Source organism: Balaenoptera musculus, chromosome 8, assembly GCF_009873245.2.
Source record: "Balaenoptera musculus isolate JJ_BM4_2016_0621 chromosome 8, mBalMus1.pri.v3, whole genome shotgun sequence".
Taxonomy (NCBI): domain Eukaryota; kingdom Metazoa; phylum Chordata; class Mammalia; order Artiodactyla; family Balaenopteridae; genus Balaenoptera; species Balaenoptera musculus.
Window position 1 is genome coordinate 63151752 of NC_045792.1, and position 132675 is coordinate 63284426.

The window sequence follows — 132675 nt, forward strand, 5'->3', positions numbered from 1 at the left end:
TAAAACTCTTTATCTCTCATGCAAATCTGAATGATAGCCTTGCCAGGTAGTGTATTCTTTGCTGTAGTTTTTATCCTTCATCACTTTGAATATGTCAGGTAGCTCCCTTCTGACCTGCAAAGTTTCTGCTGAAAAGTCAGCTGATAGCTTTATGGGAGTTCCTTTGTATGTAACTAGTTGCTTTTCTCTTGCTGCTTTTAAGATTCTTTCTTTATCTTTAATTTTTGCCATTTTAATTATAACGTGTCTTGGTGTGAACCTGTTTGGGTTCATCTTGTTTGGGACTCTCTGTGCTTCCGGGACCTGTTTTCTTCCCTAGGTTAGGAAAATTTTCAGCTATTATTTCTTCAAATAAGTTCTCTGCCTTCTTTCTCTCTTTCTTCTCCTTTCGGGACCCATAAATGCAAATGTTGGTACACTTGATGTTGTCTCAGAGGTCTTTTTTTTTTTAAAGATTTTTTGATGTGGACCATTTTTAAAAGTCTTTATTGAATTGGTTACAATATTGCTTCTGTTTTATGTTTTGGTTTTTTGGCCCCAAGTCATGTGGGATCTTAGCTCCCTGACCAGGGATCAAACCCGCACCCGCTGCATTGGAAGGCAAAGTCTTAACCACTGGACCACCAGGGAAGTCCCCTCAGAGGTCTCTTAAACTATCCTCATTTTTAAAAGTTCTTTTTTTGGGACTTCCCTTGTGGTGCAGTGGTTAAGAATCCGCCTGCAAATGCAGGGAACACGTGTTTGAGCCCTGGTCTGGGAAGATCCCACATGCCGCAGAGCACCTAAGCCTGTGTGCCACAACTACTGAGCCTGTGCTCTAGAGCCTGCAAGCCACAACTACTGAGCCCATATGCCACAACTACTGAGCCCACGTGCTGCAACTACTGAAGCCCGCACGCTCTAGGGCCCACCTACCACAACTACTGAGACTGCATGCTGCAACTACTGAAGTCTGTGCACCTAGAGCCTGTGCTCCACAACAAGAGAAGCCACCGCAATGAGAAGCCCGCGCACGCAATGAAGAGTAGCCCCTGCTCACCACAGCTAGAGAAAAGCCCACGTGCAGCAACGAAGACCCAACGCAGCCAAAAAAAAAAATTCTTTTTTCTGTTCAGCTTGGGTGACTTTTACTACTCTTCCAGTTTGCTGATCCATCTCTCTGTATCATCTAATCTACTATTGATTTTTTTCTAGTGTATTTTTTATTCAGTTATTGTATTCTTCAGCTTTGTTTGTTTCTTCTTTGTATTTTCTCTTTGTTAAACTTCTCATTGTGTTCATCCATTCTTCTCCTGAGTTCATTGAGCATCTTTATGATGATTACGTTGAATTCTTTATCTACTCAGATTACTTATCTCCATTTCACTTAGTTCTTCTTCTAGAATTTTGTCTTGTTCCTTAGTTTGGAACATATTCCTCTGTCTGCTCATTTTGCCTAATTCTTTGTGTTTATTTCTATGTATTAGGTAGGTTGGTTACATTTCCCAATCTTGGAGAAGTGGCCTTACGTAGAAGACGTCTTATGAGCCCCAGCAGCACACTCCCCTCTTATCAACAGAGCTATATGTTCTAGGGGTGCCCCCTATGTGGGCTGTGCTGGCCCACTGGTGGGAGGGGATGGGTCCTTGTGTGACTGGCTGCATGGCCCGGGGGGTGTGGGGCTGGTGCCGGCCTGCTGACTGGGGAGCCAGGACCTGGTGGGGCAGGCCGTGTGGCCCAGGGGTCCCAGGACTGGTGCTGGTGAGTGGGTAAGTTCACAGCTAATAAGCTAGAGGCAGTACTCCAAAAAGTCACTTGCCAGAACCAGTGTCCTCATGGTAGAAAAAGCTCCCAAAATTGGTTGTGGTCAGCATCTGTGCCCCAGGGAGTCCCAGTTGCCTCCTGCCTCTCCAGGAGGCTCTCCAAGGTCAGCAAGTGGATCTGACCCAGGATCCTTTAAAATTACTGCCTCTGCTCTGGGACTTGAAGCATGTGACATTTTGCATGTGCCTTTTGAGAGCAGAGCCTCTGTTTCCTACAGCCCTCTGGCTCTCTGTACACAAGCCCTGCTGGCCTTCAAGGCCAGATGTTCTGGGGGCTCATCTTCCTGGTGCAGGACCCCTGAGCTGGGACCCTAATGTGTGGCTTGGACCTTTCAACTTAGGGAGAACCTCTGCAGTTGTGATGATCCTCCCGTTTGTAGGTCACCTCCCTGGGGGTGTGGGTCTTGACTATACTGTGTCTCCATTTCTCCTACCCATCTCATTGTAGTTCCTTCTTTATATCTTTAGTGGTGGAAAATCTTTTCTGCTGATCTTCAGATCGTTCTCATAGATAGTTGCTCAGTAAATGGTTGTGTGCTTGTGGGAGGAGGTGAGTTCAAGCTTTTCCGAGTTCACCATCCACACCTCCTACCTCAAGGAACTAAATTTAGTTAGCAACCTGTATTATCTCAGGAGATTTCTCCTTAGAATCTCCTGAGAGGAATGCAGTCCAACCAACACTTTTTTTTAAAAAAAAATATTTATTTATTTATTTATTTTTGGCCATGTTGGGTCTTCATTGCTGCGTGGGCTTTGTCTAGTTGCAGCGAGCTGGGGCTACTCTGCGTTGCAGTGCGTGGGCTTCTCATTGCGGTGGCTTCTCTTGTTGCAGAGCACGGGCTCTAGGCGCGTGGGCTTCAGTAGTTGTGGCTTGCAGGCTCAGTAGTTGTGGTGCACGGGCTTAGTTGCTCCGCGGCATGTGGGATCTTCCCGGACCAGGGCTTGAACCCGTGTCCCCTGCATTGGTAGGCGGATTCTTAACCACTGCGTCACCAGGGAAGTCCCTCCAACCAACACTTTGATTTCAGCTTTTATGAGACTCTGAGCAGAGAACCCAGTTGAGCCATGTTGTACCTGTACTTCTGACCTACAGAACTATGTGATAATCAGTGGGTATTGTTTCAAGCAACTTAGTTTGTAGTAATTTGTCTGGCAGCAATATTGAATATGCTGTACTACAATTATTTACATTATATTCTTTTAAAAAATTTATTTCATTTATTTATTTTTGGCTCTGTTAGGTCTTCATCGCCGTGCGGGCTTTCTCAAGTTGCAGTGAGTGGGGTCTATTCTTCATTGTGGTGCGTGGGCTTCTCATTGCGGTGGCTTCTCTTGTTGCGGAGCACAGGCTCTAGGCACACAGGCTTCAGTAGTTGTGGCACGTGGGCTCAGTAGTTGTGGTGCACGGGCTTAGTTTTCCGCGGCATGTGGGATCTTTCCAGACCAGGGATCGAACCTGTGTCCCCTGCATTGGCAGGCGGATTCTTAACCACTGCGCCACCAGGGAAGTCCCAATTCACATTATATTCTAAGCCATTGATCCCCACCACTTTATCACTATTGGTCAGTCCCTCAGGCCTTTATTTCCTTTCTTTTCCAGTTTAGACTCTCCAGTCTGTCATTATAATTATTTCCTTATAAGCACCCTCATGCCTCTTGTTCTTTCCCTTTATTGCAGTGCTGCTCAAACTTGACTGGGCGTAGCATAAGCCTCACCTGAAGGGCTTGTTAAAACACAGATTGCTGGGCCCTACCTGCTGAGTTTCTGATACAGGACATATGGAATGAGGCCTGAGACTTTACATTTCTTACCAGTTTTCAGTGATTCCGATGCTGCTGGTCTGGAGACCACACAATGAGAACCACTGCTTTGCTACAATCACCCTGATTCAACTCCGCTCTGTCTTTTCTGCACCTGCAACCAAGTAGCTGGATGTTGCTCAAGAGAAATCACCAACTGGGCTGACTGCTTTTGTTTAAATTTGTGATTACAGACTCCAAATGGGCCCTCAACAACTGCCTAGCTGTCCTCTCACATTTCCCTAGTAAGGTCTCTAACTTTTCTCTCTTCTCAAACCTCCAATATCCTGCTCACCCTTAGTTTCAGCAGATAACCTCACCTCCCACACTTCATTCAGGAAGCCGAAGCCAGGAGATGGGAACTCCCTCTTCTTCCCACCTACGTACGAGGCTCTAACTCTGCTGGAGGCTGCTCCTTCTTCCCTCCCATCACCAGCCAACCTCTCCTCCTACGCTCTGCATCCCACTGCTCTCACCTCTCCAAGAACTCTGCTTCTTTAATCCCCTCCTTTCTCCTATGCTACTGATTGTGTCAATCTGGTTATGCCTTGTATCCCCATTTTTAACCCTCCCTTGATCCTATTTGCTCTCCCGGCCACCATCCCATTTCTCCACTCCCATTCACAGCAAAAATTCTTGAGAAGGTTGTCGACTTACTGTGTTTCTACCTCCTCACTTCCCATTACCTCTTTTAAAAGATGCATGGGAGGTGTATTTGTTTATTGACTAAATATTACATTGAATACTTTGTATGTGTTGAGCGTTGTTCTGTGGTCCCCACTATCATGAGTTGGTGGACAAACCCCAAAATATGGTATTTAGAGCGAGTGACAAGTGCTACGCAGAAAACAGAAGAAAGTGGTGGTTTTCATGATTCATAGGGCATTCAAGAAATATATATTGAGCACCTACAATGCACCAGGAATAGTTTTAGGCCCTGAGAATACATCAGTGAAAAAGCAAAGGTTTCTGTCCATATGGAGTTTACATTGTATTGGAGAATATAGAAAATAAACATTGATAACAAAAAGTTAAAAGTATATATTCGTGTTATGTGATATAAGGAAAAATAAAGCAGAGAGAGTTAGGCAGTGTCTGCAAGGGGACTGTAATTTTAAATAACGTGGTCAGATAAGGCCCCACTGAGAAGGTGACTTGAGGAAAGACCTGAGGAAGCTAGAGGAGTTAGCTGGGCAAATACCTGGGGGAAGAAAGGGTAGGAGCAAAGGCCTCAGGGCATGAGCATGCCTGGTTGGTTAGTGTAACTGCAAGAAACTGCAAGGAATGACGGGGAGGAGTTGGCCTGGAGCTAGTGGAGCAAAGGGAATGACCGAGAGTCATAGAGGAGCCAGACTGTGAAGGGCAGAGTTTGGTAAACTTCTCTGTAAAGTGCCAGATAGTAAATATTTTAAGCTTTGCAGGCCACACATGGTCTGTCACATATTCTTCCTTTAAATTTTTTTTTAAAATTTATTTTTATTTTTATTTATTTTTTGGCTGTGTTGGGTCTCTGTTGCTGCGTGCGGGCTTCCTCTAGTTGCGGCGAGTGGGGGCTACTCTTCGTTGTGGTGCGCAGGCTTCTCATTGCGGTGGCTTCTCTTGTTGCGGAGCACGGGCTCTAGGTGCGCGGGCTTCCGTAGTTGTAGCACTCGGGCTCAGTAGCTGTGGCTCGCGGGCTCTAGAGCGCAGGCTCAGTAGTTGCGGCGCACGGGCTTAGTTACTCCGCGGCATGTGGGATCTTCCCAGACCAGGGCTCGAACCCGTGTCCCCTGAATTGGCAGGTGGATTCTCAACCACTGCGCCACCATGGAAGCCCCCCTTTAAAATTTTTAAACAACTTTTAAAAAGTGTAGTAGTCTTCTTTCCTGTGCAGTACAGGGGTCTGGCCCTCTGGCCTTAGTTTGCCACCCTCTGAGACCTTGTAGGCCGTTGTAAAGATCTTGCTTTTACCCTGAGTGAGATGAGAGGCACTGGAGGATTCTGACCAGAGGAGTGACAGGACCTCGTTTAGATTTTAAAGGATCTCTCCCACTGTTGTGTGGAGAACAGACTGAAGGGGCGGGGAGGGGAGTTGTGTGAAGGAGGAAGCAGGGACACTAGAGTTTATGTTATATGTGGGGCAAAATAAACCACCCCATAACTTAGAGGCTGAAACAACAAACTTTTATTGTTACTCATGGTGCTGTGGGTCAGGAATTCGGACAAAGCACAGCAGGGCTAGCAATTTCAGGGGGCCTGGAATGTCCCATATGGCTCCTTCGCTCACATGTGTTCACACACAGTTGGGGTCTGGCTGCAGCAGCAACACTGGGGTCACAGTTCTGATGGTTTAGTACTTGCTGTTGGCTGGATTCCTTGGTTCACCTCTAGATGGTCTTATAGCTTCTCCCTCTTCAAGTGGCCTCTCTAACAGGGTAGCCAGACTTCTTTTTTTTTTTTTTTCCTCTTGGCCATGCTGTGTGGCTTGCGGGATCTTAGTTCCCCGACCAGGGATCGAACCCGCGCCCCCTGCAGTGGAAGCGCGGAGTCTTAACCACTGGACCGCCAGGGAAGTCCCAAAGCCAGACTTCTTACATGACAGTGCAGGGCTTCCAGAAGTGTAAAATTAAAAGCTGGCACACCTTCTAAAGACTTAGGCTCAGCACTGGCAAGCATCAGTTCTGCCACATTCTCTTATTTAAAGCGGGTACAGGGCCACCTTGGTTTTGAGGGGAGGAACCATTCAAGGACATGAATACAGGAGCTGTAGTTCACTGGGGGCACCAAAGTGATAGTCCAGCACCACTGAAAGCTATTTTAATAATTGAGGCAAGATGTGATGGTTTGGACCAAGGTGTTAGCAATGGAAATGGTAAGAATTCAATGGTTTCTGGATATGTTTTGAAGGTAGAGTTGAGAGGATTTGCTGATGGCATTTTATGCAGGTGTGAGACAGAGAGTCCAGGGTAACTCTGAGGTTTTCAGGTTGAGCACCTGGAAGAATGCTATTTACTGAGAAGCAAAAGACTGGGGGATGGGCAGGGTTAAGGGGGCTTTCAGGAGTTCCAGCTTGGAATTTTAAGTTTGAGATTTCTATTGTGGATACTCAAGTGAGATATGAAGGAACAGTTGAATATGCAGGTTTGGAGAGATCTGTTGTAGATATATAATTTTCAAGTTGTCAGTGTATAGATGGTATTTTAAGACCATGAGACAGGATGATATCACCAAGGCAGATTAAAAGCAAGAAAGGGAAATTTCCAGGAGGCAGAAACCAAAAAGGAGCCCAAAGCTAGTATGATGAGCAGAATTAGAAGCTGGGACAAGGTAGGTCTCAGGCACTAAGGATGGGATTTAATGTTGTTACAGCAACAGGAGATGAGGCTTTGGACTTGGTAAGACTTGGAGCTGGAATGAAGGTCCCATCATAAAGTATGAAAGGGTCCACTAAAAGTCTAGCAGGGTGAATAAAAATCCGTACTCCATGGAGAAATTTCAGAACAGTGTGGACAAGGAGGTCTTCCTAAAACCTTTCTGAGAGAAAGAACTGTTTTCTACAAAGCCTCAAAGATCAGAAGGCATCTGAATTCTCACCTTTCTTACGGAAAGCTAGGAGGCAATGGAAAAATGCCTTCAAAATACTGAGAAAAAATAATTTTCAACTTAGAGTTCAAACCCTACCAAGCTATCAAGTATTTTCAGACATGCAAAATCTCAAAAAATGTTACTTCCAATGCAATTTTGGGACACAACAGGAGAATTTGCTCCAGTAAAGCAAGGGGTTAAACCAAAAGGGAGAAAGAATGGGAACTAGAGGACCAGGTCTTCATCATGAGAGAGAGGTGAAGGAAATCCCCAAAATGATGGTGAATGGAGAATCCAAGATGACGATGATCCTGCTAGCTTAGAGGACAACCAGCTTCCACTGGAACAAGTCAGAAGGCTCCAGAGGAGATTTCAAGGAGATGGGATAGATAGCGTGCCTAAAGGGAAGAAGTATACTTGAGAGGAGATATACACAGCTGATGGAACATTTGAAGATACATTAGGATAAGGACATAGAAAAGTAAGCAAGCAAAAATCTAGACTTAAAAAAATTTTTTTTTAATTAGTTAATTTATTTTTGGCTGTGCTGGGTCTTTGTTGCTGCGCGCGGGCTTGCTCTAGTTGTGGCGAGTGGGGGCTACTCTTCGTTGTGGTGCGCGGGCTTCACGTTGCGATGGCTTCTCTTTGTTGCAGAGCACGGGCTCTAGGTGTGCGGGCTTCAGTAGTTGCAGCACGTGGGCTCAGTAGTTGTGGCTCGCAGGATCTAGAGAGCAGGCTCAGTAGTTGTGGTGCACGGGCTTAGTTGCTCCACGGCATGTGGGATCTTCCCGGGCCAGGGCTCGAACCCGTGTCCCCTGCATTGGTAGGTGGATTCTTAACCACTGCACCACCAGGGAAGCCCTAGACTTATTTTTAAAAAGGGAAAACAAAACTAAAACTAAAAGTTGCCAATTGATTGTAATATGCGTCATGATTTCAGAGATGTTAAAATGTGAACAAATGTACATGTTAGAATCAAAACCAAGTTGTTCATTAGGAAGGGCCTGTGAGTGGTAAGAATTTCTTAATTTTTATATGCTGAGATTCACCTCCCCTAATACTCTTGAATAATAATTTGGCAGAGTCTAAATTTCTTTCATTCCTAAGGCTTTTCCTTCAATTCTGGAAAAAACATACCCAGTACTTTTCAAATATTGCTTTCTCTGCCATTTCTTTCAATTCTCTGGAACTCCTATTATATAAATATTTAAACCTTTTAATCTGTTCTCCATATTTTAACTACTGTTTCTTTCTGTTTATCTCATGTTATACTGTGAGTGAGTTCCTGAGTTCTCTCTTCCAATTCTCTAATTCACTCTCCGAGTGTGTTCAATCTAGAGTTTCTCCCGTTATGGCCTTTTTTTTTTTTTTTTTTTTTTTTTATTAATTAATTTATTTATTTTTGGCTGTGTTGGGTCTTCGTTTCTGTTCGAGGGCTTTCTCTAGTTGTGGCAAGCGGGGGCCACTCTTCATCGCGGTGCGCGGGCCTCTCACTATTGCGGCCTCTCTTGTTGCGGAGCACAGGCTCCAGACGCGCAGGCTCAGTAGTTGTGGCTCACGGGCTTAGTTGCTCCACGGCATGTGGGATCTTCCCAGACCAGGGCTCGAACCCATGTCCCCTGCATTGGCAGGCAGACTCTCAACCACTGCGCCACCAGGGAAGCCCTATGGCCTTTTTTTATTTTTTATTTTTGGCCACCTTGTGTGGCTTGCGGGATCTTAGTTCCTTGACCAGGGATTGAAACTGGCCCTCTGCAGTGAAAGCGTGAAGTCCTAACCACTGGACCTCCAGGGATTCCCCTGTTACGGCCTTTTAGATTTCAATTAGGGTATTTTTCATTTCAAGGATTTCTAATTGGTTATTGTTCATATTGTTTCATTTCAGTCTATTTTTGCTTAATAATTTCCTTTTGAAATGGAAGGTGTGCATTCATCTCTGAACATTTTCAACATCCTATTTTAAAAGTCTTCCTATACTCTTTTACAAATTTCCAGTGGAAATTTGAGAAAATTTCTGATCTGATGGTTAATTTAAAAGGCCATCTTTCTCACCAAGTAGCTTCTTTCATATGTTTTGGAATTATGGTTCGAGTGAGAAAAGATTTGTTTTTGTTTGATCTCTCTCTCTTTCTGACTTTCCTCTCATCCCTTCTCAGGATGCCACCATCTGGCCCTCTGGACCTCAACCTAGAGCCAGGGCTGTGGATTATGATCCTCCAGCCCCAGATATTAGGGATATGGCATATCTAGTCAAGGGCCAGTAGACAACTTGACAATCCCTGGTAGCAAGGTGTCCTCACCTCCCCAGGCTCTAATAAAGTCAGAGTTCCTAGATTGACAGCTGTTTTCTTCAACTTCTTTTCCCAAGCAGTGGAACCCACATCAGCCTCTGCTATCAAGCTGTGAGTTTCAGTCCCTCACATTGAGGGGAGCACTTTACCACCACAGGAGCTGAACGCCCACCCAGCTGCCAAAGTCCAGCTTCCAGACTTGGAGCCCACAAGCCTGAGACATGGGCCCCACTGATCTTACTGTGTTTCTATTTCATTTCTGGCTCATGGAGATATGTGAGGGTCCAGCTATATCTTTCTATTTATTTATTTATTTTTGGCTGTGTTGGGTCTTCGTTGCTTTCTCTAGTTACGTCAAGCGGGGGCTACTCTTCCTTGCGGTGCACAGGCTTCTCATTGCGGTGGCTTCTCTCGTTGCAGAGCACGGGCTCTGTGTGCACAGGCTCAGTAGCTGTGGCTCGCGGGCTCTAGAGCGCAGGCTCAGTAGTTGTGGCGCACAGGCTTAGTTGCTCCGCAGCATGTGGGATCTTCCCAGACCAGGGCTCGAACCCGTGTCCCCTGCATTGGTAGGCGGATTCGTAACCACTGCGCCACCAGGGAAGTCCCAGCTATATCTTTTTTAAAATTCATTTTTATAATTTTAAATGTCATGGCTGGCTATGTGTTTGAAGTAAAGGGGTTTTGGGAGATAAAAACTCACTTCCTTGTGTTGACTTCAATCTCCTCACACCTGCTTTCTGCCCCCCACCCCTCTACTGAAACCACTAAGTCAAATCCACTGATGCGGGGCTTCCCTGGTGGCGCAGTGGTTGGGAATCTGCCTGCCAATGAAGGGGACACGGGTTCGAGCCCTGGTCTGGGAAGATCCCACATGCCGCGGAGCAGCTGGGCCTGTGAGCCACGATTACTGAGCCTGCGCGTCTGGAGCCTGTGCTCCGCAACAAGGGAGGCCGCGATAGTGAGAGGCCCACGCACCGCGATGAAGAGTGGCCCCCGCTTGCCACAACTAGAGAAAGCCCTTGCACAGAAACGAAGACCCAACACAGCCATAAAAAAAAAATTAATTAATTAAAAAAAAAAAAAAGCCACTGATGCTGTTCAAGTTGCCAAATCCAATGCATGTTTCTCTCTCCTAATCGTACTTGACTATTTGGCAGCTTTTGTCATAACTTCTCCGTTCTTAAAACATCGCTCTCTGTTTGGCTACCCAACAGTCTCATGATTCTCATTCTCTTTGTCATTTGCAGCTCAGTAGATCAGCTATTTTAAGATATTCCTTTGTCTTCTGCCATTTATTTTTGCTCATGGTGACCTGCTAAAGCCTGTTCATCTTTTGTAGGTAGTCTGTCTTTTTCCATAGGTTGCTTTTAAGATTTTTGTTTCTTATATTTGATGTTCTCCAGTTTTACCATGATGTCTAGGTAGGCATTTATTTGTATTTTGCTCAACATTTTGTGACCCGCACCTGATGGATAATGTGAATTCGGGTCCCACATTTGTGCAGAACAGGCTTGGGGTTCTAATTTATCATTGGTGATTCCTTTTCTGCCTGTCGCCCAGGCCAATGGCAGACTTTATTGCTCCTTCCCCAGGCTGGTAAGCAGAGTTTTTCTATCCTCCTGTGGGGAGTAGATAGGATTTTTATTCTAATTCCAGGCCTTGTCAGGGCTCAAGGCCTCATCTTCTGCTGCCACAGCAACATTAAAATCCCATCCCTAATGCCTAAGACCTATCCTGTCTCAGCTTCGCATTCTGCTTACCATGCTAGCTTTGGGTTCCCTTTTGATTTCTGGCACCTGGGAATTTCCCTTTGTGGTTTTCAATCTCAGATACATCTTAAGAAAAAATTATCCAGCATTTTCTTTGTGTGAGCAGTGAGTCCTGCTTCAGTTGTGTCAGCTTGTCTTGGTTTCAAGACACTGTTTTGGAACTCAAAGCCAAAAATTTGACTCTTTCTCCTCACTGGGTTCGAGTCTTCTTTCCTGTGTCAATAAACCTCATCTACAAGATCTAGTACAACTAAGCTGGCAAAAATTGAGTTTCGGTCAATTGAAGCCAATGTTTAATACAGTGGGGTTTGGGAATTTCTGACCTTCAGGATAAAGTTCAAGTTCCCCAAATGTTCTTTTTTTTTAAATTGAAGTGTAGTTCATTTACAAAATTATATTAGTTTCAGGTGTACAGCATAGTGATTCAATATTTTTATAGACTGTTCCCCAAACATTCTGATCCTATATATGTTCCTAACTCTATTTCCTGTTATGCTCTCTTATACACCCAATGCTTTTTTTAAAATATAAATTTATTTTATTTATTTATTATTTTTGGCTACGTTGGGTCTTCGTTGCTGCGCGCAGGCTTTCTCTAGTTGCAGCGAGCGGGGGCTACTCTTCCTTGCGGTGCACGGGCTTCTTATTGCAGTGGCTTCTCTTGTTGCGGAGCAGGGGCTCTTGTGGTGCACGGGCTTCAGTAGTTCTGGCTCGCAGGCTTCAGTAGTTGTGGCTTGCGGGCTCTAGAGCGCAGGCTCTGTAGTTGTGGCACACGGGCTTAGTTGCTCCGCGGCATGTGGGATCTTCCTGGACCAGGGCTCGAACCTGTGTCCCCTGCATTGGCAGGTGGATTCTTAACCACTGCGACACCAGGAAAGCCCACATCCAATGCTTTTGACACACCCAAGTACCTGTTATTCTCCATATGCCCCTGAGATTTCTCACATCCACGACCTTGCATATTACCCTTTACCCAGAATATTTTTGCCATCACTTCAGGCCAAATCCAACCTGTCTTTCAAAGTCCAGCTCAACTGGTGCTCCTACAAAGACTGGCTAATCTTTCCAGCCTAAAGTTATCTGCGTTTCCTCTGGATTTCTGTCACTGAGGGAGGCAGCTATGGTATAAATGACTGAATCTGTGACTTGATATCAGGACCTGGTTCTGCTACTCCTTAGCTATCTCCTTTTACCTCTCTGAGCCTCAATTTTTCTTATATAAAACAGAGATAGAAATATCTACCCCATGGAGTTAAAATTTCTTTTGGCTCTTTTGATTTTGAGTGGCAACAAAACCCAACCCAAACTGGCTTCTGACGAAACAGCATTTATTGATTTATATAGGTGAAAAGTCTAGGGGCAGAGATGGCTTCAGGCATGGGTGAAGTCAAAGCTCAAATGATATAATCAAGACTCTGTATCTTTCCTTCTTTCAGTTCTGCTTTTCGCTCTGTCACCTTCAGGCTCCGGTTCAAAGAGTGGCAAGATGGTTGGCAGCATTCCCAGAACCCACAGTCTTCGTGCTTCAAGTCCAGCAGACAAACTTGAGAATCTCTTTCTCAGAAGTCCCAACTAGGGAATTCCCTGGCGGCCCAGTGGTTAGGACTCCGCGCTTTCACTTTCACTGCCGAGGACCCGAGTTGGATCCCTGGTCGAGGGAATTAAGATCCTGCAAACTGTGCAGTGTGGCCAAAAAAAAAAGAAAGAAAGAAGTACCAACTGGATTTTCATTGCTCTCAGTGGGTCATGTTCCCATCCCTGAGGTGGTCACTATGGCCAGGAGAACTTGATGCTTGGGTTGGCTGCGGCCCAGGAGACTTGTTCTGCCTCAGACCCTGGGTGCAGGCCTGGCAGCAGCACACAGGATCAGAGTGGGTGGCTGGAGATTCTTCACTGAGAAGTTAGGGCACACTTACCAGAAGGGGGAAAGGATACTGAATGAGAATAACGGCAGATGTCCATCACAAGTATGTCGAGGATCAAATGAGATAATATACGGAAACTGACCTCAGAAAGCCCCATTCAAATATAAATGATGATTATTCTTTGGTTATCTCTCTCTTGTGGCATGAAGCGCTTTCTTCCTTTGATTACAGTCATCAAGTTCATGCTTTATCTCCCCTACTGCACCCTGAGCAGTTAGGGAGCAGCGTATGTGTCCTAGTCATCTCTGGGGCATTTCACCACTTCTAACTCAACACCCAGAAAATAGGAAGTACTCAAAAATTGATTACGGAGTAACTGAATGAGCCTAAATTCCAAAGCATTCCCCAGAATTGTGCTAATCCCTAGGCCAAACTCTTGAAGGCCTGGGAGAACTTTACACTTTCATAGCAGTCATAGGTAAGTCAGCTCTAGCTTTTTTCGTAGTGGGTGGGGGTTAGCGTGAGAAATACTTTCAGGAAGGTGTGTCCTTGCATTGATTTGTTGACATGGCCAACCAAAGGCCATTCAGAGAAAAGAAAAGTCCTTCTGGTTTGTTTATATTTTGACTTATTTGATTTCTGGTTTAGTTTTCTCTTCCTGCCCTCACTGTTAGCAGGGTGAGCTTCAGGAAAGTACAGACTGAATGAAAGAATTTCCCAAAGGCACTGACCAGCAGAACAGGTTTGGGGTTCCCTCCTGCTTCTTGAGGCCTGAGCGTCCAGGAAGTTTTGAGTTTAATTAAGGGAACTGGGTATCAGATCTAGTTGAGCAGCTGGAAGACCAGCCCAGTGAATCTGTTCTGTGTCTCTGCAGTTGTATTCATTTCCTTAGATTTCCTATCTGAACACAGAGACTGGAGCTACTGGGGCCATACTGGAGTTTAGGAAATGAACTCTTAAAGAGAGAGGATGAAGGACCCAAATCACCTCTTGAAATAGTCTACAGCTGACTGCTGCTCCAAAGTTGGCCTGGACCTGCTTTTTTGGCTGATTTTGCAATAAAGACACTAACTCTTCAGCCACAAGTGTTAAGTAGGAAAGGCGATATGGCTTAACATATAAATATATGGAGGCTGTAGGGACCCACTAATTTTCAACCTGCCCTCTCTTTTGTGGTAGCAATAATCCTAATCCAGAAACCTGGGCCCTAACAGGGCAGAAACAACAGGGACAGTTTTTTAGAGAAGGAAAGTTACATGATTATAGGTATTGTGAACGTGGACATAAGCACTTGACTCAATTGCAGTCATTGTTGGAAACAGTGTTTTAGCTCCTGTATATCAAAGAAAATTGCTGATGGGCGGGGGAGTGGGAATGAGAATTGTCCAAGGGTACTGTTAGGAGGTGAGGAGTCATCAAAGGAAAATCTGATCTGGGCGGGTCAGCAGCACCCAGCCTCTGCTTGGTGGGCTTGAGAACACAGGCTGGGTGTTGCTTAAAAGGAACTCCCTGTTCTCTATCTTCACTTCCTGGACTGTCCAAGTCAGTGCAGATTCATTTCTGGAAGGATATCCCTTGACCTTACCTCCCCTTCGTGTCTCTGTCACTTCCCCAGTTGGCATTTTATCTCTCTTCCTGACACTGGCTTCCTCTTCAGGCCTCAGCAGTGTTCTCACAACTCTTTTGCGTAACACTCTTCTTGCCTGAACCTGCTGTTTGGTCTCCCTTCCCCACAGGTAGCCACAGGTGTTCTGCCCAGGCACCTGCAGCAGCACAGCCTTAGAGAAAGGGCCTGGACTTGGAAGCTACACAGAGGTGAGTTCTAATCCTACTTCTGCCATTTATTAACAGGATGAACTTGAGCAAGTTATTTCATTTCCCTGAGGTTTCAGTGTCCTCATCTGTAAAATGGGGATAATTTTTCTTACTGGGTTTCTATGAGGATTTGATAAGATAAAGGACCTAGGACAGTGAGCAGGTTGACCCTCTGTAAATAGCAGCTCTTGTTAAGAGTGAAGAGCAGGCTGGCGAGGACACATTATTCAAATGCCACCTTCCCACCTCGCCAGTGATAGCATCTGACCAACAGAATCAGGCGTTTACCCTAGCGGAAAACTCCTGCAGAGATGGAGCCTCCACTTCCTCATTTGTAATGTGCTGTAATATTTCACAGTCTGTTAGTCCGGAAATTGTTCTTACTATCTAGCCTAAGTTCCTCCTGCTACCGTGTGTCATATCACAATTTTTAAAAAATGACACACAAACAGACCCATGAAAATGAGCAGATTTTTCTGTGAGTCAGAGGCATTCACAGGCCTTGGGTTTACTCTTATCTTCAAGAAACCAGGGAATATTTGTTGTGTGACCCCTGCAGACCAGAAACTTGTGCTGGGCTTTGCTGGGAAGCTCCAGGGAGGTGTGACAACACTCTCTTGGGACTCATGTCTCGTTTGGACCAGTGGTCTCAGTCTTTCTCCCTCTCTTTTAATTTTTTGGTTACAGATGAATGACTAATCCTAATTTATAAAGCCTGGGAAGACAGCAAAGCAATTTAGTAGGACTGATCATGCTGGTAGCTAATCACAAATATGCAACTTGGCTCTGACAAGGATTGAAATAAAAATTGTCTTTGTCTTTGAGATTTAAGCAGAAGACACCAACCAGCCCCATGGAACAGATTATTTTGTTTAACTATGCGTGTGCATTTTGCAGCTAATCCTTCTTACTGGGCTATTACTATGAATCACGTCTTTTCAGCTATGTAGCCCCAGATCTCAGTGTCTGAGAAGCTCCTGTGGGAAGAAAATGTTTGCAGACTTCCACATATGTCTACCCTCTGGATGTACTCTAAAGTTATGGGCTGAGCTGCAAACTGGCCGCCTGTGGACCACAGACAGCCCGTAGATGTGTGCTGTTTCGGTTTTGTTCTTTTAGTTGAACTGGTTGCCCTAATCTAAAACTCCACAAGACTCACATGATCCAGTTTTTTGGCTTCTCTTGAAAAAGGGAAGATCTGGCAACACTGAAGCTGCATTTCCTCACAGCAGCATCACCTGGGCCTGAGCGAAGACGGGAGCACCGTTTCCCACTGCTTCATTCCCACTCATTTTCCTTCATGCACGGATCCTGCCTGGGCCTTGAAGGCATTTAAACTGGGGGCTCCTGGCCTGTGAAGTCCCCTTTGGTCACTGATAGCACAGCTGCTAGTGATCTGTTCCTTTGGACACTCTAACCTCTCTTCCTACACCAGAAACCAGTGTTTGTAATTTCTACAGATACCAGCAGAAATCAGTTGTGATCCCAGCATAAGTCAGTGTTTGTGATTCTTGCAGCTATGTCTTCCCTGAGTTTATAATAAATGCCACGGTTGAAGACATGTGTCATGTTACCAGTAGGTTCTCATATGAGGATCAACGGCATGAACCCCTGTTTGAAATTTGCCTCACCACACTGTTTGTAGGTTGTTCAAAGTCCAGGGGGCTTCTGTCTGTGCAGAGGAACATTCTCTACAACTTCCGGTATAACTGATGCTCAATTTATCCAATTTATATGCCTAATAAACAAAACTAATAAATTTTTTGGGGGGGTTTCATTTTACTTTATTTTTTCTTTAACATCTTTGTTGGAGTATAATTGCTTTACATTGGTGTGTTAGTTTCTGCTGTATAACAAAGTGAATCAGCTATACATATACATATATCCCCATATCTCCTCCCTCTTGCATCTCCCTCCCACCCTCCCTATCCCACCCCTCTAGGTGGTCACAAAGCACCGAGCTGATCTCCCTGTGCTATGCGGCTGCTTCCCACTAGCTATCTATTTTACATTTGGTAGTGCATATATGTCCATGCCACTCTCACTTCATGCCAGCTTACCCTTCCCCCTCCCCGTGCCCTCAAGTCCATTCTCTACGTCTGCATCTTTATTCCTGTCCTGCCCCTAGGTTCTTAAGAACTTTTTTTTTTTTTAGATTCCATATATATGTGTTAGCCTAAGATATTTGTTTTTCTCTTTCTGACTCGCTTCACTCTGTATGACAGACTCTAGGTCCATCCACCTCACTACAAATAACTCAGTTTTGTTTCTTTTTATGGCTGAGTAATATTCCATTGTATATATGTGCCACATCTTCATTATCCATTCATCTGTCGATGGACACTTAGGTTGCTTCCATGTCCTGGCTATTGTAAATAGAGCTGCAGTGAACATTGTGGTACATGACTCTTTTTGAATTATGGTTTTCTCAGGGCATATCCTCAGTACTGGGATTGCTGGGTCGTATGGTAGTTCTATTTTAAGGAACTTCCATACTGTTCTCCATAGTGGCTGTATCAATTTACATTCCCACCAACAGTGCAAGAGGGTTCCTTTTTCTCCACACCCTGTCCAGCATTTATTGTTTGTAGATTTTTTGATGATGGCCATTCTGACTGGTGTGAGGTGATACCTCATTGTAGTTTTGATTTGCATTTCTCTAATGATTAGTGATGTTGAGCATCCTTTCATGTATTTGTTGGCAATCTGTGTATCTTCTTTGGAGAAGTGTCTATTTAGGTCTTCTGCCCATTTTTGGATTGGGTTGTTTGTTTTTTTTGATATTGAGCTGCATGAGCTGCTTGTAACTTTTGGAGATTAATCCTTTGTCATTTGCTTCATTTGCAAATATTTTCTCCCATTCTGAGGGTTGTCTTTTCGTCTTGTTTATGGTTTCCTTTGCTGTGCAAAAGCTTTTAAGTTTCATTAGGTCCCATTTGTTTATTTTTAAAACTAATACATTTTTAAAAGTTTCTTAAACTACAGTTTTACATTTAAATCCCGTTATAAAATGTTTCTTTTGGGTGAAAATAAAAGAAAGCCCTGACTCAAAATGGCTTAAATAATAAGGAAATGTATTATCTCACATGACATGAAGCTCTGAGGTGGGATGGGCTGTGGGCATGGTGGGCCCAGGCTGCAGCTCCACTTTATTATGATTCTCTTGGTTCTGCCCTTCTCTGTGTCCTGGTAGAAGCCTCAGGCTTGTAGCAGTGTGGCTGCAGCAATGACATTATCATATCCAGACACAACAATTCAGAGAAAGTGGGACTTTTATTTCCCTTTTTTGGGACTGTGGAAACCTCTCTCAGAAGCCCCACATGGACTTTAACTCCCATCTCATTGGCCAGAGTTGTGTCACATGCCTGTTCCTAAACCAATCACTGGCAAGGAGAATGGGACCACCCGTTGGCTTTTACTAATGATCTCAGAGTGAAATGAGTGCTGAGAAGTCCATGATAATGATCACCTCATCACTTAAATTCCCTTAAACAATCCAAGTTATAATCACAAATCCAATAAGACTGATTTCTCAAACACTGAACATCCCAACACACCAAATAGCAGACAGAATCACGAAAATAAAATAATCACAAAGGCTATAACCACATTTAAGTCTCACTTCAAAATATTAAAACCATGGATTTAATTTCTTTTTCATTACTTCTATACTTATTTGTAGAAGTAATATTTATTTTGATACTTTTCTATGTTACAGTGATTTTACTAGATCCCAAATTAAAATAATACCATTTCATACTGGCCACGGTTGTAGGTTATTTATGTAGGTTGGGGTTATTTATAATTGATTCTTGGCTGGAGCAGGGGATTTGGTGGCACCTTCTAAACTTGAGCTGGCATGCATCAGGCTGCCCTCCCCCCTTTTATAACAGCTTTATTGTGATAAAATTTACATACCATACCATTCACCATTTAAAGTATACAATTCAATAGCTTTTAGTATACTCATAGAGTTATGCCACCATCACCCAATCAATTTTAGAGCATTTTCATCATTCCAATGGGAAACCCATTAGGAGTGACTCCCCATTTCCCCCCTCCTCTAAGCCCCAGGCAACCATCAATCTAATTTCTGTCTCTATGGATTTGCCTATTCTGGACGTTTCATACAAATGGAATCATACACCCTGTGGAGGCTGGGTCCCTTTTAATCATTACACTTAACTTGCTCCATCAGTGGCATTTGTCATGCCTATACCTTTCATGGGGGATTTCCTGAAATTATGTATTTTATAGTTTGCTTAGTTAGTACAGGCATACCTCATTTTATTGTGCTTTGCTTATTGCACTTCCCAGATACTGTGCTTTTTATAAATTGAAGGTTTGTGGCGACCTTATGTTGAACAAGTCTATCAGCACCATTTTCCCCACAGCATTTGCTCACTTCACATCTCTGTGTCACATTTCAATAATTCTCCCAATATTTCAAACTTTTTCATTCTTATTATATTTTTTATGGTAAGCTGTGGACAGTGATCTTTGATATTACTATTGCATAAAAATTATGACTCACTGAAGGTTCAGGTGATGGTTAGCATTTTTTAGCAATAAAATATTTTGTAATGAAGGTAGGTACATTGGTTTTTTAGACAATGCTATTATTGCACACTTAATAGACTAAATATAGTGTGAACATAACTTTTCTATGCACTGGGAAACCAAAAAATTCATGTGACTCGCTTTATTGCAACATATGCTTTATTGTGGTGGCTGGAACTGAACCCACAGTATCTCTGAAGTATGCTTGTATTATATAATTGGTTGTACTGCCTTTGTTATGTATTTACACAGTTGTTTGGAATGATTGGAAATATAAACGTGCCTTATATATTAAGCATTCACTCCCTTCTTTTCTTCCTCCATGCCTTCCTTCCTTTCTTTCTTCCTTCCACAAATAAGTGTTGAGCATCTTCTCTGTATCAGGTATTGTGCCAGGCACTTCGAGTCCAACAACGAACATGCGGGTAGGCCTGTCCCTTCATGACTTAGAATTGGGTGGAGGTCCTGTCCTTTCTGCTGATGACAAGGAGGCCATGGCATGTGGGTGCTGCTGAGCGCCATTCCAGGACTGTTCAGGGTCCTCAGAATAGCTTCCTGCTCCTTCTCATATTTCCAATCTTCCCCTACCTCTCCTACCATCTAACCTTTGACATACTATCTTTAGGTGTATACTTACCACCATTTATGCAAACTTTTCCATACATGCTTAATTATCTTATTATCACAATAACAACTCATGAAATATGTATCAGATTTGCTTTGTTACCAAGTTTTATTTGATTACAACACTAAGCTGTTCATTTGTTTCATATTTATATCTAGATTCTTCCCCAAAAAGGGAAGAAACAGAAAATTGAAACAGAACACAGGTCATTTATAAATAGCCAAGGTATAGATGTTAACAGCTAAGAAAATCTTTCTTACAGCTGAGCACTAAATTTATTTTGGACCAAAAAAAGAATGCAAACAAATTTGCATCAATGAAGAGACTTCTGAATGGTGATAGATGACTCAAATAAAGATTATAAAAGAGAAGAGATTATAATCATAGATTTGGTGTGGGGTTAAAAATTAAGGAAGCAGAAGGTATATTAAATAACTATATTTTTACATTAGAATAATTAAGAGTTGGATAAAAGTGGAAAGATTTAATGCAAACTGATGTGGACTTAGAAAGAAAGATATTCGTCAGGTTTGTCACCTGGAAACAACTTTACTCACTACCAAGTTGATTTGCACACCCAACATCCAAATTTTGGATTCTACTATGCTCCTTAAAAAAAGCCAAGACTTTTAAAAGCATAGCCAATTCCATGTCTTGGAACAGGGAAAGACAAGGAGGAGCCTGTAACATCTTGAGAAAAGGATGCTTCCAAAAATATTTGAAATAGTGCTGATTGGACATTGAAGCCAATATAACAGGGTTCTCAGCGGTCGTGTTGTGATTCTTTTGAGCATCAAAAAAGAATAATAATTACAGTTAATTATAACATTTCTAAAGTCTATGATTCAAAGTGAAAAGTTTTAAAGAGGCATATAAAAAGGTAATTATAACACCAAACGGGACTTCCCTGGTGGCGCAGTGGTTAAGAATCCGCCTGCCAATGCAGGGGACCCAGGTTCAATCCCTGGTCTGGGAAGATCCCACATACCGTGGAGCAACTAAGCCCGTGCACCACGAGCCACACCCTAGAGCCTGCGAGCCACAACTACTGAGACTGCACGCCACAACTACTGAAGGCTGCGCGACCTAGAGCCTGCGTGCTGCAGCTACTGAACCTGCACGCCACAACTCCTGAAGCCTTTGCACCTAGAACCCGTGCTCCGCAACAAGAGAAGCCACCACAATGAGAAGCCTGCGCACCTCAATGACAAGTAGTCCCCGCTCGCTGCAACTAGAGAAAGCCCGTGCTCAGCAACAAAAACCCAACACAGCCAAAAAACAAAAACAAAAACAAACAAAAAACACAAAATGAGGCTAAATATAATAAAATATATTTAAATTCTTATTAATTTTCAAAGTAGGTGTTACTATTTTTGGCCACTTTGTTTCTTCTGGTAAATACATTTTGTGTATTTCTGGGGCTCAGGGCAGGCCACCCCAAAATGTGCCTCAATGGCATATAGATTATTTTGAATTAAAGTTACTTAAGAAACGGCCAACATAAGAGGGACACTCTGACTCTCCCCTCGGTCTCCCTGAAAGCAGGAAATCAGTCTCTCACATGAAAGGTGCCCTCTCTGCATCTGGAGGTAGAAGGGACCCTTATTACTAGCGGTAAGGAAGTCAGGCCAGGAATCCTGTATAGACAAACCTTGTTACTTCCTTAATGTACTCCCCCAAGCCCAACTCTGTTTAGATTCTTCACTAATTGAGCAGCCAACACATAAGTTTCTTTGTCCTGTCACCTCTTCACAAATTTATTGTTTTGTTTTGTTTTGGTTTTTTGTCTAAAAAGTATAAAAGTTGCCTGCTTTGGCCACTTCTTAAGTCTCATTTCTATGGCACCTCCAAGTGCCTGAATTAAAATTTGTTTCTTTTTCTCCTGTTAATTTATTTTCTGTCAGTTTTATTATTAGTCCCACAGGAACTCAAGAGGGATAAAGGGGAAATTTCCACTTCCCCAACAGTATAAAGTATAAGTATATATTTCTCTCAGTGTAATGAGGGATGAATGTATACAGGGAACAAAAGTAAGCCAAAGAATTATGTAAAAAGCAGAAATCATACTAAGAATAGGAAAATAGGATTAACCTGATGGTCACATAATAACCAGGTAAACAGGGGATCTGCTAATGTGTTACAAGATGGTGCATCAATCAAATATCATAAAGAAAGAAAGCTGACTCTAAAGTTTCCAACCTTTGTTTCCTGGGAAGTAAAATCTTCCGATGATTCTACTAATGTATCAAAGGTTAGATGATGGGAGAGATGGGGAAAGATTGGAAATATGAGAAGGAGCAGGAAGCTATTCTGAGGACCCTGAACAGTCCAGGAGTGGTAAACTCAGCAGAAAGGACAGGACCTCCACCCAACTCTAAGTCCATGAGGGGAAGGGCCAACCTGCATGTTCATTGTTGGACTCCCAGTGCCTGGCACAATACCTGATACAGAGAAGATGCTCAACACTTATTTGTGGAAGGAAAAAATAAAGAAGGAAAGGAAGGAAGGCACTGAGGAAGAAAGGAAGAGAGTGAAGAATGGAAGTTTTTTTTTTCTTTTTGACATTGCTGATTTTCCCTCCACTTTTATTGAGGTATAATTGACAAATAAAAAGAGTATATGTTTAAGGTATATGACTTGAATTTTTTTTAATACATTTATTTATTTTATTTTATTTTTGGCTGCATTGGGTCTTTGTTGCTGTGCGTGGGCTTTCTCTAGTTGCGGTGAGCGGGGGCTACTCTTCGTTGCGGTGCATGGGTTTCTCATTGTGGTGGCTTCTCTTGTTGTGGAGCACGGACTGTAGGTGCAGAGGCTTCAGTAGTTGTGGCTCACGGGTTCTAGAGCACAGGCTCAGTAGTTGTGGCGCACGGGCTTAGTCGCTTCGCGGCATGTGGGATCTTCCTGGACCAGGGCTCGAACCCGTGTCCCCTGCATTGGCAGGCGGATTCTTAACCACTGCACCACCAGGGAAGCCCTGACTTGATGTTTTGATATATGTATACATTGTGAAATAATTCCTCCAGTCAAGCTAATTAACATATCCATCACCTCACATAGTTACCAGTTACCGTTTTTGTTTTTTTGGTGGTGGTAAGAACACTTAAGATCTACCCTCTTAGCAAATTTCAAGTATACACTACAGTATTGTTAACTATATTCACATTGCTGTACATCAGATCTCCAGAACTTATTCATCTTGTAAAACTGAAACTTTGTGCCCTTGATCAACATTTCCCTACTTCTCCCTCCCCCCAGCCCCTGGCAACTATCATTCTACTCTTACAGTCTGTGAGTTTGAGTATATTAGATTCATATACAAGTGAGATCATGCAGTATTTGGCCTTCTGTGTCTGGCTTATTTCACTTATCATAATGTCCTCCAGGTTCACCCATGTTGTTGCAAATGCCAAGATTTCCTTCTTTGTAATGGCTGAATAATATTCCATTGTATATGTATATATATATGTATATGCCACATTCTTTACCCACTCCCCATCAATGGACATTTAGGTTGTTTTCGTATCTTGGCTGCTGTGAATAATTCTGCAATGAACATGAGAGTGTAGATATCTCTTCAAGATGCTGATTTCAATTCTGATGTGTGAGTGTTTTCCCTACACCAAGCAATCCTCCAACACCAGCTGGTGTCAATTCCAACACTATCTACCTGGAGATAGCATCACATCTCATAGGTTAAAGGCTCAGACCCACAAGACTCACATGACTTCAGATGCCAATTCCAAGTCCAGGTTGTTACCTGTGCTTCTGACCCACTGGCTCTATATCAGAGGTTCCCACGACCCCCTCCTTGGGGATTTGATTGATTTGCTAGAATGGCTCACAGAAGTCAGGAAACCAGTTTACTTATTAGATTACTGGTTTATCACAGAAGTTATTAAAGGATACGAATGAACAGATGAAGAGATACACAGGGTGAGTTTCCGAAAACGGGAACTTCTGTTTCTGTGGAGTTTGGGGCCTGCATGTGGATGTGTTCTGGTTCACCAACCAGGAAGCTCTCCAAATCCTGTGTCTGTTGGTTTTTGTGTTTTTATTTATTTGGCTGCATCAGGTCTTAGTTGTGGCACGTGGGATCTTAGTTGCGGCACGTGGGATCTTTTGTTGCACCGCGCGGGCTCTTCGTTGTGGTGCGCGGGCTTCTCTCTAGTTGTGGTAAGTGGGCTCAGTAGTTGCAGCGCGTGGGCTCCAGAGCATGTGGGCTCAGTAGTTGCAGCACATGGGCTCTCTAGTTGTGGCGCATAGGCTCCAGAGCACACGGGCTCAGTAGTTGTGGCACGTGGGCTCTAGAGTGCACGGGCTTAGTTGCCCTGCGGCATGTGGGATCTTAGTTCCCCGACCAGGGATCCAACCCACGTCCCCTGCATTGGAAGGAGGATTCTTTACCACTGGACCACGAGGGAAGTCCCTCCTTTTGGGTTTTTATGGAAGCTCCATTACATAGGAACAATTGATTAAGTCATTGGCCACTGGTGATTGAACTCAATCTCTAACCCCTCTCCTGTCCCCAGAGGTCAAAAGGGGTGGGAGTGAAGGTTCCAACCCTCTAATCAAATGGTTGGTTCCTCTGGCAGTCAGCCCTTATCCTTAGGTTCTTTCCAAAATTCACCTCATTAACATAACAAACGACACTATTATGGCTCTCAACACTTAGGAAATTCTAAGGGTTTTAGGAGCTCTGTGCCAGAAATGGGACAAAGAGCAAATGTTTTTATTATAAATCACGATATCACATAGCCAAAGCACCATTCTTTTTTTTTTTTTTTGCTTTCGTACTTCTGTGCATGCAGCTAGCTACCTCTTTCTTTCTGGAATGTCCTTCCTTCTCTTGTACAGCTATCTGTGAACTTTCACTAATTCTCAAGACTCAATCTCCATGTCTAACAAGGGCTTAATCTCTGAAATATACAAACAGCTCATACAACTCAACAACAAAAAAACAAACAACCCAATGGAAAAATGGGCAGAAGACCTTAATAGACATTTCTCCAAAGGAGACATACAGACGGCCACTAGGCACATGAAAAGATGCTCAACATCATTAATTATTAGAGAAATGCAAATCAAAACTACCATGAGGTATCACCTCACACCGGTCAGAATGGCCATCATTAAAACGTCTACAAATAACAAATGCTGGAGAGGGTGTGGAGAAAAGGGAACCCTCCTACGCTGTTGGTGGGAATGTAAGTTAGTATAGCCACTATGGAAAACAGTATGGAGGTTCCTCAGAAAACTAAAAATAAAATTACCGTATGATCCAGCAATCCCACTCCTGGGAATATACCCAGACAAAACTGTAATTCAAAAGATACATACACCACTATGTTCACAGCAGCACTATTCACAGTAGCCAAAACAAGGAAACAAGTTAAATGTCCATCAACAGATGAATGGGTAAAGAAGATGTGGTACATATATACAATGGAATACTCAGCCATAAAAAAGAATGAAATAATGCCATTTGCAGCAACATGGATGCAACTAGAGATTATCATACTAAGTGAAGTAAGTCAGAAAGAGAAAGACAAATACCATATGATATCACTTACATGTGGAATCTAAAATATGGCACAAATGAACCTATCTCCAAAACAGAAACAGACTCACAGACATGGAGAACAAATTTGTGGTTGCCAAGGGGGAGGAGGTAGGGGGGAGGGAGAGGGATGGACTGGGAGTTTGGGGCTGGTAGATGCAAACTGTTACATTTAGAATGGATAAACAAGGTCCTATCGCATAGCACAGGGAACTATATTCAATATCCTGTAATAGACCATAATGGAAAACAATATAAAAAAAGAATGTATATATGTGTATAACTGAGTCACTTTGCTGTACAGCAGAGATTGGCACAGCATTGTAAATCAACTATACTTCAATAAATTGGAAAAAAAAAGACTCAATCTCCACATCTGAGAAGCTTCTCCTAACTCTACCCTCATCCCTATTCTTAATGGGTCAGGCTGACATGGAGTTTTCATGCATTCCATGAGGCAATAGATATGGCCTTGGTCTCAGTGACAGATGATTAAATCAGGATTTTCATTGGAACATGGGGTTCAGCCTAAACTCCAGCTAGTGATGTTGGAGGAGGCTTTCAGAGTTAACCCTGTCACACAATTCTTACAGTTACAAGATCAGATTTTGCTGCTTTTGCACCTTGAGCAAACCACCCAACCCTAAGGCCTCAGAGGGTTTTGTCCTTGTTGGCATCAGAGTTCCATTATTCTCCTCCTTCCTGTTTTTCATGATTGCCCCTCCCATTTGGATGGGCTTTAGTGACTATGCCATGCTTTCACAACTGTTATTTTATTTGATCCTCACAATAACCCCATGAGGCGGAGAGAGCTGTTTTCACCAGTTGAGGAGACTGCAATTTGTCCTGGTTCTGAGAACTTAAATCCTGGCATTGGTTTATGAAACTTCCCATGGAACCAGAAGCTTCCTCTCAGGAAAGCTTTGGGGTAATGGCAGTCACAAAGATGCTATCAGCCGCTGAGTGGCCAGGGGCCGGACACCACTCCCACATCTGCCGGCTTCAGGCACAGTTGCTCAGCATTTCTGCTTCTTGTTGCCAGATTGTGCCCACTGATTACAGGGCATTTCAGTGATGGGATAAAATTCATATTTTATTTAAAAATTTTCTCCGCCTGTTTGGGCCTCTTCCTTCCCCTTTAGTGTGTGTTGTGCATCTGCATTACCCAGACCTCCTTAGGAGAATTTTTTTTTTTAATTTATTTTATTTATTTTTGGCTGCGTTGGGTCTTCGTTGCTGTGCGCAGGCTTTCTCTAGTTGTGGTGAGCGGGGGCTACTCTTCGTTGCGGTGTGCGGGCTTCTCATTGTGGTGGCTTCTCGTTGTGGAGTACGGGCTCTAGGTGCGTGGGCTTCAGTAGTTGTGGCACGTGGGCTCAGCAGTTGTGGTTCGTGGGCTCTAGAGCGCAGGCTCAGTAGTTGTGGTGCACGGGCTTAGTTGCTCCGCGGCATGTGAGATCTTCTCGGACCAGAGCTGGAACCCATGTCCTCTGAATTGGCAGGTGGATTCTTAACCACTGCACCACCAGGGAAGCCCTAGGAGAATGTTTTCCTTCTTAATCTTATAAGGGGTCATGATGACCCACTTCGTATGTGCAGATCTGATTGTGTCCGCTGTCAGTATGTCTTTTGATGTAGAACCCTTTGTCTCAAAAACTTATATACCTGTGCTTTGACCTCTAACAGGCAGAACAGTCCTCAGAGCTTTCTGAGAGACTGCTTCCTGCATTATAATCCTCAGGTTGGCTTGAATAAAATCTTCCATTTCTTTCTTAGATTGACTATGAGTTGATTTTTTTCTTCGACACAGGCCTTTGGCCAAGATAAGATGAGAGCTCGATAGAGCTCACTGGCAGGCCTAGTGCTCCTTGTCGGTTACCAGGAGAGACTGGGGATTAGGAAGAATTTTATTTTTGAAACCAGCGTATCTTGGCTCCTTTACAGTCCCTCTAGATTCTACTTGAAAACTGAACAATTCAAACTTAGTTCAACTCCCTTTTTGTATTTTGTCTTAGAGAAATAGTAGAAGCCAGTTGGCAATGTCAATGTTATGATTGGAAATCTCCTTAGCCAGATCCACAAGATCATTAAGTATCTTTACTAGTTTTCATTAGATACTCTTCCTAGTTTTTACATTATCTCAGGCAACAGTGTTGCCAAACTTTTCACCAGCTATAACATTTTGTCCAACTCTATTAGTTTGCTAGGGGTGCCATGATAACATGCCACAAACTGGTGGCTTGAACAACAGAAATTTATTGTCTCACAGTTCTGGAAGCTAGAAATACAAGATCAAGCTACCAGCAGGGTTTGTCCCTTCAAAAAGCTATGAGGAGGAATCTTTTCCATGCTTGTCTCCCAGCTTCTGGTGATTTGCTGGCTATCTCTGGTGTTCCTTGGCTTGTAGACCCATCACCCTGATTTCTGTCTTCATGTTCACATGTCATTCTTCCCGTGTGTGTCCAAATTTCCTCTTTTTATAAGGATACCAGTCATATTGGATTAGGGCCCACCCTAATGACCTCATTTTAACTGGATTACCTCTGTAAAACTTCATCTGAGACACTGGAGATTAAGACTTAAACATATGAATTTTGGGGAAAGACAATTCAACTCAAAGCAGCAACTTTCAACAACAATTCCCTCACTGTCTTTCAAACCTTCACTTGAGATCCTTTTAGCTTCTGCCACCCCCCTGCCCAAAGCCAGTAACACATGCTTTTTGTTAACAGTATCTAACTTCACAAATTTCAATATCAGTTAGGGGCTGGTCAGGGAAGCAGCACCACTAAGGAATACAGGATTTATCACAGGGATTAAATACAGCACAATTGTAGGAAAAGCTGGAGGAGAAAAAGTCTGGAAGGAGATGGCTGGAGGTTCAAAGGAAACTAACCAGGGATCACAAAGGAAAGCTGGTGAAGAATTCTATGGAAGGTTGTAGCCTCTGCATCCGGAAATGGCCTGAAACTGATAGGTCATCAGGGCTAGCAGTCAGGAAGACAGCTTGGATTGAACTGGGGGAGAGTGAGGGCAAACTAGAATCCACAAGGACAAACTGGAACCTATGAGGACAAAACGGAACCCATAGCTATCTCTCCTGCTGCTGATGCAGCTGGTCTGCAGGAGAAGTTGATGCATTTACCACAGAACTACATGTGTGCCTTGCCCCAGAGGCTTGGAGAAGCTGAAATAGGAGATATGGTGGGAGCTGGAGGAGCTGGGGACCAGTTGCTGCTCTGCACCAACAATGTGCCAGCAGGTCAGTAACAAGTTTACAATCTGCAGCTGGTACCTGGCATCTTCAGAGCACAAGGGCTGCTGCTTCACTTGCTCCTTTCAAATCTTACACAAATTTCTCTTGTGACCAATCCTATCTTGGAACCAGACTGGGAAGGGAAATTTGGGGGACTAAATTTCAGTTTAGTTAAATTGACACAGCACAAAACCACCACATGAGCCAAATATCAACAGTTGCCTGGTACCAGGATGCTGTGTCTCATATGTACTAGTATCTCATTTAAGCCTCATCGTCACAGTTTTGCAAGATAAATATTAGCCTTCCCACTTTACATATGAAGAAATGAAGACTCATATTTGCTCATAGGTAAGCAAATGGTGGAGTCTGGATTCTGCCCTACATCTGTGTGGTAGCCAGCTTCCAAGATGGGTCCCAGTGGTTCTTGCTTTCTGATACTCATGCTCTTTTGTATTTCCCCTCCCACCTTAAATAGGTCTGACCTGAGTAATCAGTAGAGTATTGCAGAAATGATGATAAGTGACTTTTGAGGCAGGATCATAAAAGACATTGCAGCTTCCACCTTTCTCTTTCTTGGACCACCTGCTCTGGGAAAAGCCAGCTGACATGTTGTAAGGACACTCAAGTAGCCTGTAGGTGGACCCATACAGGGAGGAACTGAGACCTTTTGTGAACAAGTCCATGTGGGTGAGCCATGGTACAAGTAATTTCTACAGCACCAGCCTCCCCTTCAGATGACTACAGTCCCATATCCTGACTGAAACCTCTCAGGAGACCTCAAGCCAGAACTATATGGCTAAATGGCCTTTAAATTCTGGACCCATAGAAAATATGAGATAATGTTTATTATTGTTTTAAGCTGCTAAATTTTGGGTTAGTTGATTACACAGCAGTAGATAATTAATATAATCTGTTAGGTTCCAAAGCACAGCTCCTTCCATGACATCATTTTGCTTTAAAATTTGTTCAGATTATGAGAGTGGGGATTGTGGAAGAAGTAGGAATTTTTTTTTAAAATATACATTTATTTATTTATTTATTTTTGGCTGCGTTGGGTCTTTGTTGCTGTGCACGGGCGTTTCTCTAGTTGCGGCGAGCAAGGGCTACTCTTCAATGCGGTGCGCGGGTTTCTTATTGCGGTGGCTTCTCTTGTTGCAGAGCACAGGCTCTAGGCATGCGGGCTTCAGTAGTTGTGGCATGTGGGCTCAGTAGCTGCGGCTTGCGGGCTCTAGAGTGCAGGCTCAGTAGTTGTGGCACACGGGCTTAGTTGCTCCGCGGCATGTGGGATCTTCCCAGACCAGGGCTCGAACCCGTGTCCCCTGCATTGGCAGGCAGATTCTTAACCACTGCACCACCAGGGAAGTCCAAGAAGTAGGAATTTGAAAGTTCAGAATGTACTGGTCATGTGATCCCCTCCCCCCCCCACAAAAGCTTTGAAATATCTTTTTGGTGCTTCCAGATACAGAGAGAGGAGTGTCATCTAGTGGTTAATCTGAACCTTGAGAATTAGGAGGGTTTCTTTTTTGTCACTACCTAGGGAAAGCTGAGTTGGCATGAAGAAATTAGAGGTTAAATCATGTGTTTTTGTTGACTGGCAGACTTGAGCTGGAGTTGGGGAAGATCATTGATAGAGACTGGATTCTGGCAGAGCAAGAAAAGTCCTGACAAATGGAGAAGTGGGGCCTCTAGGGCCCTCACACTGAGAGACTGATAGTCCCTCTGCTTTTGTCCCTTCCCTTCAACTGGGCCATCCTTTCCTCTGCCCCACCAAGTTCCCTGTGGCCTGAAGCTCACTGAAGCTGCTCCTTCCTTTTCTGCTCTTTCCAAATCCCCCTTCCTTATGATGCCCTTTTCCTTTTAATAAAGTTCATATATGTGCATTTAGGAACATAAAAGAGGAAAACAAAACCAAACTTCATCTGAGAACCGTTTCCCTTTGAAAACTCTTGGTATTTGTTTTTCTCTCCATTTTATCCAGATTTGGTCTTGGATTGGAGATGCAAGGCACTGTGCCTGGTGACTTAATCAGACTGGAGTCAGCCAGCAATATTTATTATCTTAGGATGTGAGCACTAGGAGAACCCTTCCAGAACATCTGGAGCAACCATGCTCATTTCATACGTGGAACATTTGAAGCCCAAAGAGGTCAAGTGATCATTGTTAACAGATATCAAATGAACATCTACAATGCGGAGGACGCTCTTCCGGGCATAGATAGGTTCTTTTAAATGGTCCACCCAGTCTGATTAGTAAGATGGGTGGAGTGATTTGCTGGGGTCCTTCCAGATCTCCTATTATGCAAGCACAGAAACATCAGGAAACAGCAGCATTACCCACATCAAACCCTTCCTAAATTGTGAACTGTCCCTCAACAGCTGAGAGTTAGAAAAGGTTGCCTGACCCTCTGATTTCTAAACCCACCTTAAACCTCAACTCTTTGCCCCCGGAGACCACTACACAGTAGGCATCAAGAGATGTTTGGGAAATGCATGAACCAACTTCCCTCGAGGCCCTTCCCTGCTTCCCCTCCCCCTCCTCTCCCACTAGGTACTGTGCCAGCATTTGAGCCCCTGACCGGGGACTTTTGGGGATCTTGTCTGGCCTCCTCAGACAGTAACCCCGTCCCCGGGTCAGGAGCAGGGCTCCATTTCTCACTGTGGGACGCCGGCCTCTCATATTTTTTCTCGGGATAGGGGCTCTTGTTTGGGGGGCATGCGAGCACCGAAAATGGCCCGAGCTGGTCTTGGGAGCACTAGGCGGATGCGTGGTGGCGCTTGCCGTTCTAGCCGGGAAAGACGGCCGGGCGTCCCCACAGGCAGGGAGAGGCGGACCACCCGACCCAGCGCTCCCGCTGCACAGCGCGATCCGCCGCGGGCGCCGAGTGGGCGGGGCCTGTCGGGGCGGGGCCTGCCTCTGTCAGGTGACCGCGCGGCGGGCGGTGGCGGCAGAGGCGCAGGGGCGTCAGACGCGCCGAGTGGCTGGCAGGACAGTCGCGGCAGCCGGGGTATCAGGGCCGCGACCATGGGGGGCTTGAAGGACGAGCTGCTCAAGGCCATCTGGCATGCTTTCACCGCACTCGACCTGGACCACAGCGGCAAGGTCTCCAAGTCCCAGCTCAAGGTGGGCGCACCCGCCTCCCCCGGGCCCGCACTCGCCCCTCCCCGGCGCGTGCTCTACTACCACCGGGTGGAAGCGGGCAGGCGGGCGGTGACCCTAGGGAATGGCGGACCGGAATGCGGCCGAGCGGCCTGCTCGGGGTGGAGGGAGCCGAGACCGGGATTTGGCATTTTTCGCCTCCCTCTTACTTTCGGGCCTCGTGCTCGGACCGGTGCGTTAGTTCCCTTAGGGCTCCTGGTGAGCAAGGGACGGCGCGGGTGTGGGCTCTGAAGGGCGAGCCGGTCTCCCTGTTGGCGCGGGAGGCCCAGAAAGTTTGACTCGGAGAGTGCGGTGGGAAGCTCCCTTAGGAAACCTATCCAAAGTTTCCTCCCCATTCTGGGAGAGGAAGGGACTTGCCCAAGGTGACTGGTCAGAGCCCTCTAAGGGGCACGCTCCGCACCGGGGCAGTTCTCAAAACGACCAGCTGCCCTCCAGGCAACCAGGCAGTTCCGAGAAGGGAGAAGTGCCCCAGAGCCCGGCCCGCAGCGGCCTCCAATTTTGGGGCGCTTTGGCGGTGGGGTACCCTTTCCGACTAGGGAGGAAGACCTAGCGTCCTCAGGTCTGGAACGAATCGAGGGTGTGCCGTGTCCCGCAGGGACCTTAGTTTCCGGGTGAGGAGCTCTGATCTGGCACTTTGCAAAAGCAGGTGCTTTTGCAGAGTCTTTATTGTGACTGCCAAAGACCCCATCATTAAATGAGCGTATAAGGTATAAAGAAAGGAATGCTTGTAAATTGAGTAACCCCAAGCAGGGTAAGTGGCATTTAGCCAGGAGAAATTGGCAGCTTCTTGAAAGTGTAAAATATGGAAACAGACAAGAAGAGCCATTCATAGGCATTTAAAAATATACACATTTTGGATCTGAATGTCTGGTTTTCTTAGCCTCTTCTGGGAGTGAATTTCAGAAGATTGAGTTTGCTTTGTATACTTTGTTCAGTAATCAGGAGGTTCTTATGACTAGTGGCTTTTATGCCAGTAGGACTTAGCATTCTGCCTGTTTTCCTTTTACCCTCCTCTTTTTTTCTCATTCATAAAATCATAGTCTGGAAGGATTCATAGAGATCATCCATTTAATCTTTATTTGACTTTATTTTTAAAATTAACATAGAGTAAAATTGACTATTTTGGTGGATGGTTCTGAGTTTTAACATATATAGATTTGTATAACTACTACCAAAATCAGGGTTCCATCAGTTCCGTCATCCCCAAAAGTTCCCTCATGCTGCCCCCCTCTTCCTCAACTGCTGGCAATCAATGATCTGTTCTTAATTGCTATAGTTTTGTCTCTTCTACAGTGTCATAAAAATGGAGTCATACAGTATGTAACCTTTTGACAGTGACATCTTTTGCTCAGCATAATGCCTGAGAGATTCACCTATGTTGTTGTGTATCAATAATTCTTTTTATTGCTAAGCAATATTCCATTGTATGGATGTACCATAGTTAATCCATTCACCCTTGAAGAACATTTGTGTTATTTCCATCTTTGGTGATTATGAATAGAGTTGCATTTTACTCTTCACTCTTTTTACTTTTAATTTACCTATACCACTATGTTTAAAGTGAGTTTCTTGTAGATGGCATGTAGTTGGGTCTTGTTTTTTTTTAATCCATTCTGACAATCTTTTAATTGGTGTGTTTAGACCAATTACATTTAATTATTGATGTTCGATTTAGGGTTACCATTTTACTATTTGGTTTCTGTTTGTTTTCACTATTTTTTCTCTTCCAATTGATGGCATTAACGAAATATTTTCTATTACTTTTGTTGTACACCATTCAAAATTGTCTTTGTGGCTGCTTATGGAAAAAGTGTCCAGAGGATTCTTGACTGCAGGCTTGGCAGGAAGTATTAAATCCTAGTTCATAGCTTTTACCCACAGGATGTTGATAATGCAAATGTGCAGTTGTATTTTGTCTCTTTGTCTGCTTAACTGAGAGATTTTGGGATTGATTCAGTTCTGTTCATCTTGCCAGTGTTTCTGGAATTGGAAATATTAAAAAGTTTCTATTTAGTTCTCTCCTTTTTGGAGTTTTGACTCTAAAGTTCGAGGTTCATTGATCCATTGGCTAGGAATAGAGATTTTGCCTTAATTTGCTCATTCATTCATTTGTTCATAAATAACCTTTTGCATATACTTTGTGTAAGGTACCATGCTAATTTCATAAAAAGATCAGTATTTTTAGGCTCTTAAGAGTTAATATCTCCTTGGAGGAAATATCATACAATTGATTTATTAAATAGCAGACTAAAAATTACATACCCAAATTGAGGTTAAAATTTATTGCTTTGGAAAACTGTATGGGCATTCTAAAATAGTTTTGACACTTGTCTTTTTGAATTACCTTCACAGTTTTTGACGTGAGTGGTGACACTTCATGTGTTAGATACTGTGCCTAATTCTAAGGGTGATATGATAGTGAAGGTGGCGGAAAAAGAAACATAACGAATTTTTGCCTTCAAAGAGTTTAAATGTTGGTAGGCAAACTAAAAGAATAGGCAACCGTTAGAGAAGTCTCTCTGTCTTTCTGTGTATATATATAGATTATATTACTTAGACAATTACCCTATCCTTAAAAAATGTAAGATCTGGTGGTAGAGGTAAGAAGTACAGGAATACTATGGAGAGGAAGATGTTGAATGTGATAGAAGATAAGAGCCCATGAGATTTTAGAGGAAGAGACCAGTACTTTTTACTGGTGGAATTACTTCATGAAAAAGCTTTGAAATTGCCTCTGAAGAAAACTAGAATGTGATTATGTGGAAATGGGGGGAGGATTAAGCCCATCCTATTCATTCATTCATTCATTCATTCATTCTTTCAATGGGTATCTATTGACTGCTTTTAGCTCTAAGGGATCCTTGTGAACTACTGCAGGCCACAGGAATTAATCAGGCATTTATAGGGACTTCTGTGTAACTTATTTTGATTGGAGTGTAGGATATGAGTGTGTTTGTGTGTATGTATAAGAAAGAGTTTTTGATGGATGGACGTTTAGCTGGAGATGATGTCCCTGGGTAAGTGTGGGGCTGTTGGTACAGGATCTTGGTAGTTGAAGCTTGGAAAAAGGAGAGAAGAGGTTCAACAGTGGCCTTGGGGAATGGCTAGAGTAGGTGGTGAGAGGAAGAATGGAAGCCAGGGGACCAGAAATGGGATATAAGAACCACTTTGGGGCAACACTGGCGCTGAGGAAGAAGAGATTTTCAAGGAAAACATCGTCTGTTATCTTTGAGAGTTAATTTATTATTATTATGTACATATATTTTGGAGATTGTAAAGTTATGATATTGATTCTTCCCTGCCGTAGCTCATAAACTACATTATTTCTTCTTTTGTGAAGAGAAGTTGTGAAAAGTTTGGAGTATTGGCATCATCTTGGGAATAAATTTATTTTTGACTTTTAAGGAGATTTCTTTGCAGTACAGTACTCATTTAGATAAATGTGTTTGGGTCACTGCTATAATTAGTAAATATTTTCCTTGAGGGCCCCCAGTTTAGTACAAAAATCTTACTATTTTTCTTTTGGCTGCGTTGGGTTTTCCTTGCAGTGCGCGGGCGTCTCATTGCGGTGGCTTCTCTCGTTGCGGAGCACGGGCTCTAGGCGCACGGGCTTCAGCAGTTGTGGCTCGCGGGCTCTAGAGCGCAGGCTCAGTAGTTTTGGCGCACGGGCTTAGTTGTTCCAGGGCATGTGGGATCTTCCCGGACCAGGGCTCGAACCCGTGTCCCCTGCATTGGCAGGTGGATTCTTAACCATTGTGCCGCCAGGGAAGTCCCCAAAAAGCTTATTTAAAATAATTTTTTTTTTAATTTTAAAAATTTACTTTATTGAAGTATAGTTGATTTAGAGTGTTGTGTTAATTTCTGCTGTATAGCAAAGTGATTCAGTTATACATATATTCATTCTTTTTCATATTCTTTTCTATTATGGTTTATCACCAGATATTGAATATAGTTCCCCGTGCTGTACAGTAGGATCTCGTTGTTTATCCATTCTATATATAATAGTTTGCATCTGCTAATCCCAAACTCCCAATCCATCCCTCTCTCACCTCCCCTTCCACTTGGCAACCACAAGCCAAAAAGGTTATTTTTTATACCTAAACTTTATTATTAACTAATAGCATTTTAAAAAACACCTTTATTGGAGTATAATTGCTTTACAATGGTATGTTAGTTTCTGTTGTATAACAAAGTGAATCAGCTGTACGTATACATATATCCCCATATCCCCTCCCTCTTGCATCTCCCTCCCACCATCCCTATCCCACCCCTCTAGGTGGTCACAAAGCACCGAGCTGATACCCCTGTGCTATGTGGCTGCTTCCTACTAGCTATTTCTTTTACATTTGGTAGTGTATATATGTCCATGCCACTCTCTCACTTTGTCCCAGCTTACCCTTCCCCCTCCCCATGTCCTCAAGTCCATTCTCTACGTCTGCGTCTTTATTCCTGTCCTGCCCCTAGGTTCTTCAGAACCATTTCTTTTTTTTAGATTCCATATATATATGTGTTAGCCTACGGTATTTGTTTTTCTCTTTCTGACTTACTTCTGTATGACTTCTGTATTACTCTGTATGACAGTCTCTAGGTCCATCCACCTCACTACAAATAACTCAATTTTGTTCCTTTTTATGGCTGAGTAATATTCCATTGTATATATGTGCCACATCTTCTTTATCCATTCATCTGTCGATGGACACTTAGGTTGCTTCCGTGTCCTGGCTATTGTAAATAGAGCTGCAATGAACATTGTGGTACATGACTCTTTTTGAATTATGGTTTTCTCAGGGTATATCCCCAGTAGTGGGATTGCTGGGTTGAATGGTAGTTCTAGTTTTAGTTTTTTAAGGAACCTCCATACTGTTCTCCATAGTGGCTGTATCAATTTACATTCCCACCAACAGTGCAAGAGGGTTTCCTTTTCTCCACACCTTCTCCAGCATTTATTGTTTGTAGGTTTTTTGATGATGGCCATTCTGACTGGTATGAGGTGATACCTCATTGTAGTTTTGATTTGCATTTCTCTAATGATTAGAGATGTTGAGCATCCTTTCATGTGTTTGTTAGCAATCTGTATATCTTCTTTGGAGAAATGTCTGTTTAGGTCTTCCACCCATTTTTGGATTGGGTTGTTTTTTTGTTTCGATATTGAGCAGCTCATATTAAAGGAGATTAAGCCTTCGTCAGTTGCTTCATTTGCAAATATTTTCTCCCATTCTGAGGGTTGTCTTTTCGTCTTGTTTATGGTTTCCTTTGCTTTGCAAAAGCTTTTAAGTTTCATTAGGTCCCATTTGTTTATTTTTGTTTTTATTTCCATTTCTCTAGGAGGTGGGTCAAAAAGGACCTTGCTGTAATTTATGTCATAGAGTGTTCTGCCTGTTTTCCTTTAAGAGTTTTATAGTATCTGGCCTTACATTTAGGTCTTTGATCCATTTTGAGTTTATTTTTGTGTATGGTGTTAGGGAGTGTTCTAATTTCATTCTTTTACATGTAGCTGTCCAGTTTTCCCAGCACCACTTATTGAAGAGTAATAACATATTTTTGAGTAAAACAAAAATTACCATCTGTATAAATTTTGAAACTTAAAATACAAAGAAACAATTAACATAAGAAAGATATTTGTTGGGACTTCCCTGGTGGTGCAGTAGTTAATAATCCACCTGCCAATGCAGGGGACACGGGTTCAATCCCTGAGAAGATCCCACATGCCACGGAGCAACTAAGCCCGAGCGCCGCAACTTCTGAGCCTGTGCTCTAGAGCCCGTGAGCCACAAGTACTGAGCCCGCGTGCCACAAATACTGAAGCCCATGCGCCTAGAGCCCATGCTCCGCAACAAGAGAAGCCACTGCAATGAGAAGACTGCACACTGCAACAAAGAGTAACCCCCGCTCGCCACAACTAGAGAAAGCCCGTGCGCAGCAACGAAGGCCCAACGCAGCCAAAAAGAAAAAAATTTATTAAAAATAAAAGATATTTGTTGAGGCAAACATAGATTTTCATTAAACTTATGATTAAGATAAAAATACAGAATACAGAATTTAAAAACTACTTGTGACTTACATAAGCTACTATAGAAGCAGATGTTGGGTTGTCCTCTAGTCCAGCAGTCCCCAACCTTTTTGGCAGTGGGGACTGGTTTTGTGGAAGACAGTATTTCCACAGGGCGGCGGTGGGGGGGGGATGGTTCAAGTGGTAATGCGAGCGATGGTTCAGGTGGTAATGCGAACAGTGGGGAGCGATGGGAATGGCAGATGAAACTTCTCTCGCCTGCCGCTCACTTCCTGCTGTGCGGCCAGTTCCTAACAGGCCACGGACCGGTACTGGTCTGCAGCCTGGGGGTTGGGGACCCCTCCTCTAGCCACAGTGACGTTTCTTGTTAAAACAGCTGGGCATGAGGTCATTGCAGGTCAATATCTTGATCTTCATTAAAGAACACCCCTTATCACCTCCATGCCCTCCAACAAATAGGGAACCAACTCTGCCTCACTTTCCTTACCTTGATTCTTTCTCCCTCTTCCTCCCACGTTCCCTGTGATTTCCTTGAGCTTCCTCCTGGCAATTTGTGCACCCTCTCCAGGGTACCTCTGTCTCTTTGGCTCCAGTTGTGGCATTTCTGGCTCCCTACCTGAGTTGTAGCTGTATAGGTCTCCACCGGCACAGTCAGCCCGTGCACCCCCATAGCAGTCATCAGCTGTATTAGCTTAATCTGTAATTGGATTTTTAGAAGGCAACTCATTTTTTTTTTTTAATGAATTTATTTATTTTATTTATTTTTATTTTTGGCTGTGTTGGGTCTTCATTGCTGTGCGCGGGCTTTCTCTGGTTGCAGCGAGCGGGGGCTACTCTTTGTTGAGGTGCGCGGGCTTCTCATTGCGGTGGCCTCTCTTATGGTGGAGCATGGGCTCTAGGCGCACGGGCTTCAGTAGTTGTGGCACGCGGGCTCAGTAGTTGTGGCATGTGGGTTCTAGAGCGCAGGTTCAGCAGTTGTGGCGCATGGGCTTAGTTGCTCCGTGGCATGTGGGATCTTCCCGGGCCAGGGCTCGAACCTGTGTCCCCTGCATTGGCAGGCGGATTCTTAACCACTGTGCCACCAGGGAAGCCCGCAACTCATTTTTGTAATTGTCATTGATTTGCTGTCACTATTTTTCAGGCTGGAATACAGAGGGATACTAAACTAAGTTATTGTTTTAAGTTAAGCTTGTTCTAATTGTGTAGAGATCTACTTTTCAGCTGCTGAAGTAGATAGCAATAGGCTTATGGTGGAAGAGAAATCTTCAGAAACACATTCTTTACTTGCTTTTATACTTGTGTTCATTAATAGCCCTTCCTTAGAAAAAACTGTGTAGTTTAAGGCTATGTTCATCTTGAATGCAGTTAAAAACTACTGGGAGAGATTTTGATGGAAACTTTTCTTTATATCTATAGGAAGGTGCTCCATACATGCAGGTGGCTGAGTAAACATTATTGAACTTTTTTTTCACCAATTTTTCCCTTGGTTTTGATGTTTGTGCCCTTCTTTTGTCTTTTTTTTTTTTTAATGAGGGACATTTGTGTGTGGATTCCATTTTTTAGTAAACTTTATTAATATGCCATCTGAAACAGACATTGTTACTTTTAGGTTACGTAAATTTGCAAAAGTCATAAGGGAAATAGGTATTGGACATATTATTTGAAGGAGAAGCATTCTTCTCCATTGGTGTTTAAAAATTATCTTCAAATTATTTAGAATTTTGATGGTCTTGCAGAAAGATACTAAATCTCCAGTGTTACTTAGAAATACATGCAATTCCAAGAAGTTGAAAAGATGAAGCCTATCATTTAAACAAATGTACATCAAAAAGAAACTTTTTGAATAGTTCATATATACATATGGTATAAAATGCATAATGTACTAAAGGGCATTTACAAAAGTGAAAAGTAAGTTTCCTCCAACCCCTGGCCCACACTAGTTACCTGCCCCTGAGGTAACCATTGTTACTATTTTTTTTTGTACTCCTTCCAGAAATCAAAATGTACCTTAAAATTGAACTCTCCTACACTGTTGATGAGAATGTAAGTTGGTGCAGCCACTTGGAGAACAGTATGGAGGTTCCTTAAAAAACTAAAAATAAAATTGCCATATGATCCAGCAATCTCACTCCTGGGCATATATCTGGAGAAAACTATAATTCAAAGAGGTACATGCATCCCAGTGTTTGTTGCAGCACTGTTTACAATGCCCATTGACTGATGAATGAATAAAGAAGATGTAGTGTGTATATATATATATATATATATATATATATATATATATATATATATATATAAAACACACACACAAACACACACACACAATGGAATATTACTCAGCCATAAAAAAGAATGAAATAGTGCCATTTGCAGCAACATGGATGGACCTAGAGATTATCATACTAAATGAAGTAAGCCAGACAGAGAAAGACAAATATCGTATGATATCACTTATATGTGGAATCTTAAAAAGAAAAACAAATGAACTTATTTACAAAACAGAAACAGACCCACAGACATAGAAAACAAACTTGTGGTTACCAAAAGGGAAAGGAGGAGGGAAGGATAAATTAGGAGGTTGGGATTAACATATGCACACTACTATACATAATATATATAGTATATTCAACATTTTGTAATAACTTATAAGGGAAAAGAACCTGAAAAAGAATATATATCTGTATATATATAACTGATTTACTTTGTTGTACACCTGAAACTAACAGAACATTGTAAATCAACTATACTTCAATAAAAAAGTATCTTAAAATTAGTACTCTTATTGTTATAGTTAGTGTTGTTTTCTTAAATATAGCAAAATCTAGTGATAGTTTTCAAACATCTGTTATAATTTTACTTTACAGTTATGGTTGCAGTGTGAATTACATGTCAGTGCTGGAAATGTCTTGAGTAAGCTTATTGGCTCTGCACTCTTATCCTGTTGTTTTTAGAAATGCAGGGTTTTGTTTTGTTTTAAATTGTGCCCTTTTGAAGTAAAAGAGCTCACAACTAGTGAGGAAGTAAATGAAAAAAAATTGAGGAACAACATGGGTAGTTTGAATCTTTATTCATTTCTCAATGATAGATTTTCAACTAAATGTTCTTTAATTTTTGCCCTGCAGTTGATTTGCGTATCTTGTGAATAATGTCATGTGCTCTGTTCCCATGCAGGCATTTAGCTTCAAAAATTTTTAATCTGGCTAGTTACAAAAGTAATTGAGGCTTCCCTGGTGGCGCAGTGGTTGAGAATCTGCCTGCCAATGCAGGGGACACGGGTTCGAGCCCTGGTCTGGGAGGATCCCACATGCCGCAGAGCAACTAGGCCCATGAGCCAGTTACTGAGCCTGCGTGTCTGGAGCCTGTGCTCCGCAACAAGAGAGGCCGTGATGATGAGAGGCCCGCGCACCGCGATGAAGAGTGGCCCCCACTTGCCGCAACTAGAGAAAGCCCTCGCACAGAAACGAAGACCCAACACAGCCATAAATAAATAAATAAAAATAAACCCAAAGTTTAAAAAAAAAAAAAAATTTGAGCTTTAAAAAAAAAAAAAAAAAGTAATTGAGCCAGGCCAGTGGTCTGTTGAAAATATAAAGGAAGCAAGTTGCAGTAAAGGGCTTCTATTGTGTGAAACACAATGTAAAAGATTTGGTTAATTCTTGTGAACTTGGCATGTATAGTATTCCCTCCCTAATCTTTAGTGTTATGTTTCTGTTAACCCCTGTGGTTAAAGTTGTTTCTGTTCTAAAAATCTAATTTAAAAAAAAACCCATTTAGAGAACCAGAGCATGACTCACGAGCGAGCCTGTGAAAGTCTTTGTAAATATTTTTTGTATCTCACCAAAATGAAACAGTAAAGACAGCTCTCCAAATAAAGAGCATGTAAGAGACATTTAAAAATCTTAAAATGGTAATAATGGATTCTGGATTATTTCCTTTTTCCATTTCTTACTTGCTAGAAACTTTTCAGTAAGATAGACTGGAAGTTTTTGTTTTTTAGAAATATATGTAAACTTTTGCTTTATTGAGGATTATATTCAATCCACGAGGCACTTTTGTGTGTGTGGCCTTCCATCTTAATAGCCAGTGCATTTCTAATCTTATGACTCAGAGGCTCTTAACCTTCCTGGTCCCCATTTTGTATTTCCTTTGGGGTCTTACTGCAGTCCCAGAGGTGCATAGTCACTGGAAGCTAGAGACGGAAGAGGCTTTGAATGACCTTTTCTCACTTATTCAGTTTGCCCTCTCATTCCCAGTCCCACCCCGCCCCCCAGGAGGGTTATTGTAATCCCCTCAGTGATTATTAACACATTAGAATCCAAATCCTGCAACATAAGTCTAAGTTAGTCTTTGCCTCAGCTTCCTTTATGTTTCCCAAGGCTTCATTTCATAAATCTATTTTTCTGCTCTGCTTTCTGCTTTATTTCCTTCTTCTCATTCTACCTTCAGATTCCTTTTTTTTTTTAACCCAAAATCTGTGTCTACTTGAAACTGCAGTTTTCAGAAATTAATTTTTAATTGTGGAAAGGTATTTGGGAGTAAATCTGCATATAGTCAAATTTCATATAAGGAGATCTTACAGTTAGGAAGAGATTTCTACAATATCAGAAAAACTAGTTTTTTCGTCTCAAGGTTCTATGCCTTCTTTACCCTTTGCTTCCTTAGGAATATTTAGCTTTACAGCCACAATGGCTTACCAACCAGAAGTGACAGCAGTTAGGATAAAAGTTGTTCTGTCAGATGGACAATGTCGAAGGTATTATATTTTACTGGGTAGGCACCTCTGGGAGGATGGAGCGCTACCTGCATTACCAGGCAGCACATCTCCATCAGTTCTTTTTTTTTTTTTTTAATTGAAGTATAGTTGATTTACAGTGTTTTGCCAATCTCTGCTCTACAGCAGAGTGACTCAGTTATACACATATATATATTCTTTTTTTATATTCTTTTCCATTATGGTTTATCACAGGATATTGCTATACATGTGGTATACATTAGGACCTTGTTTATTTATTCTAAATGTAATAGTTTGCATCTACCAACCCCAAACTCCCAGTCCATTCCTCATCAGTGCTTTTCGTTCATAGGGTGTTGTATGTCTCAGGCAGATGCTGTTACATTGGAGTTGAGAGCAGGAGCTGGTAGGCAGCTGACTTAACTCTCAGTGACTTCCTTCAGTGATGATTTGAGAAAATGCTGTTAGATAATGGGACACCAGGCTGTTAGATCGAACTAGGTTGGAATTCTGAAGTTCTTCACTGGGGTGATTTTGGGGAATTTGCTTTGCTTGTTGTATTTAGGACTCGCTGTTAAATGGGAATAATAAGACATTTTAACAGTATACTTGCTTGTATAGATGGAGCTCACAACCTCTATGTGTTACAACAGAAGATTTACTAGCCAACTGTTTCTTACCAAACACTGATGTTGAAGAAAATTGATCTACAAAACAGTATATAAATTTGAAGGTTTTAATCTATACCTTTTGCTAGGGACTCTGGGGAAGTGAAAAATATACAGCATTGTCCCTTACCTTGAGGAGTGTGCAGTTTAGTAAAGAAGATAATACATGAAATGACTACAACAAGATAACGTATAAGCAAGTTCTAGAAAGTGTGGAAAATGAGGTCTGTAGGCCATGCTGTCCAGTACATTAGCCATTAACCACATCTGGCTATTGAGCACTGAAAAGTAGCTAGTCCATGGGACTTCCCTGGTGGCACAGTGGATAAGACTTTGTGCTCCCAATGCAGGGGGCTTGGGTTCCATCCCTGGTCAGGAAACTAGATCCCACATGCATGCTGCGACTAAGAGTTCGCATGCCGCAACGCCCACCTGCTGCAACTAAGACCTGGAGCTACCAAATAAATAAATAAATAAATATTTTTTGAAAAAAAGAAAAAGTAGCTAGTCTGAATTGAGATGTGCTGTAAATATAAAATATACACAGGATTTCAGAGACTTAGTACAAGAAAATAACGTAAGATATCTCTTTTAAAAATATTGATTACATGTTGTAGTTATAATATTTTGGATACATTAGTAAAATTAATTTTACCTGTTTCTTTTTGTGTTTTAAAAATGTGGCTATTAAACATTTTTAATTCCATATGTAGTTTGCATGATATTTCCGTCAGATGGAGCTGCTGTAGAAGTTTAAAGGAAATAGAGAAAAAGATGCAGACAGTTTTAGGGGCTTCCCTGGTGGCACAGTGGTTAAGAATCTGCCTGCCAACGCAAGGGACATGGGTTCGAGCCCTGGTCCGGGAAGGTCCCACATGCCGTGGAGCAACTAAGCCCGTGTGCCACAACTACTGAGCCTGCGTGCTGCAACTACTGAAGCCCGCGCGCCTAGAGCCCGTGCTCTGCAACAAAAGAAGCCACCACAATGAGAAGCCCGCACACCGCAATGAAGAGTAGCCCCCGCTCGCTGCAACTAGAGAAAGCCCACGCACAGCAACGAAGACCCAACTCAGCCAAAAAATAAATAAATAAATAAATTAAATAAATCTGTAAAAAAAAAAAAGATGCAGACAGTTGTAGACAAGAAACGTTTCATGGAGGAGATGGAATGTCAGCTGCTTCTGGAGGGAATGGGGCAAATCTTGTCCAGTATAGTCACAGAAAGATGACAGGTATGATGGTGGCATTGTGGATAAGAGCAGGAGCTAAAACTTGGAGTATTTGTGAGCAGTAAGGATATACTCTGGGTGGAGTAGTGTTTAATTTGAGGCATGGTGGAAAATTAGGATTTAAAGGAAGATGGGGTTACATTTTAGACGGTTTCGTTCTTGTACAGAATAGATGATTAATATGTATTTGTTGACTATGTTAGAATGAGTAGTTTAGAACTGATCCTGTAAAGAGGGGAAGTTATTAATACTTTTTGGGTAGATATATGACAAAGGTAGAGTTTTGAGATTATTCTAACAATGTGGGTGTGTTGACATGAGGGGAGAGGCTGGAGATGGGGAGACCAAGTGGGGGACTGCTGTGAAAGTTGATGCGTGCTAGACTGGGAAGGTGGCAGGGGAATCAAAACCGATATGCTTCCTACCCTCATAGAGCTTGAAGTCTTGTGAGTGATATAGATCAGCAAACCAACAATTCAAATATGATATAAAGTACATAGCGCTGGGAAACACAGAGGAAGGGAACCTACCTAGCCTGTGGTGAGGATTGGAGGAGTTAGGTCAGAGAATGCTTCTAGAGGAACAGTTGTCACTGACCTTAAGAAATGTGTGAAGCTCCTCTATAAGAACAACTGTGATGAAAGATTTGGAAAGTAAATCCCTCGGAGGCACAGGAAAAAGTGTCAGGAGAGAGAACACTGGTTAGGGAGTCAGGAGACTTGTCTCTGCTGTGTTATTTGTGTGACCCTGGAAGGTTTCTTCTCCTTGCTGGGCTTCATTTTCCTCATTTGCGAAATGTGGAATAGCAGACAAGATCTTCAAGGCTTAGCCTTCTAATTGAACTTTGTCAGCTCGATATGTTTACCACGGTCTTATCCTGGTGAGTGGTCTTTGTTAGGGCCTCAGAACGGAGAATGGGAGCTGCTGCTGGGGGCAGGGAGCCCTTGTTTCCCCAGTCTCACATTCTCTGGTTAGCCAACAGAGAAGCTCACTCAGTGGAGAGAGGAATGGCATTGGGCGAGGGGGCTGAATTGGATCCAGAAATAGGACAAACTATAAATTTAAAAAGTACAAGAATAGGAGAGTCCATAGTTTTGTTGTTAAGGGAATGGTGGTACCAAAGTTAGAATCAGGGTGGGAAACCTGTTCTGGGGAGAAAGGTAATGAACTCTCCTTTGGATTTTTTGGATGTGAGGCAAATTTAGCATAGAAATCTTTCATCTTAGTGATATAAACCAGAGCTCAGTTGATAGGTCAAGACCAGAAAGGGATCTGAGAGTCATTAAGGTGACTTAATGTTTTCAGAATTGAAGCACTTTTTTAAGAACTTGGGGCTCAAAATTGGGCTTTGGGAAATGTCCAGATTGGGAGAATGAAGGGTAAGGGAGGTGACCCCATAAAGGTAGACCAAGATAGAGTAAGTTCTTTGAGAAATTTAGAAAATAGTATATCATGGGACCAAAAAAAGTCTTGAGAGGATGATCCAGACTGCCCAGTGCCAGAGACTTGGGAGAGTGAATTGTTTAGAAGGTATCTATCCCAGGTTGGGTTCTCCAGGAAACAGATGCTGAGACAGAGCTGGGAGTGCAAAAGGGTTATTGGGAAGAAATGCTTATGGGAAAAAAGAGAGGAAACAGGATTGGGAAAAGGAGCTGTCCAGTCATGATACAGACTTAACAAAAGCAGGAGCTCTGGAGCAAAGATGGCCTGTTAGAGGACGTCCACCCTGGGCAGAAATGGTGTCACCAGCTTGCTTAGTCATTGGCTGAGGTGGACCCCGGAAGTACTAATAACTAGAGGCTCTCAGCTAACCACAGTCCTTGTAGCTGGGCAGCAGTTCCTTTCTTGAGTGGTGCAGCTCTGTGTCTACCACAGAATCTTTTTGAAAAAGCTATTTCATAACATTGATAGGGATAGAAAGAAGCCATATTATAGTGACTAGAAGGGGACAAGGGGACAGAGTGGTCAGAGGATGGGGCAGCAGAGGTAAACCTCAGATTTGTGATCTTTATCATCACCTTGGGTGTACACTGTGGCTTCAGATCTCCTCTTGGAGAAGAGTGTACTAAATTGAACTACCTAATTTCTCTGTCTTCTGCTATAGACTTCTCTCTCATACACTGTTAATTCCTCTTGAGTCCTTTCCTAAAAAATCTTTAGTGGAATTTTTAGAAACTGGGCTGCTTTACTAGATCTCAGGTCAGATGAGTACTGCCTGCTAGTTCTGGTAGTGTTAATAACTAATGGAGGTATTGTTTTTTTACTTCAAAAATGACCTGAATTAGAGATTCCAATTAAACAAAAATTCTTCCTGGAAAGAATATACTGGTAGTATAGTGAAATACATTGAAAGACTCACATCTAAATAAAGGTGATAGAGAAGCAAACTAAATGAAACTAAACAACAGCAACAAAAAAAAACAAAAAAAGAAAGAAAGAAAATTCTTAAATGGGACTCATTTAGCAAACATTTGTTGACATCAGGCACTCTCCCCTTGGCACTTTATTAGGTTTTGATATTGCAGGATAGATATAATAAAGATCTTCTCTTTAAGGAGCTTACAGAGTAGTGGGAGAAATAGAAACAAACTTACTGGAGTTAAATCTTCTTATACATGATTTATCTTCCTTTTTAAATAAAATATTTATTTATTTAGGCTGCTCTAGGTCTTTGTTGTGGCACGCAGGATCCTTTTTTTTTTTTTAAATATTTATTTATTTCTTTGGTTGCTCTGGGTCTTAGTTGCGGCATGTGGGCTCCTTAGTTGTGGCATGCAAATCTTAGTTGTGGCATGCATGTGGGATCTAGTTCCCTGGCCAGGGATCGAACCCGGGTCCCCTGCATTGGGAGTGCGGAATCTTACCCACTGGACCACCAGGGAAGTCCCTGATTTATCTTCTTAAAGACATATGTTTATGCTGTGATCCAGTGGGAGGCTGGAATCTAAGGAGGCTGCCCAGATCAGGAGACTTTGTTGCCCATAGTGTGACTTCTTCAAGAGGCATGGCAAAGCATAGTTCTTTGTGAATGACTCAAGTGAGTTAATTTCATCAACTTTATAGTCCTACAATGATCTCTTCATATTTTATAATTTTATTGGTGCTCTCTAGCTGAAACCCCAGATAGAGAGCACTAATAAAATTAATTTAAAAAATTAATTTAAAAATTTTACATAAATATAAAAGCTTCACTTTTTCTGATTATAAAGGTAGAACATAGAATATTCAAACAACACTTTAAGGCAGAGGTCCCCAACCTTTTTGGCACCAGGGACTGGTTTCATGGAAGCCAATTTTTCCACGGAATGGGGGCGTTGGGGAGGGTATGGTTCAGGCAGTAATGTGAGCGATAGGGAGCTACGGGGAGCAACAGATGAAGCTTTGCTTGCTCCCCTGCTGCTTACCTCCTGCTGTGCAGCCTGGTTTCTAACAGGCTGCGGACTGGTACTGGTCCATGGCCTGGGGGTTGGGGACCCCTGTTTTAAAGTATAGAGACAGGGACTTCCCTGGTGGTCCAGTGGTAAAGAATCCGCCTTACAATGCAGGGGACGTGGGTTTGATCCCTGGTCAGGGAACTATGATCCCACATGCCGCGGGCAACTAAGCCTGTGTGCTACAACTGCTGAGCTCGTGTGCCTCAATTAGAGAACCTACGTGCCGCAAACTACAGAGCCCAGGTGCCCTGGAGCCTGCGTGCCACAACTAGAGAAGAGAAAACCCACCACCACAACTAGAGAGAAGCCTGGGCACCACAACAAAAGATCCCGCATGCCTCAATGAAGATCCCACGTGCCGCAGCTAAGACCCGATGCAGCCAAAAATAAATAAAATAAATAAATATTAAACAAATCTTTAAAAAAAAATAAAGTATAGAGACAAAGGTAAAAGCACCTGAAATTCTACCACCAAAGGCAGATGCAGTTAACTTTGCAATGATTTTCTAACATCTTTCGCTCACCATCCTTCCTCCCTCTTTCTCCCTCTGTCTCCCTTACTTCCTACATGTATACACATGCATGCACATATGTGCATATACTCATACATATATATCCTTTTATATAAATAGGATCCTATTTCATATGCTTTTGTAGCCTATTTTCTTAAACAGTGTGTTAGGGTCATGTTTCCATGTCAGTGCACATAGATACAGACACCATCATCCTTTATGGCTATGAGCTATTTCACTGTGTTGATGAGTTATGCTTTAACTACTTTACTATTCACAGATATTCGAGATGTTTTGATGTTTTCAGCCAGGGATGCTGCTAAACTTCCTACAATGCATAGGACACCTCCCCCTGCTCCCCAGCAAAGAATTATCTGGCCTAAAATGTCAGCAGCGACAGAGAAAACCTGCTCTATACCTTCTCCAGTGTTGGGTGTTGGCAATTTTTACTCCCCTGTGTCTGCTTAAACACCAGGTGTTGTTTTTCAGGCAAAAAGTAGTAGCTCTTTTAGTTTGCATTATGTTGATCACTAGCGAAGTTAAGCATCATTTCCTATACTTATTAGTCATTAGCTTCTTTTGTGAATTTTCTATTCGTGTCCATGGTCCATTTTTTTTTTTTTTAATTTTATTTATTTATTTATTTATTTATGGCTGTGTTGGGTCTTCGTTTCTGTGCGAGGGCTTTCTCTAGTTGCAGCAAGTGGGGGCCACTCTTCATCGCGGTGCGCGGGCCTCTCACTATTGCGGCCTCTCTTGTTGCGGAGCACAGGCACCAGACGCGCAGGCTCAGCAATTGTGGCTCACGGGCCTAGTTGCTCCGTGGCATGTGGGATCTTCCCAGACCAGGGCTCGAACCTGTATCCCCTGCATTGGCAGGCAGATTCTCAACCACTGCGCCACCAGGGAAGCCCCCGTGGTCCATTTTTAAAATTAGGTGTTCACCTTTTATTTAATAATTTCTAGGAGTAATTTGAATATTGGAGCTATTAGCCTTTTTTGTTTGTTTGTTTATAGTGTCTCTTTTTAAAGGGAAATTTAAGAATTTTTGTGTGGTCAAATTTACCAGTATTTTCTTTCTGTTTTCTGAAGACGGCTAACTTAGTGAATTATCCAAAATAACTTATTAAAGGTAGTCTATTTAGAATGTAATCCAGTGGCATATACTGTAGTTCAATGGTATACGTTCTGTGGACACATCACAACAGACGGTTTTGAGTTAGATATCCTTCCTTAATGTGTCCATAAGTGTTATGCTTCCACTGAGTCCTCCCTTAACCCTCTGCTGGTCACCGAAAAGGATATGGAAGAACAACATTAGGCAGGGTTTCCTCCCTTACTGAGCTGCAGTTAGGTATTTGAGATATTACTGGTATGTGAAACAGAATTCACGTAAGTGCTGAATAGGAGTTCAGTGGGCAGAGGGGGCGGTGAAGGTTTCCTAGAGCTTATGAAGAATAACCCAGTCTTGAAGGATGTGACTAGGCAAAAGAGAATGTTTCCAGGACAGGGCATGATTGTGGGACAGGCAGTTAGGAGACCTGGGTTCTTGTTGTTGATTTGTTACTAATCGGTTTGTGACTTAGGCAAGTCTCAGGCCTCAGTCTTTTTATCAGTGAAATAAGGAGATAGCGGTAGGATATTTCCTAAGAGCATTGTCATTGTTAAAGTATTATGGTTTTACTGTGAAAAGAGGATTTTTAGAAAGAATTTGTTCAGCATTTATTGAAAGCTGTCTGCAAGATTCTGAGTAGCACGTTAAGTGCTGTGGGGATGCAAGCATAGGTGAGACATGGGCCTTTCAGAAATTTACAGTCTTATGGGAGAGAGAAAATCATGTGTGGTAGTGTAAGATAAGAAATACATAGTGCTGGGAAATGCAGAGTGGGGAAGACCATCTTGATTTTGGGTGGTGGAGGCTTCAGAAAGGGATGGCAGTGACGTTAGGTAGAAATGGAGGTGTAGGGGTGATTAGAGCAGAGGCCTGGAGGGGGCATGGGAGTGATACAGGGTTTGTTTGGGGTGCTGTGAGTAAGCTTGTTTGACTAGATTTGTGCAGTTGGTGCAGAGGGGTGGGAAAAAATAAGGCTAGAAATGTAAAGTGGGGCTGGCTTGCCAAGTGACTTAAATGCAGAGCTCAGATACCTCTTTGGTTTTTACTTCCGTAGGCTTTTGATGACTTTCAGACAAGGTGATAATGTGAGGTCAGCAGCCTTTGAAGATTAATTTGGTAAAAGTGTCTAGGATGGTGATTGATTGCATTCAGGGACTGAGTCAGAAGATGACTGAGATTTCTGAGGCTGAGTATGATAAAGATAATTTAACAGAAAGCAAGCAGGCCTTAAGCAGTGACAAGCAGGATGAAAAGATATTGTCGGGAAAGGGAAAATGAGTCCTTGTGGTAAGGGGCGGGACTTCTATTAAGACAATGCTCTTAAGGCAGGGCATAGCACTGGTAGGAAGTTGGTCATTCTGTTAGGAAGAGTTTTCTGGTAATTCGCCATGAGCTTGAAATTTTATAAATCAGACAGGAATTTTCATATTTTAAAAAAAAGGTTGCCCATTATGAATTATAGTTCTGTAATTGTGTCGGTTCAGATAAGCTTGTCGGAATAGCGATCCCTACCCCCCTTTTTTTCAGTGTTGAATTTTGCCCATTGCGCACATCCTGTAAAGGGAAACAGTCTGTGACTGGGGGGCTCGTTTCAGAGAACCTTTGTAATCTCTACATCTTTGGGAGGGAGGAGGGTAAGCCATTAGGCACTCATGTGTGTTAAAATACTGTTTAGTCATTCATCATCCTTGATATCGTTTCAGGATAGTTGGAGCAAAATGCTTAAAAAGGGTAAATGGCAAACCGCTGAAAAGGAACAGACCACACGAGCAGTTAATTAGTCATCTCTTGTCAGCGGAGGCCCTGCAGAGGCACTAGCAGACAGCTATGAAGGAACTGGAGAGATGAGGGTCTGGCATGGATATGGATCTTTTATTGTAGTAACAATAGTTTATTCTTCAAATTGGGGCCTGAGAGCAAAGTTGCTTAGCAATTATGTGGGCGTTGAAAGAATGGCCTTTGGAGGAGCAGGCATTTGAAGTAGGGTAAATTCAACTTTCTCAAGAAACTTGCAAACACTGATTAGAGTGATTCAGGGGCAGTCCTTTTACAAAGCAAGAACTTGTAGTCCTATTTCCTCCTGATTGCTTTTGTCCTCATCTGTTTTCCAGCTTCCTCATCTGGAGAGGATGCTAGTACCTCTTGGAACAGTTTCCCCCAAAAGCGGGTGCTGAGAGATGAGGGCTTCCAGAGAGAGAGTGGTCCCAGATTTCTAGACGGATGTGTTCTTCACCACTGGATTTAAGTTGGCTCCGCTGAATAGCTCCAGCCATGTTGCTGGGTGCTGGAGAACTGACCGGGTGGGCACCAGTCCATCACTGCACCTTAGCAATAACATACATGCATGGCCACAGCATGCATGTCACTTTTGTATAGGCAGGGCTCTCTGTTTTTCCAGGAGGAGAGGGAATGTGGCAGGGCAGGGAAAGGGCACCAAAGTATAAGGTTTGGGTTCTAGACCTAGTTTCACGGCACATAAAACTCTGTCATCTGGGGGACATCTCCTTATCTCTCACTCAGCCTCTTCATCTGTAAAGTAGCAATACCATATACTTTCCAGGGGTGAGACTAAAACCAACTAATGGATGATGTGAGTCTACTCTAAAAAAGCATAAACTGCTGTTTAAGCTTATGGAGATTTTACTTCTTGTTATTAGTTTATATTCTGGCCTTCAAGAATTTGTTTTTTTAAATACATTTTACTTTAAAAAAAAAAACTTGAGATACTGTCTAGGCTTTAAGAAAAATTACTGATAAATTTTTTTTAAAGTTTAAAAGATGGCACATTTTTTTTTCTTTTAGTTACAAAACTTTTCCAGTTATCTATTATTCAGTTTGTTATTTTGTTTGAAGAAGATTTCCCAGTTCTAGGCCTTACTAACAATGAAAAAAGCCGAATTTCTGATCTAAATTATAGTTCTTTCTGTTGAGTTCATGAAATGAGTTTGGGTTGATAGTTAAGGATTGAGCTTTTAAAAACATTATTTTTAGAGACAAGTCACCAACTCTTCCTTTTGCAGTGAGGATACTGAGACTAAGCGAGTAAGTAGCAAAATATTCTAATATTTAAAAAGGGTAAATGGCAAACCACTGTACAGGAACAGACCACACGAATAGGGCTGGTACTCAGGTCTCCTCCTCCAGAGTCCTTTAATATAATCTGCTGCCTCCCTCACAGTTTGCTTAACTAAATGAATGTGGTTGAGAAAGTTATCACTGAATTCAGTTATCCCTGTATTTAATTGTCCAAGGCTGAAGTCTAGAGTTTAAATCTAAATCTTCAGTGGGATCACTGGTTGAACTAAAGCAGCTATGCAAAGATGTTGTTGACTTTAGAAAACTGGAAACATAATGTTCCTTGTTACTAGAGAGTGTTGGACCAGCAATTACAAAACCTGACTTCTAGTCTCAGTTCTCCTAAGTAACCTTAGTCAAGAAAAACAAATTTAATCTCTTTGAGCCAGTACTCACCATCTATAAGATGAGAAGGATGACAATATGGCATCTAATGCCCCTGCCAGGGCTTTAGTTGGAGGATCTGTGAAACCCAAAGGCAAAGAAAGGGATGGGTGTGAGAGAGATTGGTGTCTGCTTTTTGTACCCTGAGGATTTTGCATTAATCAGTTACTTTTCTCATGTTATTTCTCTATTGGAAAGCTTTCCAATTGCCCTTTTCCTATCCAAAAGCTCTTTTTATTTTAAGGCCTAGGTTACATTTCACTTAATCTGTGAAGTCATTGTAGCACACACTATTCTCTCTGAGCTCATTTATTGCCCTTACGTCTTATTCATCCATTAGTCATGGTACATTGCTGTGGAATATGTCTTCCTTTTATACCTAAACTCTAGGGAGTAAGTTAATGTAGAAGAAAAAGTGTAGAGTTCAAATATAAGTAGATTTAGCTGTATGGGCTTAAGCTGGCCATTAAGAAAAGTGTGTGTGTGTGTGTGTGTATGTGTGTGTGTGTGTATGTGCGTGTGTATGTATACGTGTGTGTATATATGTCTGTGTGTGTGCATGTGTGTGTATATGTCTGTGTATATATGTGTGTGTGTATGTGTGTATATATACGTGTGTGTATGTGTGTGTGTGTGTTTACTTTTTAAAATAGTTATTATGTTTTTGAATACGTAAAATTTTTTCCTAAACTTAATGAAAAGGGAGATACAGTAAGAAATCTTTTGCTCCTGGTCTGCAGTCATACTAGTTTTCTCCCCATGGTTACTCGTTTCTTATATATCCTTCTAGAGTATCTTATTTCTTCTTCCTTTTTCTTTTACACAAAAGATAACACACTATATGTAGTCTTAGGTATATTGCTTTTTTCACTTAAGTTATCTTGTAGATCTTTACGTATCACTACCCAGTGAGTTCCTCACTGTTCTTAACGTTTTATGGACGTACCATAGGTTAACCTGTGGTTGGGAATTTTTACTTGAATAAAGTCCCAAGTAATTTTAAAATGTGAATGACTGTTGAGCCTTATGTGAGGAGTATGCTCTATATTTCCATGGTATGTTGCAGTTTTTAAGCTCCTTACATTCCTGAAGTTGATTCTCACAAAACCTTTTTGAAGGTAGATAATTACTCTGTAGGTTTTACTAGGTAAATAGAGAAAGGAAATGTCTAGGATTTTGCTGACTGTGGTGCAAGATTCAGTAAAAGCTCCACCGTGCCCTTTTCATGTGCTCTACTACTGGCAAATAGAAGTTTTACTTGAGAAAAACAGCCTGCTTTGTAGGGGCTGATAGAAGTCTTCATTACTTCATTTATAACCATTTGTGAGTTTACTTCCTTTACTTTACTTACTTCCTTAAAACCAGTAGAGCATGTAGAAAAGGATCTCCACATAAATGAAGCTTTGAGAAACAAAACAAATGTAGAAAGAAGATATGCAAATTTTTTTTATAGGTTAATTTTTTTAATCTTAAAAAATTCTAACGAAATATGTGTATGCAGAAAAAAGTAACTTGCTTTATGGAATTGAAAGTGTTCATTGAGATGAATTTGGCTCCTTAAGCGATTAAATGGGTAGGGCTGAGACAAATAGGGAAGATTTCAACCTGGGATTTAACATCTAATAAGATTCTGTGTTAGAGGCAGCATGGCCTTAGCTATGTAATTTGACCTGTTTAGAATGCACAAATGGGATGGAAGGGATTTAAGTTTTATATTTAGATGTTCATTTATAAATTTATTTATTTATTTTAGCTGTGTTGGGTCTTCGTTTCTGTGCGAGGGCTTTCTCTAGTTGCGGCGAGCGGGGGCCACTCTTCATCGCGGTGCGCGGGGGCCACTCTTCATCACGGTGCGCGGGCCTCTCACTATCGCGGCCTCTCTTGTTGCGGAGCACAGGCTCCGGACGCGCAGGCTCAGTAGTTGTGGCTCACAGGCCTGGTTGCTCCGCGGCATGTGGGATCTTCCCAGATCAGGGCTTGAACCCGTGTCCCCTGCATTGGCAGGCAGATTCTCAACCACTGCGCCACCAGGGAAGCCCTAGATTTTCATTTAATAAGAAACAAGATGAGTACTGAAAGAGCCCAGACTGCTCACTCAACTATCTGAATGTTAAAGTGTGCACTTCGATTATTGCAAGACCAGGATGCAGATTTTCGACAGAATGTTTTCAACCATTTTGGTGACTCCTGAGATTTTTTTGCTATTGATTTTTCATGTATTTCTAAATTGGGCCCTTGATTTCTTTCTCTTTTTATATTTATACTCTTTTATACTCATCCTGAAAACTTAGCCTAGCATCATAGAATTTTAGAGATGTTTGGATGCTTAGAGATTACTAATTAATATCTGGTATATTTGTATATTAACTTGGCCCTTTATATTGAACAAAGGAGAGAATTGAAGCCCAGAGAGGTTGTGGCTGGGCCCAGGTCAGCCACCTTGTCCAGAACCCCCAGCTGCAGCTGTTCAGAACCAGGTTCTTTCTCTTACAGCTCTACTTGACGGACTGCTTTACTTGGGGAGAAGTTTAATTTTAAACACATTCTCTTGCTCTTTCCCCCCCTTTTTCTTTCTAATGTGGGCCAATTAATAAAAGACTACAAGCAGTCTGGTAGTCACAGATCTTGCCTGGAGCCTGGCTCATTGTAAGGCATGTAAGAGAGACTTGTTTGAAGTGGACCAAAACTGGGGAGGGAATGAGACACTATGGGTAACAGGTGGGGAGCTGGCAGCTGGCAATTTATTCTTCATCTTTCTCTCCCCAGGACAGGGAGCAGCCAGTTGTGTTCTGACAGTGAAGGTGCCACGTGCTGGTTAGTGGATGCCTCTAAACTACCCTCTTTCTCCCTTAGGTTCTTTCCCATAACCTGTGCACAGTGCTGAAGGTTCCACATGACCCTGTTGCCCTTGAAGAGCACTTCCGGGATGATGATGAGGGGCCTGTCTCCAATCAGGGCTACATGCCGTATTTAAACAAGTTCATTTTGGAAAAGGTATGACTCTAATCTTTTCTTGCTTACAGCATTGTTCAGATTGCACATTTCAAGTGGGCCCCATAGCCCCTTGTTGGTGAGTTCACTAAGGAGTTTAGGTGTGAAGCATCACGAGATAAATCAGAAAGGAAAGAAAGAATGAGACTGACAGTACTTCCTATTTCTCTCTCTTCTCCAGTGTCTTCTAAAACTTCGTTCGGTATTTTTACGACTTGGCTCTTTTTTGGAAATTAAGTATTTTGTATTAATCTGTACCTGTCTTCTCTTAGGGAGCTGTTTTTTCTTTTTAAATTCTGGTTCCACATGTACTGGCAATGATTGTTAAAGCATGGATGTGATGGGGTAAAATGTGATGTTAATTATCTTTATAGATATCATACAGCAAAGCTTTCATCCTAGACTTTTTCGGGTGCCACTTGGATGTTTCCTCTGGGATATGTTATGAGTAAAGATGCTGTAAAAAATGATTATGTGTTTGGAAGCCATATTGGTATTTTCTGCTGGGTTTGGTTTCTCCCTTGGTTTGGATAATTAAAAATTGACACATTAAAGTTTTGACTTTAATGTTCTTTTATTTATTTATTTATTTTTTTCATCTTTTTATTTATTTATTTATTTATTATTTTTTTATTTATGGCTGTGTTGGATCTTCGTTTCTGTGCGAGGGCTTTCTCTAGTTGTGGCAAGTGGGGGTCACTCTTCATCGCGGTGCGCGGGCCTCTCATTATCGCGGCCTCTCTTGTTGCGGAGCACAGGCTCCAGACGCGCAGGCTCAGTAATTGTGGCTCACGGGCCTAGTTGCTCCGCGGCATGTGGGATCTTCCCAGCCCAGGGCTCGAACCCGTGTCGCCTGCATTGGCAGGCAGATTCTCAACCACTGCGCCACGAGGGAAGCCCCCTCTTTTATTTTTTTAAAGAAAATCTAAATTGATGGCACATTTAATTAAAAACATTGGTGATTAAAAAATTACAAAAGGTAGCTTTGTTATTAAATAGGCAATTAATACAAATATATGAAATAAAAAGTAAAATCTCTTTACCCTTTTTAGTCTGACTCTACAGGAGTAACCACTTTTAACTGTTTGATGAATATCTTTGCTGACCTTTTTATAGACATGCAAATACACACCTATACAATACATAGTGTTTTGTTTCTGTGCCAATAGGGTCATGCTACATATAGTTCAACTTACTTTTTTAACTGAACAATATATTAGTGTCATCTTTCCATATCAGGTACATTTAGTTTAGGTATGAAAGTAATCATATATGCACATGAAGGGTTGGGAATTACTGCTTTTGCTTATTTATAACACCAAGCTTGAAATTTTTGGATATATGTCAAAAATGTCTTTCAAAAAGTGACAGTGATAATACTTTTAAATAAAAAATAAAACACATTAAAAAGCTTGTTTTCCAATCACCTAAATGCCATAACTATTGACATATTTTTTTCTGTTGACTTTTTTCGGATTTTTATAGCTATTTATAAGTATAACTTCTTTTTATAGTTAAGTGTCTTTTTTATAATAGCAAAGTACAGTAATTAAAATTTATAATAATAATTTAAGTTACTGGTATGGAAAATACCAAAATGTTGGTCAGCATTCTTTTTAAAAATCACATTATATCTTTCAGAAATTTTGCAGCAAAGATTGTCAAAATTACAGTGTATTCATCTAAGCAGTATTCTTTGTACCTATATCTATTATTCCATATCAGCCTCACAATACAATTTTTTGCTCTTTATTTGTATGTGTATGTTTTATACATATACTTGGTCATGCTTTAATTAGAAACAACTGCAGAGGGAGAAACCACACCATAATGAAATGAAAGACTTGATCAAACTCACAAAAGCCACATATTGTGTGATCCAATTTATGTGAAATGTCCAAAATAGGCAAACACATAGAGATATAGAATAGATTAGTGGTTGCCAGAGGCTGAGGGGAAGTGGGAATGGTGAGTGACTACTGATGGGTTTGGGATTTCTTTTTGGGGTGATGAAAATGTTCTAGAGTTACATAGTGATGATGGTTGCAAAACCTTGTGAATATACTAAAAACTACTAAAATGTACACTTTAAGGGTGAATTTTATGGAATGTGAATTATATCACGATAAAAAAGATTCAAACAAATTATACAGAAACTGATGTGTGAGGTTTCAAAACTTCACAGTATGATGCTGTACTATTTTCTAAAGCTTTTTTGGGCTGCCTTTCTGTTTACTAATCAGGTAGCTCATTTGTGTTTGTAGTTGTATTATAAGTAAATATGTCTTTTTTTGTGAAGAAATTCTTTTTATTTATAAAAAATTCCCCCAGCTTTATTGAGATATTATTGACGCCTAATGTATGTAAATTGAAGGTGTACAACGTGATTTTTTTTAATATAAATTTTTAAAAAATTTTATTTATTTTTTTCTGCGTTGGGTCTTTGTTGTGGTGCATGGGCTTCTCTTGGCGGTGGCTTCTCTTGTTGTGGAGCACGGGTTCTAAGTGTGTGGGCTTCAGTAGTTGTGACTCTCGGGCTCTAGAGCACAGGCTCGGTAGTTTTGGTGCATGGGCTTGGTTGCTCCGTGGCATGTGGGATCTTCCTGGACCAGGGCTCGAACCCATGTCCCCTGCATTGGCAGGCGGAGTCTTAACCACTGCACCACTAGGGAAGTCCCCCAACGTGATGATTTGATGTATGTATATATTGCGAAATGATTTCCATGGTAAGGTTAGTTGTGTTATCGTTGTCTCCCATAGTTACCTTTTTTTTTTTCCCTGTGGTTATAGCTTTTAAGATCTACTCTCTTAACAACATTCAAGTATATAGTCCTGTATTGTTAATTATTGTCACAATGCTGTGCACTAGATCCCAGATCTCATTCATCTTAAAGCTGGAAGTTTGTACCCTTTGACCAACATCTCGCCATTTCCCCTACCCACCAGCTCCTGACAACCACCATTCTACTCTCTTAGTTCTTTGAGTTCATTGTTTTAAATATTCTACATATAACTGAGAACATATAGTATTTGTTTTTCTGTATCTTAAAGAAATTCTCTTAACCATGATTAGTTACAACAGCTTCAGAATCCTTGAGTTTACCGTTTGATATTTCTGCACTAATTTAAATAAAAGACAAGAGGTTTTGAATACAACCATAGTGGTGAGAACATTTACACTCCATTAACAACCCCTAAGACAAGTGGTTAGGATATGGTGCATGCCCAGATCCCACAGAAGGGGTTAAAATTAGGTATATCCCTCTTTTTTTCTCCCAATATCTATTTTAATCAAATTTAGGCCCTATGAACTAGAAACAAGACAGTCAGTCTGCAATGGACCATCAAACCCAAAGGACTCCCTTTTCTCTGTGCGTCTAGGACAAACAACGGCTAGTTCCCTAATTTTTTCCCCTAAAGTATGTGTTAGCACTCTGGCATCATGGACTTTAAATAAATAAAAATAAAAACTTATTGTCTTCCCTACTTTTAAAATACAAAAATGTATTTGGAACAGATACTATAACCTCATCATATTTTTACTTTTTAAAAAATTTCCATTTATTTAAACTAAAATCAAAACCAAAGACAGTTCACATAGTAAATATGTCTTATATTCAGCAAATGTTTGATGACCTACTGTTTGCATGTGTTTAATCTTGAAAACTAAAGACAATAAGCAGAATTATGTCTGTTATTAAAATATATAGAACACGGACTTCCCTGCTGGCACAGTGGTTAAGAATCTGCCTGCCAACGCAGGCGACACGGGTTTGAGCCCTGGTCCGGGAAGATCCCACATGCTGCAGAGCAACTAAGCCCGTGCACCACAACTACTGAGCCTGTGCTCTAGAGCCCAGGAGCCACGACTACTGAAGCCCGCGCACCTAGATCCCGTGCTCCGCAGCAAGAGAAGCCACCACAATGAGAAGCCTGCGCACCGTAATGAAGAGTGGCCCCCGCTCACCACAGCTAGAGAAAGCCTGCACGCAGCAACAAAGACCCAATGCAGCCAAAAATAAATAAAATAAAATAAATTTATATATATTAAAAAAAATATATATACATATATATAAATAAAACATACCGGGGGATTCTCAGAAATCTGGAAATTGCTTTGTTTTTCAGTGCTAGAATTTGTGTGGGCTGGACTAGTAGATAGAGAAACATGGTTGAATATCTTGAAGTGCTGTACCCTGATACCACATTTTGTTCTCCTTGATGTAACTCTCTTTAAACATCTTGAATTTTAAAGTTTTAAAATGTTCTTTGTTTTAGTATTTAGGTATTTAAAAGTTTTGTAACTGGGGGAGAAAATACAGCAGTATTTAAAAAGTCCAAAATTAGTCACAAAATTTGGAGAAAAACTTTATTCACAGAGCAAGTGAGGATGTGATGAAACAGTGAGCCCTTGTTTATTATTGCTAAGCCACCTGGAGTGGCATTTTGCCTGGCCTTCAATCCAAATAAAGCAGGCAAGGTTTTCGTGGTGTGGGTTTAAATTGAGCAAAGATTTGTGCCTTGTTTTGAAACTTGGTTGAAATAAATGCCAATAGTGACTGAAGAACGTTAACATAAAAACTTAGAGATTGTCCTCAGTTATGCAATGAAAATATGAAATGATTAAACATTTGCAAGATGTGCTTTCCTATATATATGTGTGTGTGTGTATAAAGTCTCATTTGATCCTCATGGTAATCCTGTGATGATGCATAACTGGAATTCTTATCCCCATTTAACTCGGGAGGAAATAGAATGCATAAGGTTGCCTAGCTAAAAAGGGGTAGATAGATTTTGAACCTAAGCCATTTCACTTCTAGACCAGTGTTCTTTTAACTGTATGTACTATTGAGGGATTAATTACTCCCTTCCAGAATTAATGTGTTCCAGTTACTGGATGTGTAGGGGCAGGGGTAGAATGGTTTAAAAGCCATTCTGATCATCTCAAACTATCTCAGCCTCCTTCTAGTTCTCTTAGGTTCTTTCTCAAGTGTTTTAAGGTGATTTTTTTCTTCTTAATTAGTATCTGGTGTCCCTCAGTGTTCATTTTGGTCATTTTTCCCCCAGGTTATTTGAGAGATTTTCTGCCTTTGCCTAAGAGAATTACTCAGAAGGGGTTGAGACCAAGAGATAAATTATAATGAAACTTGCTTTGCAAAAAGTAATTTTTCTATTTGGTTTCTATATTTGCTTCTTCAGAGAGAATAATTCCTGTTTTTCTTCACATTGATAGAATTTATTTTCAGCTTTCCTGAGGCTTCAGATGATTAACATGTGTGTTCTTGTAGCAAATATTTTGCCTCCGCTGATTGTTAACTTTTTTTTTGCTTATTTGTTAAATTTCTTCTTTAGTAAAGAATAGGATTCTGGGGACTTCCCAGCTGGCGCAGTGGTTAAGAATCCACCTGCCAGTGCAGGGGACACGGGTTTGAGCCCTGGTCCGGGAAGATCCCACATGCCGTGGAGCAACTAAGCCCGTGTGCCACAACTACTGAGCCTGCTCGCTTAGAGCCCATGCTCTGCAGCAAGAGAAGCCATTGCAATGAGAAGCCTGCACACCACAACAAACAGTAGCCCCCGCTCGCCACAACTAGAGAAAGCCTGCGCACAGCAACGAAGACCTGACGCAACCATACATACATACATACATAAATAAAAGAATAGGATTCTGTGAACATCTAGGAAGAATGTTTTGTGAGCTTCCCCCCACCCCCCCTTTTTTTTGGGCAAAAGAACCACTGCAGCTGGCTTACCTGATAGTAATTGAAGAAAGTGTTATATTGTTAACTTTTTACTATTGAGCCCTAGTAGACTACATAAAAAACTAGTTCTGCCTCAGCATGTTTATGAGGCAAACTAAGCCTTCCATGAGATTTAATAGCCTAATAGGCTTTTTGGTCCAAATCATGGTCAGTTATTTTCCCTGATTCTACACATTAAAGGTTGGTCTGGGCTGTTTGATGATTAAAAACCAGTAATCCATTGGCAATAAGCCAAGTCCTAATTGGGGAATTTGCTGCTTTCTAACATAATCCTTTTTTTTTGTTTGTTTTTTTGGGAAACATACACACACACACACAAAAGAAAAACACACAAAGAGAAAAATTTTTGTTCAATATAATGTCCCTTTTCTAGAGTCTAGCAGTCTCTGCTTTCTGTTTTCCTAGGCCGGACATTTTTACTTTCTTACCGGATGCTTGCTCTTCCTGTGTTAGTTATAGTTCTCCCATAAAATGAGTTTTCAAATTCCTTTTAGTGGAATGAATATGCCTTCGCACTCAAAATGTTGTCAAATGTATGCCTAACAAGTGTCATTTAATAGGAAGGGGTACTGCTCTTAATTAAGTTCCCCAAACCATGCTTTTGTACAGTTCTTTCTTATTGTCCTATAGCCTATGTTACTTTTTTCTTTCATTGTTGCTTGAAAGTTATATAGTATTAATTTGGTACAGTGGTCAAGGTGGACTCTACATTTTGATCAGATTTGTAAAGTTATACAGGACTAAAAACTTTGGAGTGATTAAAGAGGTTCCATGCTGAGAATATGGATGACTTTATGTCATTGAATACTTTGGCCAGCAATATAAATCTAAGGGTGATATAGTTTAAAGAAATATTGTTTTCAAAAATAGCAGCTTTACTGAGATGTAATTCATATACCATACAGTTTAACTACTTAAAGTGTACAATTTGGTGGTTTTTAGTGTAGTCACATTTTTGTGCAACCATCACTAAAATCAGTTTTAGAAGATTTCATTACCCTCCCTCAAAAACACTGTACCCATTAGCCCTTACTCTCGTCTCCCACAGCCCTAGGCAACCACTAATCTACTTTCTACCTCTATGGATTTACCTATTCTGAACTCATACAATATGACTGGAATCATAATATGTGGCCTTTTGTGTATGTCTTCTTTCACTTAGCATCATGTTTTCAAAATTCATCCATGTTGTAGTACATAACAGTACTTCATTTCTTTTTATGGCTGAATAATATTTCATTATGGATATACCATATTTTGTTTGCACATTGGGTGATGGACATTTGAGTTTTTCCCACTTTTTGGTTATTATGAATTTACTGCTGTGAGCATGCATGTTCAAGTTTTTGTGTGGATGTATATTTTCAGTTCTCTGGTATATACCTAGGAATGGAATTGCTGGGTCATGTGGCAACTCTGTGTTTAACCTTTTGAGAAACTGCCAAGCTGTTTTCCAAAGCAGCTGGGCATTTTACTTTTCTACCAGCAATGGCTGAGTGGTCCAATTTCTTCATATCCTCACCAACATTTTTTTTTTATTATAGGCATTCCAGTGGGTATGAATCTTACTGTGTTTTGATTTGCATCTCCATGATAATTAATGTAAAATACTGTTTTTAAAGTTTTTTTTTATTGTGAAGGCAATAACAGGATATTGTTGAAATTAAGAAAAAAAAGGAACTTATTAAGAAAATATGTATCACCCATAACTTTAACATATAGAGGTGATTTTGATATGTTTGCTTTGAGTTTTTATTTTTTATTTTATTTATTTTTTTGGCTGCGCTGCACGGCTTGCGGGATCTTGGTTCCCCAACCAGGGATCGAACCCAGGCCCTTGGCAGTGAGAGCACAGAGTCCTAACCACTGGACTGCCAGGGAATTCCCAAGTTTTTATTTTTTAAAATATGTTTTTATGTATTATTTTTCAAGTTGGGATCATATTGAACACTTAACATTAATATTGTCTGTTCCATATCATTAAATTTTTTAAAAAAGACGTTGAGTATACAGATGCTAACATTTATTTAGAGTCTATTGTGTATCAGGTACTAATGTTTTAAACAGGTTTCTAATTAAGTCTTTATGTCAACTCTGTAGGTTAAGTACCATCATTACCACCATTTTATTTTATTTTATTTTATTTTTTTTTTTATTTGTTGCCCTTCTTTTTTTTTTTTTTTAATTTATTTATTTATTTATCTATGGCTGTGTTGGGTCTTCGTTTCTGTGCGAGGGCTTTCTCTAGTTGCGGTGAGCGGGGGCCACTCTTCATCGCGGTGCGCGGGCCTCTCACTATCACGGCCTCTCTTGTTGCGGAGCACAGGCTCCAGACGCGCAGGCTCAGTAGTTGTGGCTCACGGGCTTAGTTGCTCCGCGGCATGTGGGATCTTCCCAGACCAGGGCTCGAACCCGTGTCCCCTGCATTGGCAGGCAGATTCTCAACCACTGCGCCACCAGGGAAGCCCACCACCATTTTAAAGATGAGACGGACCTTGGGTTAAATTGCTTGCCCAAGGTCACCCAAGTACTAAGTGGTATTCAGTGACTGTATAATAGTTTTGTACTGTGACTTTATAACCGTTCCCTTTTTGGTGGACTTTTAATTTTTTTTCCCACTCTTATAAATAATAGTGACTATCCTAGATAAATCTTTATCTGACTCGGATTCACTTGTTAGGATAGATTATTTGAAGTAGAATCACTAATCAAAGAGTTTGAATGCTTTCTGAGAAAAAAAATTTCTGCAATCAATTTCTAAAGCGTCAAATTGGCCAGTTTCCCTGTCTTCTGAGAACTGTCTCTGTTCCACAGCCACTTTAGTCTTGAGCTGATTTGTATGAAATTTCTAGTTTAGAGAACATGTGAGTTTAGTTTTATAAATACTTTTAGTGCTTTGAGTCAGAATTGAGGTGATGCCTTATTCTTCATATGTATGAATTTTGGTGTAAAGTAATTATATGTTAAAAATAAGAACGACTCTACACTTTCTTTCTGGGAAATTATCCTCCATTTGGGCACCTTGAAACCACTAGCAGCCATTATTATTAAATGTGAGACTATTGATTTAATATGTGTCATACAAACTGGAATTTTGGAGCACAGTTTGTAATTGTAGATGAGATGGAGTATGGAATCATAGATTTCTAGACCTTTTGTAGTTAGAACAGACCTAGAGACCATTTCAATTTATGGATTTATTTTCATTGAGGTAATATTGAATATTGAATCCATACCCTTCAATGCCTTGCTGTTGTTTTAAGGTAAGTCCAACATCTTTATCATGGCACACAGGGCCATGTTCAGTGTGGCCTCTGCAACCTCTCCAGCCTCCTCTTCTTCCTCTCTCCTCCCTTCTTGTTCACTTTAGTCCAGCCACCTTGACCTTCCTCAGATTACTAAGACCCTTCCTGCCACAGAGTCTTCAGACATGCTGCTTCCTCTGCTGTAAAGTTTCCTCCACCCGTAATGTGGAGGTCTTGGCTTGATTGTCACTTCCTCAGCGAGATTTCTCCAGGTAGCACCCCACCCATTCTAGACCTAACCAGCTTTCCTGTAATGTATGCTTGCAACGTTTTGTGCTTTTCCTTTTTGCCACAGTTTTCACCACATAGGTGGTTGTGTTATTGCGGTATAGTTTGATATCTTATTACCCGCCTGGAGTGTAAGTTCTGGGATGGCGAGGACTGTTTCACCCATGTCCCACACTGTTGATTGTTTCCTTTGTGTGCAGGAATTTTTAAGTTTGATGTAGTTTTGTCTGTTTTTGCTTTTGTTGCCTGTGCTTTTAGAATCATACCCAAGAAATCATTGCCCATTCCAATGTCATGAAGCTTTTCCCCTATATTTTCTTCTTGGAGTTTTATACTTTCAGGTCTTACATTTAGATCTTTACTCCGATTTGGACTTAACTTCTGAACATGGTGTAAGATAAGGGTCCATCTTCATTCTATTGCATGTGGATATTCAGTTTTACCAATACCACTTGTTGAAGAGATGATCCTTTCCTCATTGTGTGGTCTTGGCACCCTTCTTAAAGCTCACTTGACAGTATACATTAGGGTTTATTTCTGGGCTCTCTATTCTGTTCTATTGGTCTGTATGTCTGTTTTTATGCCAGTACCATACTGTTTTTTGTTTTGTTTTGTTTTGGGCTTTTTTGGCTGTGCCACATGGCTTGTGGGATCTTAGTTCCCCGACCAGGGATCAAACCCATGCCTCCTGCAGTGGAAGCGTGGAGTCCTAACCACTGGACTGCCAGGGAATTCCCCAGTACCATACTGTTTTGATTACCTATTAGCTTTGTAATAGGTTTTGAAATCAAGAAGTATCAGGCCTCCAACTTTGTTCTTCTCAAGATTGTTTTTTGTTTTTTTAATTTTTTGGCTGTGCCGCAGGGCATATGGAATCATAGTTCCCCAACCAGGGATCGAACCCACACCCCCTGCATTGGAAGCGCGGAGTCTTAACTGCTGCACTGCAGTTAAGGGAAGTCCCATCTCAAGATTGTTTTGACTATCATGGACCTTTGAGATTCCATATGAATTTTAGGATGATGTTTTTTGTTTCTGCAAAAAAAAAAAAAATGCCTTTGAGATTTTGACAGGGATTGTGTTGAATCTGTAAATTGCCGTGGATAGTATAGACGTTTTAATAATATTAAGTCTTCTAGTCCATGAGCATAGAGTGTTTTTCTATTTATTTGTGTCATCTTTAATTTCTTAGAGTAATGTTTTGTAGTTTTCAATGTACAAGTCTTTTGCCTCCTTGGTTAAGTTTATTCCTGAGTATTTTATTCATTTTGATGCTATTGCAAATGGAATTGTTTTCTTAATTTTCTTTTCTGATTGTCATTGTTAGTGTATAGAAACACAACTGATTTTTGAGGGTTGATTTTGTATCCTGGAAGTTTGCTGAATTGGTTTATTAGTTTTAATAAACCAATTATTGGGTGGAATCTCGAGAGTTTTCTACATAAGAAAAAGCATTTTATCTGCAACAGAGATAATTTTGCTTCTTTCTTTCCAATTTGGATGCCTTTTATTTCTTTTTCTTGCCTAATCTCTCTGGCTGAGTCTTTCTGAACTGTGTTGAATAGAAGTGGTCAGAGTGGGCATCCTTGTCTTGTTCCTCATCTCTTCTCTAAGAGAAGAGAAAAGCTTTCAGTTTCTCATCATTGAGTATGATGTTAGTTGTGGACTTTTCATATATGATCTGATATTTTCTTTTTTTAAAGGTGTAAATGCCATCATTTGATATACTTCTACCTTTGATCATGATTAAACTAAAGAATAGTAGATTAGAATATAGAGAAGTAATGAGCCAAACAGACAATTTATTAAAATTAAATAAGACACAGAGAACTTGCACCAAAAAGCCACTATTTATTTCTTGGGAAAACTAACTGATGGAGAATTTGCTTGGTTTCTGATCCCATTGCAGTCTGACTTATATCCAGACTTCTCAGCTGTCTTGAAGGTAACTAACTAGTGACCACTGAATTGCAAAACCAGTAGTCTTTTCTTAAACGACTCCTCCTTAATTTCTCTGTAGCATTTGGCACTGCAGTAGCCCCTTCTTATCCATAGTTCCTCTTTCCATGGTTTCAGTTACCTGTGGTCAACCGTGGTCTGAAAATATTAAATAGAAAATTCCAGAAATAAAGAATTCATAAATTTTAAATTGTGCACTGTCCTGAGTAGCGTGATGAAACTTTGTGCCTTTCTGCCCTGTCCTGCCTAGGACACCAGGACATGAATTGTCCCTTTGTCCAGTGTATCCCACCCATTAGTCACTTACTAGCTATCTGAGTTAAAGATCAACTGTTGGGGTATTGCAGTCCTTGTGTTCAAGTAACTGTTTTTTTTTTTTTTGGTTGTGCCGCGAGCCTTGCAGGATTTTAGTTCCCCAACCAGGGGTTGAATCAGGGCCACAGCAGTGAAAGCACCAAGTCCTAACCACTGGACTGCCAGGGAATTCCCAAGTAACTCTTATTTTACTTAAAAATGGCCCCAAAGCACAGGAGTGGTGATGCTGGCAATTCAGATAGCCAAAGAGAAGCTTTAAAGTGCTTCCTTTAAGTGAAAAGGTGAAACTTCTGTACTTAATAAGGAAAAAAAAAAAACCTGTATGCCGAGTTTGCTAATATCTATGGTAAGAACGAATCTTCTATCCGTGAAATTGTGAAGAAGGAAAAAGATGTTCTGCTGGTTTTCTTGTTGCACCTCAAACTGCAAAAGTTATGGCCAAGTACATGATAAGTGCTTAAAGATGGAAAAGGCATTAAATTTGTACAGTAAGAGACTTCCCTGTTAGTACGGTGGTTAAGAATCCACCTGCCAGTGCAGGGGACACGGGTTTGATCCCTGGTCCGGGAAGATCCCACATGCCGCGGAGCAACTAAGCCCTAGTGCCACAACTACTGAAGCCCACGCACCTAGAGTCCATGTTCCACAACAAGAGAAGCCACCATAATGAGAAGCCCGAGCACCGCAATGAAGAGTAGCCCCCGCTTGCTGCAACTAGAGAAAGCCTGCGCGCAGCAATGAAGAACCAACACAGCCAAAAATAAATAAATAAATTTATTAAAAAAAAATTTTGTACAGTAAGGTATTTTGAGAGGGAGAGAGACCACATTCACATAACTTTTATTACAATATATTGTTTGTAATTGTTCTATTTTATTTTTAATTATTGTTGTCAATCTCTTATTGTACCTAATTTATAAATTAAACTTTATCATAGATTTATATGTATAGGAAAAAACATGTGTATATAGGGTTCAGTACTACCTGTGGTTTCAGGCATCTACTGGGGTCTTGGAATTTATCCCCTTGTGGATAAGGGGAGACTCCTGGGTTGATCAAACCTTCCTCTTACTGTTTCCTCACTCAGTTTTCATGTCTTTGTGGTTCTCCTACCACTTTGACTGTTCTTCCAGTCATAATTCCTCTTCCTCCTCTTGCTTTGTAAATGTGCGCGAGTCCCTTGAGGTTCTGTTTTTGATTCCATCTATTTTCTCACTTTACATTTTCTCTCAGTGATCTCACTGACCATTGTGGCTTCAGTCATTGTCTACATGCAGTTGATTCACAAATCTGCCTCTTCTGTTAGGTTACAGTTCCTTCCTTGAGTGTCTTTGGACACCTCCATCTAAATGTCTTCCCAGAACTGCAGGTTGAAGATTTGCATAATTGAACACCTGTCTTTCTTTCTCCCTTGTTTTTGTCCTCTTCATGCTGTGGCCATCCCCAGACATGGTTGGTGTGCTGCTCCTGCCATGCCTTTGCTCATGGCATTTCCTTTCCTATCCTTTGGAGTACTTTTCCTTGTACTCTTCAATATACTTCAAGGTCTGCCTCAAATACCATCTTTTCTGCAAAGTACTAATGTAGGCTGCAGATGACCTGCTCGTTCTTTGCTCTAAACTTGGGAGTTTCCTACAGGCTATTTCTTAAAACTATAAAGCTCTTTGTGATTTTTGTCTGTGTTTGCTTTTCTAGCCATAAATCTAGCCACTCCCCCTCAGGAACTCAGTAATTCACCTCATGATCCACAGAGAATCACTTCTTGTTCCTTGGGGCAAGACTGTATGCTTTCATGCACATGTCATTTCCCCTGGTGGCATATCTTCCACTTAGTGCTTTTTAGGGGTGTGGGTGGATAGAGTTGATAGTTGTGGCCTTTCAAACTAGTCCTGTAGAGATGTCTTCTATCACATAGATAGACGTCCTCCATCTACTGAATTCTACAAGCAGTTTGGCATAGAGAAAAGAGACAGAATTTGAGCTTTGATTTTAAACCCTGGTTTTGATATTTACTAGCCATGTAAACTTGGTACTCAACTTTTCTGAACCTCTATTTCCTGATCTGTAAAATTGGGAGAGTATTTAACCTTATGGGGCCAATACAAAGTTTAAATAAGATACTGCATATAAAATGCCAAGCAACTTGGTTTTTTTTCTTCTGTTTTCTTACGATGGCTTGAACTAAACAAACCGCGCGTAAGTCCACCAGCGGTAAGGCGCCGCGCAAGCAGCTGGCCACCAAGGCGGCCCACAATAAAAAAAAAAAAAAAAAGGGCTTCCCTGGTGGCGCAGTGGTTGAGAATCTGCCTGCCAATGCAGTGGACACGGGTTCGAGCCCTGGTCTGGGAAGATCCCACATGCCACGGAGCAACTAGGCCTGTGAGCCACAACTACTGAGCCTGCGTGTCTGGAGCCTGTGCTCCGCAACAAGAGAGGCCACGATAGTGAGAGGCCCGTGCACCATGATGAAGAGTGGCCCCCGCTTGCCACAACTAGAGAAAGCCCTCGCACAGAAACGAAGACCCAACACAGCCAAAAATAAGTAAATAAATAAATAAATTAAAAATGCCAAGCATTTGCTAAGTCCTCAGTAAATGGTGTTAAAAAAAAAAATGAAAAGAGAAGAGAAGAAAAAAGAGAAGCAGCAGCTATTACTTTCCCTTCATGGGGTCATTTGTGTACGATGGGGGCGTGGGAAATGGTGTCAGACTGAGACAGGGTGCTCAAGGCAGAGCACAAAGGATATATCTTCTTACTTGTGGGGAACTGGTTTACTAATGACAAATACTAGCTAGAGAATGAGAGAAACTTCTTCCTGCAGCCAACTAGTGACTTCTTCCTTACATTACACACAACACTTCATTCATCTTTCTCTAAAAAGAAATGCTTTGCTCATGTTGTCCTGTCACCCGCTCTGCCTCCTCCCATACATTTTCCATATTGTCCCCAATATGGCTTTTAAAATGCAGGTTGTATATGTTGTCCCCTCCCTCTCTTTCAGTACAGATAAATCCTGACTCCTTACTGTGAATTATAAGGCTCTTCGTGATCTGGTCTTGACCTACCTCTCTAGCCTAGTCTTTCACTGTGCCCCATGCAGTGGACATTTGTCATTTTTTCATCTGACCAGTATCAACTCTTATGTCTGGGAAATTCCACAGTGTCTTGGTGGAGGACAGGACCTATCTCACATCTCAGATATTGAAAAGTTTAGATCCTCATTTTCCCTGCTCCCTGGCAGCTAGGGCATAGGAATGTGACCTGGTGGGACTTTGAATCTGCATTGAGGGACACGGAGGATCAAGGACTGGGTCAGTGGCAACAGTGATGGCCTCATGTTACATTGGCAGTTGTGTCTCCACCCGCTGGTACCATGAGTAGTTTCAATTGCAGTTCTGACTGCCTAGCCTAGATTGGTAACAGCTTAGTTTCATAGTCTAGATTTTTCAGCCCTTGTGTTGGATCTTTGAGGTTACCCATTGCTTTTCCAATAAATTCCTTATCTGTTTAAAGGAACTCAAGATCATTTCTCTTATTTGCACTTATAAAGAGCCTTGACTCATACCGCCCTCTAGTACCAAGTGCCCCATTCACATTAACCTTTCTGCGGTTCTTCCAAACTAACCATGGTTGTTTCTACCTCTGGGCTTTCTCACATTCTGTTCTACCTGAAACACTCTTTACCTCATTCTCAAATTGTTTTGACTCTTGGTGGTCCTTTAGGACTCAGCTCTGTTATGTCACTTTTTCTGCAAAACTTCCCCCAGTTCTTAAGATTGGGTTAGCTTCTCAGTGTTCCCACAGAATCCTCTGCTTACCTCTATATAATACTTATCACACTATATTGTAATTGCCTTGACATCCCTTGGAGACATGGGCTAGTAGTATATTCAGTATCTTTGCATTGTCCCTGGCAGATAATAATTACTATCTAAATTTTATCTGTTGAATGAGTGAAAAACTATTGAATTATGCACTGTGTTATGTTAAAATTTGTCTATTTGCATGTCTGTTTTTCCTAATAAACTGTGACTATTCTAAGAGCAGCAGCCAAGTTCTCCTTCACCTTTATATCCTTAATTTGTAGCATAGTATTTGGCTCATAGTAGACACTGAGAGAATGTTGAATGCATAACTGAATGACTGAGTGGCAGGGCTGTCTTTTTAGAATTTCAGTTCAACAGTTTTTCCCAAGAGAAAGTAGCTTCTTTGACCATATAGGTAAAGATGAGATATCTGCATGTGGCTCATATTGAGTAATTGACATTCTCAACTTCTCTGTATCAGGGTTGGTAATCTGTTTAGAAGATAATGTTTATACATGAAAAAAAACCTATTTGACAAGCCAGTATTTTATGTGCCGACTGAGTGATATGGGCAGATGTTGCTTCAGTGTCAGGCTCAATATAACATTCTTTTTTTTTCTTAATATTTATTTATTTTGGCTGTGCCGGGTCTTAGTTGTGGCTCATGGGATCTTCGTTGTGGCATGTTTAGTTGCGGCCTGCGTGTGGGATCTAGTTCCCTGACCAGGGATTGAACCCGGGCCCCCTGCATTGGGAGCACAGAGTGTTACCCACTGGACCACCAGGGAAGTCCCTCAATATAACATTCTTAATCGAGCCTTTGAAAGTGTGGTACCTAAGCAACTACTTAGGAAATGGTTATTGGTTAATTGGATTGATTAAAATAGAAGCCTGTAGTAGGTTTTGTCTTTCTGTTTTACTTGGTTTACATGCTGCTTATTTTGGACTGGTTCATTGGAATTTTTCCTCGTTCCTTTTTAGGTCCAAGACAACTTTGACAAGATTGAATTCAATAGGATGTGTTGGACCCTCTGTGTCAAAAAAAACCTCGCAAAGAGTCTCCTGCTCATTACAGAAGACGATGCATTTAAAGTATGGGTTATTTTCAACTTTTTATCTGAGGACAAGTACCCGCTAATTATTGTGCCAGAAGAGGTAAGTGTGGCTCTGGGAAGTTTTACACGGCCATCTTAGTATTTAATAGATCTAACTTGGAAGTATTTGTGTTATTTCAGTGTAGACATGGAAGGAGATCCTGTACTAGTGTTTTTGGATCAGAGGCAAAAAAGCTTGGATCCAAAAAAGTCCAAAACTTAGTGATTTAGGGTCATGCAATAACCATGGAGATTTGCACACAGGGTGGGACTCTTCCTCTCTAAACTGCTATAATTATAGACAAATCCATCCTCATGTTCAAAGAGTCTTTATTCAGTACAAGTCACAACATAATTTTCTGTCTACTTACATACTGGCAAAACCATAAGAAATGGCTGAGTGATGCTATATGGGAAACACGTAAGATCCAGAATGTTGTTCCCAAGGCTGATTTATGTGAGGAAATAACTATTCTTGTTTCAAAGTCAAGGATGGAGACTTTTTTTTTTTTAATTCTTTTTTTTAATTTTTAAATTTATTTTATTTATTTATTTTTGGCTGTGTTGGTTCTTCGTTGCGGTGCATGGGCTTCTCACTGAGGTGGCTTCTTTTGTTGCGGAGCACAGGCTCTAGGCACGTGGGCTTCAGTAGTTGTGGCGCACAGGCTTAGTTCCTCCGTGGCATGTGGGATCTTCCCGGACCAGGGCTTGAACCCGTGTCCCCTGCATTGGCAGGCGGATTCTTAACCACTGAGCCACCAGGGAAGCCCAAGGATGGAGACTTTTGTAAAACCATACTTTCTAAAGTAAATGAAAAAGGACATTTGCTTGTTTTGTTCTGGGTTATTTTCCCTGAGCTTCCAAGGGGCGGGGGGATGGGGGGGGGGACAGGGGGAATACAGGAGTAAGGATTCTGTGCTCTCTTACTGCCCTAAAAAATGATCCATGTAATACATGCTTATTACAGTAGTAAATTTAGAAAAGACTGATAATATGCAGATTAATCAACTATAGTCCTCCCCTTAAAAAAAGTCATTTGCAATCCCCTAACCTTGGACAAATGATTTAACCTCTTGAGTTTTAATTTCCTCATCTATAAAATGGGGCTCATAAAAATGTTTATTCTAAGGGTTGTGAAGCTCTGTATTTAAAGGACTTAGTTCAGTAAGTGAAATAAGTCAGAGAATGAGGAATACTGTATGATTTTATGCATATATGGAATATAAACAAACAAAATAATCGAACAAACCAAACCAAACAAAAACATGTAGATACAGGGAACAGAATAGTGGCTACCAGAGGGGAAGTGGGGTTGGGAAGGTTGAAAGGGATACAGAGGGTCAACTTTTTGGAAACTAAGTTTTTGGTGGTGAGCACACTATAGTGCATGTAGCAGTAGACATACAGTGTTGTATACATGAAACTTATATAATGTTATGAACCAATGTTACCTCAATAAAAAATCTAAAATTAAAAAAAAAAATTAAATTGCGACTAGGGGGAAAATATAAATGACTTGGCTCAGTGCCTGGCACGTGATATGTACTCAGTAAATGTTAGCTCCTATGACTAATATTATTGCATACATTTTTGCACACTAGGATAAATTTCCAGCAGTGGAATTCTAAGTCCTAAAAAATGCCCACTTTCAGGGTATGAGATGAACGAAGCAGAATTGCCCTTCAGAAAGGCTGTACCATTTATATACCTACAGTAGTGATTGAGGGTGCCCATTATTATCTATTCTGCCAGCATGAGTCTAGTCTGTGATTTATTTGTATGATTCATGTTCATATTAGGAAAATCTGTTTAAAAGTTCACACTGCAATATTTTATTTCAAGTCAGCAAGGATTTATCGACTGGCAACAGTAAATGAGGCAATAAGAGGAATACAAAGTGAAAAAGAAGACTTCCTGCCTTCAAGGAATATGCAGTCTGCTCAAGGAAAAGAAAAAAATCAAGAGTAATTCAAAGCAAAATAAACTACCTGTTATAAGAGAGATGCAAATGCCATGCAAATACAGAGAAGGGAACGATTTATTCCAGCTTGAGGGAGGTCAGGGATCAGGGAAGGCTTTTTAAGAGAGGCAGTATAATGTAGTGGTTAAAAGCAGGGTCTTAAACTTTTTCAGTAAAGGGCCAGACAGAAAATATTTGAGGTTTTGTGGGCTTCCTGGGCCATATTGTCTCTGTTGTAGCTACTCAACTCTGCTGTTAATAGCGTGAAAGCAGCCACAAGACAATATGTTCCTGTGCTTTAATAAAACTTTTACTTATGGATGTTGAAATTTGAGTTTCATATAATTTTAATGGACCATGAAGTATTATTATTCTTTTGATTTTACCCCCTCCAACTGCTGAAAAATGTAAAAACGGTTCTTGGAGCAAGGGTGTATAAAAACAGGCTGAGAGCCAGATTTGGCAGCTGGGGTAGATTTGACTCATGGGCTGTAATTTGGTGTTCCTTGGTTAAGAGCAGGAGTCTGGAGTCAGATTTCTTGGATTTGAATTCTGGCTTCATCACTGCTCACTAGCTGTGTGGCCTTGGGCAATTTACTTCATTAGTTTTTGCTGCAGTTTCCTCAACTGTAAAATAAGGCTAATGCTAGTATCTGCCTCCTAACTGCTCTTGTGAATATCAAATGAGAAGACTGCCTGGCCCTTAGAAAGTACTCATTAAATGTTACTTATTATATTTAGTGGGAAAGTAGCATTTATGCTGAGCCTTAAAAGACGGAAGAATTTTGACTAATGGAGAAGGGAGAGGAGAAGACTTCCGGTTGGAGGGAACAGTGGGCAAGGTTATACGAGGCAGGAAAGGAAAGGAAGGGCATGTCGGAGATGAGTGAGGTATCCAGCTTGACTGAATTGCCAGTCTTTGAAACAGCTGGATTGACTGATTTACGCCAAAAAGGGAATTTTAAAAAGGATGTTGGGTAGCTTACAGAATGGCTATGATGGCTGAAAAACCAGGTGTGGAGGCTATGCAGTGAGGAACCACAGGGAAAATGCGTGTTGCACCACGCAACACCTCTGGCCCTGCACACTGGGTGCTGTCCAGGAACTCAAATCTTCCTGCAAGTAACTGTTCTTGCTACCATGGAGAGTTTTCTGTGCCTATTTCTCAATCACAGTCAGGGCATGATGCATCTAACTGTTATGACCTAGGTCACATGCCATGAGCTAGCTGCAAAGGAGGCCTGGAGAGTGTCCAATTGTGTTTTTAGCTTCCATATTGGGAATTCCCCAGACATAAGAAGGGGGTTAGGTGCTGGGCAGTCAAAAAGAATGACATGCCCTTTCTAACTAGAACATGATGGCTGTACAGAGATAGAGACAAGTTTCAGGTCTGGGCGACTGGGAGGTAATATAGTACAGTTGTTTAAAGCATGGTCTTTCAAATCAGACTGCCTGGTTTAAATCCCTACTTGACCACTTTTTAGTTCTGTGACTGTGAACAGATTACTTAATCTCCCTGTTTGGGTTTCCCCATCTGGAAAATGGGAATCACTACTTCCTTCACTGGACTCTTGTGAGGACTGATAGTTGATGTATGTGAAGCATTTAACTTAATGTCTGGCTCCATGATAAATGCTCACTAAATTGTGTGTGTGTGTGTGTGTGTGTGTGTGTGTGTGTGTGTGTATGAATGAAAGGGTGATGAACAAATTGGGGATATGATGTATGATGATGGGTTTGGTACATTTGGCATTTTGAGTGGATCATCCTTGTGGAGCTGTCCTGTTTGAACTGAAAGAGTACGTTTAGAGCTGTGAGAGGCCAGGGCTGGAGACAGAGACAGGGAAGCCATGGGAGTAGGTTAGATCAGGGAGGAAGAGACAGTAGTGGGAGAAGCGAGGGCTGAAGACAGAACCTTGGGCCCATTTCTGTAGCAGGGGGAGGAAGTAGATTTGGTAAAGGAAGCAGAATTGGATAATCTGTGAGGTTGGTGGAGAACTGGGAGAGTGTTGAGTCATGGGTGCCAAAGAAAGAAAAAGTTCTAAGAAGCAGAAAAGTAGTTCCTAGCATTAGATTCTATAGAAAAATTAGAGGGTAATGAGTGAGAAGTTGCCCTTGGATTTAACAATTAGGTGGTCATTGGTAAGCAAGGAAAAGGCAGTTTCACTGTAGCGGTGGGGACAGTTTCTTAGTGCTTAGTAATAATAATAATAATGTAATTGTGCACATATGTGAAAGGGGAAATAAAAAATAAAACATGCTATGGAATTTTTGTCCACAAAAATTTTCTTAATACAGAAACATATAGAAGGGAATAGAATGTTGATAGATGTAGAAAAAGATATGCTAATGGTATTTTTAAAACCTAGCTCCTGCTTAGGGAGAGTGGGAGGGAGACGCAAGAGGGAGGGAATTTGGGATTATATGTATACATATAGCTGATTCCCTTTGTTATATAGCAGAAACTAACACAACATTGTAAAGCAATTATACTCCAATAAAGATGTTAAAAAAAACAACTATATTACAACAGTGACTATAAGGAAATCTTTCAAAAAAAGAAAAAAGAAGAACCTAGCTGCTGCTTGGATGAATTGTGCTGATAAATTCCCAGTATTGTCTTTTAAGACATTTTGTAGTTACACTTAGTGTTCTAAATTTATTTGCGTTTTCTTTAGAACTGGAGATGTGGTGGGTCTCTTACCTGTGATCTTTCGGTTCTTTTCATCCCTAAAATATTCACGGTGGACTTGAAAGTGGCTTTGTCCTGATTTCAGAATTAGAAATTAGTTTGTAAGGAGACTTAGCATATTCCTCAAAGCAGCTCTTACTTGATGTGGAGGACTTGTCATTAGCTTTAGATTATCACTGAGTCACAGGCTATGGAGGGAGCCAGTCAGCATCAGCTTCCTGACTGCTCTGCCTATGACACTCAAAAGATTTATGCTCGGGACTTCCCTGGTGGCGCAGTGGTTAAGAATCCGCCAACCAAGGCGGAGGCACGGGTTCGAGCCCTGGTGCGGGAAGATCCCACATGCCGCGGAGCAACTAAGCCCGTGTGCCACGACTACTGAGCCTGTGCTCTAGAGCCCACATGCCACAACTACTGAAGCCCGCACACCTAGAGCCCGTGCGCCACAACAAGAGAAGCCACCGCAACGAGAAGTCCACGCACCACAACGAAGAGTAGCCCCCGCTTGCCACAACTAAAGAAAGCCCGCACGCAGCAACGAAAACCCAACGCAGCCAAAAATAAATAAATAAATAAATTCATTAAAAAAAAAAAAGGGCTTCCCTGGTGGCGCAGTGGTTGAGAGTCTGCCTGCCAATGCAGGGAACACGGGTTCGAGCCCTGGTCTGGGAGGATCCCACATGCTGCGGAGCGACTAGGCCCGTGAGCCACAATTGCTGAGCCTGCGCGTCTGGAGCCTGTGCTCCGCGGTACGAGAGGCCGCGATAGTGAGAGGCCCACGCACTGTGATGAAGAGTGGCCCCCACTTGCCGCAACTGGAGAAAGCCCTCGCACAGAAACGAAGACCCAACACAGCCACAACTAAATAAATAAATAATTTTTAAAAAAAGAAGCTTAAAAAAAAAAGATTTCTGCTCTAGGTGGCCGAAAAACTGGGACCTACATAAGACTTGATGTGGGCCATGACTTTATTTTTATGCACCCAGAGCTCAGCCAAGACTTCACTGCTTGCTTGCCTTCCTCTTTGCAGGCTGACAGGAATGTCTTTCTCCTCTCCTAAACAAGTTAATCTTATTTGAGACGGGAATGGCCTCTTTTTGACTTGTCAGGATAGTCAAGTAGCATACCTTGTCATGTCATTGTTTGGACTTAACTCTGTTGTTTTGATGTCCTTAGCTCCCTCAGCATTCTTCTGATTAGAAGTAGAAATAGAGTTAGTTTTACAGATTATTCCTCTGTGGCCAGGAGTACTTGTGGGGGGAAAGAAGGGATCATTAAAACAGATTTATGTAGAACTGCTTTGTCTGGCTGCTGAACCGGCCTCCTAAGGTTTAAAATATGGCCTTGTATTTATTGAGCTCCTAGCACATCTCCTGGCCTTTGCCAAGCACTGCAAATTCAAAGTTGCACAGTTTATGAAAAACAGTAGAGTCATTTCTTAAGGTGCCCATTCTCTGTTAGATTTTGTTTCCTTCCTAAGTACTTTAATAGCGTTAAAAAACCTATATTTTGAATGAGTTTTAGACTTACAGATTTTAATAAAATTAGGTATGAAAATGTACATTTAAGAATAAATTTTGAAGTATAATGTCTTAATTTGTCATGAATGAGTTTGATTTGTATTATTACAAACAGTTTTTAGGCTTTATAAATTTAAAGTAATTTTTATGTTTCCAGTAAGTCATTTACCATAATGATGGTTTGCATTTTAAGTCCAAAATATTTTTAAGTCTTAAGATTTAATTCTCTAGCTTCGATTAATACTATATGAGATATAAGTAACAGTGGTAGTTACATGAATAACCTAAGTGGGGTTAGTTTGCTTTTGACTCAGTTTCCCATCACCCAGAATATCAATCAATATCAAGAATATTGAATAAATTAAGTGAAAGTGACTTAGTACCAAAAATCAAGAAATTGCATGTCTCCATTTGAGATGGTTCTGTAATTTTTGTCAAATTATATTCATGGAAATGTGTCTGTAAAGTATAGTTTTTACATTAGTATTCATTTCCCACAGAGCCAAGAACAAAACAGGATGTTTGTTGCTTATTTGGAAGAATTGCCTTCTTGCAATTAAATATTAAACCTGAAATAGTTTTAAGAGATCCTTTATTAAGAAATAAAATCTGAATTGTTATTAAGTTAATAAAGGCCCTCTTCAATGATTACAGGGAAACAACTTCTAACAAATAAACTTTGGAGCCAGAGGCCTCAGAAATCACATGCAGCTTGAAAGTTTATTCTTTGTTATTTTTGGTGCAACTTGCCTTGGGAGGAGGAAGTAAGCTGCTTCCTGAAACTGAATGAGCTCTTAGAATTGATGCAGTCCATTCAGACTAACACAGCAGTACGTGATTTATTTATTATTTAGTATCGTGGAATAGTTACTGAGAATGGGAATGTTTGTCTCCCCTTGGCCCAATATAATGAACTAAGAGGTCCTTAAGTTATTTGGTTATGTTAAGTATATGACTGTGTTGAAAGCCAACAGGAAATGAATCTAGATTAGTTGCCTGGAACAGTCACTGGGAGTGCAGAGCAGATGCTGGGGGCTGATGACAAACTCTGGAGGGTTGGGGGAGGGCACCTTCAGAAAGGTTCAGGATGAACCTGGGAAGCTGCCTCTAGAGCTGAGTTTGCTGCTAACAGGAAACAATGTTAAAGACATTCCAATATGCATGAGGAATTGAAGCTCAGAGTGTGAGGGGCACGGGTTCATTCACAGTGGTAGGTGAGGAAAAGCTAAGCCTGTTTCTTGACTTATCATGCCCACTTTTTGTTATCCTGTCCATGCATGTGGCCACACCCATGGCCTCACTACTAAAACTTCTAGTAGTGCCTGTACAACCTTTATCCCAAGTTGTGATCAGGCAGCATGGGCCCTCTTTTTGCTGCCTTAGGGAGATTGAATTTCTGTGCATGGTAACACCTCTAAGTTATTTTACTTTGGTCAATTATTTATATAATTGACTTTTTCTCTCTTGTGTCTTATTGCCTTTAAGCTTTTTTCCTTCTTCTCTTTTCTGTCCTGTTCTCTCCTTCCCTTTTCCCTTTCTTTTCTTCTTAATAATTTTCTTTTTCTCCTTTCCACTGCCTATCCCTATTACTTCTGTTTAAAAGCCAAGAAAATAATATCTGATAAGCTAAAGAGCAGATGATACATCTTCAGCAAGAGAAAGGAAAGACCTAAGTGTGTTTTTCTCCAGCAAGTAAACATTTGTTGAATACCTACTGTATGCTAGATTTAGGGTATTAGATAATCTGCATACAAGAGGAGCTTATAACATCTCATCAAATTACAGTAGAACTCTTGGTATTTTTTGACCTTGTGATATTTTGCAAATGTATATTTCTTTGCAAACATGTTTTTCCTATTGTTGGCATTCTTTTTCTGTTAAAGTATGTTATTTCACAAACGACATTATAATCATTATTGGAAGTGCAAAGAAGAGAAATAAAAAATTAATTCACAATCCTATCTGTAACAAATTAGGCTCTAATATTTTGCTCTAGTATTTTTCAAAATATTTATATAACCTTTGTGCAGTGGAAATCATGGGTAAATTTAATTTTGCATTCTTCCTCACTTAATGTTATTTCATAAATGCTTTCTTAAATGTAATTTTATTTTTTCTGTTTTTTAAAAATTTAATTTTATTTATTTATTTTTTATACAACAGGTTCTTATTAGTTATCTGTTTTATACATATTAGTGTATACATGTCAATCCCAGTCTCCCAGTTGATCCCCCCCATCCCCCCCACTTTCCCCCCTTGGTGTCCATACATTTGTTCTCTACATCTGTGTCTCTATTTCTGCCTTGCAAATTGGTTCATCTGTACCATTTTTCTAGATTCCACATATATGCATTAATATACGATATTTGTTTTTCTCTTTCTGACTTACTTCTCTCTGTAGGACAGTCTCTAGGTCCATCCACGTCTCTACAAATGACCCAGTTTCGTTCCTTTTTTATGGCTGAGTAATATTCCATTGTATATATGTACCATATCTTCTTTACCCATTTGTCTGTCAGTGGGCATTTAGGATGCTTCCATGACCTGGCTATTGTAAATAGTGCTGCAATGAACATTGGGATGCATGTGTCTTTTTTTTGTTTGTTTGTTTATTGAAACAGAAAGTCACAAAAATTATAATCATCCTCATCAGTTCACTCAGTCCCATGTAATTAATTTTTTTTTCATCTTGATCTTTTGTTAGCGCTTTTATGAATTCATCAGTTTTCCATTAGAGTTCTGAAAATGCTTATTCATTCAGTTCAGCAGCATAGTCAGTTACCAGAAACCTGTACTTGTCAGAGTCTTTTCCATGAATTCCTTGAAGATGAAACCCTTTTATAGGAACATATTTGCAAAAGCATCAGAGTACACCCAGAACTGTCTGTAAATGACAAAAGACTTAAAAATGACTATTGTTAAAGATTTGATGAAAGTTCATAATAATGCAATTGACTAGGAAATTTAGTTATTTCTGAGATATACATTTTAAAGTAATAACTAGAATTATGACTTATAACATTATACCAGAACATATAAGATTTTTAGAAATTTCATGTAATGAAATTTTTAGAAATTTCATGTCTGAAACATTTATATTAACATATTTCCATACAAATAACCCAAAGAAAGTTGAGTATTAGTTGTTTTGTTTGTTTGTTTGTTTATACTGCAGGTTCTTATTAGTCATCAATTTTATACACATCAGTGTATACATGTCAATCCCAATCGCCCCATTCAGCACACCACCATCCCTACCCCACCACGGTTTTCTCCCCTTGGTGTCCATATGTCCGTTCTCTACATCTCTGTCTCAACTTCTGCCCTGCAAACCGGCTCATCTGTACCATTTTTCTAGGTTCCACATACGTGCGTTAATATACGATATTTGCTTTTCTCTTTCTGACTTACTTCACTTTGTATGACAGTCTCTAGATCCGTCCACGTCTCAACAAATGACTCAATTTCGTTCCTTTTTATGGCTGAGTAATATTCCATTGTATATATGTACCACATCTTCTTTATCCATTCGTCTGTTGATGGGCATTTAGGTTGCTTCCATGACCTGCCTATTGTAAATAGTGCTTCAGTGAACATTGGGGTGCATGTGTCTTTTTGAATTATAGTTTTCTCTGGGTATATACCCGGTAGTGGGATTGCTGGATCATATGGTAATTCTATTTTTAGTTTTTTAAGGGACCTCCATACTGTTCTTCTTAGTGGCTGTATCAATTTACATTCCCACCAACAGTGCAAGAGGGTTCCCTTTTCTCTGCACCCTCTCCAGCATTTGTTGTTTGTAGATTTTCTGATGATGCCCATTCTAACTGGTGTGAGGTGATACCTCATTGTAGTTTTGATTTGCATTTCTCTAATAATTAGTGATGTTGAACAGCTTTTCTGACCAGTTTTGGATTGGGTTGTTTGTTTCTTTAATATTGAGCTGCATGAGCTATTTATATATTTTGGAGATTAATCCTTTGTTGATTCATTTGCAAATATTTTCTCCCATTCTGAGGGTTTTCTTTTCATCTTGTTTATGGTTTCCTTTGCTGGGCAAAAGCTTTTAAGTTTCATTAGGTCCCATTTGTTTATTTTTGTTTTTATTTCCATTACTCTAGGAATGGATCAAAAAAGATCTTGCTGTGATTTATGTCAAAGAGTGTTCTTCCTATGTTTTCCTCTAAGAGTTTTATAATGTCCAGTCTTACGTTTAGGTCTCTAATCCATTTTGAGTTTATTTTTGTGTATGGTGTTAGGGAGTATTCTAATTTCATTCTTTTACATATAGCTGTCCAGTTTTCCCAGCAGCACTTATTGAAGAGACTGTCTTTTCTCCATTGTATATCCTTGCCTCCTTTGTCATAGATTAGTTGACCATAGGTGCATGGGTTTATCTCTGGGCTTTCCATCTTGTTCCATTGATCTATGTTTCTGTTTTTGTGCCAGTACCATATTGTTTTGATTACTGTAGCTTTGTAGTATAGTCTGAAGTCAGGGAGTCTGATTCCTCCAGCTCCATTTTTTTCCCTCAAGACTGCTTTGGCTATTCGGGGTCTTTTGTGCCTTCATACAAATTTTAAAATGAATTGTTCTAGAAAAATGCCATTGGTAATTTGATAGGGATTGCATTGAATCTGTAGATTGCTTTGGGTAGTATAGTCATTTTCTCAATATTGATTCTTCCAATCCAGGAACATGGTATATCTCTCCATCTGTTTGTATCATCTTTAATCTCTTTCATCAATGTCTTATAGTTTTCTGCATACAGGTCTTTTGTCTCCCTAGGTAGGTTTATTCCTAGGTATTTTATTCTTTTTGTTACAATGGTAAATGGGAGTGTTTCCATAATTTCTCTTTCAGATTTTTCATCATTAGTGTGTAGGAATGCAAGAGATTTCTGTGCATTAATTTTGTATCCTGCAACTTTACCAAATTCATTGATTAGCTCTAGTAGTTTTCTGGTGGCATTTTTAGGATCCTCTATGTATAGTATCATGTCATCTGCAAAACAGTGACAGTTTTACTTCTTCTTTTCCAATTTGTATTCCTTTTATTTCTTTTTCTTCTCTGATTGCTGTAGCTAGGACTTCCAAAACTATGTTGAATAATAGTGGTGAGAGTGGACATCCTTGTCTCGTTCCTGATCTTAGAGGAAATGCTTTCAGTTTTTCACCATTGAGGATGATGTTTGCTGTGGGTTTGTCGTATATGGCCTTTATTATGTTGAGGTAGTTTCCCTCTATGCCCACTTTCTGCAGAGTTTTTATCATAAATGGGTGTTGAATTTTGTCAAAACCTTTTTCTGCATCTATTGAGATGATCATATGGTTTTTATTCTGCAATTTGTTAATATGGTGTATCACATTGATTGATTTGCGTATATTGAAGAATCCTTGCATCCCTGGGATAAAGCCCACTTGATCATGGTGTATGATCCTTTTAACGTTGGATTCTGTTTGCTAGTATTTTGTTGAGGATTTTTGCATCGATATTCATCAGTGATATTGGTCTGTAATTTTCTTTTTTTGTAGTATCTCTGTCTGGTTTTGGTATCAGGGTGATGGTGGCCTCATAGAATGAGTTTGGGAGTGTTCCTTCCTCTGCAATTTTTTGGAAGACTTTGAGAAGGATGGGTGTTATCTCTTCTCTAAATGTTTGATAGAATTCACCTGTGAAGCCATCTGGTCCTGGACTTCTGTCTGTTGGAAGATTTTTAATCACAGTTTTGATTTCATTACTTGTGATTGGTCTGTTCATATTTTCTGTTTCTTCCTGATTCAGTCTTGGAAGGTTATACCTTTCTAAGAATTTGTCCATTTCTTCCAGGTTGTCCGTTTTATTGGCATAGAGTTGCTTGTAGTAGTCTCTTAGGATGCTTTGTATTTCTGCCGTGTCCGTTGTAACTTCTCCTTTTTCATTTCTAATTTTATTGATTTGAGTCCTCCCCCTCTTTTTCTTGATGAGTCTGACTAATGGTCTATCAAATTTGTTTATCTTCTCAAAGAACCACCTTTTAGTTTTATTGATCTTTGCTATTGTTTCTTTGTTTCTATTTCATTTAGTTCTGCTCTGATCTTTATGATTTCTTTCCTTCTACTAACTTCGGGTTTTGTTTGTTCTTCTTTCTCTAGTTCCTTTAGGTGTAAGGTTAGGTTGTTTATTTGAGATTTTTCTTGTTTCTTGAGGTAGAATTGTATTGCTGTAAACTTCCCTCTTAGAACTGCTTTTGCTGCATCCCATAGGTTTTGGATCGTCGTGTTTTTGTTGTCATTTGTCTCTAGGTATTTTTTGATTTCCTCTTTGATTTCTTCAGTGATCTCTTGGCTATTTAGTAACTTATTTTTAGCCTCCATGTGTTTGTGTTTTTTACCTTTTTTCCCCCTGTAATTGATTTCTCATCTCATAGCATTGTCGTCAGAAAAGATGCTTGATATGATTTCAATTTTCTTAAATTTACCGAGGCTTGATTTGTGACCCAAGATGTGATCTATCCTGGAGAATGTTCCATGTGCACTTGAGAAGCAAGTGTAATCTGCTGTTTTTGGATGGAATGTCCTATAAATGTCAATTAAATCTATCTGGTCTGTTGTGTCATTTAAAGCTTGTGTTTCCTTATTAATTTTCTGTCTGGATGATCTGCCCATTAGTGTAAGTGTGGTGTTAAAGTCTCCTACTATTATTGTGTTACTGTCGATTTCCTCTTTTATAGCTGTTAGCATTTGCCTTATGTATTGAGGTCCTCCTATGTTGGGTGCATTTATATTTATAATTGTTATATTTTCTTCTTGGATTGATCCCTTGATCATTATGTGGTGTCCTTCCTTGTCTCTTGTAACATTCTTTTTTAAAGTCTATTTTATCTGATATGAGTATTGCTACTCCAGCTTTCTCTTGATTTCCATTTGCATGGAATATCTTTTTCCATCCCCTCACTTTCAGTCTGTATGTGTCCCGAGGTCTGAAGTGGGTCCTTTGCAGACAGCATATATATGGGTCTTGTTTCTGTATCCATTCAGTGAGCCTGTGTCTTTTGGTTGGAGCATTTAATCCATTCACATTTAAGGTAATTATCGATATGTATGTTCCTGTTACCATTTTCTTAATTGTTTTGGAGGTTTTTTTTGTAGGTCCTTTTCTTGTCTTTTGTTTCCCACTTAGAGAAGTTCCTTTAGCATTTGCTGTAGAGCTGGTTTGGTGGTGCTGAATTCTCTTAGCTTTTGCTTGTCTGTAAAGCTTTTGATTTCTCCATCAAATCTGAATGAGATCCTTGCCAGGTAGAGTAATCTTGGTTGTAGCGTCTTCCCTTTCATCACTTTAAATATATCATGCCACCCCCTTCTGACTTGTAGAGTTTCTGCTGAGAAATCAGCTGTTACCCTTATGGGAGTTCTCTTGTATTTTATTTGTTGTTTTTCCCTTGTTGCTTTTAATAATTTTTCTTTGTCTTTTAATTTTTCTCAGTTTGACTACTATGTGTCTTGGCGTGTTTCTCCTTGGGTTTATCCTGCCTGGGACTCTCTGTGCTTCCTGGACTTGGGTGGCTATTTCCTTTCCCATGGTAGGGAAGTTTTTGACTATAATCTTTTCAAATATTTTCTTGGGTCCTTTCTCTCTCTCTTCTCCTTCTGGGGCCCCTATAATGCAAATGTTGGTGCATTTAATGTTGTCCCAGAGGTCTCTTAGAGTGTCTTAATTTCTTTTCTTCTTTTTTCTTTTTTCTATTCCATGGCAGTGAATTCCAGCATTCTGTCTTCCAAGTCACTTTTCTGTTCTTCTGTCTCAGTTATTCTGCTATTGATTCCTTCTAGTGTATTTTTCTTTTCAGTTATTGTATTGTTCATCTCTGTTTGTTTGTTCTTTAATTCTTCTAGGTCTTCGTTAAACATTTCTTGCAACTTCGTGATCTTTGCCTCCATTCTTTTTCCGATGTCCTGGATCATCTTCACTATCATTATTCTGAATTCTTTTTCTGGAAGGTTGCCTATCTCCACTTCGTTTAGTTGTTTTTCTGGGATTTTATCTTGTTCCTTCATCTGGTGCATAGTCCTCTGCCTTTTCATTTTGTCTTTCTGTGAATGTGGTTTTTGCTGCACAGGCTGCAGGATTGTAGTTCTTCTTGCTTCTGCTGTCTGCGCTCTGGTGGATGAGGCTATCTAAGAGGCTTGTGCAAGCTTCCTGATGGGACGGACTGGTGGTGGGTAGAGCTGGGTGTTGCTCTGGTGGGCAGAGCTCTGTAAAACTTTAATCTGCTTGTCTGCTGATGGGTAGGGCTGGGTTCCCTCCCTGTTGGTTGTTTGGCCTGAGGCGACTCAGCACTGGAAGCTACAGGCTCTTTGGTGGGGCTAATGGCGGACTCTGGGAGGGCTCATGCCAAGGAGTACTTCCCAGAATTTCTGCTGCCAGTGTCCTTGTCCTCATAGTGAGACACAGCCACCTCCCGCCTTTGCAGGAGACCCTCCAACACTAGCAGGTAGGTCTGGCTCAGTCTCCTGTGGGGTCACTGCTCCTTCCCCTGGGTCCTGATGTGCACAGTACTTTGTGTGTGCCCTCCAAGAGTGGAGTCTCTGTTTTCCCCAGTCCTGTCAAAGTCCTGCAGTCAAATCCTGCTAGCCTTCAAAGTCTGATTCTCTGCGAATTCCTCCTCCTGTTGCCGAACCCCCAGGTTGGGAAGCCTGACATGGGGCTCAGAACCTTCACTCCAGTGTGTGGACTTCTCTGGTATAATTGTTCTCCAGTTTGTGAGTCACCCACCCAGCGGTTATGGGGTTTGATTTTATTGTGATTGTGTCCCTCCTACTGTCTCATTGCAGCTTCTCCTTTGTCTTTGGATGTGGGGTATCTTTTTTGGTGAGTTCCAGTGTCTTCCTGTCGATGGTTGTTCAGCAGTTAGTTGTGATTCCAGTGCGCTCACAAGAAGGAGTGAGTGCACGTCCTTTTACTCCTCCATCTTGAACCAGTCTGCCTTAAATGTAATGTCAAATGGTTGAATAATATTCTACTCAGTGCAGAAGGAAGTAACATTGATGGAGTACATACTGTGCCAGACATTGTGCACAGTGTTCTATTTTTGTCCCATTTTATCCCCATAGTAGTTCTGTATGATAGGTGTTATTATACCCATTTCATAGATGAGAAAATTGAGACCTAGCTTAGTTTATTTCCATTTCATTAATTGACCTCTACTACATTCTATGTATGATTCTGAGTTCTAGAGATCCAAAGATGAGTGGGACATTGTCCCTCCTACAAGGATTTCAGAAAATCTATAGGGGGCAGCATATGAGTATAGAGATAATTTCAATACAGTATGCTGAGTGCAGTGGCACAGAAGAGGAACACCTGAGCTGGGTCAGAGCAGTTTTACCAGAGCAGTGCTTCTGAAACTTTAATGTGCATATGGAAGTACTGGGGGTTCTTGTTAAAATGCAGGTTCTGATTTTGGGGTCTTCGGTGCGGTATGAGATTCTTCATTTCCAACAGGCTTCCAGGTGATGCTGATGCTGCTGGTCCACATTTTGGACTATTTTGAGTTGGGAATATTATAGACAATGTAGGATTTGAATAGATACCAGTTAGCTGGGTAGAGAAATGGGGAAAGGTAATCTAGATAGGACAGCATGGGGCAAGGCATAGAAGCATAAAAAAATGTGTTAAATGGGTAGACTACTTATAATCTATAGCAGGTGTTGGCAAACTACAGCTTGCTGGGTGAATTCAGCCCACATAGCCTGTTTTTGTATAGCCCATGTGCTAAGATAGTTTTTACGTTTTTAAAGGGTTGTTAAAAAAAAAAAAAAACCTGAACAAAGAAGAACATATACCAGAGATGTAGAAAGTCTTAAATGTTTACAAGCTAGCCCTTTACAGAACATGCTTGGGATCTGTGTTGACGATGGTTATTGGTGGAGTGTAAAATCTGTAGTAGGGCATGGCAGGAAATATGTTAGAGACGGTAGGCAGGGGTGATCACAGGGGACACAGAGGAGCTTGGCCTTTATCTTTGAGGTGATAGGGAGCTAGGCAGGGTTTAAAGAAGGGAGGTGAAAACAGTAGGATTTTGTCACTGATTTGATGTAAGGGAGTGGGGAAAAGGGTCCTGGCATGGGTGAATGGTGTTGTTCCCAACTGAAATCCATAATTGGAGGGGAAGCCATTTGAAAGGTAGAGATGATTCATTCATTTTTGGACATGTTGAGTTTGAGAGAGCACTATAGGATACCCAGGCTTTCCAGAAGATAAGAGAGATCAATTCTCATTCAGTATTATTGCATCACTGTTTTGTTTAACTGTTACTATTTCATTTACACTATTAAAGTACTTTCATGTCACGTGTACATCCATACTCATTCATCTGAAAAAAACAGGCTGTTGGACAGCAGGTGTCTTGTAATCCCTTTCATGCAATGTGATGTGTGTGTGTGTGTAGAGCTGTCTGGACGGATGCGTGCAGTATTTCCTGCTGTTTTTCTATACAAAGCTATGTGTTTTGGGATTTAATAGACTTTTCTGGCCCAGGCTAGGAATTCACCATTGTTTACAACATTGTCAGCATGCTAATGAGAAGCAGCAGCATTAATTTCAAATAATTGGCTTATGTGGAAAATTAATAAATTGGTGACTAACTTTTACATACTTTGAGATGCTTATTCAGTAAAATTAATATTCTGATATATTGAAATCCAACAGAGTAATCAGATCACATCAATTAGTTTGTGTATGATAGTATGTGTGCAGTTTGCTTTAGTTCTGTATGCAAATATACTATACTCTTAAAGGTTCCAGTTTTTGATTACTTATTCTAGTTTAATATAGAATCAATGGCATTTTATCCATACCCTTCTCCCTGGTAGTATCATGATTCTTGAAAGATACACTTTTGGAACTATAAAAGAATATTTCCTAAATTGACCTTTCAGTGTAAGTAACACAGGTACATACCTAAGTTTAAAAGTTATTTTTTTGCTATGAAATAATGTTTTAAAAATTCTTTATATAGATTGAATACCTGCTTAAGAAACTTACAGAAGCTATGGGAGGAGGTTGGCAACAAGAAGAATTTGAAAATTATAAAATCAACTTTGATGACAGTAAAGATGGCCTTTCCGTGTGGGAACTGATTGAGCTTATTGGAAATGGACAGTTTAGCAAAGGCATGGATCGGCAGACAGTGTCCATGGCAATTAACGAGGTCTTTAATGAGCTTATATTAGATGTGCTGAAACAGGTAAGAGTCCTATAACACTATTTCTCCTCACCTTTAGAATTTGACATGTTTGAAATAAAACAAATTTGCATCACAAAGATGAGTCTAAGTCACTTATACTTTTACACTGATTTAGAACAGGAATAAAGTTTCTTATTTTCCCGGTCTTGTGTTAGGCTTTCATTGTAAAGAATTACAGTTAAGCATTGGGAAGTTACTATTTTGGAAGAACTGTTTAAATGATCACATTTCTAAACATTTTTAAAGTACTTTTATGTCACGTGTACATCCATACTTATTCATCTGAAAGAGCCCATGGCATATTGTTCAGTGAAAAAAACAGGTTGTTGAACAGTAGGTGTCTTGTCATCCCTTTCATGCAGTGTGACTTGTGTTTGTAGAGCAGTCTGGAAGGATGAGTGCCAAAATGTTAAAAGTAATAGCCGCTGGATTGTGGGATGTCTGTGAATTTTATTTTATTCTTTGTTCTGTTCTTATTATTGGACTTACTATTATATATGTTTATACATGTTGATCTCTCTTTATATATATGATATGTATTATTTTTGTAAAATCATAAAAATATTCTCACTTTTGGGAAAAAATACCTTTATATAGTAAAGTTTTGTTTACCATATTAGATTATAAGGTTTGTTTTCTCAGCACCTGCATAGCATCTGATATACATATGGGAGGCTTAATGCTTATTAAGTAGAATTTATATATTTTTAGTGGATTAGATTAGATTTCTTACATTATTACATTGAATAATAGCTCTGATTTGGGATTTCCTTACGTTGGTCCTTTCTTTGCTCTGTTAGGTGATATTGTTTTTGCTCTTTTCTTCAAATGGAGCCCATCAAAACAATTAATTGAGGCTTAATTTGTGTAAGTTTTTGGTGCTGCAAAGAGTTATGAGACGTGGTCTCTGTCTGAAGAGAATTTCCAGACAGATTAGGATGGCAGAATATAGAACTACAGATGAATTGCAGTATGAGATAGCTTTGGCTTAAATGTTCAAGGATTAGCAAACTGAACAAGTAATATGATTAGAACTTAGTGTAATAATCAAATGATACAGCCAAGATATTATCATACATTTAACAATGTGTATAGTCTACCACAAGCTATCAGCACCTATAGATTTACTATTTAAAATGTGAGTTATTCTTGAATAGTCCTGAAGCATTTTGGCCTATAATAAGTGTACAGTTTTGCTGAAGTAAAATTTTTAATCACACATCTTTGATGCTGATATATGGGAAGGAAGCACAGGGCTAGTAAGTGTGAGCATAGAAGCTACACTTAGAAGCCAGTAGCCTAACTACTGGTCCAGTTCTTTTGCTGCTCCTTTGGAGCAGAGTTCATTCTCCAGAATCGTGAGAGGTCAGGTAGAGAGGTGCTTTGGTGCCAGAGGGTGACTGGCTGAGAAGATATGCTTGGCCAAGTTGACTGATAGCTTTTAGCATTTTCATTGATGGAGGTCTAGATTTACTGAGAATCACTGTGAGGTCTAGGTCTAGATTTACTGAGAATCTCAGAATCTCAGCTGTGTGTGTGCGTGCGTGCATGTGTTTGTGTTTTCTGTTTTAAAGGGAACAGATAGAATAGTATAATGAACTCTCTCGTATACCCATCACCCAGCCCCAGGAATCACTGATACCTGGTTAATCCTCCCCGCCTACTTTGACCTCTCCTGTCTTATCTTGACATAAATCCAGACATTTCGTTTTATCTATAAATATTTCAGTAGGCATCCCTAAAAGATAAGGTATTAAAAAAAGAAACCCCACAATGCTGTTAACATCAGGGGTCCTTCAGTCTCTTATCTGCATATAGCTTTTGGCGAGGTTGGGGGGTTTGGGTAGGGGGAGGAGGTATCTCTGAGTGTCTAAAATTCTACGTAAACTTTTATCTGCACATGCTTGCATGAATTTGACTGGGTATAGTGCCCTGCCTTTGTAGCTCTTCAAAGGGTTCATGATCCACAAAGGGCAAGAACCTTCGATATTCATGTATTCAAGGCCACACATCAGATAATGGAGTAGGCAAGAATATCAAGGAAGAGGTATCAGCTCTTATAAATAAAAGGACAGGAGTTTATATCAGATTTAATCTTTCATAGGGTTACATGATGAAAAAAGGCCATAGACGGAAAAACTGGACTGAACGCTGGTTTGTACTAAAACCCAACATAATTTCTTACTATGTGAGTGAGGATCTGAAAGATAAGAAAGGAGACATTCTCTTGGATGAGAACTGCTGTGTGGAGGTAAGAGTCAACGCTTACCTCTTTCCAGTGCTGCCCCCTGCTGTTCAAGTAGTTTACCTTCCTTCTTCTAGACTCCAGAGCCTTAAAAATAATCTTAGAATTTACGTTTCCAAAATAATATAGGCATACAGTAGCCATAGTTTCTGAACCAAAAAATTAGATACCTGACAAAATTTTTTTCTAATGTGAATTTATTTTCTTATACTCGAGAATAAAATATAGGGATTAAATCTCGTTTGTACATTTAAGGGATCATTTCTTGAATAAAATGGAGTCATAAATAAGAAAATAAAGCAAAAAAAAATTCAGTAAGAAAGTGTTTGAAATCATGAATATATCAGAAAACCTGGGCCATTTTGAGTGCAACAAATAAACCAAAAGAAGATGCGAGCATTGCCTTGGAATACTTAGGGTGACTTTCAGAATACTTTAGTCACAGCTGCTAATTCGGTAAAGAAGTGAAGTCCTCAAGAACATAAAGTTTTGAGTTTTTAATTTATAGCTGAACTATTGCCACATCTGTATTTGTTGAAGAACATTTAAAATACCTAAGATCTCATTCATAAACGATAATGTGTTTTGATGGATGAAATGGTATGTATTAATGTCTTAGGGTGTGCAGTGCCCAGTAAGGGGTCTTCTTAGATTCAAGTAAACATGGAGACTCACAAGATTACCACAGGCCATACCAGTCTACTTATAAGGATATAGGACAAGAACCACAGCCTGCCAGCAACAATACCCCTGGTGCAAGGAAGGGAGAGACGCATCTGGAGGGTGTGGGAATCACCCTGGGTTAGAAGCCTCATATCCCATAGGAGTCAAGACCTATTGGAACAGCCCATGGGTATATCTTCCAGGGTTCCTGTAAGAGATGTGCTAAGGTACAAGGGTTGCTGTGCTCAGGAAAGCCCAAAGCATGGCCCATCAGGTGGTGTTGGTTCTCCCAGTCTAGGTGTAGTACACTAATCCAGGGTCATTTTTACCCTAAGTACTGTTGCCTAGGGGGCAGCATTAGTAAATCAGTAATATTCATTTATAGGTACTTCTTATATAAATAATTAAGATTGAATTTAATCTAAATACTTGAAAATAAGATTTTAAAGACTAATTTTGCTTTCTGTCTTAGTCCTTGCCTGACAAAGATGGAAAGAAATGCCTTTTTCTCATAAAATGTTTTGATAAGACCTTTGAAATCAGTGCTTCAGATAAGAAGAAGAAACAAGAGTGGATTCAGGGTAAGGTAATTTTTATTACTTGTCATAACTTGAGAGCTCTTTCAGCTTTGGATCTCATTAAAGATACTCGGCATTGTTTCCTCACTGTCTATAGTTATTTCTATGTGAAGCAGTAGCTAGAAGAAAAACAAATTGAGAGGAGTTCCCAAAATTTTCATCAATTTCATTTGCCTGATGAATCTGTGGGAAAGTTATAAACTAGACATTTTAGGTTTTTTTACTCTTACTATTTAAAGAACATGGAATTTCTCCTTTTAAGGACTGTAAAGAATTTTAAAGTAGCCATTTTGAGTATTTAGTAATGTGTAAAACAAAAAAGGAATTGTGCAATAGCTTTTGAATACTTCAGGTAATTTTCAAGATCTGTTACTTTCACAAGAAATCACTAGTTTCAAATAATTATCTCAAGAACGCAAACTTCTGATTTAATAACTTTCAAACTAAAGTATTACTCCAAAATTAGTAAAGAATGAAACACTATTTATGAGATTTTATTTTTAATCATGAAAGAGGATTCTGAATGTTATGTTCTTGAACATAGGTAAAATTGTTTTATTGAAAGTTATGGTCATTTTGATGTAGTTTAAGAGTTTGAGGCAAGTGTACCTGGGTTTGAATCCTCTCTCCTGGGCTTCTGGGGTTGAGTTAGGAATTCTGTAGCAGCTTTCTTCTTCTGTGGAATGGGGCAAATAATAGTATCGACCTCTCAGGTTGTTGTGAGGGTTCATAATTAGATAATGAAGATATAGTTGCACATTTAAAAAATGACACATCATTGCAGAAATGTTTGTGACAGATTGCAAACAACTTAAATGTCCATTAATTGGGGAGTGGTTGAACAGATTATGGTACAGCTACACAGTGGAGAATTGTGCAGTACTGTGCAGTATGTACTGATATGGAAAGCTCTCCAAGGCTCTGAAGAGTGTGTTATGCCAACATTTGTGTCAACAGAAGATGGAGAACGTATATACATGTTTATTTGTATATAAAGTATCTCAGGAAAGATGCACAGAAACTGTTAGCATTAGTTGCTAGTGGAGTGGAGAACTCAGTACTGTGGGATAGGAGTAGGAGGGAGACTTCATCTATGTCCTTTCATGCTTTTGGGTTTGAACAATGTGAAAGTATTAGCTCTTTAAATAATTGAAACAATCAGGAAAGAAATCAGATTTCACGTAAAAATTATATAATGCATGTAAAGGGTGTATATATAGCAAATATTCAATAAATGGTAGCTGCTATTATCACCTCGGGAAGGGAGTATATAGGGAGATGGTTTCATAAGGTGTAGATGAGGGGCAGACTAAATACAGCAGGTAGCAAATCAGATACCAGGAACTTTATATCTCAGCCCTTGCTATGTCTTGTTCTTACTTGGCCTTTTGGGAAGTATAGGAAAGGGAGTTGGAAGTGTTGGGATTTTCTCAAATGTGTGTGATATTCCCAAATCAAGATCTGTTTAAGCACAGATAGGCAGTTACGGAACTTTGGAGCTGGAAGGGACTTCAGAGATCATCTCTCTCATGTTAGAGATGAGAAACACATGCTGTAAGAGGTTCTGTGACTTGCTCACAGTCACACCACTGCTCAGTGGCAGGATCAGAATTATCCTGGGTCTCTGGTTTTATTCCCACTATGCCATTTACATGTTAGGCTCACAAAGAATAAAGGGTATTCCCTGTTTTTTCTCCCATGCCTTTCACAGCCATCCATTCTACCATCCATCTGCTGAAGATGGGCAGCCCCCCACCACACAAAGAAGCCCGCCAGCGTCGGAAAGAACTCCGGAAGAAGCTGCTGGCTGAGCAGGAGGAGCTGGAGCGACAGATGAAGGAGCTCCAGGTGGCAAATGAAAACAAGCAGCAGGAGCTGGAGACCGTGAGGAAGGTGGGAGCGGACGCTGGGCTGGGGGCGGGCTTTCATTTCACTGCAGAAGCCACAGCGACCTTACTTACTTGGTAGAGCTTTGGTTCTACCAAGACTAGGTTAATGCAACCGTAGAGAGATTTTTTTTTGTGAACTGTGCTCGCAGGAAGTATATCTAGACCACCGAGTGAGATGCCCTGGTTTACCCAGCCCTTGAAAGTATGAGGGTCTCAGGGTATCAGGGACATTTCATTGACCAGAAAAGAACATTTATAAGAACAATGAGCACAGTTGAATTTTGTCAGAGAAAGATGAGAAATTGTATTCCCCTAAGGATGTCAAGGTCACTTTTGGTGAACTGGACAGGATCTATTGCTTTTTTAGGTTTTCCCCCTTAGCTCCCGTCTTCACTCATGAGGATCTTGGAAGACCCTTAGTGTTAGAATTGTGCGGTTTTACTTATTGTTTGGAGTCAAAGATACAGTCTGGGTCAGCTTCTCTTTCCATCTCAGGGCTAGGAGGTCAAGTACCACAGGCTGTATGAGATAGTTGATATTCATTGGGAAACTTTCTTCCTCGGTTGTGTATATCACAATTTTGGGTATGGTGCTGAGTCCCCAGTGTGTGGTCATGGTCTTTATTTGGGGCACCTTTGGGTTGATCCTGTCTGCCTTGAATCACTGAGCACCTGCTAACCACAAGCTCAAGCATCCTTTTGTGTCCTCCTTTGCAGCACCTATGCCCTGGGATGTGGCATAGTTTAAGGCCCCAAATTCCTGGCGGGGTTCTCCCTTTGCAACCCCTAGAAATGCCACACTCTGTGCTGACTTCCTCTGTTTCTGAAGTTGGTTGTCTATCTTACTGGTGTTTTCTGGTGTGTGATGAATCGTTTTTCTCTTGTTGCTTTCAAGATTTTCTTTTTGTCTTTGGTTTTCCACCGTTTTACTATGATGTGTATGTCTGTATGATATGAGGTGTGTGTTAAACTCTTCGTATTTATCTTAGAGTTCGTTGAACTTATTGGATGTGTAGGTTAATATTTTCCATCAAATTGGGAAAGTTTTCAGTCACTATTTCTTCCAATATTTTTCCTTCTCCTTTCTCTCTTTCCTATCCTTCAGATACTCCTGTTATGTGAATGTTGGTGTACTTAATGGGTGTCTCACATTTCTCTGATGCTGTTTTCTTCTCTGTTCTTCAAATTGCATAATTTCTATCAATCTATCTTTGATAGATTCTTCCTACAGCCCAAATGTATGTGTGAGAACCTCTAGTGAATTTTTCATTTCAGTTATTGTACTTTTCAACTCCAGAATTTCCATTTGGTCCTTTTTTATAATTTCTGTCTCTTTATTGATGTTGTCTGTTTGATGGGATATCATATCATCTATGACTTCCTTAAGCATGGTTTCCTTAGTTCTTTGAACATATAATAACTTCTTTGAAGTCTTTGCTAAATCCAGTATCTGGGCCCCTTCAAAGTCAGTTTCTGTTGCCTGCTTTTTTCCCCTGCGTATGAGTCACACTTTTCTCTTTCTTTGCACATCTCATAATTTTTTGTTGAAAACTGGATGTTTTAGATAATACATTATAGCAACTCTAGATATGGCTTTCGCCTCTCCCCCAAAGGCTTGTTATTGTTGTTTGCTCATTTATTTGTTTCATGATTTGGCTGGATTATTTCAGTGAAGTCTGTTTGCCTCATGGTGTGCAGCCTCTGACTGTCCTCCTCCAAAGCACAACCTTGGGCGTGTACACAGTGCCCTGGGGTGACCGAGGTGTCAGCAGGGCTTTTTTTGGCATTCTTTTGTTTTATACAATTTTTAAAGGTTACACTCCATTTACAGTTATTACAAAATACTGGCTATATTCCCCATGTTGTAGAATACATCCTTAAGCCTATCTTACACTCAACAGTTTGTACCTCCCACTTTCCCTACCCCTATCTTGCCCTCCCCCTGTAACCACTAGTTTATTCTCTATATCTGTGAGCCTGCTTCTTTCTTGTTATATTCACTAGTTTGTTGTATGTTTTAGGTTCCACATATAAGTGATATCATACCGTATTTGTCTTTCTCTGTCTGACTTATTTCACTTAGCATAATGCCTTCCAAGTCCATCCATGTTGCTGCAAATGACAGAATTATTTTTTATGGCTAAGTAGTATTCCATTGTAGATATGTATTCACCACATCTATTTTTTATTCATTCATCTGTTGATAGACACTTAGATTGCTTACGTATCTTGACAATTGTAAATAATGCTGCTGTGAACATTGGGATGCATGTATCTTTTCAGATCAGTGCTTTTGTTTTTCTCGGATATAAACCCAGGAGTGGGGACTTCCCTGGTGGTCCAGTGGTTAAGAATCCACCTTCCAATGAGGGGGACACGGGTTCGATCCTTGGTCAGGGAACTAAGCTCCCACATGCTGCAGGGCAACTAAGCCCATGCGCCGCAACTAGAGAGCCCATGCACTGCAGCTACTGAGGCTGCGCGCTCCACAGCCCGCATGCCACAACTAGAGAGAAGCCCGCGTGCCGCAACGAAAAGACCCTGCATGCTGCAACAGGGATCCTGTGTGCCACAACTAAGACCTGACACAGCCAAATAAATAAATAAATAATAAAACCCAAAAAACCTAGGAGTAGAATTGCTGGGTCATATGGTAGTTCTGCTTTTTAGTTTTTTGAGGAATCTCCATACAGTTTTCCACAGTGGCTGTACCAGTTTACATTCCCACCAACAGTGTACAAGGTTTTGGGTTGTTGTTTTTTTTTTAAATTATTTATTTATTTATATTTATTTTTGGCTGTGTTGGGTCTTCGTTTCTGTGCGAGGGCTTTCTCCAGTTGCGGCGAGCGGGGGCCACTCTTCATCGCGGTGCACGGGCCTCTCACTGTCGCGGCCTCTCCCGTTGCGGAGCACAGGCTCCAGATGCGCAGGCTCAGTAACTGTGGCTCACGGGCCCAGCTGCTCCGCAGCATGTGGGATCTTCCCAGACCAGGGCTCGAACCCGTGTCCCCTGCATTGACAGGCAGATTCTTAACCACTGCGCCACCAGGGAAGCCCTGGGTTGTTTGTTTTTTTGATGTTGAGTTGTATGAGCTGTTTATATATGTTAGATATTAATCCCTTATTGGTCATATCATTTGCAAATATTTTCTCCCATTTGGTAAGTTGTCTTTTCGCTTTGTCAGTGGCTTCCTTTGTTGTGCAAAAGCTTTAAAGTTTAATTAGGTCCCATTTGTTTCTTTTTGCTTTTATTTCTTTTACTTTAGGAGATAGATTAAAAAAAAATTGCTGTGATTTATGTCAAAGAGTATTCTGCCTGTGTTTTCCTCTAGGAGTTTTATAGTATCTGGTCTTACATTTAGGTCTTTAATCTATTTTGAGCTTATTTTTGTATGTGGCAGCAGAGCTCTTTGTCTCCATTTCTGATCTCTGTTAGTCTCTCAGCTCTCTGTTAAGCCGGCTGCCTCTGTTGGTATCACCTCCAGTTGTTCATCTCACAGTGATTGCTCTGTTGTTTTCAACAATGCCCTGGGACGTACCTTGCCCCACAGTCTGATATTTAAATTCTGGCCCACATGTAATTTTTGAGGCCTGTCTTTGAGACTTGTTCCTACTACACGGGGGCTCTTTGCTGTCTTCCCCTGGCTTCCCCTGTCAGACTTCTAGCTGGCCTGTGGTTTAGTTTGTTGGTCTCGTCGACTGAAAAAAAACACACAGCCTAAAATCTGAGAGTTATGTTTTATTCGGGAACTTTGCTGAGGACTCTAGCCAGCCCGGGAGAAAGCTTCTCAGCTCTGAGGAACTGTTCCAAAGAGGTAAGCGGGGAGCCAGGATACATAGGAGTTTTTGTTGAAAAAAACAAAACAAAACATGTAGTTACTGCTAATCACAAAAAACAGATATTTCAAGTTAATGATTTTAGTGCTTTTCAATATATGGGAAGATGCAAATCTGAGCTCATTAAAATTATTCCTTAGATATGCATCTTAACTATCTAGGGCCAGTATCCTGTTTTCCTCCATCCTGAATTCCTCTCAGGGTGCACTGCTGGGACAGCTGCAGTGGCTGATGGCTTGATGGTGGGCAATATTCTTTGTTTATTGGAATGGCAAGCAACATTTTTTTGTCTGCACCCTCCTGTGAGATACCTTAGCCCTAGATTGGAAACTGAGGAGAGAGGGAGCCTTGTGTTCTTGGTTCCATGGCCATGGGGTAGAGCCTCCTTCCGCTGCCATGGCCGGGGGAGCAGTAGGCAGAGAGGGGGCCGCACCGTGGCTCACATGCCGTAGACTTTCACTATTCTTGCTGAGATTTAGTTGATTTTCTTGGATAAGTGTTCTCCGTTTGCTGTATGCCTTTAGGATAATTCCCAGAGACTTTAAATGGTTGTTTTTGCTTTTCTTCTAAATGTTGTTTTGCCAGGGAAAGGGTCTGTGGAGTTCCTCATGCACCCTTTGGGAAGTTGAGCTCTGGTAAAGTTTTAAGGAATAACGTTAAGATGACAAAACTGTATAGGACAAGCTCAAGAAATAGATTCGAACCTCATGAATGCATTTGCAAGTGAATTTAACTTAATGACTGTACTAAAATTTTCTTGGCAAAATGTTGTTCAGAGTTATCAGGAATCATTCATTTACCTAATTTGTTTTGTATGTTGACTGGGAAAATTGTTGGAATGGAATTCCAGTGGATCTACAAGTTTTATTCTGTCTTTATTGAACACTGAGACTGTTTGACTTCCTCCATAATGTTTAAGTGTGATCATTTCTCTCCAAATGCACTTCCATTGTAATATTCCCTGCTTTTCTGTGGATGGGTTTTTGGGTAGAAACTGGAAGAAGCAGCATCTCGGGCAGCAGAAGAAGAAAAGAAGCGCCTTCAGACTCAAGTGGAACTACAGGCCAGGTTCAGCACGGAGCTGGAGCGGGAGAAGCTTGTGAGTACCACATGCCCAGAGGTGCCGCGGCCTTAACTCACAGAGCCAGCCCCGGTCGGCAGAGGGGCAAAGGCCAGCCTGGGTTGGTGGAGGGTGAAGAGCTGGGAGGCTAGAGTGAGATCATCTTGCCAGCTTGGCCCTGCTGCTGACTTGCAGTGAGCTCCCGGGGAAGCTACGTGTTTGTTATTCATTCATTATCGGTTCATTGAGCACCTTCTATATGCCAGGCACCATGCCAAGGATATAAAGGTAAACCTTGCCCTCAAGACCCCCTGGTAGAAATTTATGGAATGGGATGATAAGTACTGTGGGTAGGAGGACTAAAGTTCCTGGTTTGCCTGCGACAGCCCCTGCCATCCTGGTGCAGTTATTAATAGCATCCCTTTCATCCTTCAGAGTCTTGGCTTGGAAAATAAATAGCTACGGAAAAAGTAAGCATAAGTTCCATGACGTTGCACCTCTGTCATGAGCAAAGTGGGGGTTCTGAAGTCAGGAGAACACATGAATGCTGGTCTGCCGCTCTTGGCAGCTCTGACTCATCATCTGGTTAGAGGTTCTCATCCCCAAGAGACCCAAGGTCCAGGTCGCTTCAGGCAGCGAGCTGGTTAATTGGAACACAGGTCTCCTCACATGAGTTGCAGTGTGTGGGAGAGGGCTGGGCCCAGGGCCTATTAAATAGGCGCTGTAGCATTTCCTTTAGCACCTTTTTGTTGCTCAGACTTGAAGTGGACATGTTTGTGTCGCGAGAAGAAGGCACGTGTGACGTGGGGGCTGCTGCCCTCGCGGCCAGAAGATCTGGGTTCGTGCCCTCTGCTCCTGCTGATGAATAACTCGTTTCTCTTTTTCAAATTAGGGGGATAGTCATATGATCCTTCATGACCCTTATGAGGGTGAACTAAGCTAATGCAAGTAAAAGTTATCTTATAAACTGCAGAGACGTATGCTAATGTGTATGTTATTGCATTTAGGATGTCCTTGTCTTTTAACTTATAAGGCAGAGATTCAAAGCTCTTTAAGCTAGAATGGAGAAACCATAAACGTGTTAGAACACTAATTAAGTGCTTGAGGTCCCCCGGGGCAGGAGGTGCCCTAGGGAGGGAGAAAGGACGGGGTGCTGGGCAGCCAGGTAAGTGCAGAAGGGCTCACTGCAGGCCAGTCTTTCCTTTCCGCCTTATTTTAACCCTTCGGCTGTTCTGACTGGGGAAAGGTTCATTCCCTTTAGAGGAGACTCTTGGTAGAAAGGTGGTGATTTTAAGACAGAAAGGAGTTTAAAGAGAAATTATACAGGGAAATATTTTTTTCTTGAGTCTGAAATGTGGAGTGAAAGGGATGAGAAACATACCAGGGCAGGAGAACAGCGTTTAGGGTGTAGTTTGTGTACCCAGACTCTTCGGTTGTGTTCTTGGGTCTTGGCGTTGGGTGTGGTGCTCTTGCTTCCTCGGTCTTCGGGGAGTGAAGGACAGGGCCCTGCCCACCCTGATGGGCTGCGGCTGTGGGCTGTGCTGCGGCTTCACTCAGGGTGGTGGTGGAGCGGGAGGCTTTCCCTGAGGGCGAAGTCAACCTGAGTTTAAACACGACTCTTTTATACCGTCAGATCAGGCAGCAGATGGAAGAACAGGTTGCCCAGAAGTCCTCTGAACTGGAACAGTATTTGCAGCGGGTCCGGGAGCTGGAAGACATGTACCTAAAGCTGCAGGAGGCTCTCGAGGATGAGAGGCAGGCCCGGCAAGATGAAGAGACTGTGCGGAAGCTTCAGGCCAGGTGCCGATCGCCTCATCCTCTGTGCTTTATGTGCTTTGCCTGGACTCCTCATACACTTTCTAGGAATGACTAACTCTGCTGGAGAGGGGGGGGTCTCTGACAGATTGGAGAGACCCTGGAGGCTTGGCTGGCTGGGCTATTTATTCCCAGTCTGGGCCTCTGGGAGACCCTTGCTTCTAGGGCTAAAGACAGGCCTCAGCTACCCTCTCCCAGTTTCTAACTTGCTTCCCCATTTGCTTTCTTTAAGATGTCATGTCAGGGGATGCAGCGCTAAAAACTTCAGCTGGTCAGTGCAGGCATATCTTGTGCTTTAAGCTACGCCCCCTGTTTTAGGAGCACTTGTGGGATGAGCTGGGGTACATTTTCCATGGCTGCCATGCCACACGTGGAGCAGCAACAGGTGTTCTTTTAATCTTCAGGAGGAAAGAAAGAAGGAGGTTTCTTCGTTATGTATGTTGCCAAAAATGACTTCAAAAATAAATGAATTAGGTTTTGAAAAGTTTGATTCTATTAAGGAAAAAATTATCTTCTAAATAGAAAATTAAATGCCTAGCACATTGCCCGGCATTTATGGGTCCCACAAGTGTGTGTTCACCATGGTGTTAACCAGGGGATGGGAACCACCACCCAGTTGTCATTGGGCAGTGATGTTAGCACACCATCCACTGCATGGGAAGGTTTGGGCCCATGTGACTTGCAAAGAGAGACATTCTAAGGGACATTAGACGTTTCTGAACCTCCTCATCATTTGTGATGTGTCAGGAGTTTATAGATCGCCTCGTGCAGAGAATTCACAGGTGGGATACGTTATATATATTTACTTCTCTGAAGCTTTGAGGGAGGTTACTTATGACACGGCAGAGATTAGATCATAAAGGGAACCAGATAACTCTAGAAATTTATTAAAGTATTAGTTATTTCATGTTTATAGAATGAGTGATGTTTTGAATAAGACAGTTTTGGATAATGGATGCCAGTAGTTTTAAACCAGTGGTAAATATCATCATCGCCTATAAAGCTTTTAAAAAATACTCACGTAGGGCCTGTCACAAATTTACTAAATCAAAATATCTGTGGATAGGAGCCCAGGCATGAGTATTGCTATTTAAAAAGCTCTGGCTAGGGAATTCCCTGGCGATCTAGTGGTTAGAACTCCGTGCTTCCACTGCAGGGGGCACGGGTTCTATCCCTGGTCAGTGAACTAAGATCCCCGCATGCTGTGCAATGCGGCCAAAAAAAAAAAAAAGCTCTGGCTAATTATTTTGTACACTCTGATTTAAGTAAATGGCAAAATGGCTTCAACCTTTTAAATGCAAACATAACTACTACATACAGCTCTGCTCCAATAAGCTGAAATTACTGCACAAAAACTAACTACTTTTTCTTGGGGTATGTAAGGCCATTTTATGAAATTTACTACTCTAAATTGTTTTTCTTTTACCTTAGTTTTTGGAACTTGAAGTGGACAGATTTGCGCCCTCTAGTGGTCATTTTAAGTGAGGCGAGTCCATCTCTTTCCCAAAGTCACAGGAGACTGGGCCTGATTCAGAGGGACATTTTGTCAGATTGGCAAAGGGGGCTTTCTCCTTGCTCCCACTCCTCAGGGTAGGCCTTTCTGGGTAGGAAATCAAGGGAAGTCATCGTGGAGTTGAGATAGAAACATTTAAGTCTGGTACTAATGAACTGTAACATGATCTTAGGCTGAGGGTGTATATACAGGGCCTTTTTTTTAAAAATTTATTTTTATTTTTGGCTGCGTGTGGGCTTTCTCTAGTTGTGGTGAGTGGGGGCTACTCTTCGTTGCGGTACGTGGGCTTCTTCTTGCAATGGCTTCTCTTGTTGCGGAGCACGGGTTCTAGGCGCGTGGGCTTCAGTAGTTGTGGCACGCGGGCTCAGTAGTTGTGGCTCGTGGTCTCTAGAGCGCAGTCTCAGTAGTTGTGGCGCATGGACTTAGTTGCTCCGCAGCATGTGGGATCTTCCTGGACTAGGGCTCGAACCCGTGTCCCTGCATTGGCAGGCGGATTCTTAACCACTGTGCCACCAGGGAAGCCCTAGAGGGCTTTTTAGTTAGCCTCTGTCCTTTCTTTAAGCAATAGCAAGTCATTCTTGGAACGTTTGGCATCTCATTGTTCTTCCAATGGATGGTGCCTTCTCTGTCAGTGTCTTAAATTTTCCCAGAGATGTTTTTTTTTTTTTTTTTTTAATATTTATTTATTTATGTATTTTTTGGCTGTGTTGGGTCTTCATTTCTGTGCGAGGGCTTTCTCTAGTTGCGGCAAGCGGGGGCCACTCTTCATCGCGGTGCGCGGGCCTCTCACTGTCCCGGCCTCTCTTGTTGCGGAGCACAGGCTCCAGACGCGCAGGCTCAGTAGTTGTGGCTCACGGGCCCAGTTGCTCCGTGGCATGTGGGATCTTCCCAGACCAGGGCTCGAACCCGTGTCCCCTGCATTGGCAGGCAGATTCTCAACCACTGCGCCACCAGGGAAGCCCCCAGAGATGTTTTTTATAGTGAATTGTTTAAATACAAGAACTTTGACTTGAGCCATCTGGATCTTGTTTTTTTTTTTCCCCCACTAAAATTGACGGTTTTTTTTTTTTTTAATGTGTAATCCTGAAGGTTATCTATCCTCTCCTGAATGGGAACTCGGAAGGAAACTGTTCATTTAACATTTGGACAACTCAATTATTGGAAAGTTCGTGAGACGGAGCCATAGTCTGTCCGATTATAACTTCCGCCCACTAAATTTTTGTGTCTGTGAGGCCTAGGAGCGTACCTTAGGTCTGTATTCCCAGCAGCTAGTACGGTGTATGGCACACAGTAAGGGACCAGGGAGTCTTTTTTGAACGAATGGAGCCAGGTTCTACTCATGGGGCCACGTGGAACAACAGTCTCTTCCATGCGATAATACTCTTCATGTATTTGAAGGCAGGTTGGCGCTGAGCCCTGGAGTGAGGTCTGGGTTTGATTCCCAGCCCTGGTACTTTCTAGCTGTGTAATTTTAGAAAAGTTAGTTCATTTCTTGCAGCCTTCAGTTCCTTATCTATACAATAAGCTCGTAGGGTTGTTGTGAAGGGTAAAGGAGGGGATGCTTGCAAAGAGTTTCGTGTAACGTCTGGATTTGGTAGTCACTCGGAGTATGTTGGTTTCTGTTCCTTCAGCTCATCTGCAGATGGGGAAGATATGCAATGTATAGAATGTCAAATAAGCATTCAAAAAAGGTGCTGACAGGCTGGAATGATGGTTTTAGAGCAAGAAGATAATTTAAAATATCAACAGAACAAGTATAGGATCCAGGATACTTGGCTTAATAGCAGCTCATTTGAAAAGATTCAGGGTTTTACTTCCCTGATATGATTGATTGCCGAAAACCTCATATACTCTCAGGCAGCCTTCATGAAGTATTCGGAGCACATGAGGTAATAGTCCCACCATAAAAATAGGAGCTGATATTTATTCAGCACTTATGACATGGTAGGCACTGTTCTAAGTACCTTACCTGCATTATCACATTTAATGGATCAGCAAACCTTTGATGGTAGGTATAGTTCCTATTCCTTTTTTATAAATGAAGAAACTGAGGCACAGAAAGGTTCAAGTCTTTAGTCAGGAGTCTTGTTTGTAAACCACAGAAACCAACTTGGGTTAGCTAAAGCAATAAAAGCATTTGTTGGAAGGTTCTTGAGAAACTCACCAATTCCACAGAAAGGCAGGTGGCCGGGCCTTGAACACAGGCAGGAACCAAGGGAGGCTGAGCAGCCCCGACCAGGCCACGGCAAGAGCCCAGCGAGGGTGCCACTGATGTCGACACTGGCACCGTGGGTCGGTCAGTCAGTTCTCCCCATTGCTCCTGCCATCACTTGACACTAGATGTTGCTGCCACCAAAAGATAAATTCTTCACTGTCTCTGCTCCTTTGTGTCAGTGTTTTCCATCAAGACATCCCTAGACACGTGAAGGGGATTCAGGCTGGGCAGCCTAACCTCCTGCAAATGTCCCTTCCCCTCCAGACTTTCACCACTAGGATGAAGAATCCTTCCGGCCTCATTCACTGTTGTATCCCCTGTGCCTAGAAAAGCACATGGACGGTGTGGAATATATACACACTGAGTGAGTCCACTCTGCACTGGTCAGCCCACGTTGGCAGTGTTGTGTTCACTGCGGATGTCACACTCTGAGGGACGTCTCAGAGGGTGCAGATTGGCCCTTGTGGAACCCAGGGTAGGGGATGGGAGAGCTCATCTTACCTGAGGAAGAACTTTATAAGAATCAAGGCTGCCAGAAATAAACTGACCCGGTTTGTGAAGCGTGGCCCATCACACAAAACTGGAGAACCACCCTGTAGGATGTTGTAGAGGGAGTTCTTACAGTGGTGTGGGACTGGGGATGGGGATTGGGGTAGTCAGATAGGGGCTGTAGAGTCTGTTACGTTACTTCTGCTGTTGTCGGTTTTAGAAGCGCAAACGCTCTTAGGTAGTAGTTACTGGCCTGCTGTGTGGCTTGTTACCATAATTCTGATGGTCAAGCCGGTAGAGATGCGTCCTGTCCTGGGCTGGCATCTAACCACATTGTCTACACTTTGGGTACAGGTAGGGCTGCATGTTAATTTATTTATTAAATACCGGCATAGCTGGATATTCTCAGATAGGTAGCCTGTTATTAAAAGATAACATTTTGAAGTCACACAGGCCTGGGTTGAAATCCATTACTTACTTGTGCGTCATACTTTTAAACCCTTTGACTTCATCTGCAGGGATAATAACACCTTGCAGAATTGTGGAGGGTTAGCAGCAATGAAGGTGAAGAGCCTGACAGGCAGTGCTTCAGTAGTGAATGGTGTCTTCTTACTCTACCTGTTGTCAGCTCCTTCTTCTCTTGCTTTCATTAGTCAGCTTTTTCCTTGGTGATAGGTTTTCGCTAGATAAAAAATGTTTTAATGTTATAGCAACCCGGCAAATTTCAAAACATGGCCCTGCCACCTGCATGCCAGGTGAATGACCTAGTGCAGGTCACTTAACCTTTGGGCCTCACTTTTTTCATCTCTGAACTGAATAATAATAGTACTTAAGTTTATTGTGAGGATTAATTGAGAAAACACACTTCCTTCTTGGCCCATTAAGCCTTCAACTCATGTTATTTTTATTGTCATTTTTTTTTCATAAAAGGGTGAAACAGAGCTTGGAGCAGGACTCATGAGTCACCTTAGCCACTTTGTGAATCTAGTTTCCTTCTTGTGAAACGAGGGATGGGTTAGATGACCCCCAGGCTTCTCTGCGGCTCTGGCGTGCTCCGTCATCTGCTGGGTCAGGGGCGGTGACCGGGCGGGTCTGACGCCGAGCTCGCATCGCAGGTTGCTGGAGGAAGAGTCGTCCAAGAGGGCCGAGCTGGAGAAGTGGCACTCGGAGCAGCAGCAGGCCATTCGGACCACGGAGGCGGAGAAGCAGGAGCTGGAGAACCAGCGCGCTGTCAAGGAGCAGGCGCTCCAGGAAGCCGTGGAGCAGCTGCGGCAGCTCGAGCTTGAGCGGAAACAAGCACTTGAGCAGTACGAGGTCATTAAACCCAGCCCTGCAAACACGTGCATTTAAATATTCTTAAACATTTAAAACAACAGGATATTTGCTTTACTTTAAGAAGCGGTGTAAGAGTTGTGTTTAGCTGTAGGTAGGAATTTTTTTACAGCCGATGGGGCGTAACAGTTGGAGTCCCATCAAGAGACTGAAACTACTCGGCAATATGAACAGGGAAGGTTTAAGATAAACAACTATTAACTCTAACAGGGGATTACCTCCTGAGCAGCAAAGAAAACTCTGAGCTGCAGGAAGGGCAGACACAGGAAGCAGCCCCTGCCTCTAGGGCTGAGGCAGAGCACCCAGGGGAGGAACACATCCTCTTTGCCCCGTTAGCCCAGTGCTGTGATCCAGTCCTTCTTGGAGAGGGCATGGCCTTCGCCCACTGGGTGGCAGAAAAGCTCAGCGAGGCGCTGAGACTGGGAAGCCACCCTCTGGGGCGCTGGTGGAAGCTGCCCACAGCGGAGGTGCCGCTAAAACCCACTGGCGTGAGCACCATGGGCGTCCCACTTGCCGCAGGAGCTGCTGAGCAGAGCCCAGTGGAGCCTCCTCCAGTGTCCCGCCAGCCCCTCCACTAACAAAGCTTAAGTGGTGCCAGCTGGCGAGGGAGCGTTAGCCTAACAGCACAGGCAAGACAGCGAAGGGTGCATTTGGAGCCCAGAGGCAGTAAGCCGTAACTGGCACACAAGGATCTTATATATTCATCTATAATTAGTGCAAATTAGGTCCGCTGTGTGACCTCGGGCAGGTTACTTAACTGCTCTGAATCCTAGTTTCCACATCTGTAAAATGGGATAATAATATTTCGTGCTTCTTATGGCTGTGACGATTTAATGAGATAATCCACTAGTGTATAGTAAGTGCCTAATCATCGTTATTTGACTCTTAAACTACCTGTGTGTTTGCCTAGTCTAAAATCTGCTTTTGTTCCAGGGAGTTAAAAAGAAGCTGGAGATGGCAACTAACAAGACCAAGAGCTGGAAGGACAAAGTGGCCCAGCATGAAGGATTAATTCGATTGATAGAGCCAGGTAACACACTCTTTGAAGTAATCAGATATTTAGTCAATTTATTTTTCTGTTTTATTTGTGTACTTGAATTGTGCTAAAAAAGAATACCCCCAAAAACAAAAAACAAACTTCCTCAGCCCAAATATACAGAAACCCAGCTGTTTACAGTAAATTTCTCTTGAATAATCACTTGCCCTCTGATAGATAAGAAGGCCTGGTTAATCCCTTTTGTATACATCTTCTAGTTGTTTTGGCTGGTATAACCTTTATGGATGTTCCTCAGAGAAGAAATAAAGTAGAAAAGTTACTCTTTTGTCTGTGGAAAAATGATAATGTTAATTGAAGAATATAAGACTTCCTGTGTTTAATGCATGTTTGTCTCTTAGGTTCAAAAAACCCTCACCTGATCACTAACTGGGGCCCTGCAGCTTTCACCCAGGCAGAACTTGAAGAGAGAGAGAAGAGCTGGAAAGGAAAGAAGGCCACGGAGTGAGCAGAAGTCATGTCAGTTATGTAGGTTCTGAGTATAACTGGAAAGCTTTACGCTAAAGACAAAAGGACCTGGCTTTGCTGCTTCTAACTCCTCTTCTTTCAACGCCTCCTGTGGGGTCAGTATACTAAGGAAGCCTTCTTACCTATCTGCCTGTAAAGAAGGGCTTACCTGAAAAGAAAAAAAAAAGTCAGCATCGTCAAGCTCTTTATTTACCCTTTCTCTGAAAACTGCAGCTTCTGAAAGTCCCCGTTAGCTCCCTCAGGTTGTCGGCGGAGCCCGTGCACGGACCGCGCAGTGGCGCCCTCGTCGACCCGCGGCGTGTGGCTGGCGGCGGGTGGCGCTCAGCTCACCGGCTATCAGAACCTCTGCGGGCCGGGCCATTGTTCTTCCTCCTCCGAGTGCTTGTTCCTAAACTAGATGGGCCAGTCTGCTCGCCGTGGCCCGCGGTTGTTGTGGACTGCCTGTGACCACGGCTGCTCTACTGGAGAAGGCGTTTCTCCCGCATGTGGTCCTTGCTCTGACCAAGCGGTTGTCGTCCGTGTCTCTGGTTGTGCAGGTTCATGCAGTGTGACCGGTTGGCATCCTGGCCCCAGCGGTGCTATCTCGAGGAGGCAGAAGTCTTTCAAACAATGCTTTGGCTGAGATAGATACTTATGAGTCAAGGGCAGCACAGAGATGAACTAAGTAAATCCCATTTGGAATGATGTTTTGATACTAACTGAATTCCTCCTAATATTTAAAATGGTTTCAACTGTCCAAGTGCTGGCAGACCCCTTGGTTTTACTTTTGTAGTTACTGTACAGAACATTTCAGGTGTCCGTGAATGCTTGTCCTAATCAGACCTTTTCCTTGATAAATAGGGATATGATCATTTCTAGGAATCATTCATGAAAAAAGTTTTAAAATGTATTTTTGTGATGTGCTATGTTGAGAGGGAACAAAATATTTATAATTTTCAAACATTCTTACCTAAATATTGTACAATGTAATATGCTGAACTTTCTTAATTTTTTTGCTAATTTTCTAAGATATATTAAAAGTGTTTTGTATGGTTTTTGTTTGTTTTAGTAAAATGGAATCAGTAAGAAAATAAAAACTACCAGAAGAGCATACATTTTCAGCTGTCTGATTTGATAGGACAGGAGGGTAAGGTTGTGTATATGTGTGCATGTTTTCACATAATGAGATGAACTTGGATTTAGGGACACTTCCTGAAAACACTGGGTTTGCAGTTTGGAGCCCCCAAACCAGTGCTATCACGAAGTTAGCTATGGCCTCAAGTTTGGCATTTGAGTCACTGATGTGGGAAACCGTGGTGGATGTGTCAGCTCACAAACGGGAACTTACAAAGATGATTTCTCCCTCATTGTTGCTGTGCCCTCCAAATCCTCTTACCTCTGCTTTCCCGAATTTTCTTTTTATGCCTCTCAGTTTTTCTTTCAGTTTTACCAGAGTAAACAGTGTGGTTTTTTTTATTTTGGTTTTACACAGTTGCCAAGATTAAAATGCCTCTTGTGGATTAAGCAGGCCCACTCAGTCCAGCTTGATTGTGTCTTGGAAAACTGATCGTTTCCTTCTAGAGGAGAGAACACACGGGTTGGTGTTTTTATAACTTTTTTTTTTTTTTTTTTTTTTTTTGGCTGCGTCAGGTCTTAGTTGCAGCACGCGGGATCTTCGTTGTGCTCCGGCTCCTTGCTAGATGCGGCTCGCGGGCTTCTGTCTAGTTGTAGCATGCGGGTTTTTTCTCTTCTCTAGTTGTGGTGCACAGGCTCCAGGGTGCGTGAGCTCTGTAGTTGTGGCACGCGGGCTCCAGAGCGCGTGGGCCCTGTAGTTTGCGGCACACAGGCTCTCTAGTTGAGGCGCGTGAGCTCAGTAGTTGTGGCGCACGGGCTTAGTTGCCCTGCGGTATGTGGGATCATAGTTCCCTGACCAGGGGTCGAACCCGCGTCCCCTGCATTGGAAGGCAGATTCTTTACCACTGGACCACCAGGGAAGTCCCTAACTTCTTTCTCTACTGCAGTGGTTCTCAACCAGAGATGATACCCCCCCAACCCCCCAAGCGGAAGTCTGGAGGAACAGTGTCTGGAGACATTTTAGTTGTCACTACTGGGTTTGTTACTGGCATCTACAGGGTAGAGGCCAGAGATGCTGCTAAACATCCTACAGTTCACGGGACGGTCCCTGTAACAAAGACTTACCTGGCCTAAGATGTGACTCGTGCTGAGGTTGAGAAAACCTTCTCTGCAGAAAGGCAAGATCTAGGTTCGGAGCACAACAGTCTCTTGGAGTCAGGGTTTCCCCAGGAGGAGCACCAGGAGTTGACCTCTTTGGTATAAATGGGGCACTTGTGGGAGGAGAGTGGCCGTGTGCTCTGTGAGCAGGCAGAGAGCAGAGGGCGGGAGCCTTGGCTCACCCCGTGCGGGGCGTTGTGCTTCAGGAACTCTGTAAATGCCTTTTCGGCATAGGTGCAAAGGGAATGCTTTGGATATGCTTTAAAGTCTCCCTGGGATGCAGGTTGCTGAGGCGTGAAATGTAAAGCTGCCATGACCTTGATTTCTTCATGTGAGTGGCTAAGCACGGGGAGGGGCTGTCGGAACCATTCAGCAGCTGGTGAGGGATGAGTGTTCAGATTTATGGCCTGGCTGGTGATGTACCTCACAGAGCACTGGTGCGTGTTCCACTTGGCAAAGCCTCTGTCGTGCCTTCAGGGTTGTGCCAGCAAGGCATAGCTGCCCTAGTGGAGCAGGGATCAGGTGACGCCAGGCCACGGGAAGTGGGGAAGAGGCGCGGCCCAGCTGTTACCATTTCATGGTAGGGGCTCAACATTTACTGAAAGAATCAGTCTTGGGAATACTTTAAGGTCTATCTGTTTCTTTCCTCTTGCTCTCCCTCTACTTCCTTCCGTATTTTTATATTCATTTTGAGACCTGTAAAAGTCACCCCTCAACTTTAGGAAGCCATATGGTGATATCTACTCAAGCTAAAGACAACACCTACGCTATGGGCCAGCGGTTCCCCCAAGGGAAATGAGGCACGTGTCCACAAGAAGACCCTGCGAGGAGGTTCACAGCAGCTTCATTCAGGATGACCCAAACCAGCAACAACCAAAGTGCTCATCAGCAGAGAACAGATCAATGAATGTGGTATATTCAGACCAAGGATACGATGCTTTATTTCAAAATAGTGTCGCTGAGAGATGCAGCAACATGCATGAATCTCACAGACATTATGTTGAGCAAAGAAGCCAAACAGAGAAAATACTGTTTGATTCCATTTATATTGATTTCCAGAACCGGCAGAGCTAATCTGTGGATTTTGAAGTCAGAATTGTGGTTAGCTGGGGGTGGGAAGGGTGGTTATTGACTGGAAACAAGTGCACCTTCTGGGATGCTGGAAATGGGTAGCGGTTACATAAGTAAACTATATCAACTTTACACTCAAGATTTGTAGTTTGCTCTTTGTAACTAGTGCCTCTAGAATGCTGGACTGACTAGTCCCTAGGGGTCAGCTGGTCCAAAGCCCTCAACTTTGCAGAGAAGGACCTGGAAGGGGATGGGCCAAATCTACCCAGGAACAGCTGCCCCTCTTCCAGGATGTGGTTCATGACAGCACCTGCCCCCTGCTGGGTCCTTTACATACAGTTGATGTCACACGTTTTTAATCTCAGTTTTTTCTATCTCCCATCACGCAGCCGGTTGCGTGTCCCTGCTTCACCCCTCTGTGGAGGAGTGGCCCTGACCCCTCCTAGTCCTGTGCTCAGCTTCCATTGACCTTTCTGAGGTTGCTGAGTCTTTGGCCTTGGGTAGTGGGTGAATCTGTGGTGGACGCTAAGTTCCATCCAGGGCTACCCTCAGATTCCTTTTCCACCTCTACCACGTAAGATGCAGCACACTGCCTCTCAGGGCTGTGCACCCACAGGAATGAAGGCCTTCCTCACTGTTTATGCCCACCTCCTCAACAGCAGTCCTCAGGGCCCGGCTGAGGGCCAGCGGGACGTGATGAGTGGGAGAGGGAAGCTTTGTCTAGCAACCCCCATTCTGTTCAGCCCTGAGCCCCGCAGCCTGCCCTTCTTCCCCAACTGAATCTCTCATTTCCTGTCCCGTATCACCCAGCCTCTTCCCCTTAACCAACACTCTCTGCTTTGACCAGCAGCCCACAATGGGTCTCTTAATTACAATGTGTCTTGGTGTGTTCCTCTTTGGGTTCATCCTGTATGGGACTGTCTGCGCCTCCTGGACTTGGGTGAATGTTTTCTTTCCCAGGTTAGGGAAGTTTTCAGCTATTATCTCTTCAAATATTTTCTCAGGCCCTTTTTCTCCTCTTCTCCTTCTGGGACCTCTATAATGTGAATATTAGTGCATTTGATGTTGTCCCAGAGATCTCCTAGACTGTCCTCATTTCTTTTCATTCTTTTTTTCTGTAGCAGTGATTTCCACTACTCTTGTCTTCCAGCTCACTGATCCGTTCCTCTGTATCACTGAGTCTACTATTGATTCCTTCTAGTGTATTTTTCATTTCAGTTATTGTATTCTTCATCTCTGGTTGTTCTTTATATTTTCTAACTCTATTAAAAGCTTCTAATTTCTCGCTCTGTGCATCCATTCTCCTCCTGAGTTCTTTGATCATCTCTAGGATCATTACTCTGAACTCTTTTTTTCGGGTAAATTGCCTACCTCCACTTAGTTCTTCTGGGGTTTTGTCTTGTTCCTTCATCCCTAGGAGCCCCCAGGGCTAGTGCTGGCTCACTGGTGGGCAGAGTCAGGGTCCCGAAGACTCTGGGTCTGTTGCCCACCCACTGGCAGGTGAAGCCAGGGCCTGGGGTTAGTGCCGGACTATGGGCAGGCAGAGCTGTTTCCTGGAGTCTGGCTGCAGGGCCCAGGGATCCTGGAGCTTGCTTTAGATCATTTGCTGGGCAGGGGGTGGTTCCTGACACACCTGGGTATAAGGTTCAGGGTGTCCCGAAGGTTGCGTTCGTCTGCAACAGGACGAACAGACGAGTGGACAAGTGGACAGGGCCAGCCAGGCCCCAGTTGGGGAACTGTAGTTTTCTGCCCCCTGGTGGGTAGAGCTGGGTATTGGCCCTCTGGTGGGCAGGGCCTTGTCTAGGGCTGCGTCTAAAGGCAGCTGTGGGCTCTTTAGTCTTTAGGCAGCCTGTCTGCAGAAGGCTGGGGCTGTGTCCTTGCCCAGTTGGTTGCTTGGCCTGAGGCGTCCCAGCGCCGGCACCTGCAGGCTGTTGGGCTAATGAGCTGGAGGAAGATTTTTAAAATGGCGCCCGTCAGTTCCGGCGTCCACCAGCTCCGGCGTCCACGCAGCAGAAGCAGCTCCTAAGAAAAGCTGCTGCCAGTGACTTTGTCCCCAGGGTGAGACACAGCCATGCCCCCTGCCTCTCCGGGAGACTCTCCAAGACCAGCAGGTAGGTCTGGCCCAGGCTTCTATCAAATTCCTGCTTTTGCCCAGGTGTGCGTGGGATTTTGTGTGCGCCCTCTAAGAGTGGAGTCTCTATTTACCCCCGTCTTGAGGGGCTCCTGCAGTTAAGCCCCACTGGCCTTCAAAGCCAAATGCTCCGGAGGTCGTCTTCCTGGTACTGGACCCCCGCCTGGGCTGGGGGCCTGACGTGGGGCTCAGAACTCACTCCTGTGGAAGGACCTCTGCAGTATAATTATTCTCCAGTCTGAGGGTCGCCCACCCCGGGATAATAGGTTTTGATTATATTGCGAGTCTGTCCCTCCTACCTGTCTTGTTTTGGTTCTTTCTGTTACCGAATTAAGTCGTATGGACCCTACTTGGGCCCTTTAGCCCAGCTGAGGCTCTCTGCCTTGGTGGGGTAGAGTTCTTTTTCCTTTCGGGTTCAAGCGGCCGATAATGAAACCAAAGCTGAAATTGACATAGCGTAAGCTTACCCAGTGGCCAGAGAATGGAGAAGCAGGAACTAACATCAACTTCTCCCACCTGGCGGGAGGGACTTAATTTTAAAGAGTAAAGACAAAGGGAGGAGGAGCGAGGCTTACTATGTGGAAGCATATGCATTAGTCTGCGGGGGAAGGGGAGGGCTTTTTCTGAGGGAGTGGGGTCCCATCCCCTTTTTATCCTTTTTTGGTCCTTAATATCTGGTCTTGGCTGCTGGTAGGTGTGTTATTTAATATGCTAATGTAGTAAAATCAATGTATAATGAGACTTGGGTTCTGTTGGGGGTCAGATTCATCGCCATCTTGGCCCCGGCCGGTTCTATCTGGGTTTTTCTTTTTTCTTTTTTTTTAAAACCATTAAAAATCTGCTTTTCTTATTCAGTAATGTAGAGTTTTACCAGAGGCTGATTAAAAACTAATCTTTTGAAATGTCACCAAAATAAAATCCTTGACAGATACAACACAACTAGGTATATCATTAAAATATATTCTTAACAGAATAAAAGCCTAGAATCAGTTGGTTGAAACATAGAAGCTCTACAGAGGCGGTAAATTAGGAGCTAGTCACATTTTAAATTTGCCATCAGTGTTTCTTTGCTGAAGCCCAGAAGATAGAGCAAATTGAACGGATGGTATAAGTTAACACCGTGGTTTATTTTTTTTTTTTACCAGATTCTGGCAGAGTAGGATTAAATGAGGAGAGCTTTTAGATTATAGACTTAAATATCCACTTTTGCTGGTTTTTCTTTTTTGTGTGTGAGTAATTTCATTTCTCATCTCTGGACCCTTTAACTTAAAGATTTATGTTCACTCCTGCTAAAGGGTATGGGGGGCGTTGGTAGGCTGTGAGCAGAGACACCCCTGCTAAAGGTGGGTGTTGATGGGTTTTGAGCAAAGACTTGGAGCAGCTCTGGCAACATTTCTTTTTATTTATTTATTTATTTAAAATAGATTTATTGGGCTTCCCTGGTGGCGCAGTGGTTGAGAATCTGCCTGCTAATGCAGGGGACACGGGTTCCAGCCCTGGTCTGGGAAGATCCCACACGCCGCGGAGCAACTAGGCCCGTGAGCCACAACTACTGAGCCTGCGCGTGTGGAGCCTGTGCTCTGCAACAAGAGAGGCCGCGACAGTGAGAGGCCCGCGCACCGCGATGAAGAGTGGTCCCCGCTTGCCACAACTAGAGAAAGCCCTCGCACAGAAACGAAGACCCAACGCAGCCAAAAATAAATAAATAAAAAAATTAAAAAAAAAAAAAAAAGATTTATTTATTTATTTTTGGCAGCGTTGGGTCTTTGTTGCTGCCCGCGGGCTTTCTCTAGTTGCAGTGAGCGGGGGCTGCTCTTCGTTGTGGTGCGCAGGCTTCTCATTGAGGTGGCCCCTCGTTGCGGAGCACGGGCTCTAGGCACACGGGCTTCAATAGTTGTGGCGCGTGGGCTCAGTAGCTGTGGCGCGTGGGCTCTAGAGTGCAGGCTAAGTAGTTGTGGCACACGGGCTTAGTTGCTCCGCGGCATGTGGGATCTTCCTGGACCAGGGCTCGAACCCGTGTCCCCTGCATTGGCAGGCAGATTCTTAACCACTGCGCCACCAGGGAAGCCCCTGGCAACACTTCTTTATGTCTTTAGTTGTAGAAGATCTTTTATGGTAGGTTCCGGTCTTTTTCACCGATGGTTGTCCTGCAGATAATTGTAATTTTGGTGTGCTCGTGAGAGGAGGCGAGCTCTGGGTTTTTCTCCTGCAATGTCTTGGCCACTCTCTCACACGATGGGTCTCTGAGAGCAGCCTCCCTTGGGGTCCTATTTTCCATGTCTTCTCTCCTCTGCTCTCAAAGTCTCTACCCCTCCTATGGGTCAGCCAGGACCATCCTGGGCTGGTTCCCCTGGGAAGATGCACTGTAAGCCCACAGGCTGGTTTCAGGGGTGCCAAGACTGCGGTCACCTCCGTGCTCACCTGTCCCGCAGCCCCCTCCGGAGCCCAGGCCCTACCCCCCCACGCCCTGCCCAACGCTGCTGAACTGGGCTCTGTTCCCATGTGGAGGGCATTTGTGCCTGAAATATTTGTTCACAAGGGACATGCAGGGAATCCAAAAAAGGTAGAAGATTTCATCCCCAAGTCCCAAGGCCCTGTTCTCCTCACAGCACAATTAGCTGTAAGATAAAGGGACAGCATGAATGGCTTCTTTCTACAGTGGCTGCCCTCACAGCCTGAGATTCTAACTGGTCAGTGCTTGGCTTTCAAAAGTACTGAGTTGGAAAGAACCTGGATTTCAGAGTGACGCAGACCTGGGTCCTACTCATGGTTCTACCTTGCGGTGTCACCTTGGGTGAGCTGGGTTCAGAGTCTGCATTCTCAGAGGGAATGTGTCCTTCTAAGGGTGTCACACATGGAGGCACATCTGTCCCTCATCGGTGAGGGAGTGCATAACCGGCTCAGGTTTCTCCACTTCGCAGAGACACACTCCCTGCTGATGTGTTGTCTCAGTGCATTTCGTTAGAGTCTTGTGGTGAGGGGTTTCCATCTTGGCCAGGGCAGGTCCCCTAATGGGGATTTTGTCGGCAGACTGGCAAGCTCTGAGGAAATCCCACAGGTGACTGAGGTAGGTCAGTCATGGGGGCTACACTTCCATGGGCAAGTGTCACTTCTGAGTGAATAAGCGAGGGCCTAGAGTGAAGGCTCCTCCCAGCCAGGCTCCCACTTGCCCATTCACACCAGCCGCTTGGAGGGCCCCAGCAGGCTGCAAAGTGGATCTCAAGGGCCTGGGATGGCCGCCTCCCCGGAGACCCCCAAGGACCCCCAGGCTCTGCTTTCCCCTCAGAGATCTTGTGTCTTCCTTGTGGCCACTTCAGCTTTTCTCTGTGGTGGCCAGAGCTGTTCTCCACCGTACCTTCTGGGGCCTCACCCAGCGTTCTTGCTGATTCCCCCTCAACAACAGTGGGGTATGGCTCCCACCGGCGCTTCAGCTCTGATGAACTCTCCCAAAGGCAAGCCCAGTGCTTGGGAAGGGCAGGCAGCCTCCTCGTAAATGTTGGCTTGTTAATAGCCCCTTTCTGAAATGAATCCTTGGTCTCAAATATGTTCCCAATACAGTCCCCCTGGGCACCATCAGAGCTTGATTGACCCGCCCTACAACTCTCCTCTCATTGGTGGCTTTTACCCCACCCTATCCTGAGGTTGGGGACAGTTTCCCTTTCTTCTTAAAGAAAGTTAATCCCAGCATACGTGGAGGGTGGACCATCAACTCCAATGATGCAAGTCCTAGTTTCCTTTCTTCCAGCCAACCCTGGGAGACTTCATGCCAATGGAAACGCTAGAAAACCCAGAACTTCCAGAATTCCCTTGGCTGGACAGGCTCCATGTGATTTAAAAAAAGCAGTAATGTTTGTAAGATTTTTTCTTATCACAAGGTAATACCCACACAATGTGGAAAATGGACAGGGATGCAGAGAACGAAATCCTGCGCTCTAACCCGCCCCGCAAAGACAATCCCACACCCAGAGCCACCGGACCAGGTCCTCGAGCGGACCAGGTCCTCGAGCGGCCCCGGCCCGGAGGCAGGGAAAGGTCCCCGCTTTGTGGGGAAAAGCCCACGTGCGGGGCGCGGGGACCCGCGGGGCCGCCAGGGGGCAGGCGTGTGCCGCGGACCCGGGTCTCGCCTGGACCAGGCGCTCCGCTCCGCGGCTCCCGGGGGCTCGGGCCAGGCGTCCGGCGGGGGCGGGGCGGGGGCCCAGGGTGGAGGAAGCCCCCAGGCGCAGGCCCCACCGGGAGCGAGCCCTGCCTTCAGCTCATTTTATCCTCAACAACCCAGAAGCTTGGCGCTGCTTTCCTATTTTACCGATGAGGAAGGTGAGACGCAGAGAGTTAGGCAGTTGCCCAAGGGGACACAGGTCACGAGGGATCTGGGGCAAAACCCAGGTGTCCCGACTCCAGGGCCGCTCCCAGCCATTCCCAGCACGTGCGTGTGCGGGCAGGTTCAGGCCGGCCTGGGGGCCACGTGGGGCAAGGGTGGGAGCCCCCGTTCCTGCTCAGCCCCTGGGGATTTCCTCTTGGGGGCCTAAGGAGGGCCCTGCTGGCGCCCGGAGGCATGTGGATCACGCCTCGCCCCTCCCCCGCCCCCCGGGGCACACAGCCCGGGGCCCCGTTTCTGGAGGCGCCTCGGAAAGGGGGCAGCCCTCTGCCCTGTGTGGACGCGCTTGGCTGGAGGCTGCCGGCAGGGGTGAGAGTGGGTGAGGAGGGAGGCGGAGCAGCCAACAAGCAGGGGCCTGTTTCCTGCCTGGCCTGACCCCGGCTGTCCCCAGGGAGGCCCCAGCAAACTGAGCAAGGTCATCCAGGGCGAAATTCCAGCCTGCGCCCTGAGCAGCAACTGCGCTTTTCCCAATAAGGCTCAAGAAAGGACACGGAGTGTCCTCCCCACACCCCCTCCCTGTCAGCACCTCTGCTTTTGTGAAGCCTCCGCTGCAGACAGCCTGCCTGGAGAAGAGACAAAGATAGACCCTGGGACAGATAAGGAGAGACAGCGGGCACAGATAGGGCGAGGGACACAGATGAGGAGATGGGGGTGCAGGCAGGGGCAGGGCAGCAGCCCAGGCAGTGGGTCTGGAGCCCCAGCGGTCAGAAGAGCTTCCCGATCGCGCTTGCTAAGCCACGACTGGGCTCGGGTGTTGGAGAAAGATGCAATCATGGTGGAAACAGAAGGGTTTTTGTGTGGTGGGAAAATGGATTGGGCTGGCAGCCCCGCCCCTCTGGGCCACTGGTACGCGACGTGCGCCAACCTGGGACTGGTGGGTGAGGGTGCTGGAGAGTCAGTGGGGGGCATGACCGCCGAGCCTCCAGATGGGGGGCCCTGTACCTGCGGCGGAGGGGCAGGTGGGGCGCCCCGGGGCAAATGGGGTTGCATCGAGGCTGCTCAGTCTCTCCTGCTCAGGACCTTCTCTTCCTCTGTATAGGATATTTGCACCCAGCACTGACTGTTTGGCTTGGCAAGTGAGCAAGGCCATAAAGTCATAGCTGGCCTGCGGGCGCTCAGTCACCGTATGCAGCTGAGTCAGTCCCCACCACTTCCCTCACCCCCTGGGGGCCGGAGCCTCCGCTCCGCCCCGCCCGCACACACAGACACATCCACACAGGTATGTGCAGACGCCGTGTGGCTGAGTCGTAGCTCCTCCTCCGATAGCACGTGCCTGCACGCACATGCACACAGGTGCCCGCAGACGCCGCATGCACCTGATTCTGAGTCACCAGAGCTGTTGAACCCTGAGGGAGGGCACCGAGAGTATGTTCTGCCTTCCCTATTTAGACGCAGGTACCCATATGTATGCGTGTACGCGTACGTGCCGCCATGCACCCTGCTACATCGTGCCAGGGGATCAATAAATATTTGTGGAATGGATAAATGAGTGAACAAATGAGTAAATGAACAAACACGTGAAGATGTGAGTGACACCCACACTGCTTGGAAACTCCTGTAAACTCGGTAAAATCGGTTGGGGCAGTGCTGCAGGGTGGGTCCCGAGTCTGTGTCTGCAGGGAGTTGTCTTGCTCCAAATATAGCCTCCGTGGGCGGGCAGGGAGCCAGGGCTGCCTCCCAGACCGTGACTTCACTGGGCCTGAGGCCCAGCCTCTGAGGAGTTGGAGAAAATTAACAGAGAAGAGGCCCCAGCTTTCCACAGCCAGGGCTGAAGTGTGAGACTAGAGCTGGTGGGTGACTGTGTACTCAAATGTCAGCGGCTTGAGCTGTAGGGCACACGGTTCTGCAGATGGGCCCAGAAAGGACCACTTCTGGGTTGGGCCCCTGGGAACTACCTCTCCTGGATGTCTTGGGCCAAATGTGCAGGAGGCACAGCCCCTCTTGAGGGCGGGGCGAGCACGGTGCCTGGGTCTCTCTGGTGGGTGCCCAACCAAGGCCTCTTAGATGGTCCCCCATCTGGGCAGGCCTGCTTGCAGGGCCGTTCCCCGTCTGCAGCTTGACTCTTCCTTTCTCTAGCGGCTATGCCTCTGCCCTATTTCATCATCCAGAATATTACAGTATTACCCCAACTGATCTTCCTGCCTTAAGACTACCCCCTCTCGTCCATCTTGTTCACCGCTGGCAGCATTATTTTTCTAAAATACAGACCTGATTATATAACTTTTCCGCTCAAAAGCTCCATAGCTTTCCGCTTCCATAGCTCCCCCCTATTTAGCAGTAAAGTTGGATTGCCTTAGCCTCGCGCCCAAGACCCTTTCATAACCTGGCCCTGCTCTACCATGTGTGTTTTGAAAGGCTGATGTATGAAGAGATCGTTGGTTATGGGCTGACGGGTGGATTCGTGGACGTTAGGCTGATGGATGCTTATAGGGATGGAGGGGCCCATGGACTGTTTGATTTGTAGACAAATTATGAGATGTCTGGATGATTGGGAGGCTAGGAGTAGGGGGTGGATGGGTGGGTGGTTGGAAGTCAAGGCTATTTTGGTTCCAAGGAACAACCCGCCCCCCTGCCGCACGTCATCAGGAAAGGGGCAGGGGATGATTGTGACCTGGGTGCCTTGCAGACCTCACTGACGTCCGGGCCTCACGAAGGTTGGGACTGCGGCTTCTCCCCGTGTCTTGAGCAGCGGTTGGTCTGGTCGCTTCTGCTCTTTGGTGCCTTCACTCACTCCTCTCCCGCCTGGCTTGGTTTTCCTCCTCGTGGCCCAGCAGTCGTCCTCTCAGCTACTCTTGCTCCTTCCTTCCTCAAGTTTTTATCAAGTGACTGGTTATGTGCCTGTTTGCACCTCAGCATTGCTTCTGTGTGCCGAAAAATAGACTGTGAACAATAAGTTACTGCCCTTGCTGAGTGTGCTTTCTAAAGGGAGAGGCAGACGCTAAGCAGTTACATGCGAGGTGGTTACATGCTGTGGAGCCAGCAGCGCCGGGCGAGGAGGTGGGAGGCGAGTGAAGAGGGGCAGAGGATGATCAGGGAATGTCTCCGATCAGGGAGGGTTTGAGCGGAGATCTGGACAAAGTGAGGGGTGAGCCCTGACGATATCTGGGGGAAGAGTGTTCTAGGAAGGAGGAATGGCAAGTGCGGTGGCCCGGAGGTGGGACCCCTCTGCATGTTTGAGGAGCATCAGTGAGGCCCGTGTCGCTGACGCAGAGTGAACAAGGGGAACAGAGGTAGGAGGTGAGGTCAGATTAGCAGAGGGACTGATCACCAAGGGTTTTACAAGCCATCGTTAGGGCTTAAACTTTTACCCCAAGAAAGAGGGGAAGGCGTTGGAGGATGTGCAACACAGAAGCGACAGGCTCTTATATTTTCAAAGGGCCGCCTGGCTGCTGTGTTGAGAACAGACTGAAGGTGCTAGAGGTGGAGGCACGGAGGCAGTTAGGAGGCTCCTGCAGAAATCCAGGAGGTGGACCAGGGCGGCAGTGGCAAAGGTGGTGACAGGTGGTCCAGTTCAGGATGTGTTTTGAAGGCACAGTTACCAGGATTTGCTGATGGATGGGCTGTGGCTGTGAGACAGAGGAAAATTCTGTCAAGGGTGACCCTAAAATTTTTGGCCAGGGCGACTATGAAGATGGAGCTCCTGTTTCTGAAGAAGTAAGTTGTCTTTTTTGGCAGGAGGCGGTGCGGGGAGAGGTGTTATATCACAGTTCAGATTGCGTTGCAGACTGATGCTCAAGGGGGGATATTAAGATGCAGTTGGATGTAAGAGTCTGGGGTTTAGGAAGGAGCTCTAAATTGGGGTCCCGATGGGGGGCTTGTGCCATGTAGATGGCATTTAAAGCCAGGGGACGATGAGCTCATCTAAGGAGAGTGCAGACAGGCAAAGGGTTCGAGGCATGACCTCTGGGCCATGCCAGTGTTTGAGGTTGAGGGGAGGACCAACCTCCACAGAGACCTGGATGGAGCGGCCAGTGGGGCTGGAGGGAGAGCAGGAGATGAGGGGGCCAAGAAAATGTCTGAAGCTGGAGGGAGTGAACGTCACCTAGAGCTGCTGACGGCTCAGGAAGGACGAGGCTGGAGTGAAGGTTTGGTGGACACAGCAGTTCCTGGTTCTCAGTCCCGCCCGGTGTTTGCAGGCTCTGCTTCCGGGGAGGTGGTCGTGCAGATCAGCCTGGATGAGGAGGAACTGCACTGTGGCCCCCGCCGCCCTTGTCTCGGGTAATGACACGGGGACGTGGCTGGTGCCCGGGGTCCCCGCAGCTCCTGAGCTGTACTGTCGCTCTGGGTCCCACTCTTCCAAAGCAGAGGCGAGCAGCAGGCTTGATGGAAAACTTCAGTTAATGGGAAACTTAATAGAACGAAAGCTTATTGTCGCTCAGGATGGAGTCTGGAGCGTGAAGGGACCTGACTTCTCAGTAATACCTAACATTCGTCCTCTCCAGGGAAGGCACCATGTGATTGGCTAAGTCTGTCACCTCGAACACAGACAACCTCTTTGGGCAGAGTTTTTTTGCCAGGCTACTCACGTTGTGTATTTGTGCACACAGAAACACAGTTGCCTTAGTTGAGGAATCCCAAGAACCAGGCTGTGGTCTAATCAGGGTTAAGGAATTAGAACTGATTTCACTTAATACATATGATATAAGCCTCAAGATTTATGCAGAAAGAAATGTTTGTGTCCATTTTCCTCAGCAAGGGGAAGTACTAGAGCTGTAAATACTCTTTTCTAGTATAAATGGGCTGTGAGAATAGTGACTTGATAACTAGGTGTGTATGTCATATGAATAAAGGAATCTTTATTTAGGCCAATGAGCCATCAGGTCAGACTGGACCAGACAGATGGGCAGAGGCGGCTGGACAGAATGTTAAAAGGGATGATTGGTAGCTGGTCGGATGATTAAATTGGATAGAGAAATGACAGGTAGATGATGACTCTAGATTGATGGGTGTGTGAGTTTTAGGTTAATGGATGGACAGTGAATGGAGGGAGGGATGGCTCGATCCCTTGTGGCAGTGGCGCTTCAGAATCATCTGGCAGGCTTGTGAAACACAGGCTGCTGGATCCAGCCCCCAGAGGTTTTGATTCAGTAGATCCGTGGTAGGGCCTGAGAGTTTGCATTTCTAACTAGTTTCCGGGGGGTGCTGGTGCTCCTGATCCAGGGACCGTGCTCTGAGAACCACTGCCCTCTGGGGTGCCCGGGATTGTCCTACAAAACAGCAGCCAAGGTGGCATTGCCAGGCCAGGTGGAGGGATGGGGATGGCATCCAGCAGGTGTCCAGGCGTCCTGTCACTGGCAACAGGCCTTTGTCCCCGGCAGGCCTAGGGGCCCATGGCTCTTCCCCTGGAGATGTAGCACCCTTGCCACCGCCCAGCACTGTCTGTCTGTCTGCCTCCAATCCCTGCCCTCCACAGCTAGGGTTAAATGGGGTCCATAAGGTGCGTGCATTTGGCCAGCGAAGGCTGGGGGCGTGGACACATGGAGCAATCAGGGGCAGTGCCCTGGCCAGCCCAGTGCGCGGGGCAGAGACGTCCCTTCCCTGAACCCCTGCGTGCCCCCTGTACCTCAGGAACTGCCCTCGGAAGTGCTGGAAGCCACTCCGGTGTTCCTTAACCTCAGCATCCCAGAGAAGGTGTTCTCATCAGGCCAGAACGGGCCAGGATGGCTCTCGGGGCTGCTCCTGGCGGCTCTGGGGCGCAGTGTGGCTGGGCGGGCAGTGAGGACGCCCCGAGCTGGAGTCTGTGGGTCGCGCCCCCTCTAGCCCAGCTGCAGACAAGCAGAGCGGCCCAGGCAGGCCCCCTGCTGGCCCAAACCATCCTTTCTGTTTGTCACCCCTGCTTTCTCAGGTTTGCCAACCTCGCGTCTCAGTAGGGTCCTCCTGAGCAACATGGAAACATGCTCAAGTCTCCCTTGCCTTAAAAAGCGAGCAGACAGCCCCTTTGACCCCACATCCCCTCCAGCTGCTGCCTCCCATTCCCGGTAAACGTCCTCCAGAGGGCGGCTTGCTCGCCTGTCTCAGTCTCCTCCCCTCTCGCGTACCCGCATGCCCACCGGAGTCTGGCTTCTGCCCTCCGCCCTCCACTCAGACGGCCCGTCAAGTCGCCGGCTTCTTCCAGGACGTCAAGCGCTGAGCCCACTTCTCAGCCCCTCCCCGGCCACGCAGCGCCCCAGCCCTCCGAGCGCTCCTGGCTTCTCCCACCGCTCTTCTCCGTTCCGTGCGTGGCACCGCCTTCCCCTGCTTCTCTCCGCACCCCTGGCGCCCCTCCTGCCAGGTCCGCCCTCCGCCCAGTGCCCTGCAGCCACAGGCTGCCTCTCTTCCCTCTTCCTCTGAGCTCTCGCCCTCGGCTTGGATGGCCGTCCCTACTTTTCTGTCCCCCAGATGTGCGCCTCCAGCCCCTTCCTTGCTGCGAGGCCATCCCAAAGGCACGGCAGCCTCCACGGGCCCGGGGCCAAACTTACCGTCCTGTCCCATCTGGCGGCAGCCCTGGCCAGCGCCCGGTGAGAGGCACCAGCCAGCTGCGCCCCTCGGAAACTTGGAGGCCTTTGACACCTCTCCCCCTGGGCCTCCGTGGCCAGATGACCACATCTCGCCCCATCTTATTGCCTCAGTCGCTTTGGACTGTGTGCAGCGCTTTGCATCGTCACTGCCCCATCCGAATCCAAACCACCGTCCTTCTTCCCTGGACCACAACGGCCTCCTAAGTGGTCTCCCCACATCCTCTCTTACGTGCCTCTGGCCCATTTTCCATGTTGCAGCTGCTTCGCGCACGGATTCTGCTTTTTTTTTTTTTTTTTTTTTTTTTTGATGGCTTAGGTGCATTTTATTGGTTTTCTTTCAGAATCCTTCTACAAAAGAGCAAAGTTAAAAAGCAAGTCCCTGGCAAGAGGGTGAGGACCATTCCTCTTTCCACAGAGCCCTCCCCCTCCCCACGTTCCCCCCCTGTGTCACTGTTGTGGTTCACGGGGGCAGAGGGCCTGCTACTCAGGAGGACAGTCAGAGAAGCTCTCACACACGCAGATGGGAGACGACTCGCCTGGAGAGGGCAGGGCCGGCTTAGGGTCACAGCAGGGGCTGGAGTCTCCAGGGCAGGAAGGCAGACCGCGTGTAGGCTGGAGGCCCGTTAGACACGGAGCTCTGCCAGGCCTCCTCAGGAACCTAGAGGAGGCTGTGAAATTTGCAGTATCAGGTTTCGGAAAACACAGGGTCAGGGTCAGCGGAGCAGCTGGTAGTGGGGAAGGCCAGGCCCAGCTAATTTCCTGTCAGAGTGGCCCAGAGGCCCCAGCCCCTCTCCGGGCTGGCCACAGGGGAGGAGATGCCGGGAATGGCTCACATTCCTCTGGCTGGGGCCACGCCGGACCTCAGGGGACTTGTGGGGAGTGAGGAGGTGGACGTGCTGAGGCCAGAGTTGGGGGCCCTCTGCAGGGACCAGGCCTCTCTGTCCAACCCTTTGGCTGGAGGGGGGCCAGGGGCTGTAGAGCAGAGCAAAAATCCATCACAGCTGCTGGAGCTTTAGGATAAAGGAGCCCAACCTCACATTTCAGATGAGGAAACAGAGGCTCAGACAGGACCAGGTCTCACAGGATCACACAAGCATCCTGGTTCTAAGCCCTGAACTCTGTTTCTTCTGGCCAGGGCTGCGTTTCCTGGAAGGCCCAGCTTTGCTGAGCTGTGTGACAGTGGGGGACAAGCGGGCTAGGTCTGTGCCACTCTTGGAGGGAGGCAGGAACCCTCACTTCCAGCCCGGGATGCGTGCTTCCCAGGTGGTCTAGGTGTGGGGTGGGCAGCCCGCGTGGGGAGGGCGTGTGTGCGAGCTGTGAGTCAGCTGAGGGCCCACGTGTCCTCCCGCCGGAGGACCCCAGCTCATTCCACGCACAGATGGAACTCTACGTCCTGGTCCAGCCCTAGGAGGGTGAGGCCATGGAGTCCTGGCCTTGAGCGGCCTCTAAGTGGCCTGGCCAGGCCCAGGGGGAGGCAGAGGTCATGGGTCCCTGGCCCGGTTGAAGTACGATGACGGGGAGGACGAGCCGGGGATGCAGTCACACAAGCCCGGGAGCAGACCTGGCTCCGTCAGATGCTGCCGTGGGACCTTGGGCCAGTCAGTTAACCTTTCTAAACTATTGGCCCCTCAGCTGCAAAGCAGGGAGGGGCTACTCCATTTCTCTCTTTCCATCTAGTGGTACGGTGGCTCTGTGACTTGGGCAGAAGGTCTCCTGCCTGACACTGTGGGACAGAACCCCTCCCAGAGCCCGGAAGGGCTGCCCATGCCCTCGCTCTGCGGGTGCCCCCTGCTCCTCCCAAGCAGCAAGTGGCCTCCTGGGGAGGTGGGGCCAGGGCACCCGCGCTCCACCTGGCCGTCCTTCCCTGTCTCCCGGCAGTTGCCTCTGAGGCTGGGGACGTTTTCAGGTGTCCCAGGCATCCACCTGCCTGTCCTGAGCGCCCCTCCCCATCCCTCCCCTCCGCCCACCAGTCGGGCCCCAGGTCCTACAGATGCCACCTCAGGCCTGTCTCCAAGGCTTCCACATCTAGCCAGCCGCACTGCCTTCTCAAATTTGAACAACCACAGTGGCCGCGAGCTGCCCTCCCTTCTCACTCTCCCCCGTGTGTTCTTCACTCGGGAGATCTTTTTAAACCGCATCACAACCTGGCTTAACTGCCTTCCCTGCCCTCCTCCGTGCACCTTTGCATCCGTGAACTCAGCCTAAATGTCAGTCACTCAGGGAAGTCTTCTCTGGTCCTCAGGACTGGACTAGGATCTCCTCCCATCTTTCCACAGGCCCCTCGCTGTCCCAGCCCTGTCACAGCTTTGATTACACTAGATATCAAACTTTGCATGTCTGGATAATGGCTTATTTTACTTGGGGTCCAGCGTAGCCAGAACAGGCATCAGCACACAGCAAGCAAGAATGATGGACAAATGCCTGAAAAGATGGACACACCATAGTTTGGGGTGATGGGCCCATTCATAGCAGGTTCCGTCCTATAGTCGGAGGTTTGGGGGAACGTGCCCCTTATTAGGGCTGACCATGGCACCTCACATACCAAGGCCCTGGGCAGAGACATAACTTCTGGTCACCTCCCTTTGGTGAGGCTCAAGTGATGGGGTCATGGCAGGGACCCCCAGCCCCACCTGCTAAACTCAGCTGCCCCCAGGAAATTTGGATGTTGACAGAGGCACTGGGTGGGCCCGTGTCGGAAAGCGTCTGCACGTATAAGTGCCTATGTCACTGGGGTGTGTACACGTGCAAGTGTATGTGTGTGAACACGCAGCCCTTGTCTGTTGCCTGTGTGTCAGGACTGTGTTTGCGTGTGTGTGAGTGCCCCCCTCAGGGCCTTGCAGCAACTCCTTCCCAACTCAGCCCAGCCCCCCGAGGCCATACCCTCCATAACACCTCTGCCCTCTGCCTCCCTCCTGCCTCTCCCTGGGCCATCCCCCATGCAGCATCCCTGCCCAGGGCTCCGGTGCCCTACACACACATCTGTAATTTCGTGTATCACGGCAGTTCATCTGTATGATGCTGTATTAGTTTTCTGTTGCTGCTGTAACAAATTACTACAGACTTAGTGACTTAAAACAGCAGATTTATTATCTTACAGTTCTGGAGGTCAGAAGTCCAAAATGGGTCTCACTGGGCTAAAATGAAGGTGTCAGCAGGGCTGTGTTCCTTCGTGGAGGCTTTCGCAGCTTCCAGAGGCTGCCCACATTCCTTTGCTCATGGCCCCTTCCGTCTTCAAAGTCAGCGATGGCTGACTGAGTCTCTCTCTTATCACATCACTCTGACGGTCGCTTCTGCCTCCCTCTTCTGCTTATAAGGACCCTTGTGATGACATTGGGCCCATCTGGGGTAGTCTCTCGAGGTCAGCTGATTAATAGTCTTAATTCCATCTGCAACCTTAATTCTTTGCCACATCAGGTAGCATCTTCACAAGCTCTGGGGATGCAGACGCAGACATCTTTGGGGGCGGTGCAGGGACGACATTATTCTGCACATCAGAGATGGTCTGTCCCTTCTTTCACTTGTGAGCTCTTTGGGCCTGTGCTGTGTCTTACACATCTGCAGATGCCTCAAGAGCAGAACAGTGCCCAGCCCGCACTAGGTGTTTATTATATATTTGTTGGATAAATCTGATTCAGCCAACAATTTGTGGAGAATCCATTTTGTGTTGGGTAAGTTTACATATATCATCACAGTTTTTGTTCCCATTTTATAGGTGAGGAAATTGAGGCTCAGAGAAGTTAGGAACCACCCAAGGCCAAAGAGTAAGTGACAGAGCAGAAGCTCAGTGGACGTTGACCTCAGGTAGACAAGGCTGACACCTTTGTTCCTTTGAGTCTGGAGCTCCAAGAGAGACAAGCCCCTAGACCTTTGGTGGTGGCCATGAAAAGGCACCTCTCAGGTTTCAGACTGGCCCCCGCTGCAGTGTTCTGACCCCCGTCACCATTTGCTCTCAGGTTCCCAGGCTGCCCTGACAGGCAGTCTTGGCACGAGGTCTCCCCCACTGGCCTTGTTGCTTTCTTAGATCTGAACCGCAGCCTAAAACTCTTCTGCTCACCTTCTGTCCTCCCGTCTCTCCTCTGTAGGGGTCAAACCTACATGAGTCTGATGTCCCTCCCAGCTGCCCCCCACTCCCTGCTCCCTGCCCACCTTCCCTCACAGGTCTTAGCCCTGGAAATCTCTTGCACATAGAATCCCGTCTTCCTGTCTACTCCTTTAAGGACCAGAACTGACATAAATGGTCTGAGGAAGCAGTGTAAGAAGAGGACCTGAGACTGTCTCACTCTGAGGGCAGGGGAGGAGGATGCCGTCTCGGTTGGTGGGTGCCCCAGATGGTCCCTAGAGCAGGTAGTAGCTCAAATGCTAAATATTTCACTGGTGAGGACTTGGGAAAACTTCCTAGAGAAGAGTTCTGTGGCAGGGGTGATAATTCAGGCATTTGAAAAATAAGGGGGGAAGAGTGCCTTCTAAAGATCGGCTGGTTACTGCTCGCTCGTCCTGATGCCCCACAGAGGGAGGAAGAAGGACAGTGGGCCGCTAACAAGCAGCCGGTGGGTGAGTGTGACAGCAGGGATCCCGGGGGCGGGGGGTGTGCCTGAAAAGGGACCCTTACCCCTGGAGTGGGGGACAGGTACAGCTGAGTGGCAGGTGAAGACAAATAGAGTTGCAGAGCTCCAGATGAGTCTGAGCCCTCAGCCAAGGTAGTTGCGTGAGGACCGGGCCCAGCTGGGGAAATCTGGAGCCCTGAGACCTGAGCTGAAGGCATCTGCATGGCACCCCTGAGGTCACTGGTGCTACATCTTCCCTGACCCTCTGGGCTGGCAGGGGTGACCCACCCTTCCTCATGAGAACTGCCACCTCTGCTGCACTGAAAGATGCCACAGAGGCCTCGCCCCCACGAGTGCCCTCCCAGGAGTTGCCCCTTCTTCCTCTCCTGTCTGCCAAGGACAATGATTAGGGTTGAATTCCAGAATGATCTGGCTGGGGACGTGCTGGACCTGATAAGGGGGAAAGAGACTATCTCGTGAAAGAATAGGAACTATCGTGGATACTGGCAGGAGGAGGGGATGCTCCTGGGATTGGATTTTGAGAGTGCTTGATTAAGGCAGCTGGAGCATAAGACCGGATAAGCAAGATTCCATTGACGTGAGGACACTTTGTTGAGACACAAGATTTAATACCCTAGCTAGGATGCCAGGGGATGGAGCAGACTCTCTTAGAGGTCTGGAAAAAGCAGAGGCCGGCACTCAACGAAATGAAAATACCCAAGTTCCCCTGGCAGATGGTAGAGAAGAAATTTACGACAGCTGAGGGAAATGGGCACCTGGAATGATGTATTATGTAAGGCCAGTAGTGACGGGCAAGACAGAGGGCAGACAAGGGGGCTTGCCCTACAGAAAGCTGTAGAGATGGTGAACAGAGCATGGTGTCCCTAGAGACAAGACGGACGGGCAGCCAGTAGACTCTGCTTAATATCAACAGCCAGGAAAGCAGACAGGAATGGAGGAGCAGGAGGCAGGGGCAATAGCAAGTCATGGTCCCTTGCTGAGTTCCCAGACCTGAGCCAGTTTTCAGATATGGAGCCCATCGACTGAAGAGGTGGCCAAGTCTCTAGGAGGAAGGACCCTGCAAAACTGCAACCAGTACGTATCATGAGGAGTCCTTCAGTTTTTCCCCAAAGGTCTGTGGCCATTTGTTTGGGTGACTGTTGACTAGAGAAAGGGGAGCAGTAGACAGAGTTTGAGTTGACATTAACACCTGGAGACTCGAAGCATCATCACAGGCCCTTTTTCAGAGCGGGGCCTATGGAGGTCAGGTAGCAAGTGGAATCCCGGCTACTGTTTGGCTTGCAGTGGGCTCACTGGGTCCACAACCCACCTGGCAGTCCCTTGTACTCCAGTGTTTAACTAGAATTCAGGTGCTCTGATAGTAGGGGTAACCCCGCCTTGGGTGCCTGGCCCAGTGGGTAGGAGCTCTCATAGTAGAGAAGGCCAAGTGGAAACTTCTGAAACTGCCTTCTCACTCCCTCACCCTGCTCAAGGTAGTAAATAAAAAATAACATCTTATCCCAGGGGTTATGGCAGAAACGAATGCCACCATTAACCACTTAAAGGACGAATGGGTAGTGGTCCTACCATTTCTCATTTAATTCACCAGTCTGACCTCTGCAGAAATCTACAGATCCAGGAGGAAGACTGCAGACTGTCTCAGGCTTAACCAAGTGATAGCCCTGTTTGCAGCTGCTGTGTCAGATGTGGAATCATTGCTAGAGCAGATTAATAAGGCCTTAGGTATGTGGTTTGCGGTCATTTGGCAAATGTGTTCTTTTCCACTCCAGTTTGAAAAGAGGATCAGAAACAGCTCACATTCACATGGGATGAACAACAATATTCATTTACAGTTTTGCCTCAGGGCTACGCTTGTCATAATATAATCCCTTTGTGATAATATGCCCTTTGTCATAATATAATCCCCAGAGATCAGGGCCACGTGAGTACCGCAGTGATCCATTACATCAATGACACCGTGGTGATGAGACAGGATGAGCAAGAGGTGCCTCTGTGCTGGAGGCCATGGCGAGACCACATGCAGTTCAGAGTGTGGCATATAAACCTACGAAGACTCAAGGACCTGCCACTTCAGTGAAGTTTGTAAGGGGTTCAGTGGCCAGGGGTATGCCAGGATATCCCCTCCCAAGTAAAAGAAATTGCTACATCTTGTCTCTTTCACAATGGTGAAGACAGCACGGTGCCTGGTACCCCTGTTTGGGGTTTGAGACAGCATATTACTCTTGGTGACATGGAAGGCTGCTGGCTGTAGGTGGATCCCATAAAAGGAACAGGCACTGCAGAAGGTCCAGGCTGCAGTGCAAGCAGTCCTGCCATTTGGGTCATATAATTTGGCAGACTCTCTGGTGTTGGAAGTGTCAGCAGTGGGAAAGGGAAAAGATGTAGTATGAAGCTTGTGGGAAGTCCCAGTGGGAGAATCACAGGGCAGGCCCCTGGGATTCTACAGCAAGGCTACGCGATCGGCAACAGAGGATCACACACCTTTTGAGAAACAGTTTCTGGCACGTTACTAGGCTTTGGTTCCTAAGCTCTGGAACATTTGACCGGGGCACACCATATGGGGCATCTGAAACTGCCCATTCTGAGTT

At 43.5% G+C, this 132675-nt stretch overlaps 1 protein-coding gene across 1 annotated transcript; it reads left to right on the plus strand.

The window, feature by feature from the left end:
• The first annotated feature begins 31838 nt into the window (after nucleotides 1-31838).
• SWAP70 (switching B cell complex subunit SWAP70) lies at nucleotides 31839-110327 on the plus strand. The gene is made up of 12 exons (XM_036860829.1): nucleotides 31839-32027; nucleotides 56075-56215; nucleotides 72569-72742; nucleotides 89853-90080; nucleotides 92185-92331; nucleotides 93461-93569; nucleotides 95278-95459; nucleotides 100283-100390; nucleotides 101985-102151; nucleotides 107499-107697; nucleotides 108649-108745; nucleotides 109111-110327. Exons 1-12 carry the CDS (start codon nucleotides 31929-31931, stop codon nucleotides 109215-109217), a joined length of 1758 nt encoding a protein of 585 aa, XP_036716724.1. The 5' UTR covers nucleotides 31839-31928; the 3' UTR covers nucleotides 109218-110327.
• Nucleotides 110328-132675: the final 22348 nt, after the last annotated feature.

Excerpts from the sequence above, each read along its gene's own strand:
- SWAP70 (XM_036860829.1), top strand. The coding sequence starts at position 31,929 with ATGGGGGGCTTGAAGGACGAGCTGCTCAAGGCCATCTGGCATGCTTTC. Across the intron at positions 56,216-72,568 it reads ACAAGTTCATTTTGGAAAAG|GTCCAAGACAACTTTGACAA; the intron begins GTATGACTCTAA and ends GTTCCTTTTTAG. Across the intron at positions 92,332-93,460 it reads ATGAGAACTGCTGTGTGGAG|TCCTTGCCTGACAAAGATGG; the intron begins GTAAGAGTCAAC and ends TTTCTGTCTTAG.